A 132538-nucleotide genomic window follows, 5' to 3' on the forward strand; every position below is an offset into this window, starting at 1 on the left:
GCTAGATCGGGTGCGAGAGAGGTAAAGGAGGAGTGCTATGTCTCAAGTTAGGTAAGCAATAATTGTGGGAGGTGACCAGCATAAATGAGGAGAAAGGTATGTGGGGTATTTATAGAGTCTTCTCAAAAAGAGTTATTGGGCTGAACTTTTCTGCGTGGGACCGGTTGAACCGCCACCAACCCCCAGTTGATCCGGTTTCGGACCATAGAAAAACCTAGTTCAAAATGAAGCAGTTTGACTAGGGTCAAAGTGCCAGGACCGGTTGAACCGCCCCTAGGGCTGGTTCAACCGTCTTGCGGTCAAACTAGCAATCAGTCTGGCAGTCAGACTGGTAGTCAGAAAGACAGACTAGTCAACTGACCCCGACATCGGTTGAACGACCCCTAGGTCCAGTTCAACTAGTTTTGACCAGAGAGGTTCGAAGAGAAAACCCAAGTTGAACTAGCCCTGTGGCAGGTTCAATTGGTTTTGACCAGAGAGCTTTAGAGTCGAAGTCAAGTTGAGCTGTTCTGGAGAAAGACTCAACTCAGCTCAAGTTAAGTTGAAATGTCGTGAAGACAAGTTCAACTCAGCTTAAGTCAACTGCTTTTGAGCAGGAAGGATCTTCGTCTCACAAACCTCACTTCAGTCGAACCCACAGAGTGTTCAAAGAATTTGGTTTTCAAAATAGCTTTTGAATTTAGAGACTTGAGCAATAACAAACACCATTACCTGTGCGAAAACTATTAAGGAAGAAATAAACCCTGCGAATCAAGAAATATAGAAAGTTTTGTATGATTGTCGCATGAAATATTTTCAAGGCACCACATGATGTATTTCCTTTGTCCTCGATACTTCCTTTTCCCTTTCTCAAATAAAGTTGTTACACCCTTTATATTTACAGAAGCTGAATATACATTAGGAGCAATATTTGTTAGAAACCTTATTTGTTTTGTCGTTTAATCACCAAAACCCTCAATTAGGGTTGATTGCATTTACAGAGTCGGAAAAACACACTTTTCCCTTAAAATAACCTTTTTTGAAATTTTTAGCAGCGTTATTGGAGTTGCTCTTAGGACCATTGCGACACCGAAGTTTATTTCCCTTGGCCCCTGATTAGAGGTAGTTGTAGAGGAAAGAGACTGACAACAACATAGACGAAATTGTAAACATCGCAAGAGTTCTGAGGTGTCACGCCTCATGCCTCCACCACCGCCATCTTCTTCGATGGCAGCTAGGCTATGCGACTCTCCTACGCGAAAGTGATAGGGTCAGAGGCGACGACCACAAGAAACTTTCCTTGTTATACGCACGTGCGGGATATCGTGCCCGGACACACTGCACTCTACAAAAACATCAGATCTATTGTGTGCCCGTCGTGGTGGGGCGCATGGGGACGCGTGGCCACACTAGATGGTTTGGAAGCGAGAGGGCCGAGTGGGCGGTTTGGTCGTGTTGGGTCTGGGCGTTTGACGAGGTTCACAAAAAGTTTTCTTTTGAAGATCGCAGGATGAACACTAGAGGCCCTATAATGAAGTTTTATTCATTTCTTTGTTTTTCAATCTTTAGAATCCGAAATTATAAAATAATAAGAGCATACTGTTTGTCGGCGGCGAGACAACATCACTATGGACGAATGAAAACGCTTGTGGACGTGGAGGTAGCTAGCAGAACAAATTATCATTGAGAATTTAGATTAGACCAAGGCGCTTGACGCCAGTCAGCCGTCCCATTGTCCGTAGCTTATCACGGCGGTGCACCACTTTGCTTTAAAGCCGCGCAGAAGCGAAATTTGGCCAAAGAGGCCACTTTGCTTTGCCGAATCCGTATAAATGATCCGCGCGACATGCACAGGCAACACAGAATCGAACATCGAAACCACAGAACCGGAACCGAAAAACCGGAACAAAAAAACCGGAACCGATTAAACCTGACTAATTTTCGGTTATCAATCTGCAGAAGCCGAACTAATTTTAGTTTTCGGTTTTTTATTCGGTTTAAACCGGAAAACGGAAACATGTGGGCCATCATTTGAAGTAGGACTTTTTAGCCCATCACGCTCTCTCAGTCCATCATGAGCTGCTCGTGGCCTCAGGCCCTCAGCTAGTCAGCCTCACGGCCCTCCAGCCTCGGCTTCACCTTGTGCAGCACTTGCAGCGATTTGCAGAGATCCGGTTGCTGTCGTCTCGTGCAGCTAATTGCCACTGCAGTAAAGAGTAGACACGCCAAGTAATATGCTTCTTGCTCTGTTGCGGCTGCACGCTATTACGAGTGATGACGCACTCCACATTGCCGTCGAGCAAGTACTGCTGCCGCCTGTATACCCTTACCTAGCAAGTTCCTCTGTTTAGACAATGTGGGAATCGGTTTTTTTCGGTAAACCGAAAACCGAACTATATGGTTAACCAAAGGATCGGTTTTCACTTTTCTAAATAAAATTTAGGTTACCGTTTTCCAGAAACCGAACCGAAAAACGTCGGTTATCTGATTACTCAGTCCTAGGCACGGGGCAATCCCCTCATAATACTATAGGAGCTATTAATTTTTTAACTAATTCTCATATATATAATGTAAAAATTCGGAGAAAGGAGAGGATTGAGAAAAATGCGAAGAAAAAAAAAAGAAGGGGCGGAGCCCTACTTCTCCTGCGTGGCGTTCCTGTTCATCGTCGGCCCGTAGCGGCTCGCGCGCGGATCTTGGGCCGCCCCCTTCGCATCCGTCTCCCGCGGTGTCGTCTTCGCGCGGCCCAGAGCGGCAGGAAGTCGAGGCGGCGCGGGATGGACGATTTCCTTCAGGTACGCGTCTAGGGTTTCCGTCTGATTACGTGGGTTCGCATTCTTTCCCTCATCTCGCGTCGCGTCTCTCTCGTCTCTGGTCGCTCCCGTGTTCGTCGTGTGCTAGTTTCTGCGGTGGTTGGTTTTCCTCTCCGTTTCGTCCGTCGACGATTGCCGAGGAGTGGCCTCTCCTGGGTCTCTTGGTGGCTCCGCTCCAGATGGATCCGAAGAATCGCAACCCTAACTGGGACCGTTGGGGACCGAAGGAAGCTCCGCAGGGTTCCCAATCTTGGGGAAAAAACCGAAGCCTCAGCTGGCGTTTGAAGCCGGGGTCTGGAAAGCCTGAGGGCAAGGATGACATCCCTATCTCTTCTTCCAGCGATGGCGGCCAGCCAGGTATTCTTAAAACCCCTCCCCCTACCATTCTGAAAGTAGAGAATGAAATGGTGCGTAGGGTTTTCTGCCAAAAAAGCGGTATGGATGGCCATCATGCTAGGGAGTGCTTCAAATCTTTGTGGTGTGAGATCTGTCGCAAGGAAACGCACAACACCGCTCGGTGCGTTCTCCCCAAACAGAACAAACCCAGCATGCCTATTGTTGGGATGGCGGGGGATGGACTAGGGTTTTACTCTTCTCATTTCTCCAAGCCGTTATCAAACAAACCGAACCATAGTTTTATTGGTCTGGTTAAATTGTTAAGGGTTTGATCTCGGCTGAGGATCTTGAGAAGGATTTCAGTTTTCATTTCCCCTGGGGCCGTACTTGGAAAGCTACCAAGTGTCACTCTAGTTTTCTAATGCAATTTCCTTCTCAAGAGAGGTTGGATGAGATGATTAATTTCCCGGAACTGAAAATGAAATTGTCGGGTGCAAAAATCTTTGTATCTTCTTAGAGCTCTCAGGCTAAGCCTGTGGGGGATAGATATCCCCTGGGTCCACTAAAGAAGTAAAAGGCCTCACGAAAGGCCCAAGGGCCCAATAATTCGTAAGGTCATTCTTTCGTGGGCCTAGGGAAAGACAACCAACAAAGAAAAGAAGACGTGAGACTGATTAGTGCAAACCCAGACGGCCCACAACGTCGAACGAATGAATCGCAACAGAGACCCGACTTTCCCGCGCTGAAGCCCACATGCAACAGAGCCATGCGAGGATAAGTCGGCAAGGGTTACGTAGGGATAAACTCAAGAGGTTCACTATCTTTTAGCTACTTGTTGTTATCATACTCACGTGTACTGCCCCACGGTCGAGTATATAAGACCTAGGGGGCACCCCTTCAGAACGATCGCCCCTGTTCTACTTAGCCACCCACATAAACTCTCTGCGTCCTCTATCCGGAGAACCCTCTTGTAACCACGCTCATATACTCACCAGGACGTAGGGTGTTACGCACTTCTAAGCGACCCGAACCTGCAAATCTTGTCCACTGTCCCTCGTGCGACCAGCACGAACCATTTTGCTACAGTCGTTGACACCGTCCTACTCCTAAAAACACCTTGAGGGGCAACCCCGGGTGTGCGGTCGGACCCAAAACACCGACAGCTGGCGCGCCAGGTAGGGGTGTGTCGACGATCCAAGCTAGCTCAATGGCCGTCACCTTCCACAGCAAGATCGTCGTGCGTCCCGGATCTGTATTCTGCTTCGGGACAATCTCGTCCGTAGCAGATGAAGAAGGAATTCTACACCGCCTCGCAGATCTGCCGGAACAGAAGTCTCCTCCAACAAACTCCGAAAATGCTGGAAAGACACTACCTCCGGCTCTTCGGAAAAAGATCGTCTCCGGGGAGGCTGGAGCTAGAAGTTCGCCGACCCGGAAGACTCCGCTGTCTACTTCCCCGACGAAAGAATGGACACGGGTCGTGAGAAAGAAGGAGACCAGGGAGAGGCAAGTCGTTCTTCCCGTTCCTCCGACCTCAAAGGAGAACGGAAAGAAAGTCGCCGCGGCAGCAATACCGTTCTACCCCGACGTCCTCTTCATCGGGAGAGCAGAGTCGCCCGCCATCTCCGACGATGAACCGACCGCGCCTGGAGAAGAACCGCCTCAGCGAGAATCCCGCCGACGAAGGAACCGACGCAGGAACGTTCGACGACATCACGCAGCTGGAGAAAGGGATCCGGAGCAGCCTGTCTCGCGAGACGAGGTCTCAGAGATAGGAGAAACTCCGGAAGAACGCGTCTTCAGGGAACGAAGGAACTCTCGACGACGTGATCGCCGTCGGACTCAGGAGCAAGCCGAGCAAGATGCAAGGCAACGACGCGAGAATCCGCTCTTCGGGCGCAATTTGAACCCCGACTTCGCCCGAGCTATGAACACGCCGAGCGAAGTCGGAGGCGTTCTAGCTCGGATAGCTGACGGACTTCCTCGGACTCCCGACGCCGAGGGATACCGACGCCTGTTCACTCAGGCAGCCAACCATCTTCTACCGCTCGCTCACCCGCCGAACGATTTGCGACACGCCATCAACAGTCGCCGAGACGCGCGAAGCTCTATCAATGCTTCGCGCGAACGGCGGCACGAGAACGAAATTCGCCGTCGGGAGGAGTATGACCGAGATCATGGCTTCCCGACTCAAAGCCAGGCCACCCAGACTGAGTCGGCAACAGCTTCAACTAGTGGTACCACCTGGGGACGGTCGAGGAACCACCACCGCCACTCCCCTCCCCGGGACAGACGTCATCCCCGACGACAGGAGGACACGTGCGGAGTATCCGCCCTTACTCCGCGCCTTAGGGCCATCCAATGGCCTCCCAACTTCAAGGTATCCAATGTCGACAAATATGAACCTAAGCAGGATCCAGGGGGTTGGTTAGCCGTTTACACCACCGCTGCTCGGGCTGCCGGAGCATCGGAAGACGTTATGACCGCGTACCTGCCCATCGTCCTTGGGCAAGATGCGCTGCAGTGGCTACGACATCTACCCCGACACTGCATCGACGACTGGGGAGACTTCAGTCGGCGCTTCACTGCCAACTTCCAGTCTCTCTCCGACAAGCCAGCGCAACCATGGGACCTCAAATCCATCAAGCGCCGGGGAGACGAGACTCTCCGGTCATACCTTAAGAGGTTCCAGACCATGAGAAACCGCATCCCCGAGGTCACGGAGGCGGCCGTGATCGAGGACTTCTACAGAGGATCTGACGACTCGGCTTTCGTCCGAGCCATACTGCAAAAGGCGCCGACTACCTCCGAGGAGCTGTTCCGGGAAGCCGACCTCTACATCACCGCCGACGAGCGGGCCCGGGACCTCATCGGAGGAGCAAAACCCGCACCGACAGCACCACGACATGACGCGAACCAGCCACCCGACAAACGCTGGGAGAAGAGGCCTCGCGAAGAAGTACACGCCGCCGGACCGCCTGCCTCTCGCGCCCGAGGAGGACCTCGCGGAGGCGAGCGCACGCTGGACGACATCCTCGACGCCCAGTGCCCGTACCACAAGGACATGCGCCATACTCTACGTAACTGCCGGGACTTCAAGCACTCCGTCGGACATGGTCGACCCTTCCAACCCCTACCGCCTCCTCCGCCGAGGGGAGGACCAGGTGAACCACGACAGCCCCATCAGCCGGAGGAGGGGGGAGGAGGAGCTTTCCCGCGCGTTGACAGGGAGGTCAACGTCATCTTCGGCGGACATGGGTCGCAGGAGAACAAAAGACAACAAAAGCTCAACGACCGCCAGATACTGGTGGCGACCACCGGCCCTCCCGCCCCGTACCGGTGGTCGGAGCACCCAATCACTTTCACTCGGGAGGATCAATGGCTCAACTTTGACCATCCAGGCAAATACCCGCTCCTCGTCGATCCGGTGATCCGAGAGAGCCGGGTAAAGAAGGTGCTAGTGGACGGGGGGAGCAGCATCAACGTCACCTTCCCCCGTACGCTCCAAGGCTTGGGAGTTCACCTCAAAGAGCTCCACGAGTCAGACACTCCCTTCTTCGGCATCGTGCCGACGGAAGGGGAATACCCGCTGGGCCACATCTACCTGCCGGTCACCTTCGGGACTCCGGATAACTACAGAACCGAGTTCCTGAGGTTCGAGGTGGCGAACTTCGACTGCGGTTACAACGCCATCATCGGAAGGCCGGGGCTAGCCAAATTCATGGCCATCCCGCACTATACCTACATGATACTGAAGATGCCAGGACCGCAAGGAATCATAACTGTGCGCGCCGATTTCCAAGGCGCCGCAGAATGTTTCCGAGTGGCCATCCAAGCAGCCCTCACCACCAAGCCGTCAACGGTTCCTTCTACACCGGCGAACTCTAAGCCTGAGGAAGACCTCGCCGTGCCCGCAAACGAAGCTCAGGCCGCGACCTCTATGCGGCCGACTGAAGAAACCAAGCGGATCAACCTGGGGTTTGCCGATGAGCGCAAGGCGGCCATCATCAGCTCCAGTTTGAATGACAAATAGGAAAGCGCGCTCGTCCAGTTCCTGCAAGATAACCGAGACGTATTCGCATGGCAACCTGCGGATATGCCGGGAGTCCCGAGGGAGTTGGCCGAGCACAAATTGAAAGTCTATCCTCAGGCGAGGCCGATCCGGCAAAAGCTGCGTCGTTTCACGCCCGACAAGAGAGAGGCCATTCGTGCCGAGTTAGCTCGCTTGGTCGCGGCCGGGTTTATTAGAGAAGTATTACACCCCGAGTGGTTAGCCAACCCTGTTCTTGTACTCAAAAAGAATAAAGTGGATTGGCGCATGTGCGTCGACTATACTGATCTCAACAAACACTGTCCGAAGGATCCCTTCGGGCTCCCGAGGATAGATCAGGTGGTGGATTCCACCGCTGGATGTTCTGTGCTGTCTTTCTTAGATTGCTATTCCGGGTATCATTAGATTAGTTTGGCAAAAGAAGACGAGGAAAAAACGGCGTTCATCACCCCGTTTGGTGCTTTCTGTTATACCTCCATGCCGTTCGGCCTCAAAAACGCTGGAGCGACTTATCAGAGAGCCATTCAAACATGCTTAGCCGATCACTGGGGCAAGCGTGTGGAGGCTTACGTAGACGACGTGGTGATTAAAACGGAGAATCCGGAAAACTTCATCGAAGACTTACAGCTGGTTTTCAACAGCCTGAGAAGATATAGATGGAAGCTCAATCCTGAGAAATGCGTCTTCGGGGTACCAGCAGGAAAGTTACTCGGATTTATTGTCAGCCACCGGGGAATTGAAGCTAATCCAGATAAGATTGAAGCTATCATGAAGATGGAAGCCCCTCGGTCGCAAAAGAAGGTTCAGCGACTCACTGGATGTATGGCAGCCCTGAGCAGATTCATATCCAGGCTAGGAGAAAAAGGTCTGCCATTTTACAAACTGCTCAAGAAGGTGGATAAGTTTCAATGGACGTCAGAAGCACAAGAAGCTCTAGACGCACTGAAGAAATTCCTGACAACACCACCAGTACTAAAGCCACCCCGGCGAGCTACGCCAACTCAACCAGCTGAAGATTTGCTGCTATATATCTCTTGCACGACTCACGTGGTAAGCACTGCGTTGGTAGTCGAGCGAGTGGAAGAAGGGCATGCTTATCCGGTACAACATCCTGTCTACTTCATCAGTGAGGTTCTGGGTCCATCGAAGAAAAAGTATCCTCAAGTTCAGAAGCTATTATATGCAGTACTTCTAACTGCCCGCAAGCTGCGCCACTACTTTGACGACCACAAAGTCATAGTAGTTACTGGTTTTCCAATAGGGGACATTCTTCACAACAAGGAAGCCATTGGCCGAATAGCCAAGTGGGCTTGCGAGTTGGGATCCCATGATATCGAGTTCCGACCTCGCACAGCCATCAAAACTCAAGCACTGGTTGATTTCGTATCAGAGTGGACAGAACAGCAAGTACCGGATAATCCAGAAACCGCAGAAGTATGGCGAATGTATTTTGATGGCTTGCTGAAACTGCAAGGAGCAGGAGCAGGAATTCTCTTCACTGCACCTGGAGGCGAGCACCTCAAGTATGCTCTCCAGCTGCTATTCCCGGCCTCTAACAACGCAGCCGAGTATGAAGCTTTGATACACGGATTAAACATCGCCATATCACTGGGTGTCAAGAGACTGATGGTGTATGGAGATTCTCTGGTAGTCATCAGTCAGATAAACAAGGAGTGGGATTGTTCAAGTGATTCAATGGGAAAATACTGCGCCGTCGTCCGGAAGCTAGAAGATAAATTCGAGGGTCTGGAGTTTCATCATATAGAAAGAGATCGGAACACGGCGGCCGATGTACTGTCCAAGCTCGGATCCGGTCGGACTCAGGTCCCGCCCGGGGTCTTCGTGCAAGAAATTCTCCAGCCGAGCATCTCGACGGATCAAATAGAAGAGTGCAACATCATAGATCAACTCGAGTCAGACTCTGATGACTGGAGGCAACCGATTATTAAGTATATAAAGAATGAAGAAGAACTAGATGACAAGAACTCGGCAGAGCGCATTGCTAGACAATCAGCTCACTATACACTCATTGGGGAGGTATTATACAGGAGGGGCGCGTCAGGCGTCCTCATGAAGTGCGTTCTCCCGTCCACCGGAAAGCAACTTCTGGAGGAAGTCCATGCAGGGCAGTGTGGAGTACATGCAGCATCCAGAACATTAGTCGGGAAGGTTTTCAGGTCAGAATTCTATTGGCCGACGGCGAAGAACGACGCAGCCGAGTTAGTTCAGAGATGCGAAGCTTGCCAATACCTGTCAAAGCAACAGCACATGCCAGCACAGCAGCTACAGACCATACCAGTAACTTGGCCTTTCGCATGCTGGGGATTGGATATGATTGGACCTTTCAAGAAAGCTCAAGGAGGATACACCCACGTATTGGTGGCAATTGACAAATTCACTAAATGGATAGAGTTCCAGCCCATTGCCTCTTTAACCTCTGCTAAAGCCGTGGAATTCATACAAAGCATAATATTCAGATTTGGGATACCCAACAGTATCATCACTGACTTGGGATCCAACTTCACCAGTTCAGAATTCTTTGACTTCTGCGAGCAAAAAAGCATTCAGATCAAGTATGCATCTGTAGCCCATCCGAGAGCCAACGGGCAGGTTGAGCGAGCCAACGGAATGATATTGGAGGCACTTAGAAAAAGGGTCTTTGATAAAAACGAAAAATTCGCAGGAAAATGGATAAGAGAATTGCCTTATGTTGTTTGGAGCTTGAGAACCCAACCTAGCCGGGCCCTGCATGGAAACACTCCTTTCTTCATGGTCTATGGGTCGGAGGCAGTGCTACCTGCTGATCTCAAGTTTGGGGCGCCAAGATTGATCTTCGAAAGCATAGCAGAAGCCAAAGCCACTAGGCTGGAGGATATTGACGTACTTGAGGAAGAACGACTGAATGCAGTGATTCAATCAGCACGATACTAGCAGACTCTAAGGCGCTACCACGACAAAGCTGTGCGGCGACGTTTCTTTTCGATGGGAGACCTCGTCCTCCGCCGAATTCTAACGGGGGAAGGACGGCACAAGTTATCACCCTTATGGGAAGGACCTTTCATAGTAGCAGAGGTCACTCGTCCCGGATCATATCGCCTCACCCAGATGGATGGCACAGAAGTTGGGAACTCCTGGAACATAGAGCACCTCCGAAAGTTTTACCCCTAGCTGTATCTCAAAACAGCCGGGGCGACCATGTATTCTGTATAATGGAAATACGTCATCAATAAAGAGAGATTTCAAAGATACTTGGCTCATTTATGATTGACTTGCACGCTTACTTAACTCGGGGTGACCACTATGCCCTACAAACGGAGCAATCGACTTAAGTCGGCAACGACTTAAGGCGGTGCAACATGCTCACGCTTACTTAACTCGGGGTGACCACTATGCCCTACAAACGGAGCAATCGACTTAAGTCGGCAACGACTTAAGGCGGTGCAACATGCTCACGCTTACTTAACTCGGGGTGACCACTATGCCCTACAAACGGAGCAATCGACTTAAGTCGGCAACGACTTAAGGCGGTGCAACATGCTCACGCTTACTTAACTCGGGGTGACCACTATGCCCTACAAACGGAGCAATCGACTTAAGTCGGCAACGACTTAAGGCGGTGCAACATGCTCACGCTTACTTAACTCGGGGTGACCACTATGCCCTACAAACGGAGCAATTGACTTAAGTCGGCAACGACTTAAGGCGGTGCAACATGCTCACGCTTACTTTACCTAGGGGGACCACTATACCCTACTAACGGAGTTATCGGCTAAAAGTCATTTACGGCTTAAACCGGTATAGCATACTCGCGCTTATGCAGTTCAGGGGATGATTTCCATATCCCACAAACAAACTTCATAATCATCATGTAGCGTTACCACAAATTCGAAATTCGGATACAATAAGAAAATGATGATGTCATTCGAATGATAAGCCGATAACCTCTAACGAGTACTTGATCATGCTAACTGCGCGCTCAGAGCACGCAAACTGTTTCTTTATTTTCCAATGTCTTTCTCAGGAACGACTGACGAAGAAGGGCGATTCGAGGAGTCAGGGGCAGCATTCACATCGGCTCTTATATCTTCAGGGACAACCACGCCAGGTCTTCTCATCAAGATTTGTCCCACCCGAATGGCCTTGTCCAGGGCCTTATCGCGCTGAGCTTTGAAAGTGACAGCAGCTTCTTCGGCAACTTTAACAGCCTGCTGGGCAGTTTCTAACTCTTGAGCAATGGATTTCTTAGAAGCTCGGAGTCCCTTGATGGTGGTATCCTTTGCTGATAGCAACTGTGTAAGGCGGGTCACTTCGTCCGAGGATTCCTGCAGCTTGCAACGCTGATTGTCCAGCTCCTCCATCGTGAAACGGTGGCTCCTCTCCAAGATGGTCAGCGAGTTGTTGGAATCTCGGTACAATCTGTCCAGGTTGTCGCGAGAAGCAGCAAGGATGCGTTTCTCCTCCTACAAGCAAAAATCAACTCATTCAGAATCCAAGAGCATGATAAGGCAAAGCACGGGTTCGTAAGCTACCTTCTCAGAGTCAAGCTGAGCATGAAGAGAAGAACTCAGAGCGTTGGCATCATCCAAAGCCGCAGAGACCTGACTCAACTCGATCTGACTCTGAGAATACTTCTCCTCGAAGTCAGCGCACCGTTGAGCCATTTCAGCTTGATCTTGGGAATGTTTTTCTTCAAGAACTGCAATCTGCCGAGTCATTCCTATCAAGGGGTAATCAAATGAAATAAGGTCAGAAGGTAAAACAATCCACGAGCAAAGGCAAAGAAGAAGAAGGAAAAGAGCACCGACCAGCATTTGTTGCCTCCAACTCAGACACACGACGTTGAAGCGACACTGGATTCCAGCATGCAAGAGACGAAGCCACTTCCGGGACAGAAGCACCCTGCAATCTCAGCTGGCTGGCCATCCCATTCACTAAAGCCTGATGAGAAGAACAGATGAGTAGAATGGCAACAGTTCATACAATGTAGGGATCAAGCTACAATACAGCACAATTACCTGGAGGTTGGAGAAGAACGAAGATATTCCCAAATCAGGAGAGATCAGTGGATAATTAGGTGCAAGACCACCACCCGAAGCAGCTTGCAGCAGACCAGCAGGAACGAGCTCAGTACATTCAGCAGAGCCTAACGCCAGACCAGTGGGGATGCTGCCCTCTAAAGCGACCCCCTGATCCGGAGTTTGAGCCACCACCATGCCGCCAGAGTGTGGAGGTGAACCCGCGTGAACGTCCATGGAAGTGCAGGAAGGAGACCCTGCTCGGGCACCCTCGGGGGCTGGGTCACAGTCGGCACTGCCCACTTGAGCCGGATCATCCCCGGCAACACCCTCGGGGGCTGGGCAGTGGCCTACACTCTTCGCCTGAGCTAAGTCACTCCCGACGACATCCTCGGGGGCTGGGCATATATCAGCGCCATTCTTGGGACCCAGGCTCTCTGCCGTGACCACCTCTAAGGTTGACGGGCCTTCAGCTACTTCCATGGAATCAGAACGATCCAGGTCAGCATCCCGACCCTCGAGATCATGCTCTAAGGTCGACGAGGCACGGGATGACCTCAACCCAGCATCTGGCACGGCTGCACAAGTTTCTGTCGCATCAGCATCTGCAGGTTCCAACAACAAGTTCTCAGGGACCATATCCTCTAGAGCTTGATCAAAATTGGCCATGGACAGTTCTTGCAGACCAATAAGGGCAGACAAGGCAGGAGAAGGAACTCCACTACTTCCACCGCTAGCGACGAACTGCCGACTGTTTTTCCGAGTTAATGGAGTTTCATTTTCTTCCTCCTCATCCTCCACAGTAACAGCACAAACAGCATCCTCATTGGGGTCAGCAGCAGGCGGAGCACACCCATTGGGATCAATGTCAGCAAGGCCAGTTGCAGTCATTTCTTCGGCAGCAGGAGCTAAGGTACTGGCATCCTCGTCAAAGCTGGATACTCGCCGGAGGCGTCTTCTCTTCTTCTTCTGCTCATCAGCAGAAGGCTCGGGCTGACTGGTTCGGCTAGGGCGCCTCGGGCGAGTACTGACAGGTTTCGGGACATCCAAAGTCGCATCAACCTCTGGAAGGGGCACCACTGCCAATGTACCATCAGGAGCAACATCAGATGAATCCTCAGCTAGCAGATCGAGCATATCATTTATGTCAGCATCACTGGGGTTCAGAGGCACTTCGAAATAAACCTGCCGTTCATCATCAGGAATTGCCCCGAGCGAAGCAACCAAAGCACTGACTTCCTCGGCAGAAGGTCGCACTCTAAGACCCAAATTGCTATCAGTCACGGGTGGATTGGACACAAAAAGGGTGAAAGCTTTGGGAGAAGGAAGGTTCCAAGCCGAGTAAGCCACTGGAGCACCAACGTTTGAAACTTTACCCCTGAGGATCAGTTCGAGTCGGCTTACCAAATCAACAGAAGGAATTCTCCTATTGGTAACTCGGGTTGAGTCGGCCAGCCCTCGGTAAAGATATGCCGGATAGGCCCTGTCTTTCAGCGGCTGAATGTTTTTGAAAACGAAATCTGTGACCACAGCTTCGGCAGTCAGACCTCTCTCTTTCAGTAATCCGACTTCAGTAAGCAACACGCCTGCCTCGGCCACTTCTTGATCCGTGGGAGACTCAGTCCAACTCAGAGTACGAACGTCTAGCTGTCTTCCTGAGCGGGGAGGGAGAGAATTTCCATAATTATCAATTATAAACCACTCCAGACGCCAACCTTTAATGCTGTCCTTGAGGGGTATCTCGAGATACTCGGTCTTCCGCCCACGGCGCATCTCCAAACTGGCACCTCCGACCAACTGATGTTGCCCCCCGGCCATCCCAGGACGGCAGTGATACAGATATTTCCATAAGCCAAAATGCGACAGCACGCCGAGATAAGCTTCGCAAAGGTGAACGAAAATAGAGATTTGGAGAATGGAATTAGGGTTCGAATGAGTCAGGTTGATGTGATAAAAATCAAGGATGCCACGGAAAAAAGGAGATATGGGAAGGCCGAGGCCGCGAAGAAGGAAAGGAGTGTAAACTACTGACTCGTGGGTATCTTCGGTTGGGACAGTAGTCCCGTGGCAAGCCCGCCAAGAACAGAGTTCCCGCGGAGGAAGAACCCCGATGGAGACAAGGCGGAGAAGCTCAGCTTCAGAAATTACAGACATGTGGTTACCTGCGAAGGGTAACTGGCTGTTGGGGTCGATTGCGGGGATCACTGCAGCAGACGAGTTCGCAGTTTTTCTCTTGGGCGCCATCTTGCTTCTCACTGGCGAAACAGAGTAGGAGGCGAGTGGCAGAGAAGATTCAGATGCGGAAATGCAAGAACTAGGGCACGGAAAGCAAAGGCGGCTAAAAGCGCGACTCTTAGGGAATATTCTTGAGCCAGATACCCTTTCAAAAAGGCGCCCAGTCATCACCCGGCGGTCATCTCCGAAATCCCAGCATGCCACGTGGATATCCGACAGTTATTTCCAAGAAAGCCGACGTGCCACCTCATCATTCGGTTATTTTACTCAAAGTAACTTGAAAAGCTGGCTATCACTCGGCGTTGCCTCTAAAACGCCGACCACGTGTTCAATCGCTCGGCATTATTTCTAAAATGCCGACGCCGGCCTTCAATCACTCAGCGTTGCCTCTAAAACGCCGACCATGTGTTCAATCGCTCGGCATTACTTCTAAAATGCCGACGCCGACCTTCAATCACTCGGCGTTGCCTCTAAAACGCCGACCATGTGTTCAATCGCTCGGCATTACTTCTAAAATGCCGACGCCGACCTTCAATCACTCGGCGTGTCCTCTAACACGCCGACCACGTGTTCAATCGCTCGGCATTACTTCTAAAAGTGCCGACGCCGACCTTCAATCACTCGGCATCGTTTCTAAAACGCCGACCCCGTATTCTGTCGCTCGGCATTACTTCTAAAATGCCGATGCCGACCTTCTATCATTCGGCATTGCCTCTAAAACGCGGGTCTTGTGTTCGATTGCTTGGTGTTACTTCTAAAACGCTGATGTCAACCTCCACATCGCTCGGCGTTGTTTCTACTATGTCAAAAGAATCGGTTCAACACTCAGGAAAAGCAACGACAAGTCATCGAAAAGGGGGGATCAACGACAGTCCTTCGTTAAAGGGAAGTTAACGAGTTTACAAACCAACTCTTCACGAGTTGGTACTTCCCTACTTCTACTCTACATTACTACTACTACTAAACTACACTAATTACTACTACATTATTCTAGCTATACTAAACTATACTAACATCTAAGAAGACCAGTGGCATCTAGCCACTGGCCCTGCCGCTGCCGCTGCCGCCGCCCTTGGTGCTGCCTTCGCTGCTGTCGCCCTTGGTGCTGCACCTGCTGCCGTCGCCGCCGCCCCTGCCACTGCCGCTGCCGTCACCGTCGCCGTCGTCGTCGTCATCGTCGTCGTCGCCGTCGTCCTCATCCTCGTCGCCGCCGTCCGAGTCCTCCTCATCCGAGGAGTACTCCGACTCATCCGAGCCCTCGAGCCCGGAGCGCTCGACGGCCCGGATGTACGTCCAGACCTCCGCGGCTATCCCCTGGGAGTCGTCCGAGTCATCGGACGACGCCGGGGGAGAGACGGGAGCCGGAGACCCCTCGGACTCGGAGGAGAACTCCTCCTCCGAGTATTCCGAGTCACCGAAATCCTCCGATGGAGGAGTCGGCTCGCGCTTGCGCTTGTTGTTCTTGCCCATGGTGGAAACAGACAAAGGGGAGGAAAAGAAGGCAGTAAGGAGCAGCGAAGAGATGTGAAGAAACCAGAGGAGCAAAGGGGTTATTTATAGAAGGGAAAGGCAACCGCTCACTTCTAACCGCGGTCACTGAACAGTCGCAAGGCATTCAATAAGCACTTCCACCCATCTGAAGACACGTCAGACGGCGGACGCCGTTTCATGCAACACTACACCCATTGGGACTCTAGTCAACAGCGCAAAGGATATAATTACACTAGCCGTCCCATCGCATAACTACTCAGAGGCAACCGGCTAAAACACTCAGCGTACCAAGCCGTCCCTTGCCCACACCCATTGGGGGGGGACGCCCAGGAATTATCAGTATATTTTTCAAAACGGTCACATCCGTGCAGGGCACGCAGTGAATACCTCAAGACAAAAATGAGATATCAGTAAGGATCAGAGGAAAGCCAAATATAGCCAGCAAAGTACAAGATATGGCCGACAGAAGCGACGTGAAGACTAGACAGAGAACGTCTGTCAAACGTCCAATCAATCGCAGAAGCAAATAAATTGCACTACCTAGCAAGATATGGATGGATTGCAAACTCGGCTGCTAAAGACAAAATATACGCTGACCTCTACAGCAAAATATTGATGACATAATGCTGACCTCCAAAGCATAATGCAAAATAGCTTCATGCCAGTTTCCACAAGCGAAAGGAAGACCTTCGAATGGATTATCCTTAAAAAATCCATTTGAAGGTCGGGGGCTACACCCATTGGGTGCACCTCCGGTGCACCCCATGGAGTATTATTCTAAGCCGATATAGCGCCGACTTCTAAGGCGTAGAGCAAGACTGAAAAGACCGATCCTCAACCGAGATGCAGGAGCGCGAATGGAGATAACCTTGGGAAGAAGACCTTCGAGTATATTATCTTCTAAAATCTACTCAAAGGTCGGGGGCTACACCCATTGGGTGCACCTCCGGTGCACCCAATGAAGTCCAGAGTCTTACAATCCAAAATGCCAACCTCTAAGGCACAAGCACAAAACCAAACTTTGGTCAAACAAGTGATCAGAGCTAGAGAAGACAGCAGGAAGTCATTTTTTGGACCTTGGATCTTTGAGTTGATTACCTCTAAATCAACCCAAAGATCGGGGGCTTGTGGGGGATAGATATCCCCTGGGTCCACTAAAAAAGTAAAAGGCCTCACGAAAGGCCCAAGGGCCCAATAATTCGTAAGGTCATTCTTTCGTGGGCCTAGGGAAAGACAACCAACAAAGAAAAGAAGACGTGAGACTGATTAGTGCAAACCCAGACGGCCCACAACGTCGAACGAATGAATCGCAACAGAGACCCGACTTTCCCGCGCTGAAGCCCACATGCAACAGAGCCATGCGAGGATAAGTCGGCAAGGGTTACGTAGGGATAAACTCAAGAGGTTCACTATCTTTTAGCTACTTGTTGTTATCATACTCACGTGTACTGCCCCACGGTCGAGTATATAAGACCTAGGGGCACCCCTTCAGAACGATCGCCCCTGTTCTACTTAGCCACCCACATAAACTCTCTGCGTCCTCTATCCGGAGAACCCTCTTGTAACCACGCTCATATACTCACCAGGACGTAGGGTGTTACGCACTTCTAAGCGGCCCGAACCTACAAATATTGTCCACTGTCCCTCGTGCGACCAGCACGAACCATTTTGCTACAGTCGTTGACACCGTCCTACTCCTAAAAACACCTTGAGGGGCAACCCCGGGTGTGCGGTCGGACCCAAAACACCGACAAAGCCCAAATCCAAACTGCACTCGGTTTGGATTGTTGCTGAGAATGTGCCTGAAGAACTTCAGAATTACCAGGCTATCTGTGAATTGGGTTATACTATTAGAGCTGTGGAAGAAGTGGATATTACCTCTTTAAACTCTAAAGAAATTGTTAGATTCAAAGTTCATGTTAAGAGTGTGGCTATGATTCCCCCTATCATTGAAGTTGGTGTCAAACCTTTTTTGTATGACATCTTCTTTAAAATCGATAATATTACTGATGAAGGGTGGAATGACGAGTCTATTAACCTGGGTAAGAGGGCTTCTGTAGATAGACAAGGATTTGGTGACCTCTCTTTTGAAAAATCTGTTAAAAAGCCAAAAGTGGTGATGATGACTCTGGTAGGGATGTTAAGGGAAAATCTCCCTTGAAGGTGTCTTCCAGTCATGTCAATGTTGCTGGGTCCTTGTCTGAACAATCTGAAAGTATGAAGTTTGGGAAAGGTTCTGAAGGAACCAAAGGATGTCTTGATAGTCAGAGTAATGATGCTGATGATTACAATGAAAGTGATGATGATTTGTTGGATTCTCAAGAGTTGGAGGAATTCATCAAGGATGATGAACCTATTCCTTCTCCTACTCAAGAGAAAAAGAAAATGAATATAAATGTTTCTGATGTGGTTGGTAAGAATGCTGGAGTTAAGAAAGGAGGATCCATAGAAGGTGATCTGGCAGAAGGAGTGAGGAGGAGCAGCAGGTTGGAATCTACGGAGGAAATGAAGATTGCAGATAAAGCAGCTGCAAGAGTAATGGCTAAAGATGCATTCATCAACAAAGGTACGTCATACAATCCTGTCTCTGTTCTTAATACTGATAATGCTGTTCTTATGGATGTTGCTCATAAAATTGGTGTTGAATTAGGTTCTTCCTTTACTGATGCTGTGGAAAACTTAAACCTGATTAAATCTTTAGAGCTTTCTAGAAAAAATTTAGTTGTTCAATCTGTTAAGCTTAATGTTGATAATTCCAAAATAGATTGTATTGCTTCTGATGTGGATAATAATAGTCATAATGAAAGTGTGGATGATGCTTTGTCTGATCTTGATGATGTTATGGTTCTCAGAAAAGGCCGCAAAATTCGTCACAGGGAAAAAACTGTGAGAAAGAAAAAAAAAGGTTAGTAAATCTCCCAACAATAGGAACATCCCTATTAAGTGGAGAGGTCAGACTGAAGGGCATACCCAGAATTGTTCAGAATGATTGGTGTGATTTGGAATTGTCAGGGTCTGGGTAAAGAAGTGAAAAGTGAGTTCCTTTGGGATATTATCAGGAAAGAGAAAATTGATTTTATTGGTCTACAAGAAACCAACAAGAAAAACTTTGATGACTCTTGGTTGGACTTCATTAGTGGTAACAGGAATTTTGTTTGGGTCTGGTCTCCCCCTAATGGTAGGTCGGGAGGTTTGCTGGTAGGGTTTGATTCTGATATGTTTGATGTTAGAGAGAAAGAATAGGGTGAATTTATGATTCGGACTCTCGTGATTCAGAAAGAATCAGGATTTAATTGGAATTTTATCAATGTTTATGGGGCTGCTCAAAATGATCAAAAACAGAAATTCCTGAGTGAATTGTCCTCCTTCTGTTCCAATTGCTCTCATCTAATGTTGATTGGAGGCGACTTTAACATTCTTAGAAAAGATTCAGAAAAGAACAAGTCTGGTGGTACCAATAAGTGGAGTTCTGTTTTTAACTCTATTATTGATGTTCATGATCTGATTGAGTTGGATCTAAGTGGTAGGCTTTTACCTGGTCTAATAATAGAAATCCCCCCACTTATGAGGAGTTGGACAGATTTCTTGTTAGCCCGGAGTGGGATCTGCATTATAATAATGTGAATGTTTCTGGTCTTAGTAGATCCTTTTCTGATCATGTGCCTTTATGTCTTAAAACTGATTTTTCTCCACCTGCTAAGAGAGATTTTAGATATGAATTATGTTGGAGGCTGAGACCTGAGTTTAGGACTTTGGTTGAAAATAATTGGGCTCTGCCTGTTAGAGGTAAAAAGAGTATTGATATTTGGAAAGAAAAAACAAAGCGGTTAAAAAAATGTTGAAAGGCTGGAATATTAATGTTGAAGGTAGATATTTGAAATTAAAAAAAGAATTGATGGAAAAATTGACATTTTAGATAAAAAATGTGAAATTGTGGGTATTTCGGATGCTGAAAGAATCGAAAAGCTCGATATGGAGTGGAATTTGAAAAATCATGGAAGAAGAAATTTGCAAAAAAGCAAACTGCAAGAGAAAAATTCATCAATGAGGGTGACGAGAATACTAAATTCTTTCACCTTTTAGCGAAAGGTCGGAAGCGGAGGGTAAAAATCCCCTTCTTGATTCATTAAGGTGTTTCTGTGAATGATTCTGAAGGTATCAATAAAATTGCTTCTTCTTATTATAAAGATCTCTTTGGCCCTTCTGTGCTATCTAGTATTAATATTTCTAATCTCAATATGAATCAGTTGTCGGACAATGACAGGTCATTCCTGAAAGGGAAATGTGCCCTTGGGCCATTTCTAAGTATTTTGGTGATTAAGTGTCAACACATGTGCTTAAATGTGAATATATGCCCATGGATGAACAAAGTGCAAATCACAAGTAAAGGTATGTTTCTAAGCCTTAGTACATTGGTTTTGTGTACTAATATATTTATCTAAGTGTTAGAAACAGAGAGAAGAAGAAAAGGAGATTGTTGGCTGTGTACAGCCAACAGGCTGTTTCGGTCTGGGGCACCGGACTGTCCGGTGGTGCACCGGACAGTGTCCGGTGCACCAGGCTGCCTCGACCTGAAGTAGCCGCTCTCGGGAATTCGCCGACGGTGTACGGCTAAAATTCACCGGACTGTCCGGTGTGCACCGGACTGTCCGGTGAGCCAACGGTCGGCTAGGGCCAACGGTCGGCCGCGGAATCTGTGCGCGACACGTGGTCTGGCCAACGGTCGCAAGGAGGCACCGGACTGTCCGGTGTGCACCGGACTGTCCGGTGCGCCAGATCTGCAGCAGTCGGCAACGGTCGACTGCACTGTTTAAGGAAAGAAATCGGGCACCGGACAGTGTCCGGTGTGCACCGGACTGTCCGGTGCACCCGACGGCAGAAGGCAAGGATGGCCTTCCAGATTTGCTCTCAACGGCTCCTAGCTGCCTTGGGGCTATAAAAGGGACCCCTAGGCACATGGAGAAGAACACCAAGCAACCTTAGAGCATTCTTGATCATCCACACTCAGTCTTTGCGCATTCGTCTGTCATTCTTAGTGATTCGAGCTCGTTCTAGTGTGAACTTTGAGATAGTCTCTTGAGCTCGTTTCTTGGCCGTGTGTGTGCGCATTTTGCTGTGGATTTGTGTGTGTTGCTTCCCTCCCTTACTCCGTGCTTCTTTGTGAAAATCAATTGTAAGGGCGAGAGACTCCAAGTTGTGGAGATTCCTCGCAATCGGGATTGAGAAAAGAAAAGCAAGAACACCGTGGTATTCAAGTTGATCATTGGATCACTTGAGAGGAGTTGAGTGCAACTCTCGTCCATTGGGACGCCACAACGTGGAGTAGGCAAGTTTTTGTACTTGGCCGAACCACGGGATAACCACCGTGTCATCTCTGTGATTGATCTCTTGTGGTTATTGTGTTTTGACTCCTCTCTAGCCACTTGGCCATACTTGTGCTAACACTTAACAAGTTTTTGTGGCTTAAGTTTTGAAAGTTGACAGGATCACCTATTCACCCCCCCCCTCTAGGTGCTCTCAATTGGTATCGGAGCCGTTCTCTTCAAGAAAGGGACTAACCGTCCGAAGAGATGGATCCTAAGGGGAAGGGAATCGTGATCAACGACAAGGAAAAGGAGTCCTTCGTCAACGAGCCAAAAGATGATAAATCCAACGACTCTGGCTCGGGCCACAGACGTAAAGATGGGAAGAAGAAGAAGACAAGGCGCATCAAGGAGATCGTCTACTACGACAGCGACGAATCCTCTTCTTCCCAAAAGGACGACGACAACGACTACAGGAAGACGGTCAATTCGAACTTTTCATTTGATTATTCTCGTATTCCACATAGTTCGAATTCGCATTTGCTTTCCATTCCTCTCGGCAAACCTCCACACTTTGATGGGGAGGACTACGGATTTTGGAGTCACAAAATGCGTAGTCACTTATTCTCTCTTCATCCAAGCATATGGGAGATGGTAGAAAATGGAATGAAATTTGATAGCTCGGATAGTCCTATGCTTATAAATGAACAAATCCATAGAAATGCACAAGCTACTACTGTTCTTTTAGCATCTTTGTGCAGGGAAGAATACAATAAGGTGAGCGGCTTGGACAATGCCAAGCAGATATGGGACACCCTCAAGATCTCTCACGAGGGCAACGACGTCACCATGCTCACCAAGATGGAGTTGGTGGAGGGCGAACTTGGAAGATTTGCTATGATAAGGGGAGAGGAGCCAACTCAAACATACAACCGGCTCAAAACCCTTGTCAACAGGATAAGGAGCTATGGAAGCACGCGATGGACGGACCACGACGTCGTCCGCCTAATGCTAAGGTCCTTTACCGTTCTTGATCCTCATTTGGTGAATAATATTCGTGAGAATCCCAGGTACACCAAAATGTCGCCCGAAGAAATTCTTGGAAAATTTGTAAGCGGGCGGATGATGATCAAGGAGGCGAGATACGTCGATGACGCGTTGAACGGTCCAATCCACGAGCCTCAACCCATTGCTCTCAAGGCATCGAGAAGCAAGGAGGCACTACCAAGCAAGGTGGCGCAAATTGAGGCGGCCGGGCTTAATGATGAAGAAATGGCTCTCATCATTAAGCGCTTCAAGACGGCGTTAAGGGGTCGCAAGGAGCATCCCAACAAGACCAAGACGAAGGGGAAGCGCTCGTGCTTCAAGTGTGGTAAGATTGGTCACTTTATCGCTAATTGTCCCGATAATGATAGTGACCAGGAAAAAAAGAGTGGAAAATGGGAAAAGAAGAAGAATTACAAGAAGGCAAAGGGCGAGGCTCATATTGGAAAGGAGTGGGATTCAGATTGCTCCTCGTCCGACTCCGACAACGAAGGACTCGCCGCCACCGCCTTCAACAAGTCATCCCTCTTCCCCAACGAGCATCACACGTGCCTCATGGCTAAGGAGAAGAAAGTAAGTACTCGAAACTCTACTTATGCTTCTTCTAGTGAGGATGAGTCTAGTGATGATGAAATAGACTATTCATGCTTATTTAAAGGCTTAGATAGATCTAAGATTGACAAAATTAATGAATTGATTGATGCTTTAAATGATAAGAATAGGCTACTAGAAAAGCAAGAGGATCTCTTATACGAAGAACATGATAAGTTTGTAGAGGCTCAAAAATCCCTTGCATTAGAAATTAAGAGAAATGAAATGCTTGCTTGTGAATTGTCTACATGCCATGATTCAATTTCTAAATTAAAGAGCATTAATGATGACTTAAATGCTAAACTAGTAGAAGCACAAAAATCCAACTCTTGTGTTGAACATGTTGAAATTTGCACTAGGTGTAAGGATGTTGATATTAATGCTTGTAGTGAACACTTAGTTTCCATTTCAAAATTGAATGATGAATTAGCTAGTCTTAATGCCCAACTTAAGACTAGCAAGAGTGAATTTGAAAAACTAAAATTTGCAAGGGATGCCTACACTATTGGTAGACACCCCTCAATTAAGGATGGGCTTGGCTTCAAGAGGGAAGCCAAGAACTTAACAAGCCATAAGACTCCTATCTCCACCAAGGAGAAAGGGAAGGCTCCTATGGCTAATAGTGTTAACAAGAATCATGCTTTCATGTACTATGATAGAAGATACTCTAGAAATGCTTTTAGGAGTAATGATGTTTTTTCACATGCTTATGACTCTTATGCTATGACTGCTTCTAGTTCTCATGTTATGCATGGTAGAAATGTGTTTAGAAGAAATGTTGTTCACCAAATGCCTAGGAGAAATGTAGTTCATAATGCTCCTAGGAAAGTAGTGAATGAACCTTCCGAAATTTATTGTACTCTAAATGCTTCCTTTGCTATTTGTAGAAAGGATAAGAAAATTGTTGCTAGGAAGTTAGGGGCAAGATGCAAGGGAGATAAAACTTGCATTTGGGTCCCTAAGAATATTTGTGCTAACCTTGTAGGACCCAACATGAGTTGGGTACCTAAGTCCCAAGCCTAAATTTGCCTTGCAGGTTTATGCATCCGGGGGTTCAAGCTGGATTATTGATAGCGGATGCACAAACCATATGACGGGGGAGAAGAAGATGTTCACCTCCTACGTCAAGAATAAGGATTCCCAAGATTCAATCATATTCGGTGATGGGAATCAAGGCAAGGTAAAAGGGTTAGGTAAAATTGCAATTTCTAATGAGCACTCTATCTCTAATGTGTTTTTAGTAGAGTCTCTAGGTTATAATTTGCTATCTGTTAGTCAGTTATGCAACATGGGGTACAACTGTCTATTTACAAATGTAGATGTGTCTGTCTTTAGAAGAAGTGATGGTTCACTAGCTTTTAAGGGTGTATTAGACGGCAAACTTTATTTAGTAGATTTTGCAAAAGAAGAGGCCGGTCTAGATGCATGCTTAATAGCTAAGACTAGCATGGGCTGGCTGTGGCATCGCCGCTTAGCACATGTGGGGATGAAGAACCTTCACAAGCTTCTAAAGGGAGAACACGTGATAGGTTTGACTAACGTGCAATTCGAAAAAGATAGACCTTGTGCAGCTTGTCAAGCAGGTAAACAAGTGGGAGGAGCACATCACAGCAAGAATGTGATGACCACTTCAAGACCCCTGGAGCTGCTGCATATGGACCTCTTCGGACCCGTCGCCTATTTGAGTATAGAAGGAAGTAAGTATGGTCTAGTTATTGTTGATGACTTTTCCCGCTTCACTTGGGTGTTCTTTTTGCAGGATAAGTCTGAAACCCAAGGGACCCTCAAGCGCTTCCTCAGGAGATCTCAAAATGAGTTTGAGCTCAAGGTGAAGAAGATGAGGAGCGACAACGGGTCTGAGTTCAAGAACCTTCAAGTGGAGGAGTTCCTCGAGGAGGAAGGGATCAAGCATGAGTTCTCCGCTCCCTACACACCACAGCAAAATGGTGTAGTAGAGAGGAAGAACAGGACGCTAATCGACATGGCGAGGACTATGCTTGGAGAGTTCAAGACCCCCGAGCGTTTTTGGTCGGAAGCCGTGAACACGGCTTGCCACGCCATCAACAGGGTCTACCTTCACCGCCTCCTCAAGAAGACGTCGTATGAGCTTCTAACCGGTAACAAACCCAATGTATCGTACTTTCGTGTATTTGGGAGCAAGTGCTACATTCTAGTGAAGAAGGGTAGAAATTCAAAATTTGCTCCCAAAGCTGTAGAAGGGTTTTTGTTAGGTTATGACTCAAATACAAAGGCGTATAGAGTCTTCAACAAATCATCAGGTTTGGTTGAAGTCTCTAGCGACGTTGTATTTGATGAGACTAATGGCTCTCCAAGAGAGAAAGTTGTTGATCTTGATGATGTAGATGAAGAAGATGTTCCAACGGCCGCTATGCGCACCATGGCGATTGGTGATGTGCGACCACAGGAATACTTGGAGCAAGATCAACCTTCTTCCTCAACTATGGTGCATCCCCCAACTCAAGACGATGAACAGGTTCATCATCAGGAGGCGTGTGATCAAGGGGGAGCACAAGATGATCATGTGATGGAGGAAGATGCGCAACCGGCACCTCCAACCCAAGTTCGAGCGATGATTCAAAGGGATCATCCCGTCGACCAAATTCTGGGTGACATTAGCAAGGGAGTAACTACTCGTTCTCGATTATTTAATTTTTGTGAGCATTACTCCTTTGTCTCTTCTATTGAGCCTTTTAGGGTAGAGGAGGCCTTGCTAGATCCGGACTGGGTGCTGGCCATGCAGGAGGAGCTCAACAACTTCAAGAGAAATGAAGTTTGGACGCTGGTGCCTCGTCCGAAGCAAAATGTTGTGGAAACCAAGTGGGTGTTCCGCAACAAACAGGACGAGCACGGGGTGGTGACGAGAAACAAGGCTCGACTTGTGGCAAAAGGTTATGCCCAAGTCGCAGGTTTGGATTTCGAGGAGACTTTTGCTCCTGTGGCTAGGCTAGAGTCTATTCGTATCTTGCTAGCATATGCTGCTCACCATTCTTTCAGGTTGTTCCAAATGGATGTGAAGAGCGCTTTCCTCAACGGGCCGATCAAGGAGGAGGTGTACGTGGAGCAACCCCCTGGCTTCGAGGATGAACGGTACCCCGACCACGTGTGTAAGCTCTCTAAGGCGCTCTATGGACTTAAGCAAGCCCCAAGAGCATGGTATGAATGCCTTAGAGATTTCTTAATTGCTAATGCTTTCAAGGTTGGGAAAGCCGATCCAACTCTTTTTACTAAGACTTGTAATGGTGATTTGTTTGTGTGCCAAATTTATGTCGATGACATAATATTTGGTTCTACTAACCAAAAGTCTTGTGAAGAGTTTAGCAGGGTGATGACGCAGAAATTCGAGATGTCGATGATGGGCGAGTTGAACTACTTCCTTGGGTTCCAAGTGAAGCAACTCAGGGATGGCACTTTCATCTCCCAAACGAAGTACACGCAAGACTTGCTAAAGAGGTTTGGGATGAAGGACGCCAAGCCCGCAAAGACGCCGATGGGAACCGACGGACACACAGACCTCAACAAAGGAGGTAAGTCCGTTGATCAAAAAGCATACCGGTCAATGATAGGTTCTTTGCTTTATTTATGTGCTAGTAGACCGGACATTATGCTTAGCGTATGCATGTGTGCTAGATTTCAATCCGATCCTAAGGAATGTCACTTAGTGGCGGTGAAGCGAATCCTTAGATATTTAGTTGCTACGCCTTGCTTCGGGCTCTGGTATCCAAAGGGGTATACCTTTGACTTGGTTGGATATTCAGACTCCGACTATGCTGGATGTAAGGTCGATAGGAAGAGTACATCGGGGACGTGCCAATTCTTAGGAAGGTCCCTGGTGTCATGGAATTCTAAGAAACAAACCTCCGTTGCCCTATCCACCGCTGAGGCCGAGTATGTTGCCGCAGGACAGTGTTGCGCGCAACTACTTTGGATGAGGCAAACCCTCTGGGACTTTGGCTACAATCTGAGCAAAGTCCCACTCCTATGTGATAATGAGAGTGCTATCCGCATGGCGGAAAATCCTGTTGAACACAGCCGCACAAAGCACATAGACATCCGACATCACTTTTTGAGAGACCACCAGCAAAAGGGAGATATCGACGTGTTTCATGTTAGCACCGAGAACCAGCTAGCCGATATCTTCACTAAGCCTCTAGATGAGAAGACCTTTTGCAGGTTGCGAAGTGAGCTAAATGTCTTAGATTCGCGGAACTTTGATTGAATTGTAGCATACATGTAGTTATGCTTTTGATCATGTTCCTTTCTGCATTTTGTTGCTTATTATGGTGCTCAAGTTGTACAAACACTCCCTGGACCTCACAAGTCCGTTGCAAGTGATGCACATGTTTAAGGGGAGATGTGTTACAACTTGACCCTTTGAGACTAACCATTTGCTTGAGTTTGCTTGATTTAGTCTCGAAGGTGGATTGAAAGGGAAAGGTGAACTTGGACCATGCAAGACTTCCACTGCACTCCGATGAGAGGGTAACTTATTCCAAGTTCATCTCTATGATTTTATTGCCTTTGTACTCTTAATTGAAGATTTTGGTGAGGCAATGGGGTTAGAGGGCCAAGATTGATCCCGTTTTGGTGCTTGATGCCAAAGGGGGAGAAAATAAAGGCCAAAGCAATAAATGGATCAGCTACCACTTGAGATATTTTGAAAATAGTAGAGAGTAGAGTAGAGCTTTTTGGTTTGTCAAAACTCTTTTATTGTGTCTCCTGTCAAAAGTTGGTTTCTTGTGGGGAGAAGTGGTGATTATGGGAAATAGGGGGAGTTTTTGAAATCTTTGATCAATCTCTTTTGGAATGACTCTCTTTATGCTTCAACATGTGTGTTTGACTTAAAGATAGAGATTTGAGTTTGATTTGCAAAAACAAACCAAGTGGTGGCAAAGGATGATCCATATATGCCAAAAATGAATCAAAATAGATTTGTGTTTTATTTGAAGTGATTTTGCACTTGTTCTAGTTGCTTTATGTTGTGTTGGCATAAATCACCAAAAAGGGGGAGATTGAAAGGGAAATGTGCCCTTGGGCCATTTCTAAGTATTTTGGTGATTAAGTGTCAACACATGTGCTTAAATGTGAATATATGCCCATGGATGAACAAAGTGCAAATCACAAGTAAAGGTATGTTTCTAAGCCTTAGTACATTGGTTTTGTGTACTAATATATTTATCTAAGTGTTAGAAACAGAGAGAAGAAGAAAAGGGGATTGTTGGCTGTGTACAGCCAACAGGCTGTTTCGGTCTGGGGCACCGGACTGTCCGGTGGTGCACCGGACAGTGTCCGGTGCACCAGGCTGCCTCGACCTGAAGTAGCCGCTCTCGGGAATTCGCCGACGGCGTACGGCTAAAATTCACCGGACTGTCCGGTGTGCACCGGACTGTCCGGTGAGCCAACGGTCGGCTAGGGCCAACGGTCGGCCGCGGAATCTGCGCGCGACACGTGGTCTGGCCAACGGTCGGAAGGAGGCACCGGACTGTCCGGTGTGCACCGGACTGTCCGGTGTGCACCGGACTGTCCGGTGCGCCAGATCTGCAGCAGTCGGCAACGGTCGACTGCGCTGTTTAAGGAAAGAAATCGGGCACCGGACAGTGTCCGGTGTGCACCGGACTGTCCGGTGCACCCGACGGCAGAAGGCAAGGATGGCCTTCCAGATTTGCTCTCAACGGCTCCTAGCTGCCTTGGGGCTATAAAAGGGACCCCTAGGCGCATGGAGGAGAACACCAAGCAACCTTAGAGCATTCTTGATCATCCACACTCAGTCTTTGCTTCGTCTGTCATTCTCAGTGATTCGAGCTCGTTCTAGTGTGAACTTTGAGATAGTCTCTTGAGCTCGTTTCTTGGCCGTGTGTGTGCGCATTTTGCTGTGGATTTGTGTGTGTTGCTTCCCTCCCTTACTCTGTGCTTCTTTGTGAAAATCAATTGTAAGGGCGAGAGACTCCAAGTTGTGGAGATTCCTCGCAATCGGGATTGAGAAAAGAAAAGCAAGAACACCGTGGTATTCAAGTTGATCATTGGATCACTTGAGAGGAGTTGAGTGCAACTCTCGTCCATTGGGACGCCACAACGTGGAGTAGGCAAGTTTTTGTACTTGGCCGAACCACGGGATAACCACCGTGTCATCTCTGTGATTGATCTCTTGTGGTTATTGTGTTTTGACTCCTCTCTAGCCACTTGGCCATACTTGTGCTAACACTTAACAAGTTTTTGTGGCTTAAGTTTTGAAAGTTGACAGGATCACCTATTCACCCCCCCCTCTAGGTGCTCTCAATTCCTGACGGCTCCATTTTCTATTAATGAGATTAAAAAAGTGATTTTCGAGATGAAGCATAATAGTGCTCCTAGTCCGGATGGTTTTCCTGCGGAATTCTTTCAAATTTTTTGGGATTTGATACGAATGGATATTTTGCATTTATTCAAAGATTTTTATGATAGAAATCTTAAGATTGAAAGACTGAATTATGGGATGGTTACTTTATTACCAAAGGTTGATAATGCGGCTGACATGAAGAATTTTAGACCTATCTGTCTTTTGAATGTGTGTTACAAAATTATATCCAAAGTTCTGAATAACAGACTTGCGAGTTGTATCACAAAAGTGATAAGTGATTCTCAATACGGGTTCATTAAAAACAGATATATTATGGATGGGGTCATCTTCCTCAATGAAATTCTTCATGAGGTTAAGAGAAAAAAAATCAAAGTGGAGTTGTTTTAAAAATTGATTTTGAAAAAGCCTATGACAAACTAAATTGGCATTTCCTTTATACTATGATGGAAAAAAGATTTTGGAAGCACTTGGTGTCATTGGGTAATGAGAATTGTGCGCGGTGGCAAAGTAGCCATTAAAACTAATGATACTCTGGGGCCTTACTTCACTACGCATAAAGGGGTTAGGCAAGGGGATCCTTTTTCTCCTCTTCTGTTCAATTTGGTTGCTTATGGTTTAGCATGCATGATTCTTAAAGCTCAAGTTGAGGGTCTGATTGTGGGTCTGATTCCTCATATCATTCATAATGGGTGTTGCTGCTTACAATATGTTGATGATACCATTTTTCTTATTCAAGATTGCTTAGAAGGTGCCAGAAATCTTAAATTCATATCGTGTTTGTTTGAAAGCAGTCAGGTTTGAAAATTAACTTTCACAAAAGTGAAATTTTGTGTTTTGGAAAAGCCAAGGAGATTGACTATTTGTATGCTGATATCTTCACTTGTCCTATTGGTAGTCTTCCTATGAAGTATCTTGGGGTGTCAATTGATAATAAGAAGATAAATAAAAGTCTTTGGGTGCCCATGATTGAGAAATTGGAAAAAAAGACTCGCTGGGTGGCAGGGAAGATTTCTGAGTCTAGGGGGAAGACTTACTCTTTTAAACAGCTGCTTATCCAATGTTCCTTTATATATGCTCTTGATTTATCCTGCCCCTAAGTCGGTTATTAAAAAATTGATACTCTTAGAAGGCGTCTTCTATGGCAAGGGGGTCGTCAGTCCAAAAAATTTCATTTAGTGGATTGGTTGTCAGTGTGCTCTCCCAAAAGTCAGGGAGGTCTGGGTGTTCTGAATCTTGATTTTATGAATGATTCCTTATTGTCTAAATGGCTTTGGAATATAGAAACTTCGAATGGCTTATGGCAAAAAATTATTGCCAGTAAATATATTAAGGGAAACCCCCTTATTTTGATCAAGCAAAAACAAGGTGATTCTCATTTCTGGAAAAAAATCTTGAGTCTGCGTGATAATTTTTACAAATTTTGTAAAACTGTTGTGGGTAATGGTCTGAAGACTAGTTTTTGGAAAAGTACTTGGATTAGTAATCTGTCTTTGTCTGTTCAGTTTCCTGTTCTTTTTGACTTGGCCTATGACAAAGATATAACGGCTAATGAGGCATTAACATCTAATTTTGAGGCTCTTACTTTTAGAAGAAGGATTGTTGGTAATTTGAGGGTCTTATTGGATGAGCTGGTAAGTTGTTGTAATCAGGTGACTTTGTCTGATCAGGAGGACAAAATTATGTGGAATCTGGGAAGAAAAGGCTTTTCTGTTAATTCTATTTACAAAAAAGAAAATGGAAGATCAAGTTTTGATTCCATATAAGTTTTTGTGGAAATCTAAATTGCCTCAGAAAATCAAGATTTTCTTTTGGTTGGTTGTGAGAAATAAAATTCTTACTAAGGACAATTTGAAGAAAAGGAACTGGAATGGTTCTTTGGAATGCTGTTTCTGTGGAGTTGATGAGTCTATCGATCATTTGTTCTTTCATTGCCCCATTGCGAAATATATGTGGAGAGTGATTCAAGTGGCCTTGAATTTGAGATTGATTCTGAGTAGTATCAGCAACCTTTATGAAAACTGGTTATGTAAACCAAAAGATAAAAACTGCTAATTTGGTTTTGTTTGGTTGTGGAGCTTTATTCTGGGCTATTTGGCGCACTAGAAATGATTGGTGCTTTGGAAATAAACATTTGCTTGATCCTTCTAACATCATTTTTCTTTGCTGCTTCTGGCTGGACTCCTAGGCTACTCGTCAGAAAAAGGAGCAAAAAATGGTGGTCCTAGAAAGCAAGCTAATCCGAAGGACGACAAGTGAAGCATTCGGTCGGGCCTTTGGGTGGTGCCCTTTAGACAGGCGTATTTCTGGTTGATCTTGAAGCTGAAACTTGGAAGATGGTGCTGGAGCTTGTATTTCTTTTGGTGCTTGGCTTAGTTCAGTTCCTTTTGATGCTTCTGCCTGTCTGGTATTGGGCTGTAATAAGAAAGTCTTATGTGGTTAATCGTAGGTCAAACTTCACCTGCTATCTTAAGCTCTCCACTGATCTAGTTTGATAGTGTTTAGAGTCTAGATAGGGATCTGACCGTGTGCGATCCTTTTGGTTGGTGTGCCGCGTGGTTGCGGTTGTTTCAAATTTTCCTATCTGTACTACTATTAAGAAGCTAATGTAGGCGTTCACATATTATTTTGGCGCACGGTTCAAACCACCCTCGATCTGCCATCTACGCTCCCCGCCAGCAACGCGGTCGCCCCGCTCACCTTCCATCGACGAGGTCGCCCCGCTCACCTTCCATCGACATGGCCGCCCCACCCACCGCCATCTCTGCTCCCCGCCATCAACGCCCCGCTCTATCGATGGAAGTGCTGATGGTCCGCGGCCGCCCACGCAATCAACGCCATGGTGGATGGCAGGATCGGCTTGAGGTCGACGCGGGATTTGGACGAGGCGCTGTTGTGTTGGGAGCACAAACTCCCCATCTCCGCCACTACTGAAGCCCTTGTACCCCTAACCGACGCCGCTGCTGCTAGGGAGCTTCCACCCGCGCGCCTACAACGAGAGCTAGCAGCAGTAGCGGTCGTTATCTTGTCGCTCCTGCTCCGTTTGTTTACCCAAGTCCCAGCCTAGATGCCGCAGATGGATGTGCCCACTAATCAGATCCCCGCAGGCTGGTTCACTGAGCCGGCTTCCGAGCGGCCCATGGGCTTGCCCAGGACCGGCTCTTCCAGTCGCCTCAACGCGCAGGCGCCGGAGTTCGTGCCGCGGGGCCCGCCACCACCGACGCCGGCGGTTGTGCTGCCGCCTCCGCCGCAGGTGATCCGCATGTTCGCCACGCCTCCCCCGCCGCCGCGTGGGGGCTTCTTCTCCGTGCCGCCGCCCCGGCCGTTTGAGTACTATGCGCCTATGGTGAACGCAGCGGATTTGCTGCCAAGGAGCAACAGGCGCGGGAGCCGGAAGCGGAGATGCTCCCGCCCGCCGCGGTGAAGACGGAGCTGGTGTATCTGGGCAATTTGGTCGGTTGGCACGGGGTATGCATCAATAGGCACCGTCATCGCAGTAGGACGCGTGCGTGATCAAGCCTGGATGGGACGGTTTTGACACAGCACGTCCTGTGTGCGAGGATCTCGAACTGGGTCAGTTCGTGGTGATGTTCTTCTAGGATTCTTTCGTCATTTCTTTTACTGCATCGTTGAAACTGATCCAGGGTAGTGCGGCGGTGTTGGGGGTTGCGGCGGGCCTCGCCCTCATCGTCGGCTTCGTCCGCTGCGATACCTGTGAAGTTAACAATCTGTAAGTTAGACCATTATGCTTACTACTTTTGTGAAATTCCTGAATGTGTCTAGGCACTGGATCCTTTTGGTTTTCTGTTTTTTATTAAAAAAAGTTTACTGCAAGTTTGCAAAGAAGAATTTGACTGTATGGATGAAGAATGGCCACCACCAGCTCAGTCCTATTGTTATCTATTTTGGCTATCCTCTGGGTTTTTGTTGGTATAAAATTGGTCTGCTCAATCACATACATGGTTCAGTTTTTCAGTAATATCATGATTCAGTGTCAAGATTTAACATGGTTACCTAATAGTTGCCAATCAATCATCATGGTCACTAATTTAGCAACTGGGGCATGTCAATTACCTGAACTTGTGCTGAAGAAGAATATGCCAATTCGAATAAGTCTAATTTTTTCAATGTAGCTTTGTCATTCCACAAGTATCATAACCAACAATGCCCACCTCCATTTCTGTAGAGTTTGGGGCAGCAAACCCCAGTCCGAATGCATCACCATAAACATCATCAGATGTAGTTCATATATTCCGGTCAACAAGCAGTGCTCCCAACAGGTTTTGGCACGCAGGCCCCAAGTTAACAAAGGGTTTAGGCACACAGACGGCAGACCCCAAGTATGGCCATATCAGACTGCTACACCATCTTATACTAAAAAAAGGAAACCCATATAAAGCACCTCTGAGAACTGTAATACTGCCGGCACAGACGCTAAGGTCGTCCACTGTTTCGTCAGATTAGCATGATTATAACCACATGATCTTACTAACTTAAAAACATGAACACACTAAGGGCTCCTTTTTTGGTAGGAATCGTTCTTGGTAAGAATTTGCTACATAGATTACCCAAGCATTCATGGTAGTAATGGAATGAAAGTGTTAATATGAACTTTTATGACAAATTTAGCATTTTAAAATAGATATCTTTGTGAAAATAGATATCATTACAATTACCCCAGTTTCATCCTCCTCTTGTTGAGTTGAATTTGCAAACTGTTTTGTCAAGGTACGTACATTTTCAGTTTTCAAACGTACAAGGTTTCATCCATCTGTTTTTAGTATAATTTTCAATTTTCAGTTTAGTTGAATTTACAAACTGAGAAGTGTTTTGTTTCATTAGGTAACCATAGATTAATAGTCACTGTGTATAATCTGAAAAGAATTTACAAAGCACCGATGTAATGTTGTTACTGTGCATGTTAATACTGAAATTGTGGTAAGACGCCAACTAGGAGAATGAGCTGGAGCTGCCATGTTTCAGTTAATGTAATAAAGCTACTTAGTTTTGTATGTACCAATTTTGTCCTTAAAGTTGGAATTAATAACCCTAGCGTTCACCTCATTCAGTCGTCTCTCAGTCTTTAGTAGTTTCAGAGTTCAGTTCTGAACAGGATTTATGGTTGCTGAGTTTAGGTGGCTCTAAAGCTGTTTGCTTTAACTATTTATGGATTATACGTTACTCCCTCCATTTCAAATCGCAAGCCGTTCCGGCTTTTCTAGGTGTGTAGCAAAAACTATCTGTCCTAAAAAAGCTAGAATGACTTACAATTTGCAATCCGAAGGAGTATTTAACGACACTATGACATTTATCTTGGTCTAGAGCAAATAAAGGTTTCAATTATCGGTTTTTGTGGTAGACAGCAATATTAGAATAATAGATGCGTGCTTAAGTTTTATTTATTTGTGAGGAACAACATCTCTCTCTCTCTACTGTAGCTGGAAGGTAATGGTTCTTTTCTTTCCTGATACTTGTTTTATTTATTTGTGAGGAACAGCATCTCTCTCTCTTTCTATTGTAGCTGGGAAGGTAATGGTTCTTTTCTTTCCTGATACTTGGGGCCTGTCTGGGAGAGCAGAGAGAAAGCCTACATCAATATGGTTCACTGGAACACACACCCTCAGTCTGCGTCTATGGCACAGTGCCACAAATTATTGGAGCTGGAGCTCTCCCAAATATTCTTTTAGCCACATCCCTAATCTAGAAACTCGGTGGATTCAAACGGTGTTTGGTTCAGCTTTCCAAACCAAAAGATTCAATGTCGAAAATCTAGAATTTTAACCAAACAATTACAACAGCAGATTTTAAAAAAATCTGTATATTAAGTAGGTGTAGGTGACTCACACTGTTTGATTATTTGCTGGACTCTGTACCATGGTTTGTAGTTTGTACTGCATCCGATGCAAGAAAGAATTGGAGCTGCAGCAGATTTTACATGTGCCTCCTTTTTTGTGCTGGAATTAGAGTTTAGTACTGGTACCTGGTACTCCTTTTTTGTGCTACTGCTCTGCTTCACCCATCAAAAATATAGTAGCTTGTATGACTGCACACCTGATGTTCGTGTTTTGTATGCCTTTTTACAGACGCTATTATCGATAGCAATCCAGCGCTGAAGTCAAGAAGTTACCTGGGCAAAAACAGTATACCCGATTCTAGGGTTAGCACCGTTACCCCTGCAACCATTTCCTTCTTCAAGGTTATGATTCTGAATCAACTATGTGCATCGTCATACTTAATTTTAGCTGTATTTCAACTTTCAACGGTATTTGGATTTAAGTTTGAGCTTGTATGTTTAGGTGTCATATCGTCTTCAAGGGTATGTTGTTTACACATATATTTACACATTTTGTTTGATCAACTATACCATGTGACCACATCGGATGTACATGAAAAGCAACTCAATCATCTTTAGTTAGTGTTTGGTTCAAAGTTCGAGCTTGCCATGGTGTACTAGCCCTGGAGTCCTGAACCCAGCTGCCACTCATGGTTTCAAAGGTTACTAGGCGTCCAGGCGAGAGCTTGGTGTACATAAGGAACTGATATTACATTTGGATAAGAGGAAGGAGATATCCTAATTCTAATGTGTTAACTGCTAGCAGTTCCTTATGTACTGTTATGCTTCAGGCCCCTCTATTAATTGCCTCATGTGGAAAGAGGGTGTGATGATCTTTTGTTGTTTTTGTAGTGAGAAGCTCAAAGAAGGGGAAGACATCTACATCTATCAGTAAGTGATCCAGTTTAGTAGATGAATCACCGCTATGGGTGTTTTTCTATTCTTGAATAGGCATGTGGTTCTATTGATGGTTGTTTGATGTTTGGTATATTGTGTTCTGATTGTAGGGGGTGACAAATCCTTTTGCTATGAAGATGACCACAGGGTTCTTGTTTGCGAGTTCATCCTCTAGAATGTATTGGGTTGTCGCCACGAAAAAACACACGAATACATAAATTCAAATAATTTCTGGTGCTGTGGAGTATTCATAATTGTGTGCTTTTGTTGAATCCTTCATGTACCATAATTCTTACTGCTTTCAAGCCCTTTTAGAATATGACTTTAGGATGTAGAAATTGGTGAAAGGAGACAAGAAATTATTCTCTAAACTACTATTTTTTATAGGCAAGGGAGGCTGGAAGCACCTTTTTTGCATGGGAGCTGCATGGAGAGAAATTATTGGCAGAAAACAAACTTAGACCAGATTCTTGAATGTGCCAAGGGAATAAGGTATTAATTGGGACTTTCTGTTTATACAATAAAAATATGATGTGTGACGCATGTTCTGCTCATCATGTTAGTTAAATGCTCATCATGTTTCTTAGGCTTTCATATTTATATCTACATCTGTGTGAAATTTTTGTACTACAAAAAGGTGCTAACTTGCCCCCAATTTTTTTTGGTGCCATGAACAAGCTTCGCTTGCTGCAATTCATGTGCTGCTTGGCGCCACAAAAGGAGTAGAGGTGTGGTGAGCATGCCTTCAATTACCAGCAATCTATTTAAACTAAATGTTCATTACTCGGTTTCAGGGGCGGATCTGCGGCTCGCGACCCAGTAAATACAGCTACAGGGAATGAGGGAAAAGGCCCAAGCGTCCAGCCCAGTCGCTCTCGCTCGCCCTACTCGTCCAGCCGGCAGCCGCTCGCCCAGCCGCTGCCTGCCCACCGGCCACCGCTCGCCCAGCCGGCAGCCGCTGCCTGCCCAGTGCCCACCGTCGCTCGCCCAGGCCCAGCCGCAGAGCCGCTGCCTGCCCGCCGTCGCTCGCCTAGCCGCTGCCGCTGCCGCCGCCGCTCGCCCAGTCTAGGTCCAGCCGCCGCCCCGCCCAGCCGCTCGCGGCTCGTCCAAGTGTCCTGCGCGCGGATCTGAGCAAGCGGTCGCTGTTGGGCAACTGCTAACACATATTTGCTAGATGTAAACTGTAAACTCTGACTCTGAGTTGAACTTTTGGTGCAAACATGTGCCATGTTGATTAGTGATTATATGGTGAACTGGAAGCTTTGTGCTGTCACATGCTCTTGTAATTGACTGCATTGAGTGTTAATTAGTGGTGTTTCTAATTTTTTTCTGTCTGTTGGTTTCATAACTGATAGCTCCATTTGAAGAGTTTTCTTTCGGTTTCCTTGAAAAATATATTAATACAAGTTTTTTTTTCCAGATTTGCTTGCTTTGCAGGGAGCGGGGTCATAGTCTGAAGAACTGTCCTGACAAAAGCGAGGGAAATTTGAAGAAATTTTGCTAGAACTGTGGTGAATCTGGACACTGTCTTTCCAAGTGCCCCAAGCTCATTGAGAATGGTAATCCTCACACACTCATTGTAGACATTCCGGGTGCTCTATGCCTGCTAGCCGTGTTATCATTGCTTATGTGGTTTCTACGTGCAGGGTTACAAATTTTGCAAGCTGCTTTATCTGCAATCAGCAAGGACATTTGAGCAAGAACTGCCCTGAAAACAAACATGACATCCCATCCAAAGGTATCATGATACTCATGCCTTCTCAATTCTCATGATACTGCGAATGGGCATGGCTTCGATTATGGGAAACAAATATGACATGTGCTCATGCCTAACATGAAGTGTTTTTGGTTAATTATCATTCTTTTTAGTTGCCTAAAATGGAGAAAAAAGAAGATTGTATTGTCTCTGCCACTCGTCACTGGGAAGTCAGCCCCCCCTTTAACTCATTTCTGGATCCGCCACTGCCCGGTTCCCTTGTTAGCTGTGTTGTACAAGTGTTTCAAACTGTACACAATGCTTATAAATTTTTTTGCTCCTTTCATTACTCGACTACTTTGTTACCACACTACACCAAAATCATACACTTCCTACGGTTTTTTAACTTCCTACAGCTTTTATAACAAACCGTAGGAAATAAATAACTTCCGAGAGGCAACTGGTAGCTCTAGGAAATAAACATAACTTCCTACGGTATTTTATAAAAGCTGTAGGAAGTTAGCTTTCACATGTTGACCCATATCTGCGGTCAAGCGAGCCGCTAACTTCCTAGAGGTGGTCGTAGGAAGTTAGCATGAGCAGCTAACTTCCTACGGACTCCTCTAGGAAGTTAGCTTTCAGTTGCTGATCTCGGGGTGCGATCAAACGAGCCGCTAACTTCCTACGGCCGCCTCTAGGAAGTTAGATTTCAGGTTTTGACCAGTCAAAGGAAAAACTAACTTCCTACGGCCTGCTCTAGGAAGTTAGATTTCAGCTTTTGACCAGTCAAACGAAAAGTTAACTTCCTACAACCTGCTCTAGGAAGTTAATTAACTTCCTAAAGTACAAGTACAACCTCTAGAAAGTTAAGTAACTTCCTACAGCTTTACTCTAGGAAATTATATTTTTTATCTTAAACCCCTACTCAATCTTATCCTCTTCTCATTCTTCTTTCTCCCTCCCGTGTCTTCCACCACGACCGAAGCCACGCGCCGCCGCACGCCTCCGCCGGCACGTCCCCCCCCCCCCCCCCCCCCCCCCCCCCCGCCCGCCCCCGCCGCTCCCGCCGTCTGTCCGCTTCTTCCGTCCGTCCGCTTCTCTCTCCCTCCCTCTCCCACCCCGCGAGACCGCCGGCGAATTTGTTGCAGTGCACTGAAGCCAACCGCTGCGGGACAGGAGGAGGAGGAGGAGCTGTTTCAACAATTATCCCTCGCGCGCCCAGGCCAGCCCCGCCCCCGCCCACTCTCCTGATGTGAGCAACGCCTTTCCTCCAGCGGCTGTCTGTTTAATTTGGGTCTACAGCTCTCCCCTCGTGGTCTTGTCTAGGGAATTCGCGGTTCAATTTGGACGGGCTCCTCCCTTTGTACTGTAACCGTGTGCTTGCTACTGTATCGTAGAAATCCCAGCGTCAATCATACTGCTGCGTGAGGTCTCTCGATGATGCCAGATAATGATGGTTGTTGTATGATGATGGTGGCGCATGGTTTGGATTGGGTAAAATTCATCTAGTTTGGATTGGACAAACAGTTTTATCCATTCAACACTGGCATGCTTTTGTTGGATCCTTTTTTATTTATCCATTAATTTAGTTTAAATAAATTGTTTTTTTGTTTATACAAGCTCCATCTTGGCGCCAACAGTGGTTCACATAGGTTTGCTCTTGAGAATTAAGTTGTTAATGAAGCTACTTTCCGTTGCCCTGATGAGCTAGGATGGAAACCACAGGTCGCTATGACTTCACCTTGGCTATACACAAGCATGTTCATTCATTATAATTATCTTCGTGATTTCTTTACATTCAATCATTCATTTTCTTTTTACATTCCAGAGGACACCTATCATATCATCAGATGGAAGCATCTTACACGCAAGACAGGTACATTTTAACAATTACTACTAATTCCAAAAAAATCATTATGAGAATATCTAAGCATCTCACTTGGAAAAATAATAGTTCATCTAACTTACTATCCTACATATTCTCTGTTCATCTAACTTACTATCGTACATTGTGTTGTTCTGCTCCTGTAAGTTAGTATTAAATGTTGTTCAACATAATTTTGTAACTGAAATTTTCATAGCTTTTCAACCAAAATTGTCCTTAATAGTATTAAATGTGGACTTTATCGTTTTCATTTTTCTGTTTACAATCACGGCTATATGAATTTACCTGTTAACTGAAGTATTCTGTCTCTTTCCACGCTTTGCAGCAAGCTTTCTGGTATGGAGCTGAATGGTACTCTGGATTATCAATTGTTAAGTCTACAGGCTCTGAAAACAATGTACGAGCTAACACTTTTTTTTCGTGAACATGCAACTTGCATGTGTTTCATTAATAGGGTAGCGAAGTTTACAAGGATTTGATATAAAATCAACAAGGTGTCCGCGATTAGACAACGAACAATATGAGCTAACAATTGGTACTATAGTTCTTCAATTATGTGTGTCCTTTTCATAATTAATATCTTTTGTTTCTAAACATGCAGGGACTTAAGCAACAACCACTTGCATGATTCAATCCCTTACCAGTTGCCATCAAACCTTACCTATCTGTAATGTCTCCCAACCTGTACATATTATTGATGCTATTCGATTTTTGAAATTTGATTCAAAGCGAATACAGGAATCTGGCAAAAAATAACTTCTCTGGTAATCTTCCATACTCTATATCCAACTTGGTTTCACTTGAGTACCTGTAAGTTTCTGTCCACTGCAAAGATGTAATTCTTTCTGTGATGATCTTTTTAGTTAAAACAATCTAACTGCAAGGAACCATTGGGTGCAGCAATCTCAGCCACAACTCGTTATTTCAGAAAATTGGTGAATTTTCTTTCAGAATTGTATATTGTGTAAGGCCTACTGTATATTTCAGAAAATTGGAAGCCTCAATTCACTTTCAGAACTGTAAGGCCTACTTAATCGTTGTTTTCGTATGCAAACTTGACTTGAATATTGTGTTGTTGAAATTATTAATCATGCACAAACCATTTCAGTATTGAATGCCCTTTTCATTAGAAATTAAGTATAATTTTGAGCACAAATACAATTCAAAATATAACATTACCACCAATAAAATTATAACATATTTATTTTGGTCACAAATGTAAGGCCATCTACGTCTGTCCTAAGTCAAAAAAAGTTAACTCTGATTAACAATATATTATATGAAACTCAAGCTTATTATATTATAAAATCAATTTTCTTTGCAGATACACCAGAACACTTTTTTAACATAGGAACGCTTATTTTACTAAGAGGACAAGCATATTATAAACCTAGTTTTTATAATTAATCTGGTAAGAAAATATTTTGCTGTAACTCTATATAATTTTTTGGATAAATAATAGTGCAAAGTTAAACTAATTTGACTTAGGACAAAGCTAGTTGGACTTCAATTTTCGATCATAGCAGGTATCTGTAGAATCTAATAAAGAGATTTTTCAAGAAAATCTACTGATACCATTTTCATGTGGCCAATCTAACAATCATATATAGACATTATTGGTTCAAATTAAAATAATTTGACTCATGGATCCTAGTTTTTTTTATTTTGACTCGAAAGAGAATCCATTTATAATACATAGAGCTTTCAGATACTATCTGACTTTTTAACCTTTTAAAGAAAGGCATTCAAAATTGCTTTGAGCTATCCAAGCGAGGATGACACTAATTTTATTAGTGTTAGTATAGTATATGAGTAGCTGCTCCTAAACCCTATGAATTCATATTGTGATAATTAAAATCCTTACAGAGACGTATCTTTCAACAACCTCACGGGAATCTTCCTTTCTCAATGGGCGCTCTGTCGAAGCTTTCTACCCTGTAAGTATTCATGGTTCTGATAGCTCTCTTCTTGACTGGTATGCAGTTATATGCAAAACAATCAACTATCAGGCACATTTGATGTCCTTAGCAACATTAGCCTTGCGACACTGTAAGTAGCTTCCCATGTATCGATAAGATTGCTAATTTTCCTTTTATGTTGTGCTATATAGTTGTTGATATATTTGTTATGTTGTGGAATATGGTGTAAAATAAAAATAAATAGCATTTGTAATGCTACTCAAATTAACTTCCTAGAGGCTTATTAAGCCGTAGGAAGTTAGCCAGCAAACTTTCTAGGGGCTACAGTAAGCCGTAGGAAGTTATCCAGCTAACTTCCTAAAGGCTACAGTAAGCCGTAGGAAGTTAGCTAGCTGACGGCGCTGACGGCGTGAAGCTACTAACTTCCGAGAATCTACTAACTTCCGAGAGGCTTAGCAAGCCGTAGAAAGTTAGCTAACTTCCTAGAGCCCTCTAGGAAGTTAAGCTAACTTCCGACAAAAAATTTTCGAGAGCCAAACTTCCGACGGGATGGCTTAACTTCCGAGAGTTTCGCTAACTTCCTAGAGTTTAGGCCTAACTTCCTAGGGTTTAGGCTCTAGGAAGTTTACTATTTTGGTGTAGTGCCAGCAATCTAGATGTTTCAACTATATACCTAATCATTGACCATTTCTAAATGAATGCACTTGCTAGAAAATTATTTGTTCCTCGTGTTTTTCTTCTCATCCTGCCTATTGGAATCTCGCAGCTGATCACTCTTAAAAAACTAACGGGTCCTGGTGTGAGTGGCAGAACTATTGGATAGGATCGCCCTGAGGGCACTCAACATCACCACTGTTGTACAAAAGTAGGCCAATTGACATATACACTTTGTTCATTTATGTTGGTCGATTCTACCCAGTTTAAAGAGAGACTAAAATGTGGGCGTTGTTGCTTGTGTCCATCCATGCCACAAGCTGTAATATTTTCTTCTAATAAGCTTTTATACATTACCTCTCTTGTTGACTGGTTGACCATTTGTGCAGAGGCAACCCTTTCCAGTAGGGTCGCGCCCCTCTGGTAAGAGGGTCGCTGTTAAGTTGCCTGATTAATCCATTCTTTCACTGTGTCTGCATGTTGCAGTAGATGCCAGCAGATCATGAAGCGCCCAAATGGTGCTGGTACAGATACAAAATATGCTCCTGCACAAGATATATATATATATACATATTCACGTGAGTTTGTTCTTTCTTACATCCAGAGCTACAGTACTATCAGAAGCTGAATAGATTGCTGCTGGAATTAGAGCAAAGGAGTGGAGGAGTTTCTGAAGAGAGCAGACCTGCAAAATAACCGTCGTCATGTCAGTGACATGGCCGCTCAACTTCTTCCTCTTACTGCATTGTATCTGAACTGCGTCGACCTACCAACTACATCACTGCACCGACTGCTATACTGCATCAACCAACCGAACGGCTATATGAAACGACACAATGTCAGCCGTCAGATATGAATATTAACTTCATAAAAGTAATTGTAACTTGTGTAGGCTGGTTATAGCTTGTGATTTCACATTTCATTTGTTAGCGGCCAAGATTTATTTCTGTTAGTTTATGACCACCACTCAGGAAAGTTGATTGATTCTCCATTCCAATCTTTGTTAGACCTGCAAGTTGTTTGCTAACAGTGATCCTTCAGAGAAATGGGGACATGGGAACAAACAGAACCAGAATGACTAAAGAAACAATGGTTGCTTGAGGAGGAATCGATCGAAAGTACTACCACATTCTGATATGAGTACCCAACTTTAAATTAATCAATCTACCGTAAGTCACAACTTTTGGAAAAAAATTTCTTCCTAGCTGATAACCATTTTTATGTCACATTCCAGATGAACCACCTCCCGAGTTCCAGTTACTTACTCTTATCGGGATGGGACTGGACACCAATGAAGAATTCCTAATGGCTATGCAACAACAGCTTGTCCATGAAATTCGTGAAGTATGGACAACTTCAGTTGAGCATCTACTTTATATCAAGGAAGACCTTATCATCCCTCATGGATGTGTTCATTCTCTTGTAATCTACGAAGTTCTGTTAAAGTTAGTTGAACCATTTTCTGATTCTATGTTCTCTCTACTATTTGACAACAACACATCTTTTATGAATTAATTATTAAACAAAACGGGGCGCAAGACTGATTGGTAATTCATATATTCTTTTGTGATGCGAATATATTCTGGTAAAGACATGTTATCGTGGAGGTGGTTCACATATAATTCTATTTAAATTTTCTTCGTACCACCTTCTTAGCAATTTTATCTTTTTTATGATTTTTATTACATATAACATAATTGGCAAAACAGTATTATGTATGATTACCATTAGCTATCTCTTTCTACAAGTTATGGCCATGTGGGGGAATTTGTAGTAGTGAAATAGCTAAATTAAAATAGCCCACAAATAGATTATGAAACATTTTCTCATAACAATATAACACATATTTTGTATATAAGTTATCGTGATATTATATGTTCCCGTTGCAACAATGCACTGTCAATATTGTATGAGTCTTTGAGTGTAGTAGCAAAAGTCTTGGCACATCATTGTTTTAATTATTATGATCTGAACAACCCATTTTATATATGGAGCTCGTGGCAATGGCAGCCCCACAACACGACGATGGAGGCTCGCGTTTCTCTGCAACAATGCATTGTTCCCCATGAGGGCTCCTGTCACTATTACATTCACACCGTCCGTCGTTAAAACCTTGAGCAATTGGAGTCTCGTTAATTTGTGTTCCGTCGCAACGCACGGGCACATGCCTAGTTTCTTAATGAAATAGGGGGCTTAACCCTCCGTCAAAAAAATATAATGTAAAAATTCCTTCTAACAGCCTTGTAATCTAATTTAGTCTCGTTTAATCTCAGATTCTGGCTTCTCCCTTGACCGTGGCTACAGTACAGTGAACGACTTAACGCGGTGACCACTGACCAGCAGTATCGCGTGCTCGAGTGCGCCATTACAGCGTTGTCATGCAGCCATCGCCGCCGGTCGCTGTCAGCCCTCGCTTACGGCGGTGCGCCACTTTGCTTTGCCGCGGCGCAAAGGCAAGTTCGAGAGAGAGGCGTCGCGGCAGTACGGTGAGACGACGGACGCGCGCTCATGAGTCATCATCGATCGGCAGGCCAGGGACACGTACGTCGTCCGTCGTTCGTGCCGGATGGACATGCGTCGGTCTCATTCCCATCCGCTGCACTTGACGTGCGCTAGCAAAAAACCAACCGCACCGCACTGGAGCTGGGCCTTGCCGGTTACCGCACGGAGGAGCACTCTACAGCGCGATGGCAACGCAGAACGCTGACCAGTGACCAGTGCAGCGTGCGGTACGTCCTCAAGATTCTCATTCAAGGAGGCGCCGATGGACGCAGGTCGTACTGCGCGATCGAGGGACCGGGCCGGGCGTGATACAGTCTGTGTATGACTACTGAGACGCTGCACACTGCACTGCACGGGGCGGCTGGGCCGGCCAATCCGCATCTGCGATTGTCCAACGTCACGGCCCGCGCCCGCGCCAGTCCGCATTCGCCGCAAACGGACGCACGCATCCCCGCTCCCCCCGCCCCTTCTCGTCGCCACGAGTGTGTGCTAGGGTTCCGGCGTCCGGCGCGGGCGGTGGCGGCCATTCCGATGGAGGCGGATACGGGGTGTCGGTTGGAGGTGGACGACGTCCTCTCCTTCGCCGACGACCTCGTCGTAGTGCTCCGCCGCAGCGACGACGCCGACGCCAACGCGCAGGTGATCGCGGGCGCGGGGTTGCTGCGGACCGCCTGCCGCTCCGAGTCCGACCACCTCCACCTGCAGCTGAAAGGTCTGCTCCACTCCACTCCTCTCCTGCTCTGCTCTCACTTGCTTCCCGTTGTCCCGTGCCCTTCTTCTTCGCCTCTCGTGAAGTCGAGACGCGTATCTGGTGGTCCAGCCGTCCAGTAGCTTTAAAAAAAGTTCTCATGCTAAGAAAATCGTTGCACCATTTCCGTTTCCTATTCACATCCCAAAATCCATAAATTTTGGAGTGTGTCATCCAACAACCTGGATGTTTGCTGCCTCTGAAATCACGCATTCTTCTCTGAATTCATGTAATCGTGATGTATGTTCCTTGTTTGCAGTGATAGCGGGCACATGTATCTTAGAATGAGTGCAGCGTCAACGCTTAAGATCGCATAACTAATAAGGACAACGTTAACAATAAGCAGTTCGATAGAACCGGAAAACTTACTGTCCAACAATAAACTTCAGAAATAGAACATTGTGGCCATCTTAATTTCATGATCTTGCCTTTGACATCAGATTATCAGCAAAAAATATGCTCCTGCAAGGACAAGACAGACAAAGCAAAAGCTGAAACGATTGCTGCTGATGAACTGAGTGTACTGCAAAATAAAATGGAAGAAAATCTTCAGGAAGATAAACAACTTCGTGAAGAATTGAGATAAGTTGTTGCTCTAGCATTGGTATTGCCTGAAAAGTTGCATGTTAGAACTAATATTTTGAGTTATATGCTATGATGTCAACACAGCTACACATAATGACCTTGAAAACCTAGACCATCAAAGGGCTTCTATACAAGACAGGAAGAACGCTATCAAGAAGAAGGATGAAAACATGCGGAAAGCCACGTAAGTTGAGAATCATTCTTTATGTTCCTGACGTTCCCAGTACATTCAGCTTGCATAACTGTACTCATTTTGAAAACCGGCTAGATGTTCGAATTGTATGGATACTGTATCCCATGAAAGCTAGCTATATTAGTGCTATAATATAGCTATATTGTATGGATATTGTATTATCTTTTCCCCCCACTTTTAAATATTACAGCAACATTGTGGAAAACACTACTCAAAATCAATTGAATAGTACTTATTCGGATTTTGAATTGTGCCTCTTAGTTCAACATGACTCACTGACTGCATTTTATGCAGATATAAACTTTCCATGTGCGTGTCAGTTACAAATATCATACCAAATTTGGAAGATCGGGATAAGATCTCAAGCTGTATCCTTTCAGTTTATTACGGTTTTCCCTGTTCAGAGAAAAGGTTATGATCATGTTAAATCGAAAAGGCTATACTGCTTAGTTTTTGCACTTCATATCAGCTTTCAATAACATCTAACATCAACAAAAAGTCATGGCACTGCAGAAGTCCTTAGCTTTTAATCAGATACTGTCGACAAGAATGGGAAGAAGATACAGAAGTTCGAGTTTGAGAAGACGACGCCACCAGTTGAGATCTGTAACACGCTTTGGAAAACAATTTAGGGCGTGCAGATCGTTGTTACTGTCTGTTAACGAAGATTGTCAATTGTACTTGTATATATAGCTGACTAGCTGAGGATGGTGGACCTCTCATCTTCAATTGTGCTTGTTTATATAGCTGAGGATTGTCAATTGTGCTTGAATTTAGGGCGTGCAAACCGTCATTACTGTCTGTTGATTTTACAGTGTTTTGATTTCAGTCAGTATAAGATCGAAGATTTGCGCTTTGCAGCCCCTATGCATTTTCTTTGTTGGAGTAACCCTAGTATTGTTAGGATCTATTTAACCGTTGTTGTTCCCGATCGAGCTGAATTGGCTGTGCTTCGCTGGATCGCTATTGTAGGCCTAGACTGCTTGAATTGCCCCCACGGGCTGCTCGGCGATGGGGAAGGCTCCAGCACTGCTTCACAAGCTGCACGTCCTTGGCGACGGCCCCACTGCCCTAGCACACGCCGTGACAGTTGTGCTGGAGCAGCGACTGTGTTAGTATGTTAATTTCTCAGTTATCACGGAGTCAAGGGTGATCTCACAATTCATGAAGTGTGCAACCTTATTCATGACCATATTTTGTTCATGGTGACAATTATTCATTGTGCCAGGTTTACAAACATGTCTCGTTAGCTTTTCAAATCTCATAGAAAGAAAGCAACCAATCAGCACCGGACTAACAGAATTGAAAATAATTATACTAGCCGCGGCGGAAAAGCTCTATTAGCCAAAACTCTTGATAGGAAGAAATGATGTCTTGCCTCGTGTATAGAAACCAGAATACGCAAAAGCGTCAGCCTAAGTGATGCCGGAACAGAGAGGCCATCTCAATCTGCAGGGGAACTTGGGCTTGTCACATGCTAATGCATCTATGTTTGTTGAAAATTGAAATCAGGATTTCCGACTGGAAGGGTAACTTACGGCAGTAAGAGCAGCTTCAGCACCCTTGTTTCCAGCCTTGCCACCAGCGCGGTTTAGCGCCTGCAGTATTCGACGTAGCATTCTCAGCAGGATTTTGATAAGGAGCAAAACAGTGCACATGTTTTAAAAAGTAGCAAGATAATCAACAAAAGAAGTCACATTATTGACATGGGACTTTCTCATCACAAGGGAATACTCGTGTGAAACCTCTGGTTCGCTAATGTGGCCATTCTGTATTTAAAGATGTCACCACTTTACAGGTCGTGGAAATGTAATGATAGAGCCTGTAGCATGCACAAATAGTGGGCACTCCTCAAAGTAAGCTAGCATATGGCCTGGGAGTTGGGAACTAGAAGAAGAGCATTTTGGTCAGCAACAGAAAACACCCTTGGCTGTTTATGGGTTCCTACTAGTCAGAAACTAGAAATTATTCAACAAAAGGCATAAAATGAACATAACAGAGCTCAAACAGCAATTATTTTTTCAAAACAAAATTTTGAGCTACCCCATAAACAGATCAGTACCTGATCCATGTCTTCACAGGTTAGAACACCAAATACACAAGGAACACCTGTATCACCATTAAAAGCCAAATGTCTGATTATTAACTGAATTAACCATCATAAAGGAAAAAAAGGCCGAGCACACTGCAAAGTTTCACTTAATGTGGCAAAGTACTTTTATAGCAACAACTATACAGCTATCTCATATATACTTAGGATTACCCCAGATGAGACAGGAAGTTCTCTACAGCATGACACATATGAAGGGGAAGAACAGAAAACAACATACCAGCAGATAATCCAGCATTGAGTACACCTGATGCAGCTGAGTTTGCAACAGCATCATAGTGGGTTGTGTCACCTCTAATCTGCAAACCATTTTTTAGGAACACCTAAATTAAAAAGAACCAGATATAGAATATAGATAGACTCCACATTGGTAAACATGTGAAGAACGAGATATCCCCAGAAGCCATGCACTTTCAAAGATAGTTTCACAAGCACAAAACATATTGAAACAGTAAATGGCTTTCAAAGATAGTTTCACAAGATAGTTTTCAAAGATAGTTTCACAATATAGTTTCACAAGACGTTTTCAAAGATAGTTTCACAAGCACGTCTATTGATCTTCTTTATAATTCCTCTTGTGCACAGCTCATGGGGATGTAAAATGTAAAATGTGAGAGGATATATCCAAACCGTTATAGTATTAGGAAAATAACACTTAGGGTCAATACTCAATATTACTTCCTCAACATGCTAAACGAACATCAAATGAAAAGTAGAAAGTGATAAAAATTCAAATGTTTAATATGGAAATGATATGAATAATTAATCAAGTAATCAACTCACCACAGCTCCAATGCACAGAATTGCATCAAATTTCCCAGATTTCCCAAGCTTTTGTGCTGTTATAGGAACCTCAAAGCTTCCGGGAACACTAACAACCTAAAGAAGAATTTGAATCTGAGTAAAATTGTGTTTTCCAAAAGTTTCCGAAACATTTCAGAAGTGTATACAACTGTGTAGCTCATCACTAACGTTGTTTGAAGTCATGTTTGCAGATGAATAGTAAATTCTATATGGTGCAATTTTCAGTCTGCTTTTTGTAACATAGAATTTATATTGTAGCAGGCTAGCAGCTTTCCTATTCCAGTGCATATTATGCCATGGATTCTAAGACAACTTTGTTTAATAATTCAAGACATTTAATACTAGTGATCATCTAAAATTAAATATACAATGATACACGGAATCCATCAAACTAACATAAGAATAACTCAGAGACTATCTATAGTGGCAATAATCATTGAGGCTGGTAGCAAGGAAATAACTAAATATATTTATTGGTCCTGACAAACTACAATTCCAAATATTCTAGAATATTTATTACACACAATTAAATAAACAAAGGACAAGGCTTTAGAAGTTTTAAAAGTTAACCCAATCAAGTACATTATCCATCCAAAGATAGTTCTTTGTATGGCTCATGGGTCCTTAATAAAAAAAACATCAGGATGGAGCATAAGTATACAAGTATACTCAATAGGACTGCCAGTTTTTCAAAGTTGTGATAAAGCAATAAGGATCAACATTACTTGCGAACATCAGCCAATCAGAAGAGAGAAGATGCATACTGTTATATTTTCTTCTTTAACAGAGTATCGCTCGAAAGTTTCCAGGGCACCCTGTAGTAACAAATTTGTCACGACCTCGTTGAACCGTGCCACAACCTACAATTAAGGAACCATACAGTTATTGATTGTGCATTTTGAGGTAAAAAGGTGTGGAAATGCAGGAAAATGACTGTTGTTTTTTGGTCAAAGAAAAGCATATCGGTAAGCTGTATTTTTTGTTCACTAAGGTTCCATCGCCATTCCACCAATTCTGTAGCAAAATAAGGGCCCGTTTGGGAGTGAAGTAATTTTACAATTTCTAGGCAATACCATGGTTTTTTAGCAATACCGTAGTATCTCATGCCATAAGGTGCTTGGTTGCATTTCTGAAAACTATGTTTTCAAAACCATGGTATTCTAGATACTATGGTTTCTTTTTTGGAGTATTGAAAAGTCCATTCCAACCCAAAATTTTGATGGCATGGCTAGCTTTTGCCTAATACCATGGTTTACAATATTGTATCCAAACAATATTTCTCAAAACAATGGTATTTTTGGAGCTACCAAAACTACGGTATTGTCATGACAATTACAAAGTATAGTATTGTAAAACCGTGATTTTAAGAAACATTGTTGCCAAACAGATCCTAATAGGTGCTTCTCAATTAACTAGTGATCAACTCACCACCCCAAACCTGAGTCCCTCGTTAGTGGTCAAAGATCCCATCAACTTCTGGTGCCCCGCGGCTGCAACCACGTCAGAGCGCCTCAACAATCCAGTACATGAGTTCATTGCGGCTGACCATGCTGCACAAAGCAAAAACAAGCTGAATAAATTAAGACAAGTAGGGCAGTGATGGTTAAAGAATTGACAATTGAGGCAAGAATGGACGCATACGACGACAAGGGAAGGAGATGGCGGCAGGTGTACGCCTCAGGGGCAAGCTAGGCTGGACACATGGGGAGTTCGTAGCCACAGAGAATTTCACAGGAGCAGTTGCCATCGCCGGCATGTGTGTTCCGAGTCCGACAGCTACTCGACTGAACTACTGTGGTACAGGTGAACGTCAGCAATGTTTCCGAACCTGAGGAAAAACAAGATAGCCAGCAGGAGTCACATCTCACGGTGTGTGGCAGCTTGTCAGGTTGCACACGAGGTACTAAACTACTAATTGACCAAAATACCAAAAAAAAACTTCAAAACTTAAGAATTCATTTGGAAAACTGATTTAGTTTGTTATATTGTATGAAATTATTTCCTATAAAAGCTCCTGCATTCCTAATAGGAATTTATTTTGTGGTCGAGAGTTTCGGATACATTGTGCATTCGGTGTTGTTTTTGGATTTATGGCACTGAAATTTCAACCCATATTCTTATACAATTTTCACCTTCTTGCAATTTAATTGCTCCGGTGATCAATCATAGGTGTAGCTTTATGAAGCCATTTCATATAGACTCAGTTTAAGAAAATATAATTCTACACATTAGTCATTTCGAGGAAGATGATAAATTGCAAAACAAAATGCTTGCTTTGGTTTAAGTTTTCAAGGAACTTATGCAATAAGCCAAGACCCAAGCAGTAGACGCATGGTCCAAAACTCCAAATCAAAATGAACACAGCACAAACGCGAGAATCACCAACCAAAGGTAAGAGCACCATTTGCCCTGGATGCACGCAGAGAGAAAGAGAGAAGAGCTCGCTTCAGATTAAGTGTCTACATTAGGTATGTTGTGTTGTGATATACATAAGCCATCGACCATTCTTAGCGCTTTGATTGGAATCAGATCCGAATACAAATAGCCAAATAGATTTAAGTTAGGGTTTGGGTGCTCGGTTTCGTACAGCACCTAGGGACGAGAATGGATGGGCGTACCTGGTGGGTGCTCGTCGCCGGCGACGGGCCCAGCGAAGACCTGGGGGCGGCGGCGGCGGTCGCCCAATCGACGCCGAGAGAGAGAGAGAGAGAGAGAGAGCAGGAGCAGGAGCAGGAGCAGGAGCGGAGCGGCCCTGGCTCCCTGCCCTGTGGCTGTCGGTTTTTTTACTCTTTTCAGCAATAGCGGCCCATAGCTGGCTGAGCAAGCGGAGTGCGGACCCGCAGGTCAGAGTCTTAGCCCCCTGACACACCAGTCCCAAACCCCCACGGTATCGTGAGACTATCTCCAGCGCTCCCCCCTTCGCACCCCCTCCCCTATCACTGTGCACGCTATAGGGGGTACTGTTCACCCCTTACCGCCGCAGCGGTCGCCGCTATCCGCCTCCCCTCGCCGCCGCCCTCTTCTCTCTCACGCCAGATGCAGGGCGTCACTGTGCACTCCCCCTCCACTTCTTCGCGCGGAAGAATCCGCCCGCGGCACGGACCGGAAGCTTCGCGGTCGTCTTCTCTCCTGTTCGAGGCGACTGCGTTTCGGCGATTCGCGACGAGGCGACGGCGATTCGGGCGCGCTAGGGAGCCGGTCCGCGTCGGAGCTGTGGACGACGAAGCCGAGGTGGTCAGCAAGGTGCTCCGTTCAAGACCGAAGACGAAGAGGGCGCAAATCCGGCTCCCTCCAGTTTCGTCGCCACTGCTTGGTTGCTTTCACCGTCCGACCATCGACTCCAGCATCGGATCCCCAATCCAGCAGTTCGAATCGTCTTATTACCGCCCAAATCTTCGGATCTTGAGGTACGCCCTTGGACCCGTAATGATTATGTTACTCTTCCGCACATCTTTCAACATCTTTTTAATACGGCAATCCAGTTATCCTTTGAACCGTAAGATATTTCATCCGCAAACAACCGATGAATCCCCAGTTCACTCATTTCCGCGGATCTGGTCTGCCTATTAGGGTTTCACACTTCTAAGGTACTGACCCGGTTAATGTATTTCAAACTTGGTCCAACTAATTTTGGTTGTGCTTACAATTCGGGCGTCAGGTTTTTCACCTGCCATAAATTTGTAATCCCTAAACTACGAAGTTGCTTGCATACTGGCTTCAACTCTAGTCGTCTCCAATTAATTTAGGATGACCACTGTCCACAACAACAGGTCATTTTATAAAATGTAGTAGAGTGATAATAGTTGGGTGCCCAACAATGTGTTAATTCAACCAACTCAGTGTAATGTTCATTGTTTATTATGCGTTCCAAAACTCTCATTGACATAATCAGAGGGGGCATTACTTCTGAACTTAGTATGCCTCAAGTTCATTCATAGTGTGAGGTCTATGGGAACCCTCATTGTGTTGCTGTACTACCCCCCAATTTGTTTGTCACCCTTGTATACGAGTGGACGAAACTAAACAATTGTCCACCTTCATATAGTAGGTTTCTATATTCATACAACAACTTCTTTATTTCTGTTGTAGTATTGTGTATAACCCTAAATTAATTGTGTTGTAGTATTGTGCATATCTTCCCATTAACATTAAGTTTTCTTTTGCAAGATATGGTTTGAGCAGACAGTTATTTATTATGTTCATTATGTTTGTGCTTCCATGGAGTACATACCTTGTTTTTTGTATCCTACAATGTTTTGTTCAACCCTCGCATTAAAGCATTGTTTGTTTCTTACATGGAGTGCATTGTTTGTTATTTATTTCCTTAATTGTTTTATACAAGACTGACATCAAACATCTGTTAGTGCTGGACAATGAGTGCATTGCTTCTATTTCTAGTCCATGAGCACATGATACAACAATATATCGAACTTGTCAGATTTATGGTATTCCTAATTCCCATAAGTTGGCCTTACCTGTCATAACAATTCCAGTCTTATACTAATATAATTATGTTATGTTCCATGGTTGAATATGACTAGTACAATTGAAATCTTTACTTGTTGCATGCAACATCATTGATAAATATGTTGGCCTGGTCTGAATTCGTTCCGCCTGTTTGGTTCATAAGGAAATCGTAGTGTTTGTTCATTTATTATTCTTTGCAGCACAGTTACGAATGGCATCCTCGAAAGAAGACACCATGAAGTCTTTGGTTAAAGTACTTGTCGACTGTGCCGAGGATGCCACAAAATCCCTTCGTGGATTAGTAGATCATGCATTAGACCACATGCATGACGAAGAGATATTAGCTAGAACCCTCTTTGCCATGAAAGAAAAACTTGATTTGCTTCACCAAGATGCCTTAGAGGCAAAAGTCCAAGCTTTTCCTGAAATTGCTAAGTACGAGGGGGATGACATAAGTGTTCAACCGACATCTCCTTCGACCCCTCCAACAGATACTGAACCATCTGTCGACGAAGAGGAGTTCTACTGCCCGGATGTGAGTGACGAGTGGTACTTCAGCGACTCAGATAGGTCAACTCGTAATAGCTATTGGAATATTTATTAGTTGACTGTACTCGAGATGTACAAGCAGGATTTGCTTTTGAACAACCCACTAGTGGGGTTCTCGTAGTTGTCATGTTGTCGAACTAGTCGTGTCATGTATGTCTAATTCTCCATGCTACCTCGTCCGCTTAAGTTAGTATGATGTCCAGAACGTTGTCGTCTGCGAACTGTGATGACTCTTAAATGTTCTGATGCTAGTCCTTAATAAGTTGATGAAATTATGGTTCTATTATTTGAGTGTCTTTATATGCTTTGTCTTAAGTTTAACGTACCTCGATTTGTCGATTGGCTACAATGTGTTTCAAAAGACTAAATGTGTGCCATCTCCACATATCCTAGCATGGACCCTGCCAGCAATGCGACATCGTCGCAGGCGATGTCGAATCCGTCAAATGCCCAGCAATTTCCTCCACCACCACCCTTATGGCCAACAGGTTACATGCAGCAGAATCCAGTCGATTGCAACATGATGGGAAACATTAATTTTCCTAGTCCTGGTCAAGGTCCAACTACAATGTGGGCGCCAATTCAGGCAGGGAACACTAGTTCCCAATCAACCATGATCCCTGCTTCCCAATCTGCACTATATTGGAATCACTACATGAATTTTGTGAGGAACCCTCTTGGCTCGGTGGGAATGAGTCCATACACGGATTCATATCCACCTTCACTATCAAGTACACCGTTGCAGGGTTCTAATACTATACCACAAATGCCTGTAAACTTGGAGTCAGATGCTGAACACAGTGTTCAGGACATCAATAGTCCTGAGAAAAATGCACCTCCAGTTCAAAAACAAAAGAAATCTAAGGAACAAAACTTTACAGCCCCAGAAGACAGACTCCTTTGTACTACTTGGTTGCAAATAAGTAGTGACCCCATTGTGAATACTGGGCAAAGGAGGGAGGGTCTCTGGGCCAGAATTGAAAAAAGGTACAATGAACAAAGGGGGGAATTTCCTTGTCGACTTAACAGAGCACTCAGTAGCCGATGGGACAAGATAAGGGCTGATGTCAGTAAATTCTTTGGATACTACGCGAGAGTTCTACGAGAAAAACAAAGTGGTCTAAGTGATGACGATAAGGTACGACTAATGAAACGATGATTATATCAACTACATATGTCTCTGCTGCAACTAATTGTACAATGAATTCGAACTTTGCAGACATCGAAGGCAGCCACATTGTTCGCTCATGAGGAGGGCAAACCATTTCATTATATGCACTGCTGGCATCAACTGAAGGGGGAACCCAAATGGGAGAGCATATGTCAAGGACACTCTTTTAGAGGATTACATGCAAGATCAATACCTTCGTCGGGGTGTCCATCAGTGCAAACACCGGACACTGACAGTGGATCCGCTGGACTCTCAGGAAAAAGGCCCCGTGGCCGTGATTTCAGTAAAGCTGAGAGAAAGAAAGCTGGTTCATCTTCGTCCCCGGAGTACTTAAGCCGATTACAAGAAATTACTGAGAAACAAATACAGAGGTCCATTGAAAAGGGGGAAAAAAAAGAAAAGACCACTGAAGAAGATAGGGAGATACAAAAGAAGAGATTGGACTTGGAAGCCCAAAAGTTAAGCATAAGACAAAGGGAACTCAAACTAGAAGAACTCAAATCGGCAGAACAACGTTTGCAGATGCTGTTGTCGACAAACGAAGAAGATGTAGATCCTGAAGTTTGGGTTGTCATGAAGGAACAGAAAAAAAATTGCAGCAGTTCATATTTACTTTTGAGCAATGATGAAAGGTTATGTACGCTGTGCGCCTGTGCTATTCACACTTGTTGAGACAATTTTAGGTTACTTCGTTTACGAATTTGTAATATGCGGAACCGTATTTGTTTGGTCGAACCACTGTATCTTAAGTTGTTTGCTGTTGTATTAGACAATAATGAGCTTGGATGTCATAAATGTTTGAACAATATTATTGACAATCGAATGGTATGTTATAAATTGTTCAAGAAAACATGATTTCTTATGTTCCGTTGTGTGTGGTACAATAAAACTTAGTATGTGAACTAAAATGTACAAGGCTGTTTGGCAAATTTGCGAAACGTAGCTTATTTATTCGAATACAAACTTAGACGAGAACACATAACAAGTAGTGATAGTAAGTACGAACTCAACTGCTACGACACTCAAGTATTACATACTTCCACGGCGACTCCATAAGTGCTCGACAAGATCATTTTGAAGGGAGCACGATCTATCTTGGCGACGTAGATCGAAGTGGTTAATAACCCATTCGGCACGTCCTTCCGCTATTATTTGAGATGAATCAATCCTTGAAGAGTTGTCTCCGAAATCAATGTTTGCAGCAAATGGGCCTTCGTCTTCAACGATCATGTTATGCATGATGATGCAAGCCGTCATTATCTCTGTCAAACGATTACGATCCCAACCATAAGCTGGTCCACGGAGCACCGCCCACCGGGCTTGAAGTACTCCAAAAGCACGCTCAATATCCTTTCGGCAACTTTCCTGCATCTGAGTGAAGTAGACTTTCTTTTCCTCGTATGGGTGTCGGATTGCTTTCACAAAAGTAGGCCAGTTTGGGTAAATACCATCAGCGAGGTAATAACCGAAGTTGTACGCATTACCATTAACTGTGTAATTGACAGGGGGCATTCGACCAGTAGTGATTGGGTCAAAGACGGGGGAACGGTGGAGCACGTTCACGTCATTGTTTGTCCCAGGCATGCCAAAAAATGCATGCCAAATCCATAGATCATACGTTGCAACAGCTTCAAGTATCATGGATGCCCTACCATTTCTACCACAAAATTGACCTCGCCATGCCGTTGGACAGTTCCTCCACTCCCAGTGCATGCAATCGATGGATCCCAACATGCCAGGAAAACCCCGCGACTCACTATTATGCATGATGCGATTAATGTCATCTTGAGTTGGAGTGCGTAAATACCAAGCACTAAAACAATCAATGATTGCGCGACAAAAATGATGAAGGCATTCCCTAGCCGTTGATTCCCCAATTTGAATATACTCGTCTACCGCATCTGAAGGTAAGCCATAAGCAAGTATCCGCATGGCCGCACATACTTTTTGTAATGGTCCTAGTCCGGGCATACCAGTTGCGTCAACTCTTTGTGTAAAGTAAATATCGTGTTGTTGAAGACCTTGCAGAATGCGGAGAAACAAAGGCCTACTCATGCGGAACCTATATAAATGGTATTGCGTATTTGTCAAAACTTGAACAAATGATGACATAAGACTAATGTATGAAGTGCGCACCTTCTACGAAACACATGCGGTGGATACACTGGGTTAGCGGCGAAGTAGTGATGTTGGATGAGGTTTTCTCCAGCGAAATGATCTCTGTGAATGACACGGCGGGGTAGACCGGACCGTCGGCGGTGAAGGTGCTGCGCCGCAATGTTTAGGGTTAGTAGGTTGACAAGCAAAAGAGTTTCATCCTCACTATCACTCGAATCACTCGAAGCAAACTCATCTTCCGTATGGCTAGGAGACATAACGAACTTTCGATAACTTGATTCACTGAGTACTATGGGTGAAGAATATGGTAGAGGTTCATTGAATATATATAGGGGAGAGGAAAGGTTGGGGGGGAGGGAAGATGGCTTCCGTTGAAAGCCATCCGTGGCTTCGTATGAAAGGCAATGATGTCTTGCATCGTAAGATAGTCGTGCCTTGCAGCGTACGACTGAAAGGTTTGTCTTCGAAAGTAAGTGTGGTTCAGAGAAGTTCATGCACAAATGAATGGAACAATTCCGAATACCGGTGAGGTTCATTTATTGTACCTCTCTATTTTGTAAGATGGATTACAATTAAATATTGTAATATTTTATTATGTACTAAGTATGTCTTAATTAAGAGTAATAATTTAAAAAAATTTGTGAACCAAGTTTCATGTAGTAATGACAACGTGTTGAAAAAAGAAATAAAAATGAAAAAACAAGTTAGTTATGTTAGTTGTAGGGAAATGTATATTTAATGAGTAGAGGGATATGTAGGGGAATATTTAGGGGGAACGGTTGCGGAACGAGTAAATTTAGGGGAGGGAATCTTGCTGACGTGGCTGCATAGTAAGATTTAGGGGGAAAAATATAGGGGGAACGGCTGCGGATAGTCTGAGACCCTAGCTACCGCCGGCGACGGCGTTCTCGAGGGCAGACATGATCTTCGTTTTTTAGAATAAGGAAAAATCTAACAATTTCGTACCATATATAAACATTAGTACTTTTTAAATAGATTTGTTCAGACTTATCATTGTTTTACTTGGGATAAATCCCACCGCAACACACACTGTGCCATTGCGTGAAAAGTATTGATGCATGTACTGTGCCATTGCGTGAATAGTATTGATGCATGTGCTCAGACGGTCGATGCATGTGCCCACTTGCAGATGAATGTGAATCCTTCAAATATCCTTCTAAGACATTTCTCATCACGTCGATCTGAAAGATACGCGAACATATATGAATACGAATGTGTGACCGCGTCATCTATTCTATTGCACAGTACGTACAAGTGCTTCGATTCTGAAATAATAAAATTCGTGAGCTAGTGGCTACTGAAGACTGAAGTTACAATATTGCCAGACGGCAACAAGATACCTCTTATTATTCTAATTCAGATGGCAGATCATGTCTGCCCCTCCCCACCCACTCCTCCACATGTCCAATCGTTTGATATCTACTACTGGTATGGATCGATCAATCAACTGCTCTGAAGCCTGATCTGCTGTTCCCACCAAATATCCTGTTGAGGATCGCGGCCAGCCTGACGCCTCCTTGCGCGATCCTCTTCTGAACCACCGGCAGCGCGGCGAAGAAGTAGTCATCTGCAGATCAGATCAGTTCCAAGAGGATAAAAGCAATTAGCAAATGGCATCACACTCACGTCACGTACGTCTCTAGCTAGCCTCTACGGAGATCACAGTGGAATAGCTAGTCTCTATGCTGAGAACGAAGTGAAGAGTACCTTCCAAGGTGGAGTCCTGGTCGACACCCTCGTACGCCGTGCAGGCCAGCTTCGCGCTCTCTGCAGCGTACCTGCATCAATTTGTTTCAATGAACTTTTAGCCTCCTCCTAGGCTCCGACCGACGAAGAGCTTTTGTGTGGCTGGCTTCATATGCAGCAGCTAGCTAGCTGTTCATCACGAGCTTACTTGTCAGCACAGGTCTTTGTCCGGCTACGGCAGGCCTCCCACTTCTTCTCCTCATCAGCCCACTCCTCCTGAACGACAACATGGCTGGCCCCCATCAGTACATACACGGACAAAAAAGCTCAAGTGGGGTGTTGGATCCACGTACGTACGCATCACGTACACATGCCCACTACTCCACCCTGCTGTCGTTAATTCCCTACCGTGATGTTCTGCTGGATGGCCTGTATCATGGTGCTCTGGTCGTTGCCGTAGAAGTCCTTCATGGCCGTCTCGATGACGTTCACGTCCCAGACCTGAAGAATTGGATCAGTTACCGCCGATCGAGATGCATGGTTTGCCAACAAGTGATTAGAGGCCCGGCCGGCCGGCCGGCGTACGTACGTGGTGCAGGTTGGTCTTCCTTCGGTACCAGTGGACGACGATGGTGTTGCCGCCGAGGTCGTCGGTGTGGCCGCAGTGGAGAGGCTGGTGGACGTCGCCGACGAAGTGCGCCAGGAACATCAAGCTCTCCGTCGGATCAACTGATGGATGGATGGATATGGATTGCGGTTACGCGCGTTCAGGCAATAATAATAATCAATGCTAGCTGCGCGCTTACATGGACTTGATGAGTCTTTCAGCGCCGCCGTGTAGTTGTTGATGGCTCCGACCACGCACATGTTCTTCTCCCCTTTGGTGTTGTGGCAGTCCCCTACTCACAAGCATGCAGCAGTTTCCATCAGGCGGGCCTCGATCGCGTGTAGCTAATAACTGTTCTTGTGTTCTAGCTACACAGCTGATCGACCAGAGAAAAGGTTTTTTTTTTCCAACTGACCTCTTTTGTGATAGAACAGAAATAGCATCTGTAAAAAGGGTACACGAAACCTACATGCGCCACATCGCTTCTGCTACCAACCAAACAGCCTAACTAACCTCGTTGCTTATATGCTTTGCATTACCATGCATGTGTGACGCAAGCAGCCTAACTTGCTTGCCCAACCATACAAGCAAGCAAGGAAGGAGGCGTGTGCTAGGATATATTCCCTCGAGATCGATCCTACAAAGGATGGGAAACTTGTTGCGCCCAACACCGTACCTCTGTCGCGCGAACACTGTCGTCTGGACCTCGAACTCCAACGACAACGACCCAACCGTTTGCGTTGGCTGGCACTGGCACTGCATGGCAGACGCCGGCCAGCCGGTTGCTTCTCTGGCGAGTAAACGCACGGCATGACAGCGGCGTGCCATCTAAAGCCACGGTCCATGCATCTCAAGCTAGCTAGCTAGCTACTCTCGCCCGCCCAATGCCTTAATTATTAGCTTTCGATCTTTAAGCGAAGTGTGTTCGCATCAATAATGGCCGACCACGACATGGATAGCCAGGCAGGCAGGTAGCAAAGCTTGTTGTGCGTTAACGGAGAGACAGACACGACGACGGACCACCTGATCTCAATTCTCTATGAAACGGCAACATTGCATAATGGATACCAGCAGGGTTCAAGCTTACGGGCGTAGTCGAACTCGCAGTCCCCTGGCGTGTCGGCGAAGTGCAGCGGGCTGGACCAGCGGTACCGGAACCTCTGCGTGTCCGCCCAAGAGCACGTCTCCGCGAGCTCGCCGCCGGCCCACCCCGGCAGCAGCTCCTTCACCGCCGTCGATGCCTCTTTCGTCAGAAAGCTCTGCAGAGAACACAGTAATAGTTAGTATCGTAACCTGCAAACCAAGCTTCCCCCGACGGCGCCCTCTTGCACGTACGCCTTGTGCCAGTTAGAGCTAGATGATGAATCCAAGTCAGCAAGGTCGTCCCTCGGCTATTACCTCAGCGATCTTGCACACCATGTAGTGCCCCTCCTTGCCCCATGCGTCGGCTGCAGGAGCTGTCGCCGCCGCCGCGACGAGGAGGACGTGGAGCAGCAGGAGCAAGCCCATCGTCCTCGCCTTCCTCTTCCTCTTCCCTTTGTGTGTTGCGATGGGACTCTCTCGCTCTAGCTCCTCTAGCTTCTCACCTCAACCACCAGCCTGGTCTCTTGATGCTACTGCTCTGTTCCTCTATTTATACACCGGCTAGCTTGGTCACCTCAGCCACCTTGCATTGTAATTAGACGTATATAGTATATTCCTTCTTTCCCGCCCATGATGCTTTAGTTACGGCTTGAAAGTTTCTCCACATGGACTGGATCGGATGCATGCCAGATCACTTCCAATTAATGAAAACTAGTTACTATATGGCTTGCACCAAATGAGCATCCGATCAGTATGTTAATCAGAGATATACGCATCTTTCATTTGCTTAAACTAGACTTCCTCCAACAGATGCGTGCCAGTTTTTCCCATGCATGTGCGGTGTCTAACTGACGACGACGTGCTGTTCCTGCAGCTTCGCCTTCATGTCCATCCGTAGTTGTCCACATATACGCCCTCGATCGGAGGCCCCAACCACCGGCGTGGTTTCTGATCGCTAGCTGCACGAGTAGCTGATCCCGTTGCTGCAGGCCCCAACCAATTTCGCTGTCGTTTCCATCACGTAGATAGAACAGGCATTGACTTCAATTTGAGATGGAGTTTAGGAAGCATCGCTGATGGTGCAAGCAGCAGGTTCGTTCGCATGATCGCTCGCGCTCATCGTTTTTTAAGGAGTCTGATGAGTGATGGCGGCAACAAACACGCACAATTTTGCACGTTGACTTCAGTCACAAGCCAATCAAATGTACTCAAATTCAGATTTGGATAGGAAGAACACGTACTGATACACTCAACAGTACGTACGTGTGCTTGGTTGATGTCTGATGACCCGGCCGGCGTACCCTACCTGTCTGCCTTGTAACAGTAAACAAGGTGTCAATTTGCACCATATATTTTAGTTTCAGATGTTAATTTCGACAAGTGCTGAGCTGGTTCTTTGCTACTCCAGTATAATGAAGTAATGAACCGCTCACAACCGTGTACAAATTAGAACATTAGTATTGGTTGGTGTCTTCAACCGGTGCTAATATTAAGTCTTTATTTAGTACATGTTCAAGACACCACACTCCGATCACCACCAAACCATCTATATGTCGATCGTCGAGAGTAAACACCACACTCCGATCACCACCAAACCATCTATATGTCGATCGTCGAGAGTAACAAGCACAAACTTCCCACTCGACTTTAGCAAGACCAATGGAAACAAACAGGTGCACACTAACCACTCTCATATTTGGACTAATGAGGTCGCTAGTCTTGCGAAATTCGACTCCCAAGTCCCTCACGATGCAATGACTTCTTATCACACTGTATATATATGGATTGCTTTGGCTATTAAATGGGGACAAGGGCAAGTGTGTTGGTCGATTGGTGTTGTATTTATAGCCCTCAGTCGATCAATTAGCTGTTACTGCCAACTTATAATGATTTTGTGACTATTCGACTGTCTGGCGTTTGAAAGGGAAATGTGCCTTCGGGCCATTTCTAAGTATTTTGGTGATTAAGTGCAAACACAAGTGCTTAAATGTGAAAATATGCCCATGGATGAACAAAGTGCAAATCACAAGTAAAGGTATGTTTCTAAGCCTTAGTACATTGGTTTTGTGTACTAATATCTTGTCCAAGTGTTAGAAACAGGAAGAAGAAGAAAAGAAAGGAAGTGGAGAGTGGCTGTGTAAAGCCAAAGGCTGCTTCGGGCTGGGGCACCGGACTGTCCGGTGTGCACCGGACAGTGTCCGGTGCGCCAGACCAGCGCGGAGCAAACCAGCCGCTCTCGGGTTTTTCTCCGGCGACTTCGGCTAAAATTCACCGGACTGTCCGGTGTGCACCGGACTGTCCGGTGAGCCAACGGTCGGCCGGGCCAACGGTCGGCCGCGTGATCGGCGCGCGACACGTGGCCGAGCCAACGGTCGGAAGGAGGCACCGGACTGTCCGGTGTGCACTGGACATGTCCGGTGCGCCAACGGTGCGCAGATCTGACTCAAACAGCAACGGTCGGATGCGCTGTTTAAGGAAACAAATCGGGCACCGGACAGTGTCCGGTGTGCACCGGACTGTCCGGTGCGCCCGACGACAGAAGGCAAGGATAGCCTTCCTGATGTGCTCTCAACGGCTCCTAGCTGCCTTGGGGCTATAAAAGGGACCCCTAGGCGCATGGAGAAGAACACCAAGCATTCCTACAACTCTTCTAAGCACCAAGACATCAATCTCACGCATTCGTTTCATTGTGATAGCATATAGAGCTCTTGTGGAGTTGTGAACTCTTTGTGTTGCGTTGCGAGCTCTTGTTGCGACTTGTGTGCGTGTTGTTGCTCTGATTTTCGAGTCTTGTGTGCGTTGCTCATTCCCACCTTACTCCGTATTTCTTTGTGAACTCAATTGTAAGGGCGAGAGACTCCAAGTTGTGGAGATTCCTCGCAAACGGGAAAAGATCAAAGGAAAGAAAAACACCGTGGTATTCAAGTTGATCATTGGATCACTTGAGAGGAGTTGAGTGCAACTCTCGTCCGTTGGGACGCCACAACGTGGAGTAGGCAAGTTTTGTACTTGGCCGAACCACGGGATAACCACCGTGTCAACTCTGTGATTGCTTTCTTGTGGTTATTGTGTTTTGACTCCTCTCTAGCCACTTGGCCATACTTGTGCTAACCCTTAACAAGTTTTTGTGGTTTAAGTTTTGAAGTTTTACAGGATCACCTATTCACCCCCCCTCTAGGTGCTCTCAATTGGTATCAGAGTCGTTCTCTTCAAGTAAGGGACTAACCGCCCGAAGAGATGGATCCTAAGGGGAAGGGAATTGTGATCAACGACAAGGAGAAGGAGTCCTTCGTCAACGAGCCAAGGGATGACAAGTCCAATGACTCGGGCTCGGGCCACAAGCGAAAAGATGGGAAGAAGAAGAAGACAAGACGCATCAAGGAGATCGTCTACTACGACAGCGATGAGTCCTCTTCTTCCCAAAAGGACGACGACCACGACAAACAAAAGACGGTTAACTCAAACTTTTCTTTTGATTATTCGCGCATTCCATATAGCTCAAATGCTCATTTGCTCCCCATTCCACTTGGCAAGCCTCCTCACTTTGATGGAGAGGACTACGGATTTTGGAGTCACAAAATGCGTACTCACCTATTTTCTCTCCATCCAAGCATTTGGGAGATTGTGGAAAGTGGAATGAAATTTGATAGCTCGGGTAGCCCTTCATTCATTAATGAGCAAATCCATAAGAATGCACAAGCTACCACTGTTCTTCTAGCTTCATTGTGCAGGGATGAATATAACAAAGTGAGCGGCTTGGATAACGCCAAGCAGATCTGGGACACCCTCAAGATTTCTCATGAGGGGAATGACGTTACCTTGCTCACCAAAATGGAGTTGGTGGAAGGCGAGCTTGGACGATTCGCGATGATAAGGGGCGAGGAGCCAACTCAGACATACAACCGGCTCAAGACCCTTATCAACAAAATAAGGAGCTACGGAAGCACGCGATGGACGGACCACGACGTCGTCCGACTAATGCTCAGGTCCTTTACCGTTCTTGATCCTCATTTGGTGAATAATATTCGTGAGAATCCCAGGTACACCAAAATGTCGCCCGAAGAAGTCCTAGGAAAATTCGTCAGCGGGCGAATGATGATCAAGGAGGCAAGGTATGTGGACGACGCCTTGAATGGACCGATCAACGAGCCGCAACCTTTTGCTCTCAAAGCCACAAGGAGCAAGGAGGCACTACCCAGCAAGGTGGCGCAAATTGAGGCAGCCGGTCTTAATGATGAAGAAATGGCCCTCATCATCAAGAGATTCAAGACGGTGCTAAAGGGTCGCAATGGACAGCCGAGCAAGACTAAGACCAAGGGGAAGCGATCATGCTTCAAATGCGGTAAGCTTGGTCATTTTATTGCTAACTGTCCTGATAATGAGAGTGACCAGGAAAAGGGGAACAAAAGGGAAAAGAAGAAGCATTACAAGAAGGCAAAGGGCGAGGCGCATCTAGGCAAGGAGTGGGACTCGGATTGCTCCTCTTCCGACTCCGACAATGAAGGACTCGCCGCCACCGCCTTCAACAAATCGGCCCTCTTCCCCAACGAGCGTCACACGTGTCTCATGGCTAAGGAGAAGAAAGTAAGTACTCGAAACTCTACTTATGCTTCTTCTAGTGGTGATGATTCTAATGACAATGATGAAATAGACTATTCTAGTTTATTTAAAGGTCTAGATAGAATTACAATTGGCAAAATTAATGAATTAATTGATGCATTGAATGAGAAGGATAGACTCTTAGAGAAACAAGAGGATTTATTGTATGAAGAGCATGATAAATTTTTAGAAGCTCAAAAATCTCATGCTCTAGAAGTTAAAAGAAATGAGATGCTTACTTGTGAATTATCTTCATGCCATGAAACAATTTCTAAATTAAGGAGCATTAACGATGAGTTGAATGTTAAGATAGAAATAGCTAGTAAATCAACAACTTGTGTAGAAAATGTTGCTATTTGCAATAGATGTAAAGAATTTGATATTGATGCTTGTAGTGAACACATAGCCTCTATTGCAAAGTTAAATAATGAAGTGGCTAGTCTTAATGCCCAACTTAAGACTAGCAAAAATGAATTTGATAAGTTAAAATTTGCAAGGGATGCCTACACAATAGGAAGACATCCCTCAATTAAGGATGGGCTTGGCTTCAAGAGGGAAGCCAAGAACTTAACAAGCCATAAGGATCCCATTCCCGCCAAGGAGAAAGGGAAGGCCCCTATGGCTACTAGTGCTAAAAGGAACCATGCATTTTTGTATCATGATAGAAGACAAACTAGAAATGTAAGTCATGATGCTTTTGATTCATATGTTTATGATTCTCATGCCATGTTTGCTCCTAGTTCCTCTTATGTGTATGATAGAAATGTTACTAGGAGAAATGTTGTTCCTAAAAGAAATGCTATTCATCATGTGTGATAGTCGCCTAGAGGGGGGGTGAATAGGGCGAAACTGAAATTTACAAATATAAACACAACTACAAGCCGGGTTAGCGTTAGTAATAAAGAAATGAGTCCGCGAGAGAGGGTGGAAAACAAATCGCAACCAAATGGAGAGTGTGACACACGGATTTGTTTTACCGAGGTTCGGTTCTTGCAAACCTACTCCCCGTTGAGGAGGCCACAAAGGCCGGGTCTCTTTCAACCCTTCCCTCTCTCAAACGATCCACGGATCGAGTGAGCTTTCTTTTCTCAATCACTTGGAACACAAAGTTCCTACAAGGATCACCACAAGATTGGTGTCTCTTGTCTCAATTACAAGTGAGCTTGATCACAATGAAAGAATCAAGAAAGCACGATTAAAAAGCCAAGCAACAAGAGCGACAAATGACACACGGATCACTTTCTCTCTCAAGTCACTAATCACTAATGATCTCTTTTCTCAATTGTGAAACTTGGAGAGATGGAGGCTTTGAATGTGTCTTGGAATGGATTGCTAGCTCTTGTATTGAATGTTGAAGGTTGGAATGCTTGGATGAAGTGAATGGAGGTGGTTGGGGTTGTATTTATAGCCACCAACCACTTCCTAGCCGTTGGGCCATTCTGCTGAGCGCGGACGGTCCGCCCTCCTGGTGCGGACGGTCCGCCCCTATAGATCAACGGCTGAAAATGCAACGGTCAGCAGTAACGGCTATATCAACGGCTATATTGCATTTAATGCGTCGTCAGATGTCAGACAGAGCCAGTCGCGGACGGTCCGGTCGTGCACCCCGGACGGTCCGCGAGGCCCCCTATAATTCATTTCTCCGAACCCGTCACCTTCGGGTTTTTCGGTTTCTTACCGACCGGACGGTCCGCGCCTGAGGCCGGACGGTCCGCGCGAGGGCTCGGACGGTCTTCGCTTTTCCTCCGGACAGTCTGTAGTGGAAACTTGTGTTTTTGCATTGGTTCTGTCCGAGGGGTATCCCGATGTCGCGGACGGTCCGCCGCAAGAGCCCGGACGGTCCGCGCTTGGCCTGTTTTTCCAAAAAGCTTCTCCTGTCCGGAATAATCTACGGTATTCCGGACAGTCGAATTAGTATAGTTGTAGATGAACCTTTGGCACCTGTAGAACGTATAATCTAGAGCAAACTAGTTAGTTTATCAATTTGTGTTGGTCAATTCAACCACCAAAATAATTTAGGAACTAGGTGTAAGCCTAATTCCCTTTCAATCTCCCCCTTTTTGGTGATTGATGCCAACACAAACCAAAGCAAATATAGAAGTGCACAATTGAACTAGTTTGCATAATGTAAGTGCAAAGGTTGCTTGGAATTGAGCCAATATAAATACTTACAAGATATGCATGAATTGTTTCTTTCTAATTTAACATTTTGGACCACGCTTGCACCACATGTTTTGTTTTTGCAAATTCTTTTGTAAATCCATTTCAAAGTTCTTTTGCAAATAGTCAAAGGCAAATGAATAAGATTTTGAGAAGCATTTTCAAGATTTGAAATTTTCTCCCCCTGTTTCAAATGCTTTTCCTTTGACTAAACAGAACTCCCCCTAAAAGAGATCCACCTCTTAGTGTTCAAGAGGGTTTTGATATACCATTTTTGAAATACTACTTTCTCCCCCTTTTGAACACAATAGGATACCAAATGATAAAGACTTTTGGAAAGCACTAAGTTGAATTTGGTGGTGGTGGTGCGGTCCTTTTGCTTTGGGCTCATTTCTCCCCCTTTTTGGCATGAATCGCCAAAAACGGAATCATTAGAGCCCTAGAAGTGCAATCTTCCCCTTTGGTCATAAATAAGTGAGTTAAGATTATACCAAAGACGAAGTCCTTTTGCGTTTGAGCTTTTACTCTCTCCCCCAAGGATGAAATCCTTTTCCTTGATGCTCATTTCTCCCCCAAAGACGAGAGAGTTGCTCGGAGTGATGGCGAAGCATGAGTTACGGAGTGGAAGCCTTTGTCTTCGCCGAAGACTCCAATTCCCTTTCAATATACCTATGACTTGGTTTGAAATCGACTTGAAAACACATTAGTCATAGCATATAAAAGAGATATGATCAAAGGTATTTAAATGAGCTATGTGTGCAAGCTTAGCAAAAGAAATTTCTAGAATCAAGAATATTAAGCTCATGCCTAAGTCTGGTAAAAGATTGTTCATCAAGTGGCTTGGTAAAGATATCGGCTAATTGATCTTTAGTATTAATGTAAGAAATCTCGATATCCCCCTTTTGTTGGTGATCCCTAAGAAAATGATACCGAATGGCTATGTGCTTAGTGCGACTATGCTCGACGGGATTGTCGGCCATTTTAATTGCACTCTCATTATCACATAGCAAAGGGACTTTGGTTAATTTGTAACCGTAGTCCCGCAGGGTTTGCCTCATCCAAAGCAATTGCGCGCAACAATGTCCTGCGGCAATGTACTCGGCTTCGGCGGTGGAAAGAGCGACCGAATTTTGCTTCTTTGAAGCCCAAGACACCAAGGATCTTCCCAAGAACTGGCAAGTCCCCGATGTGCTCTTCCTATTGATTTTGCACCCCGCCCAATCGGCATCCGAATAACCAAGTAAATCAAATGTGGATCCCCGAGGGTACCAAAGCCCAAACTTAGGGGTATAAGCCAAATATCTCAAGATTCGTTTTACGGCCGTAAGGTGGGATTCCTTAGGGTCGGATTGGAATCTTGCACACATGCAAACGGAAAGCATGATGTCCGGTCGAGATGCACATAAATAAAGCAATGAACCAATCATCGACCGGTATACCTTTTGATCCACGGACTTACCTCCCGTGTCGAGGTCGAGATGCCCATTAGTTCCCATGGGTGTCTTGATGGGTTTGGCATCCTTCATCCCAAACTTAGCAAGAATGTCTTGAGTGTACTTCGTTTGGCTAATGAAGGTGCCCTCTTGGAGTTGCTTGACTTGGAATCCTAGAAAATACTTCAACTCCCCCATCATCGACATCTCGAATTTCTGTGTCATGATCCTACTAAACTCTTCACATGTAGACTCGTTAGTAGACCCAAATATAATATCATCAACATAAATTTGGCATACAAACAAGTCTTTTTCAAGAGTTTTAGTAAAGAGTGTAGGATCGGCCTTGCCGACTTTGAAGCCATTTGCAATAAGGAAGTCTCTAAGGCATTCATACCATGCTCTTGGGGCTTGCTTGAGCCCATAAAGCGCCTTAGAGAGCCTATAAACATGGTTAGGATACTCACTGTCTTCAAAGCCGGGAGGTTGCTCAACATAGACCTCTTCCTTGATTGGTCCGTTGAGGAAAGCACTTTTCACGTCCATTTGATAGAGCTTAAAGCCATGGTAAGTAGCATAGGCCAATAATATGCGAATTGACTCAAGCCTAGCTACGGGTGCATAGGTTTCACCAAAATCCAAACCTTCGACTTGTGAATACCCTTTGGCCACGAGTCGAGCTTTGTTCCTTGTCACCACACCATGCTCATCTTGCTTGTTGCGGAAGACCCATTTGGTTCCTACAACATTTTGGTTAGGACGTGGAACTAAATGCCAGACCTCATTCCTCGTGAAATTGTTGAGCTCCTCTTGCATCGCCACCACCCAATCCGAATCTTGGAGAGCTTCCTCTACCCTGTGTGGCTCAATAGAGGAAACAAAAGAGTAGTGTTCACAAAAATGAGCAACCCGAGATCGAGTAGTTACCCCCTTATGAATGTCGCCGAGGATGGTGTCGACGGGGTGATCTCGTTGGATTGCTTGGTGGACTCTTGGGTGTGGCGGTCTTGGTTCTTCCTCATCCTCCTTTTCTTGATCATTTGGTTCTCCCCCTTGATCATTGCTATCATCTTGAGGTGGCTCGTCTTCTTGATTTTGCTCTTCATCATTTTGAGCCTCATCCTCATTCTGAGTTGGTGGAGATGCTTGCATGGAGGAGGATGGTTGATCTTGTGTACTTGGAGGCTCTTCGGATTCCTTAGGACACACATCCCCGATGGACATGTTCCTTAGCGCGATGCATGGAGCCTGTTCTTCACCTATCTCATCAAGATCAACTTGCTCTACTTGAGAGCCGTTAGTTTCATCAAACACAACGTCACAAGAGACTTCAACTAGTCCAGTGGACTTGTTAAAGACCCTATATGCCCTTGTGTTTGAGTCATAACCAAGTAAAAAACCTTCTACAGTTTTAGGAGCAAATTTAGATTTTCTACCTCTTTTAATAAGAATGAAGCATTTGCTACCAAAAACTCTAAAATATGAAATGTTGGGCTTTTTACCGGTTAGGAGTTCATATGATGTCTTCTTGAGGATTCGGTGAAGATATAACCGGTTGATGGCGTAGCAGGCTGTGTTGACCGCCTCGGCCCAAAACCGGTCCGGTGTCTTGTACTCATCAAGCATGGTTCTTGCCATGTCCAATAGAGTTCGATTCTTCCTCTCCACTACACCGTTTTGTTGTGGCGTGTAGGGAGAAGAGAACTCATGCTTGATGCCCTCCTCCTCAAGGAAGCTTTCAATTTGAGAGTTCTTGAACTCCGTCCCATTGTCGCTTCTTATTTTCTTGATCCTTAAGCCGAACTCATTTTGAGCCCGTCTCAAGAATCCTTTTAAAGTTTCTTGGGTTTGAGATTTTTCCTGTAAAAAGAATACCCAAGTGAAGCGAGAATAGTCATCCACAATAACTAGACAGTACTTACTCCCGCCGATGCTTATGTAAGCGATCGGGCCGAATAGATCCATGTGTAGGAGCTCCAGTGGCCTGTCAGTCGTCATTATGTTCTTGTGTGGATGATGAGTGCCAACTTGCTTCCCTGCTTGGCATGCGCTACAAATCCTGTCTTTCTCAAAATGAACATTGGTTAGTCCTAAAATGTGCTCTCCCTTTAGAAGCTTATGAAGATTCTTCATCCCAACATGGGCTAGTCGGCGGTGCCAGAGCCAACCCATGTTAGTCTTAGCAATTAAACATGTGTCGAGCTCAGCTCTATCAAAATCTACTAAGTATAGCTGACCCTCTAACACACCCTTAAATGCTATTGAATCATCACTTCTTCTAAAGACAGTGACACCTATATCAGTAAAAAGACAGTTGTAGCCCATTTGACATAATTGGGAAACAGAAAGCAAGTTGTAGTCTAATGAATCAACAAGAAAAACATTGGAAATGGAATGGTCAGGTGAAATAGCAATTTTACCCAAACCTTTGACCAACCCTTGATTTCCATCCCCAAATGTGATAGCTCGTTGGGGATCTTTGTTTTTCTCATATGAGGAGAACATCCTTTTCTCCCCGGTCATGTGGTTTGTGCACCCGCTGTCGAGTATCCAACTTGAGCCCCCGGATGCATAAACCTACAAAACAAATTTAGTTCTTGACTTTAGGTACCCAAACTGTTTTGGGTCCTTTGGCATTAGATACAAGAACTTTGGGAACCCAAACACAAGTCTCGGAGCCCTTGTGTTTGCCCCCAACAAATTTGGCAACTACTTTGCCGGATTTGCTAGTAAGCACATAAGATGCATCAAAAGTTTTAAATGAAATGGCATGATCATTTGATGCATTAGGAGTTTTCTTTCTAGGCAATTTGGCACGGGTTGGTTGCCTAGAGCTAGATGTCTCACCCTTATACATAAAAGCATGGTTAGGGCCAGAGTGAGACTTCCTAGAGTGAATTCTCCTGATTTTGCTCTCGGGATAACCGGCAGGGTACAAAATGTAACCCTCGTTATCCTGAGGCATGGGAGCCTTGCCCTTAACAAAGTTAGACAAATTTTTAGGTGGGGCATTAAGTTTGACATTGTCTCCCCTTTGGAAGCCAATGCCATCCTTGATGCCAGGGCGTCTCCCATTATAGAGCATGCTTCTAGCCAATTTAAATTTTTCATTTTCTAAGTCATGCTCTCTAATCTTAGCATTTAGTTGAGCTATGTGATCATTTTGTTTTTTAATTAAGGCTAGGTGATCATGGATAGCATCAACATTAATATCTCTACATCTAGTACAAATGGAAATATGCTCAACATTAGATGTAGAGGGTTTGCAAGATTTTAGTTCAACAACCTTAGCATGCAACATATCATTTTTAGTTCTAAGGTCGGAAATAGTAGCATTGCAAATATCAAAATCCTTAGCCTTAGCAATTAGTTTCTCATTCTCATTTCTAAGGCTAGCAATGGAAACATTTAACTCATCAATCCTAGCAAGCAAATCAACATTATCATTTCTAGGATCAATGCAAACATGAGAATCTACCTTAGCAATTAATTTAGCATTTTCATTTCTAAGGTTGGCAATAGTGTCATGGCACATGCTTAGCTCACTAGATAATTTGTTACATTTTTCTACTTCTAGAGCATAGGCATTTTTAACCTTAACATGTTTCTTATTTTCCTTGATTAGGAAGTCCTCTTGGGAGTCCAAGAGATCATCCTTTTCATGGATGGCACTAATTAGTTCATTTAATTTTTCCTTTTGTTCCATGTTAAGGTTAGCAAAAAGAATGCGCAAGTTATCCTCCTCATTTTTATCATCATCCTCATCACTAGATGTTTCATATTTAGTGGAGGACCTTGATTTTACCTTCTTTTTGCCGTCCTTGGCCATGAGACACTTGTGGCCGACGTTGGGGAAGAGAAGGCCTTTGGCGACGGCGATGTTGGCGGCGTCCTCGTCGTCGGAGGAGTCGCTTGAGCTTTCGTCGGAGTCCCACTCCCGACAAACATGGGCATCGCCGCCCTTCTTCTTGTAATACTTCTTCTTCTCCTTTCTTCTTCCCTTCTTGTCGTCGCCCCTGTCACTATCACTAGACATAGGACATTTTGCAATAAAGTGACCGGGCTTACCACACTTGTAGCAAACCTTCTTGGAACGAGGTTTGTAGTCCTTCCCCTTCCGTTGCTTGAGGATTTGCCTAAAGCTTTTGATGATTAGGGCCATCTCCTCATTGTCGAGCTTGGAGGCGTCAATTGGTTGTCTACTTGGTGTAGACTCCTCCTTCTTCTCCTCTGTTGCCTTAAAGGCCACCGGTTGCGCCTCGGATGTGGAAGGCTCGTCAAGCTCGTTGATCTTCTTGGAGCCCTTAATCATGCATTCAAAACTCACAAAATTCCCGATAACTTCCTCGGGGGTCATTAGTGGATATCTAGGATTCCCACGAATTAATTGTACTTGAGTGGGGTTAAGGAAAATAAGAGCTCTTAGAATAACCTTAACCACTTCGTGGTCATCCCATTTTGTGCTCCCGAGGTTGCGCACTTGGTTTACCAAGGTCTTGAGCCGGTTGTACATGTCTTGTGGCTCCTCCCCTTGGCGAAGACGGAAGCGACCGAGCTCCCCCTCGATCGTTTCCCGCTTGGTGATCTTGGTGAGTTCATCACCCTCGTGCGCCGTCTTGAGTAGGTCCCAAATCTCCTTGGCGTTCTTCAATCCTTGTACTTTGTTGTATTCCTCCTTGCTTAGGGAGGCAAGGAGGATGGTTGCGGCTTGGGAGTTGAAGTGCTCGATTTGGGCCACTTCGTCCGTGTCATAGTCCTCATCCCCTATTGATGGTACCTGTACACCATACTCAACAACATCCCATATTCTTTTGTGGAGAGAGGTTAGATGAAATCGCATCAAATTACTCCACATAGCATAATCTTCACCATTAAAAGTTGGTGGTTTGCCTAATGGGACGGAAAGTAAGGGTGTATGTTTAGGAATGCGAGGGTAGCGTAGGGGGATCTTACTATACTTCTTGCGCTCTTGGCGCTTAGAAGTGACGGAGGGCGCATCGGAGTCGGAGGTAGAAGTTGATGAAGTGTCGGTCTCGTAGTAGACCACCTTCCTCATCCTCTTGTGCTTATCGCCTTTCCGATGCGGCTTGTGGGAAGAAGATTTTTCCTTCTTCTCTTTGTGGTGAGAAGAAGATTTCTTCTCCTTCCCTTTGTTGGAGGAGCTCTTCTTCTTCTCCCTCCTTTTGGTGCGAGACTCTTCCGATGAAGTGCTCCCGTAGCTTGTAGTGGGCTTTTCGCCGGTCTCCATCTCCTTCTTGGCGTGATCTCCCGACATCACTTCGAGCGGTTAGGCCCTAATGAAGCACCGGGCTCTGATACCAATTGATAGTCGCCTAGAGGGGGGGTGAATAGGGCGAAACTGAAATTTACAAATATAAACACAACTACAAGCCGGGTTAGCGTTAGTAATAAAGAAATGAGTCCGCGAGAGAGGGTGGAAAACAAATCGCAACCAAATGGAGAGTGTGACACACGGATTTGTTTTACCGAGGTTCGGTTCTTGCAAACCTACTCCCCGTTGAGGAGGCCACAAAGGCCGGGTCTCTTTCAACCCTTCCCTCTCTCAAACGATCCACGGATCGAGTGAGCTTTCTTTTCTCAATCACTTGGAACACAAAGTTCCTACAAGGATCACCACAAGATTGGTGTCTCTTGTCTCAATTACAAGTGAGCTTGATCACAATGAAAGAATCAAGAAAGCACGATTAAAAAGCCAAGCAACAAGAGCGACAAATGACACACGGATCACTTTCTCTCTCAAGTCACTAATCACTAATGATCTCTTTTCTCAATTGTGAAACTTGGAGAGATGGAGGCTTTGAATGTGTCTTGGAATGGATTGCTAGCTCTTGTATTGAATGTTGAAGGTTGGAATGCTTGGATGAAGTGAATGGAGGTGGTTGGGGTTGTATTTATAGCCACCAACCACTTCCTAGCCGTTGGGCCATTCTGCTGAGCGCGGACGGTCCGCCCTCCTGGTGCGGACGGTCCGCCCCTATAGATCAACGGCTGAAAATGCAACGGTCAGCAGTAACGGCTATATCAACGGCTATATTGCATTTAATGCGTCGTCAGATGTCAGACAGAGCCAGTCGCGGACGGTCCGGTCGTGCACCCCGGACGGTCCGCGAGGCCCCCTATAATTCATTTCTCCGAACCCGTCACCTTCGGGTTTTTCGGTTTCTTACCGACCGGACGGTCCGCGCCTGAGGCCGGACGGTCCGCGCGAGGGCTCGGACGGTCTTCGCTTTTCCTCCGGACAGTCTGTAGTGGAAACTTGTGTTTTTGCATTGGTTCTGTCCGAGGGGTATCCCGATGTCGCGGACGGTCCGCCGCAAGAGCCCGGACGGTCCGCGCTTGGCCTGTTTTTCCAAAAAGCTTCTCCTGTCCGGAATAATCTACGGTATTCCGGACAGTCGAATTAGTATAGTTGTAGATGAACCTTTGGCACCTGTAGAACGTATAATCTAGAGCAAACTAGTTAGTTTATCAATTTGTGTTGGTCAATTCAACCACCAAAATAATTTAGGAACTAGGTGTAAGCCTAATTCCCTTTCAATGTGCCTAGAAGGAATGTTATTCATACTCCTAGGAAAATAGCAAATGAACCTTCTACAATTTATTGTGCTTTGAATGCTGCATTTGCAATTTGTAGAAAGGATAGAAAAGTAATTGCTAGGAAGTTAGGGGCAAAATGCAAAGGTGATAAAACTTGCATTTGGGTCCCTAAGGAAATTGTGACTAACCTTGTAGGACCCAACAAGAGTTGGGTACCTAAGTCCCAAGCCTAAATTTGCCTTGCAGGTTTATGCATCCGGGGGTTCAAGCTGGATTATCGACAGCGGATGCACAAACCATATGACGGGGGAGAAGAAGATGTTCACCTCCTACGTCAAGAATAAAGATTCCCAAGATTCAATTATATTCGGTGATGGGAATCAAGGCAAGGTAAAAGGTTTAGGTAAAATTGCAATTTCTAATGAGCACTCCATATCTAATGTGTTTTTAGTTGAGTCTCTTGGATATAATCTGCTATCTGTGAGTCAATTATGCAATATGGGATATAACTGTCTATTTACAAATGTAGATGTGTCTGTCTTTAGAAGAAGTGATGGTTCACTAGCTTTTAAGGGTGTATTAGACGACAAACTTTATTTAGTAGATTTTGCAAAAGAAGAGGCCGGTCTAGATGCATGCTTAATAGCTAAGACTAGCATGGGCTGGCTGTGGCATCGCCGCTTAGCACATGTGGGGATGAAGAACCTTCACAAGCTTCTAAAGGGAGAACACGTGATAGGTCTAACTAATGTTCAATTCGAAAAAGATAGACCTTGTGCAGCTTGTCAAGCAGGGAAACAGGTGGGAGGCTCTCATCACACCAAAAATGTGATGACGACATCAAGACCCTTGGAGATGCTGCATATGGACCTCTTCGGACCCGTCGCCTATCTAAGCATAGGGGGAAGTAAGTATGGTCTAGTTATTGTTGATGACTTTTCCCGCTTCACTTGGGTGTTCTTTTTGCAGGATAAGTCTGAAACCCAAGGGACCCTCAAGCGCTTTCTCAGGAGGGCTCAAAATGAGTTTGAGCTCAAAGTGAAAAAGATAAGGAGCGACAACGGGTCCGAGTTCAAGAACCTTCAAGTGGAGGAGTTCCTTGAAGAGGAAGGGATCAAGCACGAGTTCTCCGCTCCCTACACACCACAGCAAAATGGTGTGGTAGAGAGGAAGAACAGGACGCTCATCGATATGGCGAGGACGATGCTAGGAGAGTTCAAGACCCCCGAGTGCTTTTGGACGGAAGCCGTTAACACTGCTTGCCACGCCATCAACAGGGTCTACCTTCATCGCCTCCTCAAGAAGACGTCGTATGAGCTACTAACCGGTAACAAACCCAATGTATCTTATTTTCGTGTATTTGGGAGCAAGTGCTACATTCTAGTGAAGAAAGGTAGAAATTCTAAGTTTGCTCCCAAAGCTGTAGAAGGGTTTTTATTAGGTTATGACTCAAATACTAAGGCGTATAGAGTCTTCAACAAATCATCGGGTTTGGTTGAAGTCTCTAGCGACGTTGTATTTGATGAGACTAATGGCTCTCCAAGAGAGCAAGTTGTTGATTATGATGATGTAGATGAAGAAGATGTTCCGACGGCCGCTATAAGAACCATGGCGATTGGAGAAGTACGGCCACAGGAACAAGATGAACGAGATCAACCTTCTTCCTCGACCATGGTGCTACCCCCATCTCAAGACGATGAACAGGTTCATCAACAGGAGGCGTGTGATCAAGGGGGAGCACAAGATGATCATGTGATGGAGGAAGAAGTGCAACCGGCACCTCCAACCCAAGTTCGAGCGATGATTCAAAGGGATCATCCCGTCGATCAAATTCTGGGTGACATTAGCAAGGGAGTAACTACTCGATCTCGATTAGTTAATTTTTGTGAGCATTACTCTTTTGTCTCTTCTATTGAGCCTTTCAGGGTAGAGGAGGCCTTGCTAGATCCGGACTGGGTGTTGGCCATGCAGGAGGAGCTCAACAACTTCAAGAGAAATGAAGTTTGGACGCTGGTGCCTCGTCCGAAGCAAAATGTTGTGGGAACCAAGTGGGTGTTCCGCAACAAACAGGACGAGCACGGGGTGGTGACGAGAAACAAGGCTCGACTTGTGGCAAAAGGTTATGCCCAAGTCGCAGGTTTGGATTTCGAGGAGACTTTTGCTCCTGTGGCTAGGCTAGAGTCAATTCGAATCTTGCTAGCATATGCCGCTCACCATTCTTTCAGGCTGTACCAAATGGATGTGAAGAGCGCTTTCCTCAACGGGCCGATCAAGGAGGAGGTGTATGTGGAGCAACCCCCTGGCTTCGAGGATGAACGGTACCCCGACCATGTGTGTAAGCTCTCTAAGGCGCTCTATGGACTTAAGCAAGCCCCAAGAGCATGGTATGAATGCCTTAGAGACTTTTTAATTGCTAATGCTTTCAAGGTTGGGAAAGCCGATCCAACTCTTTTTACTAAGACATGTGATGGTGATTTGTTTGTGTGCCAAATTTATGTCGATGACATAATATTTGGTTCTACTAATCAAAAGTCTTGTGAAGAGTTTAGCAGGGTGATGACGCAGAAATTCGAGATGTCGATGATGGGCGAGTTGAACTACTTCCTTGGGTTCCAAGTGAAGCAACTCAGGGACGACACTTTCATCTCCCAAACGAAGTACACGCAAGACTTGCTAAAGAGGTTTGGGATGAAGGATGCCAAGCCCGCAAAGACTCCGATGGGAACCGACGGACACACCGACCTCAACAAAGGAGGTAAGTCCGTTGATCAAAAAGCATACCGGTCTATGATAGGATCTTTGCTTTACTTATGTGCTAGTAGACCGGATATTATGCTTAGCGTATGCATGTGTGCTAGATTTCAATCCGATCCTAAGGAGTGTCACTTAGTGGCGGTGAAGCGAATTCTTAGATATTTGGTTGCTACGCCTTGCTTCGGGCTCTGGTATCCAAAGGGGTCTACCTTTGACTTAGTTGGATACTCAGACTCCGACTATGCTGGATGTAAGGTCGATAGGAAGAGTACATCAGGGACGTGCCAATTCTTAGGAAGGTCCCTGGTGTCATGGAACTCTAAGAAACAAACCTCCGTTGCCCTATCCACCGCTGAGGCCGAGTACATTGCCGCAGGTCAGTGTTGCGCGCAACTACTTTGGATGAGGCAAACCCTCCGGGACTTTGGCTACAATCTGAGCAAAGTCCCACTCCTATGTGATAATGAGAGTGCTATCCGCATGGCGGAAAATCCTGTTGAACACAGCCGCACAAAGCACATAGACATCCGGCATCACTTTTTGAGAGACCACCAGCAAAAGGGAGATATCGAAGTGTTTCATGTTAGCACCGAGAACCAGCTAGCCGATATCTTTACCAAGCCTCTAGATGAGAAGACCTTTTGCAGGCTGCGTAGTGAGCTAAATGTCTTAGATTCGCGGAACTTGGATTGAAATGTAGCATACATGTGTTTATGCCTTTGATCATGTTCATTCTGTATTTTGTTGCTTATAGTGGTGCTCAAGTTGTACAAACACTCCCTGGACCTCACAAGCCCGTTGCAAAGTGATGCACATGTTTAGGGGGAGATGTGTTACAACTTGACCCTTTGAGACTAACCTTGTGCTTGAGTTTGATAATTTAGTCTCGAAGGAGGATTGAAAGGGAAAAGGTGGACTTGGACCATGAAAGACTTCCACTGCACTCCGATGAGAGGGTAACTAATTCCAAGTTCATCTCATGAAATCTTATTGCCATTTGCTCTTAATTGAAGACTTTGGTGAGGCAATGGGGTTAAAAGGGCCAAGATTGATTCCGTTTTGGTGCTTGATGCCAAAGGGGGAGAAAATAAAGGCCAAAGCGATAAATGGATCAGCTACCACTTGAGAGATTTTGAAAACAGTAGAATAGAGCTTTTTGTTTTAGCAAAACTCTTTTATTGTGTCTCTTGTCAAAAGTTGGCTTCTTGTGGGGAGAAGTGTTGATTATGGGAAATAGGGGGAGTTTTTGAAATCTTTGATCAATCTCTTTTGGAATGACTCTCTTTATACTTCAACATGTGTGTTTGACTTAGAGATAGAGATTTGAATTTGATTTGCAAAAACAAACCAAGTGGTGGCAAAGGATGATCCATATATGCCAAAATTGAATCAAAACCAATTTGAGTTTTTATTTGAAGTGATTTTGCACTTGTTCTAGTTGCTTTATGTTGTGTTGGCATAAATCACCAAAAAGGGGGAGATTGAAAGGGAAATGTGCCTTCGGGCCATTTCTAAGTATTTTGGTGATTAAGTGCAAACACAAGTGCTTAAATGTGAAAATATGCCCATGGATGAACAAAGTGCAAATCACAAGTAAAGGTATGTTTCTAAGCCTTAGTACATTGGTTTTGTGTACTAATATCTTGTCCAAGTGTTAGAAACAGGAAGAAGAAGAAAAGAAAGGAAGTGGAGAGTGGCTGTGTAAAGCCAAAGGCTGCTTCGGGCTGGGGCACCGGACTGTCCGGTGTGCACCGGACAGTGTCCGGTGCGCCAGACCAGCGCGGAGCAAACCAGCCGCTCTCGGGTTTTTCTCCGGCGACTTCGGCTAAAATTCACCGGACTGTCTGGTGTGCACCGGATTGTCCGGTGAGCCAACGGTCGGCCGGGCCAACGGTCGGCCGCGTGATCGGCGCGCGACACGTGGCCGAGCCAACGGTCGGAAGGAGGCACCGGACTGTCCGGTGTGCACTGGACATGTCCGGTGCGCCAACGGTGCGCAGATCTGACTCAAACAGCAACGGTCGGATGCGCTGTTTAAGGAAACAAATCGGGCACCGGACTGTCCGGTGTGCACCGGACTGTCCGGTGCGCCCGACGACAGAAGGCAAGGATAGCCTTCCTGATGTGCTCTCAACGGCTCCTAGCTGCCTTGGGGCTATAAAAGGGACCCCTAGGCGCATGGAGAAGAACACCAAGCATTCCTACAACTCTTCTAAGCACCAAGACATCAATCTCACGCATTCGTTTCATTGTGATAGCATATAGAGCTCTTGTGGAGTTGTGAACTCTTTGTGTTGCGTTGCGAGCTCTTGTTGCGACTTGTGTGCGTGTTGTTGCTCTGATTTTCGAGTCTTGTGTGCGTTGCTCATTCCCACCTTACTCCGTATTTCTTTGTGAACTCAATTGTAAGGGCGAGAGACTCCAAGTTGTGGAGATTCCTCGCAAACGGGAAAAGATCAAAGGAAAGAAAAACACCGTGGTATTCAAGTTGATCATTGGATCACTTGAGAGGAGTTGAGTGCAACTCTCGTCCGTTGGGACGCCACAACGTGGAGTAGGCAAGTTTTGTACTTGGCCGAACCACGGGATAACCACCGTGTCAACTCTGTGATTGCTTTCTTGTGGTTATTGTGTTTTGACTCCTCTCTAGCCACTTGGCCATACTTGTGCTAACCCTTAACAAGTTTTTGTGGTTTAAGTTTTGAAGTTTTACAGGATCACCTATTCACCCCCCCTCTAGGTGCTCTCAGCGTTCACCTTCAAACCATCTCACAGAGTCGATAGGACACAACTGTAACTATTGCACTATTCTGTCAAAATTAGTGGTTTGAACACTGCCTTAGGCGTATGGTCCGATGCCTGGCATCTGGCTAGTATGCCATCCACCAAAACCTCTATAATCACTACTCAACACTCGTCGGATCCATCTACTTTGGTTCGCTGAGACAATTGATCTTAGTCTGATGACCATGTAGCTAAAACAGTGCTGCCATATGTCTGATGCGTGTAATCGAACCAGTCCAACGTACCACTAGAACTCTTGAGTCTGATCATAAAGACAATTGAACCTAATGCATTAGTCCGATGAGGAATTCATATAGTTCGACAATTCGACATTCTCAGTCTGTCTATGTGGCGTCGTTGGATTGATCCAGTATGGTTTAACAACCCTAAAACATAGGGTTTGGTACCTCGAAAGCCCTTCTAATTTATACGATTTAAAAACTTTGGAATTGGTTTCCTAATCCATGCTATTTTGGACCTCACTTAAGCCTTATAGAGCTAAAGACAATTATTGTGCGCCACACTAAACTTGCTAGACTTGTTTAGGTCAAGCTACTAGTTCATACCACCTTTACAATATTACCAAAGAAAGAACAAAGTCCTAAACTACTATAAGTATACCTCAATGCTCGATTCTAATTGACGCTTCGAAATAGTCCATCATTAACCTTTTCTTTCATTTTTCAAAGCCTATAATGAAATCCATGAGTAGAGGCATGGGAACAATAAATCATCCAAACCATTCACCATCATCGTGTTCTAAGTCAAATTTGCCTCTACAAAGTACATGTTAGTAATAATAACCTTATGTTGCTAACCATCGAAACACTTGAGGGCATATATATGATTTCATAGAGAGACTATCTCAACTCACTCTAACTCGCAAACTAAACTATCCTACTATTACTAGCAAGAATGTAATGGAGCTCTTCTCTTATTCTTTGTTGGGTGTTGAGAGTGAGAGGTGCCCTCTATTTATACAAGTTGGAGGTGGGCCATGGATCTGAGCGGTGTAAGCAATAACCTTCATATCAAACTTCATCCCACAACTTGTGGTGACGATGAATGTGTTTCCTTGCATGTGTTCAGAGACGGGTCACTTTTTGTAGAACAATGGTTTGTCGAGCCCTCTTTCATCGACGCCTAGGCCCTTCTCCTTTCTTGTCGCTAAGTCCATGCATTAATCATGCTTCTAGGTGGTGTTGGGTGAAGGTAGCGTAAATTAGAGTTGGTCTCTCTGTCTCTGGGTCCCTTGATCCATGGGAAACTAATGTGGGTCCACCCAAATCTTTGGGTGTCCAATGAGCTTGAATCAATATTTAGATAGTACCTTTTGTTCTTATTACATTCCACTAACATTGAGGTCTAAGAGGTGTCTCTACCAAGGTTGGTTGACCACGAGAGTTTGATGACCCTCCTATGTGGCTTCCCTTGTCCTTTTCCATCAAGTGCACTCCTATACTTAAATATACTCCATACACATGTGGAACTTTATTATTTGAATAAAAATATATTAAAAAAATCCAATATAGTTTTATTTTTGATGTATATTAACAGGTTGATGTATTCAAAATCATGTCATAATAATCATCTACTCTTAGTATACACAATAAAATACACAACACACAAGTAGCATGAATGCATTAAATACTAATGCACATCACATTATGCTAGTTTCATCACATATCATTATCGTACAAAGTTTTTAAAACATGCTTATGTATTGATTAGATTGTTCTATTTTCAAGTTTTTTATGTTTTCCATTCACCTAGAGTTGAACACGTTTTTTGAAAGTTTTTTAATGATGTTTTCATGAACTCTATATGTTTTATCTGTATTTTTCGTATCCCAATTTATCTCTAGATTTTGTTTACAATATTGAAAAGCTTATTATACTTTTTATATGGGTTTAAAAAAACACCAAGTATTTATCATTTTTAGAATAAAAAAGTATAAACCTTTGTAAAAAAACCCACTCTGAATCAAGCGATGTAATTTGAATGTTTTGACAATTTATAGGAATAATTGGATCGATGTCTCGTTTTATAGTTTGACCAAGAAATTTGGACAATGACGTGAGGCAGAATGGACTTTTTTCAACTTTCGGTTTGAGGCCTTAGATAGGGCTCTAAATTTTGTTTTAAAGGTTAATTTGCTATGTTTAGAACCTAAACATATTGTTGCTTTCCAACAAACGGACCTTAAATCTAGTGTTTAACAACCGATTCTGTTTTTTTGGTTGCCCGCTAGCGCGTGAACTGTCTCCCCGCGCGCACTAACTCTATCTCACTCTCATTTATCGTGCGCCTGGTTTCATCTTATTCCAGACATCATGCTACACATAGCAACCCCACAGACCTCCCCATTGGCGCTTCTTCTCATCTCTCACTTCGACCTAGATCGATACCGACAACACTCTCCAGACGCTCCTCCTTTCTCTCACGCATGGAAGATGCCACACCACAACAGTAGTGTGCTGCTGGCAAGGCTTTATTTACAATGATCATTCATAGCTTGATCTATTGACGAGTTGTATTTATTAACTATTTGAAGTACATTGCTGTGTTTGTTGCTGATTGATTGAGCAAAAAAGATGGCTGCTATAGCGTTGAGCAGCGTGGGCAACATCATCTGTATCGTGCACGAGATCAACGAGGCAGTGAGGAATGTGAAACAGAACAAGGAGTGTCGCGACATCGAGAGGTGTGTGGCCTGAGTCACTAATATCCTGGATTGGTTGGGTCGAACACTAAAGCACTACGATGAGGCCAGTACGACGACAATAGAGGCACGTGGCCATCGGCGAATAGGCAGTGGCGAATCTAGAATTTAAACTTAAGGTGTTCCAGTTTTATGAAAATCAAAATAAATAAATAAGTTTACATTTTAAGTCCTATAATATACGAGAATCAAAAGAAAAAAAATAAAAACATCTATATATTGTAGCAGATTAAAATCAAAGGGTGGGCTAGGGCTCACCCTGTTCATTCTCTAGATACACCACCGAGTAGGGCGTGGGTGTGCTGCTATGTGATGATCGAGGGGGCGATCACTGACGACTATGGAGTAGGGCGCGGATGGATGGAAACTATGAAACTGTCCGCTAGAGTAACACCAACGTATATGGAGGTGGAACACTAGTAGATGAGGACTAGGGCACATCGACAAAACGACGACTGAGGTGCGAGAGCCCCGACAGGTGGGCAACATGAACGAAGCCACATCGACAGAGCGAATCAAGTTCCACTACACTTGCGGTGGATGACAAAGGAGATAGAATCGCAACTACGAGTTTGTATATTTGGGACCTTAGAGTTGAAGTCATATATGATTTTGCTCTAAATTTATAAAATATGATCTCTCTTGGAAACTATTTTATAATCTAGAGTCTTATATTTTAGGAACAATTGGATCTATACCATTAAAAGATCCAAACTTTAGATATATACCATGGACCCCACATGTCATTGACTCATGTGGACCTACATGTAAGTGAGATAGTAATGGTATGGATCCAAAGTGGTGATCTTTTAATGGTATGGATCCAAATTTCCCTATATTTTAAGACAGGACTTAGTTTCAGATCTTTATTAGAGTTGTTCTTAAGCTGTCCGTAGTATCGCGTAATATAGGATATTTGCAGTGTAAGAACGAAGTTTAAAATACAGGATCCAAGATGCGATAGAATAGTGGTTAGTTTGGGCGTTTGGCCTGGCCCATTTTCGTTCGCCAGTTGCCACCAGCGGCGGTTGAGCGGGCCCATCACGTCAGTCATCGACCAAGTAGCCGGCAGCCGCGCGGCGTCCGCGTCACTCCAATCCCCTCGCCCCGCGGCGCCTCCGTTCACAGCGCCATGGCGGGGTGGATCTCCTCCAAGCTCAAAGCAGCCGAGACCCTCCTCCACCAGGCGAGGCAGCGCTCTCTTCGTCACTCGCCGCGACGTGCCCCATCCCCTCCCGAGTCCTCCAGCTCTTCTGACTCTTCACTTTCTCGTGTTTCAGATCGATCAGCAGGCGGCGGAATCCCTCGGCAAGTCCCCATCCGCTTCCGACCTCGCCACGCTGCACTCCACAACATCTCGCTCCGCCGATGACCTCCTTGACGTGCCGCTCCCGCGCAGGCCGCCGCCGTCCGGCCCGCCCCCCTCACTCGGCCTCCGTCTCGCAGCGAAGCGCCGCTCCCCGCCTTCCCAAGGGCCCCGTCGCTCCGCATCGGCGGCTGCGATGCTCGCGGTGCAGGATCAAGCCGGTGGTGAACCAACGGTGGGGGTGGTGGCCGAGGTGAAACCGGAAACGGATGGAGGGGATCGCGAGGACGGCAAGAGTGTCGCGTCCGAGAGCGGGAGCGATGAGGACTCCGATGGGTCAGGGAGCGAAGATTCGGAGGATTCCGAGGAGGAGAGGCGGAGGGAGGAGGAGAGGACGCGGCGGCGGGCTGAGCGGCTTGCGGCCATGGCCGCACGCGCTATTGCTGAGCGCGAAGATGCTGTTGCGAGGCTCGAGGGGGAGAAGGCGGGGCTTGAGAAGCTGCTCGCCGAGCGTGAGAAGGAGCAGGCTCAGGAGGTGAGGCTGCTTCATGACTATTTTCTTTTGTTCGAGACTTGAGAGGTTGCTTAATGTGATGACATCAATATATATCGCTCTGAACAGAACGACAGAAACTGCTCTTATAGCATGCATGATGTAAACTTTTTTTTGTGTTTTATACCATCATTTAGTTAGTACCACAATGTGCCCCCTACATTCCAAACTATAGATCATACAAACTTTTTAGCTTATATATGTCTATCTAGGTGCATAGCAGCATAGGTACCTAGAAAAGCCAAACCAACCAATAATTTGTGATGGAGGGAGTATGTTTTTTGTTGTTATTATTCAAAATGTATTTTTTTTTTGCAATGCTGCATTTGAGCTCAAAATCCCGCACATATTTCATTGGTTATGGAACTGTAAGTTCATCTGAAGTACTTATAAGGCAGATTCAAGTATTCATTTGCAAAACCATTTCTACACACAAGTTATCCTGGTGAGATGGTTTCTAGAAAGTAGTGATTCCTTATCAGCTTCTTGTTCAACATGTTTCAGGCTTCAGAGTTGCAGACTAGTATGATTGAAACCTTGGAAGCAGTGGAGATAGAGAAACAGAGACATCACAGCACTAGAATGGAAGCCCTTGCACGTTTGGCTAGACTTGAGGTATATGCCTGTCTACAAACGACCCCTACCCAATCTTCACAGGTCTTAGCAATGCTCTTAAAGAAGGTTTTCACAGGTTACAAACGGTGAGCTTGCAAAGTCACTTGCCAGGGAACAATGGAATCTGGAAGTTCAAGTATGTTTTCTCTCCCCCCCCTTGTATATTATGTTTTTGGGCTTAAGATAAGAAGCAATGGATAATCTACAGACTGCCCTGCTCTGAGTCGACAGCAGATGTAGAGGCAAACTATAGATATGACTATGCATAGATAGTTGAAAGCATGGGTTTTTATTCTTCCCTTCAAGTTTAGAGAATGCTGACATTTTCAAGAGCCTGCACCTTAACATGTGGTTCACAATGCTATGACTAGACAAACTTGATACATTCTGGCAATGGAATAATGGGTTAGTCTAGAGTGACCTTGCACTGGAGTTCTGTGCACAAATGTAATTAACTATTTTTTGTTGCTTTCGTATTGCTGGAGTCCGATATTTTACCATAACAACTGCTAGCTATGCGTTGAATGTGATTCATAATCCATAGGTGTTTCACAAATTATACAATGCTCTATTGTTAAACTGAAAACTGTTTATTCTTGATATTTGAATAGGTAGATCAAGTGGCGCAGCTTCGAGAGGAAGTTGAATTGAAGAAACTTGCTCAAGATAGTAAGTTGACCATGACCTTCTTTTTGGGGCTCTCTGGCTTAGAGTTTACTGTGTTTTTAAGCACTTTTAGTTCGTTCTTAGGCCAACGCTATATTATGCTGACTTATTTTGTTTTCTTCTTGAACCTATTTAAGTATGACATGCCATTCTTTTTGGTTTCGACTAATAGCACTTTTTTTTGGTATGTGACCTTTGTTACCATTCCATGAACAAGAATACAGAAGAAAGCTAACAAAGATACAAAAGACAAGTGCCCCTCCGGTTGATGAAGTAAGCAATCAACTTACATTTGCCAGTGGCTTTTCATTCCACTCAACTGATATAATATTTAATTGAGCCTTTTTTAGTAGAACTATTGACTCCTCGAAAACATGTCTCTTTACCTTATCTATTTGTAATATGTGTTAACTTTTGTCTAGATAGAATCTTTGAGAAGGTTCAAGCTGGAGGAAGAAATTATTGATGCAGAATACACTCTGACATGTGACAGAATTGTGAGCTTGAAGGACAAGGTAGGTTTTCCCGTGTATGACTGATCTCATGTAGTGATTAATTCTTATTTACAAATGGTAGTCTTGATTCAGGGATTTTTTATAACTATAAGCTCAATTGGATATTATTAGTCTGCCTTATTGATCTCCCATATATCATAGTGTCTTGGTCATTGTACTGTGGTATAACATTAAAGTGAGGCTCAATTGTCTCACTGCTTTAAACTTTTTGTCCCATTTGACTTGGTTTGGAATACCCTGTGCCCTTGTTTTATTTGGCTTAATACAATACAACTTGGAAGCAAAGAACTAAAGGCATCCAACTAAAGTTCAGTTTCTTAAATGTATCATCCCTAGGTTCTGGTGTTGAATATTTCATACCTAGCCCTGTTCTGGTCATTGTACTCCAAAGAAAACTAATTATGCATGTGTTATAATTTCTTGAATATTTCATACCTAGGTTCGGGTGCTGTTAGCTGAGTGTCGTTTGTGCTAGAAATTTTAGTATTTTACATTCTGTAATGCAGCTAATAGTTCTGTTAACGAATTATGTCGATTTGGTCCATGTTTATTTTTGTCAAATAGGCAAGGAAGATTGAAGAAAGCATTGAGCTGACTAGAAGAGACATGGTTCATCCTACAGAGGTGGAAATTGAGCTCAAGAAGAGGCTTGATCAACTAACTGATCGGTTGATTCAGAAACAAATGCAGGTTCATTCCTTATGTGGACTCTTTCATCATGTTTGTTTTCTGTTTTGCAGCATCTCTTGCGATTTTGTTGCCAGTTTTTTTTTTTGATCAGTATGGGTTTTACAGTAAAAAACATTGTATTGAGAACCCTTCCCTATTTTCATTGGTACTATAAACGGAGTTAGGGAAGTTGAAACCATCAAGATCTGGAAAGAAAAGCACCTCGATATGAATAATAATAAAAAGCCCTAACACAGTAACGATGGTTACATGTCTCCCATATATTATTATTCGCACGGTGATACTGGCCCTTGGTATCTATTGGGTACACCGGTACAGTGCTATCATTTAAAGGTTCAAAATCAAATGTCTCTCTTTTCAGGTGGAGTCCCTATCTTCAGAGAAGGCAGCTCTGTTAATGAGAATCGAGGTATGTCTATATAGACCCACCCACTGTATTTAAGTCTTCTTTATAAAATATTCTGACAGCCCTAGTAAATTTACCCAACTAAATGTTATGCAAGGAGAATAACATTATCCAACATCCACAGGCAGTCACGAGGTTGCTTGACAATAGCACCTCATCATCAGCTTCCTCAAGCTCATCAAGATTGGACATTGAAGCTGGTGCATGGCAACAATCACATTCACCAACAATCACATTCACCAACAATCACATTCGCGACAGAATACGGGCTGGACAGCAGCAACTGGGATCTGCGATCCGACAGCTCGATTCGATCTTTTCAGCCGGGCATATCTTCTTGAGGCGGAATCCGAAGGCGCAGGTTTGGGCCTTGGTGTACCTGGTATGCCTCCACTTATGGGTACTGTACATACTAACATCACACCCAACAGTGTCGGAAACTCGCTCTGGGGCAACCTTTTCTTTGGAGACATTAAACAAGACTAGCACTTGATTGCTTTTTCCTGGCATGTTCTGATGTTATATTCTGGCTGTATACATGAGGCATCATACCTTTTTCTGGTTGAGAAAAATCTTAGCATATAATGCCTCGTGCATTTTGTTTTGGTACCTGTCCCTATCCGCAATTAAAGTGTAACGGTGGCTGGTTGCATACATGAAAGTTGGAATTACTTTTGGACAATGGTGGCTGGTTTTAAACATGAGCCTCAAATTGCTTCTGAATGTTTACTTTACGCACATTTTATTTAATCGCAGAAAAGGTTAAATAATATAAAGATTATGGAGGCAAAGTTATATCAATTATACATAGCAAATGATTAACATTTTACACAACTATAGATTTAAAATTTCTTGCATTGCTAATGCCATTTATTTAACTTCAAATATAGTGTTTGACGCTCTTCTATACTACGGGCACTTTTGCTCTCGGGTAATGTCGTAGTAGGCTAAAACCACATTGGTATATGCAATGGGTTACTTGGCCGGCCGGATAATAGAGGCGAGGTGAGCATTGCCAGATCGGTGCAATCTGCCTGGAGAATAGGAGGCACGCCGGTGTAGAAAGGGACCAAAAGCTTCGCTGGACATCGAATACCATCCTCCACCAGCGCGCGTCCTCGTCGTTGTCGTCGAACATGCAGACCACCATAAGGTCGTCGTCGCTCGACGTGGCCATGGCCAGGTAAAATACGCATCATGACGCAGGTAAAATAGACTTGGGGTTCAAGTTACTGGAAATAGACTGAACTCTAAAAACTCTCACCGACTAACTACAATGTAACATCTTACTTATTAGAAACTAAAATCCTAGACAAGACAAATTGAACAGACTCCGTAACCACCTAGTGTGGGTACTCCGTTGGCAGGAACCACATGGGCATCTGGAACGGCTCATTCACGAGTGAGTAATGCAGCTGCTGCTTGATGTGGCCGTCACTTCCGTGGCCCTCCTTCTTCAGGTCAAAGATGGCCACATCGTAGCCGGAGGGTGTGTCGGCGAGGTAGACGCAGTCCGCCTCAAGACCGGTCTCATGTCGCACGGTGACGAAGAAGGGATAGTTCGCCCCGAGAAAGAGCGCGCGATCTCCCCCGAAGTCCGTGACACGCCGCCACGTGCCGCTGCTAGCGTCGAGCTCGTGGACCGACATGCCGCGGTCACCGAAGCTCCTCCTCTTGTCGAACACCATTCTGTGCAACACGCGCTCGTCCCAGGGGTACGTCCGATGGTACTTGTACACATCTTCGATTTCGTAGCCGTATATGTAGATGAGCAGAAGCTGTTGATGGCCATCATCGCCGGAAGCAGCCAGGTAGAACGCGCACCGGTCGTAGTCATGTTGGCGGCTCATGTCATCAATATTCGGTCCCTGAACCACCGTAGGCTCCGTCGTGGCGGCTCCACCATCCAGGTGCCACGAGTAGATGCGGCCCACCTTATCCACGGCGAACAGCTTCCCGTCGAGGACGATGGCGTCCATGTACGAGACATCATCGGCCGCGGTGTTCTTCACCGCCGTCCACTCGCCTTCGCCTTCGCCTTCGTCTTCGCCTTCGCCTTCGCCTCCGCCGCCGGCCGCCGTGAACGCCAGCAGATCTTCGGAGAAGATAGCAACGGCGAGGTGGCCGTCAGCGTGCGCCGGCGTCCGGCACAACGCGACCTTGAGGATCTCGTTGTACTTGTGGTCACCGACACTGAAGTGGGCGAGCCTTTTGACTTCGCTGATGGTGTAGAGCGATGGCAGGTAAACCCGCGCGCCGGTTACGGGGTTCAGCAGCTGGACGTCTTCGCACCGTATGTCCGTGGTCACCAGCCACCCGTGGTTGCCGCCGACCCAAGCCCGGTCCTTGAATCCCTCGGCCTCGCCGAGAAAGGACTTGCGGCCGCCGCCGCCGCAGGCAGACACGTCGTGCAGGCAGAATGCGCCCGCCTCGACGCTGTGCTCGGTATCGTAGCCGTCGGAGTCAACGCTGGGCGTGAGCAGCGCGGGCAAGCCCGGTCGCAGGAGTGGATACACCTCGCACGCGGTGGACCAATCCCTGCAGACGGCAGGAAATCGAATGATACTGATGGGGTCGAGACGTTCCCTGACAAGGTTGCACATCTCCGGCAGGAGGTCAGCCCATGGCGCCGCGGTGGCTCTGCTATTCCATTCCGAAGCAGACATTGATTGTCGACGATGAGATGCCATTGATTGTCGACGATGAGATGCTGGGCAGTCGAACACCTGCGTGAGTGAGGAATCCTTGGATCTCGTTAGTATTGTTTGGTGTGATAGCAAAATATGGGTCGTCAAACACAAACCCGCTCTTTTTATATTTTACATATACAGATCGCTTGTTGTTTGGTCCTTCTATCTTCATATGCTACATGGCTCTAGACTGTGTTGTTTAGACGTTTATTATGTAACCAACAACTTTCAGTGACTTTGATGTATATTTTGTATCCTTGGCTACCACCACAAATGCATACTTGTACAGCGATAACATCTGCCACCCGCATGAATTTGTTTATTCGTTTATGTGAAACTGTATCAAGGGAGTCGTATAGCTTCCTGTTCTAGTCTTTTAACACAAGGAAAAGGGAGCCCACATAAAAAATCGAAAGCGAGTTGGTGCTTGGGAAAGATACTGGTACCTTTAGACTAGGGTCAATAATTCATTAACTTTTTTATATTTTCCTGGCTTAAGGCTTTCACCGCAGTATTGTCTTATGCTTTAGCCAAGTATAGCTCTGAAATCTGTCTGATTTGCCAATGAATCATGATTTCCCGTAAAAGCTCGTTGGACCGAACCATAGCTGGGCTCTGAGTCTGGACTGGATCAAATATTTTAGGTCTGGGAGGCCGTAACGCTAATGGGCTAAAACTCGGAGATTAGTCCGATGTAGCTGAGGATTTTTTTAAGGAAGCCTATTTACTAGTGACCAGTGAAATAGAGGGCATCTATGAGGAGGAATCCTCTTGCTATTCAATTTTAAATAGTAAAGAGACTTCTATCCTATAGATTCCCTTTATTTTTTTGGTTACCAAATCAGCCTTAAGGATGAAAAACTCACACACTAGTCTCATACTAATATAATGTTCGTACGTTACGACATCACACAACAAACATCACACTTTATTTTAGTTAAAAGGTTTATAAAGGTATGAGTTGAAAAAAATAGCTCAACCCTTTTTTTTATAGCTCTCTCGATCGCTCTCGTCCACCTTTACCTAAAATTGTGGTATTATGCGTGAGCACTGCGCTGCATGCGACAACTTGTCATGTTGGGCTTAAATGGTTTTCATGGTCCATCTATGGAGTAGCGGACCACTAATAAGGTCTGGGATAGTTTTCACACTCTAGCTATATATGGGATAACAACCCACTGGTTATGGAAGAGGAACAGACCTACACGATTCGTGTGTGACGCGGGCATAAAAAATGGTGTTATGTAGCAGCAAAGATAGGTTCAAATAGATAGGTTATATATCTGTTCATACAACTTCACTATTTTTTTCTGTAACACATTTATACTTAGCCTGGATCCCCGATCTAAATCACTAATATAAAATCGACAACCACTGCCGGATGCAACCTCACCAAATACTCTCTTTTCTAAAACACGATTATATATGACCCTTTTAGAACCTCTAGAGCTAATACTAGCCTACTAGGAACTATTTGGAACTCTAGATAATAAGTTGGTTGGATCTGCTATTTTTTCATATTGTGTTCCTCTTTTGCTGTTATTTTTTTCTTTCAGAAGTCCAGGGACTGGAACAGAAAGATACACAGACTCAATGAATCCAGGACTGAACCGCGGGTTAATACAACAAAAGGACAGGGGCTATTTTATAAAGCTGGCCAGCTGAAGGGGTATGGTGAGTTCTGAGCAGTTGGATTCAAATCGCGCGGCCAGGATTAGATCTTTTCACTTAATGAATCGGTACACACAGGAACCCATGGATCCAAATCCTACGGTTACGGTTTTTAAGAGGCGAGATCGCCCGGGAACCATCCGATCTTGATCTATCGGACCAAAACTCTCCCAACGAAGGGTTACCTACAGGTTCTAATCGTGACCGTCGCGCAGCGCATCAACGGACCGATGCGCCCTATACCAAGATCAAACCCGCGCCCTTGGATTCTTAATCAATGACTTACTTGAGCAGAACCTTGGTTTCTAATCTGGGTCGCCGATTCCCCATCTAACGGCCACAGCAGTCGTCTTCTACCCCCAGCCCCAGCGCTCGACCACCACGTCGTTCAGGAATCACGGCGGAGCAGCTCCAGCCGAGCGCGGTCGTCGCGACTCAGTGCCCTAAAACTTTCCCCAACAGTTGCCTCGTGCAGAGGAGGGTAGGGCGGAGGATGTGGAGATGGTCTTACCTCGGATCGGTGCGGTGGCGCCTCGCCCCAATGCAACCCAAGACGCCCGGGACTTCCTTCACGGTGGCGAGCAATTGCGCCACCCTCCCCAACGCTGAGCTAGGCTTGCCGAGGAGCGGAGTATGTATGTCCACCAGGGCTTCACGAACGTACTGGACGAAACACGAGCGGCGGCTGAGCAGGGAGCAATGGCAGCGGCTCGCGGCTATGCCCTAGCGAAACGCACGCGACAAACACCCTGGTCGAGGCACGAACTAGAGGGATGCGAGGAGGAGCGGTGGTTTGGGTTATAGGCAAGGGTTTGGGGCGAGTTTGTTGGCATCCTAACAACCCTCCAGAGGTTCTCGGCGACGGCTGCATGCCCACGGCGGGGAGGGCGCCGCGGATTTCGGGAAGACGATGACCCAGTATGCGGGCCCGGTCAGTCAGTGGGAGCAGTGCGAGGGGCAGCGCCGCGTCAGGTGGGAAGTTGGTTCCGCCATTCCCCCGCGGTCGCCGCAACCACCAGGAGCACGGCGGCTGACGACGTTCCATTATTCTCTCTCTCCTCCCTCTCTGAACGCGCGGACGGCACGGAGGAATCCGAGCGGAGTCGGCCGAAATCCCAGCCGAACTCTGCGCTCCGCTGCAACGATTCGGCAAGAATCACGGGAGGGAGACGACTGGGATATGATCCCACCGGTCAGGGCCACCACGGCGAGTCCGCCCATGCGGTGATGAGCGAGAACCCGGCGCCCAGCCTCCCGCAACCGCAGCCCAGCGAGCGCCAGCGTCCAAAGACGAGGACTGCGTTACGTAGAGCGGCTGACCCATGGGCCCAAAGTGTCCCACCTGCCGGTGTCCTAAACGGATCATGCACGCGAGTGCCCCCGGATGTGCATCCCTGGACAGCCGGTCCCAGGCGACAGTGAGGTGAGAGAGTTAGGTTAGCTGGGCCACGTGCGCGCTTGAGAAAAAGGAGGATGGGCCGCGCGGAGGGGGGTTTGGGCCCAGTCAGCTACCAATTTCTTTTTCTTTTGTTTTTTTCCTTTTAAACCTCAATTTGAATTTAAATGTTGTGGTGAACTTGTACTCAAATTAAAATTACAAAATAAACATACTAGTATGGGTAGATTAACTTTATTTACTTATTTATTTTGTATAGCATCTTTCCCTTTTTCTCTTTATTCTCTTTCTTTTACTTATTTTCAAATTCAAGTTTAAATTCATAACTTCAAATTCAACTCTAAGTCTCAAATTTGGTTATAAGTGCAACAACACATGAAACCCAGCATGAAGCAAGTATGGTTTTTATTTGAGTTATTTATTATCTCAGTTAAGCAAATGCTTCAAAACATAATATGGATTAAGGGGTATGTACTCAAATCAATAGGAAATCCTCCAATTTATTTATTTTTTCTGAATTAAAAAAAATAAAAGTCCCGTCAAGACTTGAGTCATCTAATTTTAATACTATCTTTACCTATCAATACTCATTTAAATGAAGGATTTTAGTGTATCATTTAATAAAATTAATAATCATTTTGTTGAATAGAAAACCTTTCTATTACTTCTTTTTTTTTTCTAAAATAATTCTTTGTTTTCAAAATCCAGTCCTCAAATTTCAACAGTCAAATATAATTTAAGATATCTAAATTTACTATTTCATTTCTTTATATATTTATTTTATTATTAATAATAGTTTTTTTATACAGATTTTGGGCTTTAAAGAACCAATGCAAACCACGGAGGAGGTGGAATATAAAGGCGGCCGGCGTTGATAGGCGGCGACTCGGGGGCAAATCATATCTGCTGCCCTATCTTCCACCCTTGGCGTGCCATGACTCAACTCCAAAAGGCGACGGCGAGCGAAGCTGACCCGGCGGCAAATGGCAGCGGCATCTATGTTCTATGGCGCCTCCCGCTCCGGCCGTCACCGCCGGCCTTTCACATCTCTCTCTCTCTCTCTCTCTCTCTCTCTCTCTCTCTCTCTCTCTCTCTCTCTCTCTCTCTCTCTCTCCGGGGATAGATCGGAGCGATCGAGAGGCCAATCCGCGCTGCTGTTCCCGGCGCACTCAGCACAGTCGCCGCGCACCCTCTCCCCTCGTGTGCGTGGCTGCCGTTGTCTGTGCGTGCTCCGGCCTCCGACTCCGAGTCCGAGATCCATTCCCGGCCGCGGACTGGCTGGACCACTGATGATCTCGACCCCCCGCCGCTTTACATGCACTGAGCGAGTGAGCCTGCCACTTAATTAAGCTTGAGGCCTTGAGCTCCGGGGTGGTGGTAGTGGCATCACCACCTCCTCCACCTGTAGCTCCATCCTCCATGGCCCTGGCCCATGCATGCATTGCATTGCAACAGCGACGCGCAGAGTCACACTGCGCCAACACGTTTCTGCCCCTGCAGGTGCTACCATAACGCACGATCGAGAAGACCACAAAAACACTGATAAGCTTAGAAGAGCTTTAAACCAACAAGCTAGCGTCGTTCAGGCGGTTCATCTACTGAAGCTGTTCTGGTCCACAATTTGAGCCTTCTGAATTGAAACAGCAGGTTAATTATATGAGGCTTCATCTGTCAACATATCTAGCCACCAATCTCCTCCTCTTCTTCTTTTAATTTGTTTTTTTAGAAAAAAGGTGAAAGAAAGAAGAAGTGGTCTAGACGTCTAGTACATGCGCTTGGAAAACGAGTAGCAGGGAATTATTAAAGCCGCATTGGAGAATCTTGTGAGCCGCTGCAGACGAGATTGACTAGACACTGATTGCTCCCGGTGGACAAGACGACCTTGCTTGCTTGCTGCTCCAAAGCGGAAGCCCCAAAGCGGAAGCTGATCCTGATCGGCATCTGTCGTTTCCGTCTCTCTTCCGCGGGTCGAATACTCTAAATATTTCTATCCATTCGCTGTTCTCATCTCATGCAGCGAGTCAGTGTTATCTTCCTCTCCGATCCCCGTGTGTTCATCAGTTTTTATCGTATCTCATATGCTCCCTCCGTTTCGTTTAGTTGTCGCTGGACAGTACAAAATTGAACTATCTAGCGACAACTAAAAAGTAACTGGGGAGTAGTTGACATCTTCTTCAGATCCAAATCCAAGATGCGATGGAATTGAACACTCACTGGCCGCCCCACCACCACCGCCCACGTACGGAGGGAACACAGAGTGCCCTCCACTTATAAACGAAGCTATGAACATCGCTATACGTGTATATTCCGAATTAATCCTCTCGGTCTGCAACCTTTTCCCTTATGCTCGAATTGAATCTTGGCAAGAATGACAACTCTGTGTCTCCACCAATGGCATGCGAACGTTCTATACGTGTATATACTCCGTTACCCCGACTGGCTGGCACTACTCTATTCTGTCTCTTTAACCCTGCTAGATGAGATGTGCCTTTTCAATTAGTTTACCGCTATACTCAACCTTCGGTGTTCTTAGCTATACAAGTGAGGTATAACTGGAAAGTACATTTAGAAAAGATTGACTGCACGTTTGGATATCTGTGATGCGTATATATGTTTTTAATGAAGTCTAATGTCGTACTCCCTCCGTCCACATGGTTTGTCTCTTTTTTTAGTTTTGTACCCTAATTACATTCCTATACTATCATGACAATTCTAGAAATATAAATACTCAAAATAAATTGCTCAAAAAATAATAGTGAGAAATAAAGCAAGGGTTTAGAAGTCTCCTCACGTTTTTTAAGGACTTAAAGAGTTGACGCTCTCCACTAATCCTCGTATGGGTATAGCTTCCCCTTGATCCACACAAGGACCAAACACTCTCTATGTGCTAGTTTTTTTATCGCTTTAGTATGGTAAACCGCTCACTACCGTGTACATGTCCTGAGTCACAACCTCTTCAGATGATCATTACACTCTGATTGCCACCAAATTGCCTGGATAACGCCGATCACCAAGAGTAATAAACACAAACTTTCACTTGGCTCTCTCAAGACTCATGAGAATAATGAATGCATGTTAGTTACCCTTATTTATACTAATGAGGATGTTAATCTTATGCAATGCCCCCTTATCGCACATTATATGAGCTGCTTTGGCTATTAAAAGGGGCAAGGACACTTATGCTGGGCGGTTGATGGGGCAAGGACACTAAGAGTGTAAGAAAGTTGAATATATAGCAGTCACCTTTAGTCTTGGTTGATGATCCCAAACCACTAACCAAGACTAAACTCTTCCTAAACCTACGTGCGGAGCTAGCCATTGCGCTAATGCTTAGGCTATTATTCCCAATGGGTAGTATCATACTAATTAATGAGATGCCACATGACTTTTTCTAATGTGGCAAGGTATTTAATAGGAGGGAGAACAAAAGTTGTATCTTAAGTAAGATACTGTTTTGGCACGATATTTTAGCCTTTTTAGGTTATAGCATAAAAATTGATGTTTAAGCTCATGCTCATAGACACAACATCACACCAATTAAATAGTTAAAATATATACTCCCTCCGTTTATTTTTATTTGTCACATTTTAGTTCAAAAATAAACTAGCGGACGACAAATATTCGATGACAGAGATAATACTAAGTATGACACTGTATATTGTAGAGGGTCATTTTTATAGCAGTACCATACTTTTCATCCTATATGATATTTTTTAATATTGGAGTATTGATACTTTGGACTGTGAATAGCCTTATATTAATTTTGAGATCAACGTTAATTAGGCTGTCTCCAACAACTTATCCCTCCTTGTCTCTATATTTAAACTCCACTTTATAAAAATACAGTTTATAGTATAAAACAATGGTTTAAGTAATTACATGAGTAAACTGTTCGACATGGACTAAAGCCCAAAACCAAAGGTCAGCTGCGCTGGTGCTAGGATGTCATGTTCGGTGGGATATATATTTTGAACTTTGGCACGCACCCCTATGCAGCATGTCAGAAACTTAATATACGTGTACGAGTGCGGCATCTCAGATTGCCAAGCGTGAAATTCTTCTCATTCTCCGTGCCACAGGTAGAGAGTGTGTGTGCAGCTAGCAATGCTGATGATTAGCTGATCACATGCTCTATAGGTCAAAGGATCAATTATGTGTGTGAATCTTTAATTATTCTATGCATATGCTTTTGCACATGTAAACACCAAGGAATATATTAGTGCTGCATGGGTCCGGTCCCTCCTTGTTGGCGTATTTAATTTGTGGTCATGTGCAATGGCGATGTCAAATTAAAGCGAGAGTAAAAAAGTGGTGGTGTGGATGGTTTGTTTCTCTGCCATCACAAGCTACGATGGGGGTTGTGGTATCAAATCCATGGGATGGATGAAAACTGCTGCCAATTTTTTAGATGTGTGCCTCGCTATGGCTGTACGTGTAGCTAAAATTATTGGACACCAACCCTACCCTTTGTGTCGCGCGCGCTTCTCCCTTTCTCAAAGTTGCGTACCGCTTTTCCTCTTCATCTGAAGCTGCTGCCATATACCGCCCTCTTCCTCTCCTTTATATCTACCCCTTGGACCTGGAGGAGAGGAGCTAGTGAGCTACCGAGAAGAAGAAGGAAGGGCCATCTTCCGACCCACTTGTAGGCGCTGTAAGCCTGTAAGCAGTCACCTCTCAGCCACAGACATGGTGGGCATGAGAGGCGCCTACGGTGGTGCTTGCAATGACGACAGCAAGAGCCGGCTGCACGGAGGCAAGGCGGCGGAGCCGGAGATCGCGTCGATGGCAGTGCACAAGGTGGCGCCGCCACCGGCGCGGAGCACGGCGAGCAAGATGAAGGTGAGGGTGAAGGAGACCTTCTTCCCCGACGACCCGTTCCGGGCGTTCAAGGGGCAGCCGCCGGGGACGCAGTGGCTCATGGCGGTCAGGTACCTCTTCCCCATCCTGGACTGGGTGCCGAGCTACTCCTTGTCGCTCTTCAAGTCCGACCTCGTCGCGGGCCTCACCATTGCCAGCCTCGCCATTCCTCAGGCAAGCATCATCATTATTATTATTAACGACCATTAATTTGGTTGGTTATATACTAGCTTCATTAACGACGGCTCAGTGTTCTTGGCTGCATGCATGCAGGGCATTAGCTACGCGAAGCTGGCAAGCTTGCCTCCCATAATCGGGCTGTGTACGTATCTGTAACCCCTGCTAGCTTAGCTGGCGTCGATCTACTAGTCTACCTATATTAAAGGCATGCACGCAACGCATGCAGATTCGAGCTTCGTGCCGCCGATGGTGTACGCGGTGCTGGGGAGCTCCCGTGACCTGGCGGTGGGCCCGGTGTCGATCTCGTCGCTGATCATGGGGTCCATGCTGCGGCAGGCCGTGAGCCCCACCGCGGAGCCGACGCTGTTCCTGCAGCTGGCCTTCACCTCCACCCTGTTCGCGGGGCTGGTGCAGGCCTCCCTGGGCATCCTCAGGCTCGGCTTCGTCATCGACTTCCTGTCCAAGGCGACGCTGGTGGGGTTCATGGCCGGCGCCGCCATCATCGTGGCGCTGCAGCAGCTCAAGGCGCTGCTGGGCATCGTCCACTTCACCACCGAGATGGGCATCGTCCCAGTCATGGCCTCCGTCTTCCACCACACCAGCGAGGTATAAATCTATTATTATGCATGACGATGGCTGGCTGGACGAGGTCTTAATTAATTATAGCTTCTAGCAGCCAATGCATGCATGCGATTAACTGGCTAACGTGTGTTAATTTGATCTGTATGCTTGCGTACGCGTGCAGTGGTCGTGGCAGACGATCCTCATGGGCGTCTGCTTCCTCGTCTTCCTGCTGTCGGCGAGGCATGTGGTACGTATACATATACTGCCATGCATACTGAATAAAAAACTACTACTAGAATCTAGACATCTAAATTTTAACAAGTCCTTTATAAACAATTCTCTCTTGTCGTACGTGTACGTATGTATATATACCTCCCGTTGGTCAATGTCGTTTTCTGGTATATGCGGCGTGTACGTACGTACGTGGCCGCTCTAGAAAGTATTCGACGGTAGCATGCCTTTCTGCTGCTCTGCTCCTTCATTTCGCTGTCGCTGTCGCGCTCGCACACGGCACACATGACACATACGTAGTGTGTGCCTGCCTACAGGCTCTACTCCGTACTATATATATATACAGGACTGGAGTACGTACGTGTGTAGGTCGTGTGCTACTTTACTACGCACACACTACGTACTACTAGACACACGGCACACACTAGAACCGTACCCCCACCGGCCTCACGGTCACGGCAGAAGAAGATTCTGGGGACAAGGAGGAGTGCTCCTGGGGCCGGGGAGATGGCCATGCATGCAGATGCAGTAGTCATGGATGAAATGATGATCGACTGCATGCATCGATCTGGCCGTGCATTGGAAGGATCTGCGTGACATCTTTCACTCCTGGTCCACACGGAATCTTGTTGCTGGGTCCTGGCACTACTAGTCTACTACCGGCATCTGTCATGTATCATTGAGAGAGAGAGAGAGAGAGAGAGAGAGAGAGAGAGAGAGTTGATTTCAGAATCTCAGTTAATTCTTGATAGATGCAGTCCACCAGCTGCTGTGACATTTTCCACCTCATCATGCATGGCATGCATCGTCCCTGCATGTACGCAGAGCATCAGATGGCCAAAGCTTTTCTGGGTTTCGGCGTGCGCGCCCCTGGCATCGGTCACCATCTCGACGCTGCTTGTTTTCCTCTTCAAAGCTCAGAACCATGGCATCAGCATCGTAAGATCTGAAACCCGCTGAGAGGAATTTTTGTTTTTTCTTTCCTAGTTGCCTTTTGCAACAGGCCGGTTGTGGTGACTGACAGCCAGGGATTTTGTCTGCATCTTAATTTTCACCACAGATTGGGCAGCTCAAGTGCGGCCTGAATCGCCCCTCGTGGGACAAGCTCCTGTTTGACACGGCGTATTTAGGCCTCACCATGAAGACTGGCCTTGTCACCGGAATCATCTCACTGACGGTATGACTTAATTAGCATCGGGGGGGTTTTTTTTGGTTTCATCTTAATCTAGTAGCTAGCATTGTGATTGACAAGTCTCTAAGACAAGTATATCACATCAGTTACTGTACTACTGCAGGAAGGAATAGCGGTTGGTAGAACATTTGCCTCACTCAAGGACTACCAGATAGATGGAAACAAGGAGATGATGGCCATAGGGTTGATGAATGTTGTTGGGTCCTGCACATCATGCTACGTAACAACAGGTACTGTCCGATCCACTAATCTTTTCGCTGAGTAAATTTCTAGGATCAATACCAAGCTATAGCTGGACAGGGAATAATGATCATCGGCTCTGTACGTAGGTGCGTTCTCCCGCTCTGCTGTAAACCACAACGCCGGCTGCAAGACTGCCATGTCCAACGTGATCATGGCGCTGACTGTGATGGTCACGCTGCTGTTCCTCATGCCACTGTTCGTGTACACACCCAACGTTGTCCTCGGAGCGATCATCATCGCCGCGGTGATCGGCCTGATCGATTTCCCCGCGGTGTACCACATCTGGAAGATGGACAAGATGGATTTTCTGGTGTGCGTTTGCGCGTTTGCCGGCGTCATCTTCATCTCAGTCCAAGAAGGCCTTGCGATAGCGGTGGGTGGGATAATACTGACTGTGCTTCAACGTGCATGCCTGTTCTGTTTGCTTGATGTATACTCACGTTTATTTTATTTTTATTTTTTCATAAAAAAAACTGCAGGTTGGTATATCTATATTTAGGGTGTTGATGCAGATCACAAGGCCGAAGATGATGGTTCAAGGGAACATCAAGGGGACTGATATTTACAGAGACCTGCATCACTACAAGGAGGCCCAAAGAGTTTCTGGGTTCTTGATCTTGGCCATTGAAGCACCGATAAACTTCGCCAACTCCAACTACCTGAATGAAAGGTCGGTAATTTCTTTATATATTCTCGCATTTCACTTGCATCATAAGCATGAAGAACAAGTTGACAGGTATATATATATCTGTCATTTCCATTTGCAGGATTAAAAGATGGATAGAGGAAGAATCTTTTGAACAGGATAAACATACTGAACTCCATTTCATAATCTTGGATCTGTCAGGTCAGTAACTTATTACAGGCTATATGCCATTTTTTCTTGAACACGCAGAAGAACTGTGCGTCAATGTATTAAGATAAAGAAAACGGAATGTCTGACATTGTTCATTGGAACTATTTTGTGAAATAGAATTTGAGTTTAAATAATAGAGGAAAAATAACGGTTACAGAATAGTTCTGAATTATCTTGTCATTATGCAAAGTTTGATTCCCTAGTTGTCAAGTGCTAGCTAACATTAAGTTTGGAAAGTTTGGTTTTGGACCAGAAACAAAGGAAATGCAATGACTGCAGTGTATTAAAAATGCCCGTGTACAAGATAGTTGCATCTGTTTGTACTACTTGATAATATATTCTGTTTTTTTTACTAACAGATAATATAAATTGTATTTTCAGCTGTTCCTGCAATTGACACAAGTGGCATAGCGTTCCTCATTGACATAAAGAAATCAATAGAGAAACGTGGTCTGGAGGTATGCTCTTCAGACTTCAGATATGAAACTTCAATTGTTCTTATAAAAAGTAGAGAGTATTTTTGAATAGCAAATTAACTTTTTAGTGTGTTGCAGCTTGTGCTTGTCAATCCAACTGGAGAAGTCATGGAGAAAATACAACGTGCAAACGAGGCTGAAAACTATTTTAGGCCAGATTGCTTGTATCTGACCACTGGCGAAGCAATCGCTTCACTTTCTGCACTTGCCAAGATGACAAAACCCTAAATGGATTGCTGAATTGTCATTGTGTTCATCCCTAGCACTGTTAAAAGTTTTCGGTGCAGGATTTTCTGTAATGGGGAGTGCATCCAATAGGAGTACATCACAGCTATGTTTGTATCTAGTAGAATTCTTCAGATCCATGTGATGCAAATTCAATGGAAAACAAATATGACAGTACAATAGTAGATCTTACAGAAATTTTCTGCTGCAGCGATAAATATTAGGTGTCATAAGAGTATAGAGTATATTTGAATTCATCTATTTACTACAAAGTTCTTCTTCGTTCTACATTGACAGTTGGTACAATTTTTGGAGCGAGGTGCGCTAGTAGATATATATCAGAATACCTGATTGGCATCCCACTTTGCAATATGGCACCTGAGAGTAGTAGATAACTTACATTACATGGTGCATGAAATCGAAGTCATCTTGGAATTTTAGATGATTGTATGAACTCTTTCTCCAAGCTGAAGAGTCTAGTACCTTCACTTCCTCTATTACCGTTGCATGACTCAACTTTTGGGGCATTTTTGAAGACTAGATTGATAAATCCTCGAGACGAGATTAACAAGTCACCATAAACGTCTCGTTGTTAATGGGCCGTCGCCTAAAAAATACAAAACATTAAATTTTAAAATACTCACTTCAACATGGAGTCGGACCCAATATCTTTGATGATATTGAGGCTGTGGATGAGAAGAAAAAAAGAAAGACCCCTTCTTCCTCTATTTTTTTTCAGGTTCGTTTCAACATACGCCGTATTTTTATCATTTAAAACTAAAAAAATATCATTTTGATTTTGGGTGATGCATTTTTTTTCTTTTTTTAACCGTATAAGACTACGCTGGTGTGATTTATCTCTGAATGACCATCTCCTGGGCAAGAGGCCAAGATTTTACTTCGATTCAATTACAGCATTAAGTCCTGCATCAATTTACAGGAATCAATAACTCAACACAGTCAAGTAGGATAGCATAACAGTGCAAATCAAGGTGGATAAAATATGACGCGGGTCCTTCTGTCTCCCTTTGCGTGTGACATTTGCACATCCACAAGACAAGATACTGGATACATAACAAAATGAACACCATACACCACCTAAGCAGACTATAACCAAAAGTTCAATTATTTACTGGTATAGCTTATTAGTTCTACATCAACCATAATATTGTGGAGGTGCACAAGGCTATATCTCTAGGTTTATAATTGACGCCAAGCGTGCAAAATGGCACTCAAAATTACTAAACAAGATATGAACCCACAAAAGCAAAATATCATCTTGGAATTTCAGATGACTGTATGAACTCTTTCTCCAAACTGTATAGTCTAGTTCCTTCATTGCCTTTGTTTTGGTTCTGTGTCTGGTCTTTAAGAGCACCTTGACTTGTCCTTGAAACTCGACAGCTCGAATGGACATTTGGACCTAGCACATCTTCAAGTGTTATCTCAACTTGCCTCATTGTAGGCCTTTCTTCACCTTTCAAGCTTAAGCATACTTCCGCAAGCCTTGCAACAGCCTCGGCATCTTTAGCCCTTCCCTCTTCAACAATTTGTGGATCTAGAATATCCAACAAACTACAGTCTTTTATCACAGACACGAAGTGTGATGCTAGGCTTTTGCCCTCTGATGAATGAGTAGAGAATACCGGTTTAATCCTTGTTAGTAGCTCTGCTAAGATTACACCAAAGCTATAAACATCACTCTTCTCGGTGAGTCGACTAGTGTAATAATATTCAGGATCAAGGTAACCATGGGTTCCTTGGATGGCGGTATGTATTCCAGTTTCATCTATTGAAATTGACCTTGAAGCTCCAAAATCTGACACTTTTGCTGTTAACGTATCGGTGAGCAGTATATTTGCAGATTTGATATCTCTATGGAACACTGATATGGAAGCTGCAGAGTGTAGATATGCGATTGCCCTTGCAGTTTCCAGTGCAATCCTTAGTCTATCATTCCATGACAGAGGATTTTCATATTGTCCATGAAGATGGTAGGATAGGGTCCTATTCGATATGAACTCGTAAACTAGTAAAGGAACCTCAGTCTCAAGACAACAACCAAAGAGTGTTACCACATTTCTATGGTTAGTCTGTGAAAGTATAACAACCTCATTTATGAACTGGTCAATTTCCCTTTGGACCACTACTCTGGACTTCTTGATGGCAACAACACGTTGATCAGATAAGATACCTTTGTAGACTGTTCCATGACCTCCATCACCAATGATGCGATTCTGGTCAAACATGTTGGTTGCTTGCTCTAGTTCTTCAAAGCTAAAAATCTTCATCCTTTCAGCTATATCTTTATTTGAAGATATTAACTGTTGTAGAAGCAAACCATGGTTTCTCTTGAAAAACTTTTGTCTTAGAAGTTTTGCCCTTCTTTGCTTGAGTTTATTGATGATGTTGGAAACACCAAGAATTGAAAATAGTAGGCCAAAACCAGCACTTAGTGCTATTATAGCAATTAAGCCTACCAAAATAAACTCAAGGAGTCAAGGAATACAGTAAGCTAGATGTAGCATGTGACATCCATTTCAAAATTTTCTAGACACTTAAATGTGTAGAAAAAATATTTCTTAGTCATTGTCTTAGGTTTGTTTTGTTCGTGGTCACATGACTTACTTCTAAAGCATATTACACTCTTGTAGAAAAATAGACTTCTCCTTTTGCACTTAACTTGAGTTGTAACACATGTTTAAACTTCACAGTGACATCAGAAAAAGTTGTCTACTATAGGGTAACTCATGATTGCAGGGAACTAAAAGATGGTGACAGGCTCCTAATGGAGGGCCTCAAGATATGGAAAGCATTGTGATGAACTAAACGATACTACACAGAAAAGGAAACCATAGAATCATAACAGAAGAAGCAAGATCATCTCGAATTTAAATATATAAGAGAGCTAAGAAAGTGGTTTTTATCGCTAATAGAGATCACCAAGATGAGAAGAAAACTTGCTAAGCAAACTATACCCATGCTATTTGTGTGGATCAACTTGCTAGTTTATTTAAAATTGAGAAGAATACGTGTATGTCTAAATAAGCTCCGAATTTTTATTTTATTTGAAGCGGTTGTATTTTGTACCTGGAAGGCTCTTGATGCCTTTCTTTGATGAGCATCTGTATGTCCCAGGCACATTGATGCAGGTTCCATGACATGGGTAAATATCTGGCAGCTGGCACTCGTCAATATCTGGAGAATGGGGGAAAAAGAGGACCAGAACCATAAAGATGAAGCACATAATTTGCTTTGGGTGGTAGAGGTGCAGCCTGAAACCGTAGAAAAAAAATAACTAAACTAATTCTAGCTTTAATAAGCACCTCGGTACCTTGACATCCATCAGCAATATAGGGATTGCCCTCGTATCCGTGAGAACAGTTGCACCGTCTTCGATCGTAGTTTCCAATAATAGTATAGGAGAAACTGTTTGAGCTTAGGCATCTGAAGTCTGACGATTGGGGTCCTATAGGGGACAACACAAACAAGCCTGCGTCGCGTATTAGATCCAACGACCACTCTAGCACCACTGGAACGCTATCCACCATCACTACCTTCTCATGAAATCTATTTCCAAAAAATAGAGCGCTGAAGTTGCTCGCCATCGCGGCCTCAACTCTGCTGAACCAGTCCTGGTCAACTATGAAAACTGCTCTATGGTAGTAGTTACCCGTTTCCCCTTCTAGATGTTTAACCTGGATACCGTACCAAGGCAGGTCTGAGCCGAGAGATGCGATGGACGTCTGGCAGCAGCCAACGCCGGAGCAGGAGGAGACATCGGGCGTATTCACGCAGGCGGCGGCGCAGGCGCTGGCGTAGCTAAGCACGGTGCCGTAGGGGATGAGCTTCGCCAGCACGTTGCACCCGAAGGCCACAAAGGAGTTGCGCGCGGTCGACACCATCAAGGGCCCGTCCGGCGCCGGAACGGACCATGAGCCGTTGAACTCGGCGGCATACTCTACCCACGAGATTTTTGTCTGGATGCGTACCGTGCAGTCCGGCAAGGAGATGTCGAGCACCTCGACGCCGTCCCCCAGCAGCAGCTTCGCCGGGTGCTGCGCCTCGTCGCAGGTGAGGTTGAAGCCTTCGTGGAAGCAGCCACGGCCGATCCCGAACGGGTACGGCACTTGTACGCCGCCGCAGTTCTCCGGGCAGCCAGGCAGGGCTATCGGCCCCGCCGTCGCTGACGCGACGAACTGAAGCGTGAGGGCTCCGATCACGCCGATAGTCGCCAGTCGGCGGGACGAGACGGCGGTCGACATCTCTCAGCTTTTGATTTATTACCGATTTAGCGATGTCTGTTTCTCAAATTGACACGGTGCTCGCGCAGCTATGGTTTTTATATATATTATACATGTAGATCTTTAGACCGAGTGTTTTAACGTATTAGAGCTAATAGTTAATTTAGAGTAGAGAAGAATTTAGTAGTTTTGTTTTAAATGTACTAGAGATAATAGTTAATGACTAAGGGTACGTTTGGTTGCAATGACAGGACGAGATGAGATGGGACGATCCCTCAAATTAGGTTGTTTGGTTCTGAGCCAAGTGTTGGGACAGGACTATCCCAGTATTGTCCCCTGTTGTCCCTAAAAATTGGAGGGACGAAAGAGGACGCCAGGGAATGTCCCTGCCCTATCTGTCCCGCAACCAAACGCACCCTAAAATTAGTTAGAGGTATCAAATATTCTATCTAATATCAGCTATTTTTAGTAAATTAGTTAATAATTAGTTAGTTATTTATTAGAATTCTACCAGTAACTTTTTAGTCAACTAACTTTAAACGCCGACTGAGCTAGCTACTCGAGAGTTCTTACTTCACGCACTAAAGTTTGAAATATGACGCGGAATGAGGAAGCGGCTGAGATAGCCGCCTTCTAATTCTAGATAGGCATGTGGCTTTGTCGATGAGACCCAACAACGACTTATCTTCGGCCAGTTTCCCTCCCGGTTCTTAATTTCTTCGTACACGTTTCTTCTGGCTGTCTGCTATCTCTCTCTGCACATCATGACAGCAACAACCTTGCCACCTTGGAGGTGGAGAATGTTGAGTAATTAGACAAATTCCAGATTAAATTTCGAATATAAATCATGAACAAATCAGAAGAACTGAAATAAAAAGTCAAATCAGATGATGCGTACTGATTAGACATACTGATAGATAGCGCGCGCCGGAATCAGCAGGGTCGACGATGTTGAAGCAGCGAAATCAGCAGAGTCGACGAGGCAGAAGATCACGAGCAGTCGCGTGAAGACGCTTCCCAAAAATCTTATTCGGCCTCTCCCGGTGCAGGATCTAGAAGACGAAGGGTTCCGGAGACCTGCTCTCCTGATCACAGATACACGTCTGCAGTCGGGACGAAGGGAACTAGAAGGGGGCTCAGCTATGAAGAGAGGCGAAAGCGAAACTGAGATGATTTGGAGGCTGGCTGCCGGGCTCCTTTTATAGGGTCGAGTCCGCGACCCCGATCTTATCCGTCCACGAAAATCTCGCGTTCAATTGAGATTTTATAGTGATCGGTTAGGATAAGCGTAACACCAAGGCGAGGGGCTGGATTTCGGCGGACCATTCACGTGCATGTCGTGCGCCCGCGCCCTTCGCCCCGGCCAGGCCAGGCGAGCGAGCGAGCGCGCGCGTGTGGCTCTCCACACTCTCTCCTCTCATCCATGACTTGGTGAGTGAGTGTGGCTTTCATATTTAAGCTAGCTCTACTCCACTAGAACTAGCAATATGGTGCTATTGGTTCCACCTATTCCCCTAGCCATACACTTATATGGGCTTTTGAGATTTTTCTGTGATTTATTTGAATTTCTTAACTGGGCCTAGCCCATAAATCCTAACAATCCCTCACCAGATCTCAAATGTCCATCTGCAGTTTTCGTCACTGTTCACTACTGTTTAATATACTAGTTTTTCAGCAGAGACTGTTAAGTTGAACTTCCGCCTAGAACTCCAAGCTACACCAACCCACAACTTGAACAATGGAGTATGCATTGAATTGCAAGTTTTGCGTGAATGGGTTTCACATGAAGTCATGACCAGTACTTGGCTACCAGTAGTCCCCTTCTCGGGTGGAGCATATACGTCGTACTCCAAGGTCTCTTCATGAGTTTACTAGAGATCACCCAAATCTCATAGACTACGACGTTAGACAGTCTAACTCATATAGGTGTGTTCTTTCAAGAATGTTCTGCTGGACAACATCTTCGCTAATACAAGCCAACAGAACACATTAAGGCACAAAGCCAACCTGCCTTACAGCATTAGAGAGTATTGCATCTTTACTTAGAGAGGGTCAAAGGTTACTCTCCTCAGTTCACCAATGGCTTGTTCTTCCCAGGACCTAATTCACGGGATCTCCGATCACATAGTGAAAGTCGCCTAGAGGGGGGTGAATAGGGCGAAACTGAAATTTACAAAGTCAATCACAACTACAAGCCAGGTTAGCGTTAGAAATATAATCGAGTCCGCGAGAGAGGGTGCAAAACAAATCGCAAGCGAATAAAGAGTGTGACACGCGGATTTATTTTACCGAGGTTCGGTTCTCGCAAACCTACTCCCCGTTGAGGAGGCCACAAAGGCCGGGTCTTTTTCAACCCCTTCCCTCTCTCAAACGGTCCCTCGGACCGAGTGAGCTTCTTCTTCTCAATCAAACGGGAACAAAACTTCCCCGCAAGGGCCACCACACAATTGGTGCCCCTTGCCTTGGTTACAATTGAGTTGATCGCAAGAAAGAATCAAAGAAGAAAGCAATCCAAGTGCAAGAGCTCGAAAGAACACAAGCAAATCTCTCTCACTAATCACTAAGGCGTTGTGTGGAATTTGGAGAGGATTTGATCACTTGGGTGTGTCTAGAATTGAATGCTAGAGCTCTTGTAAGTAGTTGAAGTAGGAAAACTTGGATGACTTGAATGTGGGGTGGTTGGGGGTATTTATAACCCCAACCACCAAACTAGCCGTTTGGTGGAGGCTGTCTGTCGCATGGTGCACCGGACAGTCCGGTGCACACCGGACAGTGTCCGGTGCGTCAACCACGTCACCAGGCCGTTGGGTTCCGACCGTTGGAGCTCTGACTGCTGGGGCCGCCTGGATGTCCGGTGGCACACCGGACATGTACTGTAGAGTGTCTGGTGCGCCACTTCGCGCGTGCCTGACTTCTGCGCGCTCTGGCGCGCATTAATTGCTTCTGCAGGTGACCGTTGGCGCGAAGTAGTCGTTGCTCCGCTGGCTCACCGGACAGTCCGGTGTGCACCGTACATGTCCGGTGAATTATAGCGGAGCGAATTCCCGAAGCTGGCGAGTTCCAGAGTCGCTCTCCTTTGGGGCACCGGACAGTCCGGTGAATTATAGCGGAGCGCCTCTGGATTTTCCCGAAGGTGAGAAGTTCAGTGTGAAGTCCCCTGGTGCACCGGACAGTCCGGTGCGCCAGACCAGGGCACACTTCGGTTATCCCTTTGCTCTCTTTGTTGAACCCAATTCTTGGTCTTTTTATTGGCTAAGTGTGAACCTTAGGCACCTGTATAACTTATACACTAGAGCAAACTAGTTAGTCCAATTATTTGTGTTGGGAAATTCAACCACCAAAATCATTTAGGAAATAGGTGTAAGCCTAATTCCCTTTCAATCTCCCCCTTTTTGGTGATTGATGCCAACACAAACCAAAGCAAATGTGGAAGTGCATAATTGAACTAGTTTGCATAATGTAAGTGCAAAGGTTGCTTGGAATTGAGCCAATATAAATACTTATAAGATATGCATGGATTGTTTCTTTAATTTTTGACATTTTGGACCACGCTTGCACCACATGTTTTGTTTTTGCAACTTCTTTTGTAAATCCTTTTCAAAGATCTTTTGCAAATAGTCAAAGGTAAATGAATTAGATTTTGCGAAGCATTTTCAAGATTTGAAATTTTCTCCCCCTGTTTCAAATGCTTTTTTCCTTTGAATAAACAAAACTCCCTCTAAATGAAATCCTCCTCTTAGTGTTCAAGAGGGTTTTAAGATATCGGTTTTGAAAATACTACTACTTCCCTTTTTGAACATAATAAGGTACCAATTTAAAATTTACCAATTGAAAATCCTTAGTTTTAAAATTAGGTGGTGGTGCGGTCCTTTTGCTTTGGGCTCATGCTCTCTCCCCCTTTGGCATGAATCGCCAAAAACGGAACCATTAGAGCTCTTTTAACTACTTTCTCCCCTTTGGTAAATAAAATATGAGTGAAGATTATACCAAAGACAGAGTCCTTTTGTTTTGGACTCAGGCTCTCTCCCCCAAAGATGGAGAGTTGCCCGGAGCGACGGCGAAGGATGAGTTACGGAGTGGAAGCCTTTGTTTTTGCCGAAGACTCCAATTCCCTTTCAATATACCTATGACTTGGTTTTGAAATAGACTTGAAAAGACATTAGTCATAGCATATGAAAGAGACATGATCAAAGGTATATGAATGAGCTATGTGTGCAAATCAACAAAAGAAGTTCCTAGAATCAAGAATATTTAGCTCATGCCTAAGTTTGTTAAAAGTTTGTTCATCAAGTGGCTTGGTAAAGATATCGGCTAATTGATCTTTAGTGTTAATATATGAAATCTCGATATCTCCCTTTTGTTGGTGATCCCTTAGAAAATGATACCGAATGGCTATGTGTTTAGTGCGGCTATGCTCAACGGGATTATCCGCCATGCGGATTGCACTCTCATTATCACATAGAAGAGGAACTTTGGTTAATTTTTAACCATAGTCCCTAAGGGTTTGCCTCATCCAAAGCAATTGCGCGCAACAATGGCCTGCGGCAATATACTCGGCCTCGACGGTAGAAAGAGCTACGGAATTTTGCTTTTTTGAAGCCCAAGACACCAAGGATCTTCCCAAGAACTGGCAAGTTCCCGATGTGCTCTTTCTATTGATTTTACACCCCGCCCAATCGGCATCCGAATAACCAATTAAATCAAAAGTGGATCCTCTAGGATACCAAAGCCCAAACTTAGGAGTATAAGCCAAATATCTCAAGATTTGTTTTACGACCGTAAGGTGAGCTTCCTTAGGGTCGGCTTGGAATCTTGCACACATGCATACGGAAAGCATAATATCCGGTCGAGATGCACATAAATATAGTAAAAAACCTATCATCGACCGGTATACCTTTTGATCGACGGATTTACCTCCTTCGTCGAGGTCGAGATGCCCATTGGTTCCCATGGGTGTCTTGATGGGTTTGGCATCCTTCATCCCAAACTTGCTTAGAATATCTTGAGTATACTTCGTTTGGCTTAGGAAGGTACCCTCTTGGAGTTGCTTTACTTGAAATCCTAAGAAATACTTCAACTCCCCTATCATAGACATCTCGAATTTTTGTGTCATGATCCTACTAAATTCTTCACATGTAGACTCGTTAGTAGACCCAAATATAATATCATCAACATAAATTTGGCATACGAACAAGTCATTTTCAAGAGTTTTAGTGAATAAAGTAGGATCGGCCTTTCCAACTTTGAAGCCATTAGTGATAAGGAAATCTCTAAGGCATTCATACCATGCTCTTGGGGCTTGCTTGAGCCCATAAAGCGCCTTAGAGAGTTTATAGACATGGTTAGGGTACTCACTATCTTCAAACCCAGGAGGTTGCTCAACATAGACCTCTTCCTTGATTGGTCCATTGAGGAAGGCACTCTTCACGTCCATTTGATAAAGCTTGAAGCCATGGTAAGTAGCATAGGCTAATAATATACGAATTGCCTCAAGCCTAGCTACGGGTGCATAGGTTTCACCGAAATCCAAACCTTCGACTTGGGAGTATCCCTTGGCCACAAGTCGAGCTTTGTTCCTTGTCACCACACCATGCTCGTCTTGCTTGTTGCGGAAGACCCATTTGGTTCCTATAACATTTTGATTAGGACGTGGAACTAAATGCCATACCTCGTTCCTAGTGAAGTTGTTGAGCTCCTCTTGCATCGCCACTACTCAATCCGAATCTTGTAGTGCTTCATCTACCCTCTGTGGCTCAATAGAGGAAACAAAAGAGTAATATTCACAAAAATGTGCAACCCGAGATCTAGTAGTTACCCCCTTATGAATGTCGCCGAGGATGGTGTCGATGGGGTGATCTCGTTGGATTGCTTGGTGGACTCTTGGGTGTGGCGGCCTTGGTTCTTCATCCTCCTTGTCTTGATCATTTGCATCTCCCCCTTGATCAATGTCGTCATCTTGAGGTGGCTCATTTTCTTGATCTTGCCCTTCGTCAACTTGAGCCTCATCCTCATTTTGAGTTGGTGGAGATGCTTGTGTGGAGGAGGATGGTTGATCTTGTGCACTTGGAGGCTCTTTGGATTCCTTAGGACACACATACCTAATGGACATGTTCCTTAGCGCGATGCACAGAGCCTCTTCGTCACCTATCTCATCAAGATCAACTTGTTCTACTTGAGAGCCGTTAGTCTCATCAAACACAACGTCACAAGAAACTTCAACTTGTCCAGAGGACTCGTTAAAGACTCTATATGCCCTTGTGTTCGAATCATATCCTAGTAAAAAGCCTTCTACAGTCTTAGGAGCAAATTTAGATTTTCTACCTCTTTTAACAAGTATAAAGCATTTGCTACCAAAGACTCTAAAATATGAAATATTGGGCTTTTTACCTGTTAGGAGTTCGTATGATGTCTTCTTGAGGATTCGGTGTAGATACAATCGGTTGATGGCGTAGCAGGCGGTGTTGACCGCCTCGGCCCAAAACCGATCCGATGTCTTGTACTCATCAAGCATGGTTCTAGCCATGTCTAATAGAGTTCGATTCTTCCTTTCCACGACACCATTTTGTTATGGCGTGTAGGGAGAGGAGAACTCATGCTTGATGCCCTCCTCCTCAAGAAAGCTTCAATTTGAGAGTTCTTGAACTCCGTCCCGTTGTCGCTTCTAATTTTCTTGATCCTCAAGCCGAACTCATTTTGAGCTCATCTCAAGAATCCCTTTAAGGTTTCTTGGGTATGAGATTTTTCCTGCAAAAAGAATACCCAAGTGAAGCGAGAATAATCATCCACAATAACTAGACAGTACTTACTCCCGCCGATGCTTATGTAAGCTATCGGGCCGAATAAATCCATGTGAAGGAGCTCCAGTGGCCTGTCGGTCGTCATGATGTTCTTGTGTGGATGGTGAGCACCAACTTGCTTCCCTGCTTGGCATGCGCTACAAATCTTGTCTTTCTCAAAATGAACATTTGTTAATCCTAAAATGTGTTCTCCCTTTAGAAGCTTATGAAGATTCTTCATCCCAACATGTGCTAGTCGACGGTGCCAGAGCCAGCCCATGTTAGTCTTAGCAATTAAGCAAGTGTCGAGTTCAGCTATATCAAAATCTACCAAGTATAGCTGACCCTCTAACACTCACTTAAATGCTATTGAATCATCACTTCTTCTAAAGACAGTGACACCTACATCAGTGAATAGACAGTTGTAGCCCATTTGACATAATTGAGATACTGAAAGCAAATTGTAATCTAATGAATCAACAAGAAAAACATTTGAAATGGAATGGTTAGGTGAAATAGCAATTTTACCCAATCCTTTGACCAAACCTTGATTTCCATCCCGAATGTGGTAGCTCTTTAGGGATCTTGGTTTTTCTCGTAGGAGGAGAACATCTTCTTCTCCCCTGTCATGTGGTTTGTGCACTCGCTGTCGATGATCCAACTTGAGCCCCCGGATGCATAAACCTACAAAACATGTTTAGTTCTTGACTTTAGGTACCCAAATGGTTTTGGGTCCTTTGGCATTAGACACAAGAACTTTGGGTACCCAAACACAAGTCTTTGATCCCTTGTGTTTGCCCCCAACATATTTGGCAACTACTTTGCCAGATTTGTTAGTTAGCACATAAGATGCATCAAAAGTTTTAAATGAAATGTCATGATCCTTTGATGCACTAGGAGTTTTCTTCTTAGGCAACTTAGCACGGGTTGGTTGCCTAGAACTAGATGTCTCACTGAAAGGGAATTAGGCTTACACCTATTTCCTAATTGATTTTGGTGGTTGAATTGCCCAACACAAATAATTGGACTAACTAGTTTGCTCTAGTGTATAAGTTATACAGGTGCTAAAGGTTCACACTTAGCCAATAAAAAGACCAAGAAATGGGTTCAACAAAGAGAGCAAGGGATAACCAAAGGCAGCCCTGGTCTGGCGCCGGACTGTCCGGTGTGCCACCGGACAGTGTCCGGTGCACCAGGGGACTTCACGCTGAACTCTTCACCATCGGGAAAATCCAGAGGCGCTCCGCTATAATTCACCGGACTGTCCGGTGTACATTGGACAGTGTCCAGTGCCCCAGGGAAGAGCGACTCTGGAACTCACTAGCTTCGGGAATTTGCTCCGCTATAATTCACCGGACATGTCCGGTGTGCACCGGACTGTCCGGTGAGCCAGCGGAGCAACGGCTACTTCGCGCCAACGGTCACCTGCAGAAGCATTAAATGTGCGCCAGAGCGAGAAGAAGTCAGGCACGCGCGAAGTGGCGCACCGGACACTCTACAATGCATGTCCGGTGCACCACCGGACATCCAGGCGGGCCCAGCAGTCAGAGCTCCAACGGTCGAAACCCAACGGCCTGGTGACGTGGCTGGCGCACCGGACACTGTCCGCTGTGCACCGAATTGTCCGGTGCACCATGCGACAGACAGCCCCACCAAACGGCTAGTTTGGTGGTTGGGGCTATAAATACCCCCAACCACCCCACATTCAAGTCATCCAAGTTTTCACACTTCCAACCACTTACAAGAGCTAGGCATTCAATTATAGACACACTCAAGAGATCAAATCCTCTCCCAAATTCCACACAAAGCTTTAGTGACTAGTGAGAGATTTGTTGTGTTCTTTTGAGCTCTTGCGCTTGGATTGCTTTCTTCTTTCTCATTCTTTCTTGAGATCAATAACTCACTTGTAACCGAGGCAAGAGACACCAATTGTGTGGTGGTCTTTGCGGGGAAGTTTTGTTCCCGGTTGATTTGAGAAGAGAAAGCTCACTCGGTCTGAGGGACCGTTTGAGAGAGGGAAAGGGTTGAAAAAGACCCGGCCTTTGTGGCCTCCTCAACGGGGAGTAGGTTTACGAGAACCGAACCTCGGTAAAACAAATCCGCATGTCTCACTCTTTATTTGCTTGCGATTTGTTTTGCATCCTCTCTCGCGGACTCGATTATATTTCTAACGCTAACTTGGCTTGTAGTTGTGATTAACATTGTAAATTTTAGTTTCGCCCTATTCACCCCTCCCCCCTCTAGGCGACTTTCAATTGGTATCAGAGCCCGGTGCTTCATTAGAGCCTAACCGCTCGAAGTGATGTCGGGAGATCACGCCAAGAAGGAGATGGAGACCGGCGACAAGCCCATCGGCGACAAGCCCACTACAAGTCACGGGAAGGCTTCATCGGAAGAGTCCCGCAACAAAAAGAAAGGGAAGGAAGAGAAATCCTCTTCCCACAAGTCGCATCGGAGTGGCGACAAGAAAAAGAAGATGAGGAAGGTGGTCTACTACGAGACCGATACCTCATCGCCATCTACCTCCGGCTCCGACGCGCCCTCCATAACTTCTAGGCGCCACGAGCGCAAGAAGTTTAGTAAGATCCCCTTACACTATCCTCGTACTTCTAGACATACTCCATTACTTTCCGTTCCATTAGGCAAACCGCCAACCTTTGACGGTGAAGATTATGCTAGGTGGAGTGATTTAATGAAATTTCATCTAACCTCACTCCACAAAAGTATATGGAATGTTGTTGAGTTTGGAGCACAGGTACCATCTATAGGGGATGAGGATTATGAAATAGGTGTAAGCCTAATTCCCTTTCAGTGAGACATCTAGTTCTAGGCAACCAACCCGTGCTAAGTTTCCTAAAAGGAAAACTCCTAGTGCATCAAATGATCATGACATTTCATTTAAAACTTTTGATGCATCTTATGTGTTAACTAACAAATCTGGCAAGGTAGTTGCCAAATATGTTGGGGGCAAACACAAGGGATCAAAAACTTGTGTTTGAGTACCCAAAGTTCTTGTATCTAATGCCAAAGGACCCAAAATCATTTGGGTACCTAAAGTCAAGAACTAAACATGTTTTGTAGGTTTATGCATCCGGGGGCTCAAGTTGGATCATCGACAACGGGTGCACAAACCACATGACAGGGGAGAAGAAAATGTTCTCCTCCTACGAGAAAAACCAAGATCCCCAACGAGCTATCACATTCGGGGATGGGAACCAAGGTTTGGTCAAAGGATTGGGTAAAATTGCTATATCACCTGACCACTCCATTTCCAATGTTTTTCTTGTAGATTCTTTAGATTACAATTTGCTTTCCGTTTCTCAATTATGTCAAATAGGCTACAACTGTCTGTTTACTGATGTAGGTGTCACTGTCTTTAGAAGAAGTGATGATTCAATAGCATTTAAGGGAGTGTAAGAGGGTCAGCTATACTTGGTAGATTTTGATAGAGCTGAACTCGACACTTGCTTAATTGCTAAGACTAACATGGGTTGGCTATGGCACCGCCGACTAGCCCATGTTGGGATGAAGAATCTTCATAAGCTTCTAAAGAGAGAGCACATTTTAGGATTAACAAATGTTCATTTTGAGAAAGACAAGATTTGTAGCGCATGCCAAGCAGGGAAGCAAGTTGGGACTCATCATCCACACAAGAACATCATGACGACTGACAGGCCACTAGAGCTCCTACACATGGACCTATTTGGCCTGATAGCTTACATAAGCATCGGCGGGAGTAAGTACTATCTAGTTATTGTGGATGATTATTCTCGCTTCACTTGGGTATTCTTTTTGCAGGAAAAATCTCATACCCAAGAAACCTTAAAGGGATTCTTGAGATGAGCTCAAAACGAGTTCGGCTTAAGGATCAAGAAGATTAGAAGCGATGATGGGACGGAGTTCAAGAACTCTCAAATTGAAGGCTTCCTTGAGGAGGAGGGCATCAAGCATGAGTTCTCTTCTCCCTACACGCCACAACAAAATGGTGTAGTGGAGAGGAAGAATAGAACTCTATTGGACATGGCAAGAACCATGCTTGATGAGTACAAGACTTCGGATCGGTTTTGGGCCGAGGCGGTCAACACCGCCTGCTACGCCATCAACCGGTTATATCTACACCAAATCCTCAAGAAGACATCATACGAACTCCTAACCGGTAAAAAGCCCAACATTTCATATTTTAGAGTCTTTGGTAGCAAATGCTTTATTCTTGTTAAAAGAGGTAGAAAATCTAAATTTGCTCATAAGACTGTAGAAGGCTTTTTACTAGGATATGATTCAAACACAAGGGCATATAGAGTCTTTAACAAGTCCTCTGGACAAGTTGAAGTTTCTTGTGACGTTGTGTTTGATGAGTCTAACGGCTCTCAAGTAGAGCAAGTTGATCTTGATGAGATAGGTGATGAAGAGGCTCCGTGCATCGCGCTAAGGAACATGTCCATTATGGATGTGTGTCCTAAGGAATCCGAAGAGCCTCCAAGTGCACAAGATCAACCATCCTCCTCCACACAAGCATCTCCACCAACTCAAAATGAGGATGAGGCTCAAGTTGATAAAGGAGAAGATCAAGCAAATGAGCCACCTCAAGATGACGACAATGATCAAGGGGGAGATGCAAATGATCAAGACAAGGAGGATGAAGAACAAAGGCCGCCACACCCAAGAGTCCACCAAGCAATCCAACGAGATCACCCCGTCGACACCATCCTTGGCGACATTCATAAGGGGGTAACCACTCGATCTCGTGTTGCACATTTTTGTGAGCATTACTCTTTTGTTTCCTCTATTGAGCCACACAGGGTAGAGGAAGCACTACAAGATTCGAATTGGGTGGTGGCGATGCAAGAGAAGCTCAACAACTTCACTAGGAATGAGGTATGGCATTTGGTTCCACGCCCTAATCAAAATGTTGTAGGAACCAAATGGGTATTCCGCAACAAGCAAGATGAGCATGGTGTGGTGACAAGGAACAAAGCTCGACTTGTGGCCAAAGGATACTCCCAAGTCGAAGGTTTGGATTTCGGTGAAACCTATGCACCCGTAGCTAGGCTTGAGTCAATTCGAATATTATTAGCCTATGCTACTTACCATGGCTTTAAGCTTTATCAAATGGACGTGAAAAGTGCCTTCCTCAATGGACCAATCAAGGAAGAGGTCTATGTTGAGCAACCTCCCGGCTTTGAAGATAGTGAGTACCCTAACCATGTTTATAAACTCTCTAAGGCGCTTTATGGGCTCAAGCAAGCCCCAAGAGCATGGTATGAATGCCTTAGAGATTTCCTTATCACTAATGGATTCAAAGTCGGAAAGGCCTATCCTACACTCTTCACTAAAACTCTTGAAAATGACTTGTTTGTATGCCAAATTTATGTTGATGATATTATATTTGGGTCTACTAACGAGTCTACATGTGAAGAATTTAGTAGGATCATGACACAAAAATTCAAGATGTATATGATGGGGGAGTTGAAGTACTTCTTAGGATTTCAAGTGAAGCAACTCCAAGAGGGCACCTTCCTTAGCCAAACGAAGTATACTCAAGACATTCTAAGCAAGTTTGGGATGAAGGATGCCAAACCCATCAAGACACCCATGGGAACCAATGGGCATCTCGACCTCGACGAAGGAGGTAAATCCGTCGATCAAAAGGTATACCAGTCGATGATTGGGTCTTTGCTATATTTATGTGCATCTCGACCGGATATTATGCTTTCCGTATGCATGTGTGCAAGATTCCAAGCCGACCCTAAGGAAGCTCACCTTACGACCGTAAAATGAATCTTGAGATATTTAGTTTATACTCCTAAGTTTGGGCTTTGGTATCCTAGGGGATCCACATTTGATTTGATTGGTTATTTGGATGCCGATTGGGCAGGGTGTAAAATTAATAGAAAGAGCACATCGGGGACTTGCCAGTTCTTGGGAAGATCCTTGGTGTCTTGGGCTTCAAAGAAGCAAAATTCGGTCGCTCTTTCTACCGCCGAAGCCGAGTACATTGCCGCAGGACATTGTTGCGCGCAACTACTTTGGATGAGGCAAACCCTTAGGGACTACGGTTACAAACTAACCAAAGTTCCTCTTCTATGTGATAATGAGAGTGCAATCCGCATGGCGGATAATCCCGTTGAGCATAGCCGCACTAAACACATAGCCATTCGGTATCATTTTCTAAGGGATCACCAACAAAAGGGAGATATCGAGATTGCATACATTAATACTAAAGATCAATTAGCCGATATCTTTACCAAGCCTCTTGATGAACAAACTTTTAACAAACTTAGGCATGAGCTAAATATTCTTGATTCTAGAAACTTCTTTTGTTGATTTGCACACATAGCTCTCTTATATACCTTTGATCATGTCTCTTTCATATGCTATGACTAATGTGTTTTCAATTCTATTTCAAACCAAGTCATAGGTGTATTGAAAGGAAATTGGAGTCTTCGGCGAAGACAAAGGCTTCCACTCCGTAACTCATCCTTCGCCGTCACTCCGAGCAACTCTCCATCTTTGGGGGAGAAAATGACTCCGTCTTTGGTATAATCTTCACTCATTTATTTATGGGGGAGAGAGTGATTCTTAGGGCTCTAATGACTCCGTTTTTGGCGATTCATGCCAAAGGGGGAGAGAGCATGAGCCCAAAGCAAAAGGACCGCACCACCACCTAATTTTAAAACTAAGGATTTTCAATTGGTAAATTTCAAATTGATATCTCTTTATGTTCACCAAGGGGAGAGAGTAGTTTTTCAAAATTAATATATCAAAACCCTCTTGAACACTAAGAGGAGATTTCATTTAGAGGGAGTTTTGTTTAGTCAAAGGAAAAGCATTTGAAACAGGGGGAGAAAATTTCAAATCTTGAAAATGCTTCGCAAAATCTTATTCATTTACCTTTGACTATTTGCAAAAGAACCTTGAAAAGGATTTACAAAAGAATTTGCAAAAACAAAACAAGTGGTACAAGCGTGGTCCAAAATGTTAGAAATGAAGAAACAATCCATGCGTATCTTATAAATATTTATATTGGCTCAATTCAAAGCAACCTTTGCACTTACATTGTGCAAGCTAGTTCAATTATGCACTTCTATATTTCTTTGGTTTGTGTTGGCATCAATCACCAAAAAGGGGGAGATTGAAAGGGAATTAGGCTTACACTTATTTCCTAATTGATTTTGGTGGTTGAATTGCCCAACACAAATAATTGGACTAACTAGTTTGCTCTAGTGTATAAGTTATACAGGTGCTAAAGGTTCACACTTAGCCAATAAAAAGACCAAGAAATGGGTTCAACAAAGAGAGTAAGGGATAACCGAAGGCAGCCCTGGTCTGGCGCACCGGACTGTCCGGTGTGCCACCGGACAGTGTCCGGTGCACCAGGGGACTTCACGCTAAACTCTTCACCTTCGGGAAAATCCAGAGGCGCTCCGCTATAATTCACCGGACTGTCCGGTGTACACCGGACAGTGTCTGGTGCCCCAGGGAAGAGCGACTCTGGAACTCACTGGCTTCGGGAATTTGCTCCGCTATAATTCACCGGACATGTCCGGTGTGCACCGGACTGTCCGGTGAGCCAGCGGAGCAACGACTACTTCGCGCCAACGGTCACCTGCAGAAGCATTAAATGCGCGCCAGAGCGAGCAGAAGTCAGGCACGCGCGAAGTGGCGCACCGGACACTCTACAGTGCATGTCCAGTGCACCACCGGACATCCAGGCGGGCCCAGCACTCAGAGCTCCAACGGTCGAAACCCAACGGCCTGGTGACGTGGCTGGCGCACCGGACACTGTCCGGTGTGCACCGGACTGTCCGGTGTACCATGCGACAGACAGCCCCACCAAACGGCTAGTTTGGTGGTTGGGGCTATAAATACCCCCAACCACCCCACATTCAAGTCATCCAAGTTTTCACACTCCCAACCACTTACAAGAGCTAGGCATTCAATTCTAGACACATTCAAGAGATCAAATCCTCTCCCAAATTCCACACAAAGCTTTAGTGACTAGTGAGAGATTTGTTGTGTTCTTTTGAGCTCTTGCGCTTGGATTGCTTTCTTCTTTCTCATTCTTTCTTGAGATCAATAACTCACTTGTAATCGAGGCAAGAGACACCAATTGTGTGGTGGTCTTTGCGGGGAAGTTTTGTTCCCGGTTGATTTGAGAAGAGAAAGCTCACTCGGTCCGAGGGACCGTTTGAGATAGGGAAAGGGTTGAAAAAGACCCGGCCTTTGTGGCCTCCTCAACGGGGAGTAGGTTTACGAGAACCGAACCTCGGTAAAACAAATCCGCATGTCTCACTCTTTATTTGCTTGCGATTTGTTTTGCATCCTCTCTCGTGGACTCGATTATATTTCTAACGCTAACTCGGCTTGTAGTTGTGATTAACATTGTAAATTTCAGTTTCGCCCTATTCACCCCCCCCCCTCTAGGCGACTTTCACTCACCCTTATACATAAAAGCATGGTTAGGGCCAGAGTGAGACTTCCTAGAATGAATTCTCCTAATTTTGCTCTCAGAATAACAGACAGGGTACAAAATGTAACCCTCGTTATCTTGAGGCATGGGAGCCTTGCCCTTAACAAAATTAGACAATTTCTTAGAAGGGGCATTAAGTTTGACATTGCCTCCCTGTTGGAAGCCAATGTCATCCTTAATGCCAGGGCGTCTCCCACTATAAAGCATACTACGAGCAAATTTAAATTTTTCATTTTCAAGTTCATGCTCGGCAATTTTAGCATCTAATTTTGCTATATGATCATTTTGTTGTTTAATTAGAGCCATGTGATCATGTATAGCATTAATATCAACATCTCTACATCTAGTGCAAATAGAAGTATGTTCAACGGTAGATGTAGAGGGTTTGCAAGATTTTAATTCTACAATCTTAGCATGTAATATATCATTTCTACTTCTAAGGTCGAAAATGGTAGCATTGCAAACATCAAAATCTTTAGCCTTAGCAATTAACTTCTCATTTTCAATCCTAAGGCTAGCAAGAGAGATGTTCAATTCTTCAATCTTAGCAAGCAAATCATCATTATCATTCCTAGGATTGGGAATTGAAACATTACACACATTTGAATCAACCTTAGCTAACAAATTAGCATTTTCATTTCTAAGGTTGTCAATAGTCTCATGGCAAGTGCTTAGCTCACTAGATAATTTTTCGCACTTTTCAACTTCTAGAGCATAAGCATTTTTAACCTTAACATGCTTCTTGTTTTCTTTAATAAGGAAGTCCTCTTGAGAATCTAAGAGATCATCCTTTTCATGGATAACACTAATTAATTCATTTAACTTTTCCTTTTGCTGCATGTTTAGGTTGGCAAAAAGCGAACGCAAATTATCTTCCTCATCACTAGCATTATCATCGCTAGAAGACTCATATCTAGTGGAGGATTTGGATTTAACCTTCTTCTTTTTGCCGTCCTTTGCCATGAGGCACTTGTGGCCGACATTGGGGAAGAGAAGTCCCTTGGTGACGGCGATGTTGGCGGCGTCCTCGTCGTCGGAGGAGTCGCTAGAGCTTTCGTCGGAGTCCCACTCGCGACAAACATGGGCATCGCCGCCCTTCTTCTTGTAGTACCTCTTCTTCTCCTTTCTTCTCCCCTTTTTGTCGTCGCTCCTGTCACTGTCACTAGAAATAGGACATTTTGCTATAAAGTGACCGGGCTTACCACACTTGTAGCAAACCTTCTTGGAGCGGGGCTTGTAATCTTTCCCCCTCCTTTGCTTGAGGATTTGGCGGAAGCTCTTGATGACGAGCGTCATTTCCTCGTTGTCGAGCTTGGAGGCGTCGATGGGTGTTCTACTCGGTGTAGACTCCTTCTTCTCCTCTGTCGCCTTAAATGCGACCGGTTGTGCTTCGGACGTGGAGGGGCTGTCAAGCTCGTTGATCTTCCTTGAGCCTTTGATCATAAACTCAAAGCTCACAAAATTCCTGATTACTTCCTCGGAAGTCATTAGTGTATATCTAGTATTGCCACGAATTAATTGTACTTGAGTAGGGTTAAGGAAAATAAGTGATCTTAGAATAACCTTAACCACCTCGTGGTCATCCCATTTCTTGCTCCCGAGGTTGCGCACTTGATTCACCAAGGTTTTGAGCCGGTTGTACATGTCTTGTGGCTCCTCCCCTTGGCGAAGACGGAAGCGACCGAGCTCCCCCTCGATCGTTTCCCGCTTGGTGATCTTGGTTAGTTCATCACCCTCGTGTGCGGTCTTGAGCACGTCCCAAACTTCCTTGGCGCTCTTTAATCCTTGCACCTTGTTGTACTCCTCCCTACTTAGAGAGGTGAGGAGTATGGTAGTGGCTTGGGAGTTGAAGTGCTCGATTTGGGCTACTTCGTCCTCATCATAATCCTCATCCCCTATGAAAGGTACCTGTGCTCCAAACTCAACAACATTCCATATACTTTTGTGGAGTGAGGTTAGGTGATATTTCATTAAATCACTCCACCTAGCATAATCTTCATCGTCAAAGGTTGGCGGTTTGCCTAATGGAACGGAAAGTAATGGAGTATGTCTAGAAGTACGAGGATAGTGTAAGGGGATCTTACTAAACTTCTTGTGCTCATGGCGCTTAGAAGTTACGAAGGGCGCGTCGGAGCCGGAGGTAGATGGCGATGAGGTGTCGGTCTCGTAGTAGACCACCTTCCTCATCTTCTTTTTCTTGTCTCCACTCCGATGCGACTTGTGGGAAGAGGGTTTCTTCTCCTTCCCCTTCCCTTTGTTGCGGGACTCTCCCGATGAAGCTTTCCCGTGGCTTGTAGTGGGCTTGTCGCCGGTCTCCATCTCCTTCTTGGCGTGATCTCCCGACATCACTTCGAGCGGTTAGGCTCTAATGAAGCACCGGACTTTGATACCAATTGAAAGTCGCTTAGAGGGGGGTGAATAGGGCGAAACTGAAATTTACAAAGTCAATCACAACTACAAGTCGGGTTAGCGTTAGAAATATAATCGAGTCCGCGAGAGAGGGTGCAAAACAAATCGCAAGCGAATAAAGAGTGTGACACGCGGATTTATTTTACCGAGGTTCGGTTCTCGCAAACCTACTCCCCGTTGAGGAGGCCACAAAGGCCGGGTCTTTTTCAACCCCTTCCCTCAAACGGTCCCTCGGACCGAGTGAGCTTCTTCTTCTCAATCAAACGGGAACAAAACTTCCCCGCAAGGGCCACCACACAATTGGTGCCTCTTGCCTTGGTTACAATTGAGTTGATCCCAAGAAAGAACCAAAGAAGAAAGCAATCTAAGCGCAAGAGCTCGAAAGAACACAAGCAAATATCTCTCACTAATCACTAAGGCGTTGTGTTGAATTTGGAGAGGATTTGATCACTTGGGTGTGTCTAGAATTGAATGCTAGAGCTCTTGTAAGTAGTTGAAGTAGGAAAACTTGGATGACTTGAATGTGGGGTGGTTGGCGGTATTTATAACCCCAACCACCAAACTAGCTGTTTGGTGGAGGCTGTCTGTCGCATGGTGCACCGGACAGTCCGGTGCGCCATCCACGTCACCAGGCCGTTGGGTTCCGACCGTTGGAGCTCTGACTGCTGGGCCCGCCTGGATGTCCGGTGGCACACCGGACATGTACTGTAGAGTGTCCGGTGCGCCACTTCGCGCGTGCCTGACTTCTGCGCGCTCTGGCGCGCATTAATTGCTTCTGCAGGTGACCGTTGGCGCGAAGTAGCCGTTGCTCCGCTGGCTCGCCGGACAGTCCGGTGTGCACCAGACATGCCCGGTGAATTATAGCGGAGCGAATTCCCGAAGCTGACGAGTTCCAGAGTCGCTCTCCTTTGGGGCACCGGACAGTCCGGTGAATTATAGCGGAGCGCCTCTGGATTTTCCCGAAGGTGAGAAGTTCAGCGTGAAGTCCCCTGGTGCACCGGACAGTCCGTTGCGCCAGACCAGGGCACACTTCGGTTATCCCTTTGCTCTCTTTGTTGAACCCAATTCTTGGTCTTTTTATTGGCTAAGTGTGAACCTTAGGCACCTGTATATAACTTATACACTAGAGCAAACTAGTTAGTCCAATTATTTGTGTTGGGCTATTCAACCACCAAAATCATTTAGGAAATAGGTGTAAGCCTAATTCCCTTTCACATAGACTGGGTTTCCACCATGGCAACTTATATGGGTCTCATATCCATCTCTCTTGATGCGATTTCTATCACATTATGTGTTAGTCCCTTGGTAAAAGGATCTGCCAGATTTTTATCTGTTGCAATATAAGTCACACTTATAACTCCGGAGTTTCTCAACTTTCTGACAGACTTCAATCGTCTTTTGACATGTCTTGATGACTTTCCATTATCCTTAGAACTCGTCACTTTAGCAATCACTGTCTGATTGTCACAGTTCATAAGGATAGCTGGTATTGGTTTCTCAACCACCGGCAAGTCCATCAAGAGTTCACGCAACCATTCTGCCTCAATGGTTGCTGTGTCAAGTGCAGCTAGCTCGGCTTCCATGGTTGACCTCGTCAAAATGGTCTGCTTGCATGACCTCCATGATACCGCACCTCCACCAATAGTAAAGACATAACCACTGGTGGCATAAAGCTCGTCTGCATCAGATATCCAGTTCGAATCACTATATCCCTCAAGTACTGCATGCTGACCAGAATAGTGAATTTCATAACTCATTGTACCTTGCAGGTAACGCATAACCCGCTCAAGTGCATGCCAATGATCAGTCCCGGGGTTTGACATGAACCTACTCAATTTGCTCACAGCAAACGAGATATCGGGCCTTGTTGCACCAGCAAGATACATGAGTGAACCGACAATCTGAGAGTATCTCAATTGGTCTAAACCAATTCTCTTGTTCTTTCACAGTGTCACACTAGGATCATAAGGTGTTGGAGAATGTTTGCACTCAGAGAAGCCAAATCGCTTCAAAACCTTTTCAACATAGTGAGATTGCGAGAGGGTAATCCCACCATCTGCCTTAATCAACTTGATGTTTAGAATCACATCAGCTTCTCCCAGATCTTTCATATCAAAACTCTTTGATATAAAAGACTTGACTTCATTGATCACATCAATGTTTGTGCCAAATATCAATATATCATCAACATATAAGCACAATATAACTCCTTCGCCCCCACCACAGCGATAATATAGGTGAGAAGTTCAGCGTGAAGTCCCCTGGTGCACCGGACAGTCCGTTGCGCCAGACCAGGGCACACTTCGGTTATCCCTTTGCTCTCTTTGTTGAACCCAATTCTTGGTCTTTTTATTGGCTAAGTGTGAACCTTAGGCACCTATATATAACTTATACACTAGAGCAAACTAGTTAGTCCAATTATTTGTGTTGGGCTATTCAACCACCAAAATCATTTAGGAAATAGGTGTAAGCCTAATTCCCTTTCACATAGACTGGGTTTCCACCATGGCAACTTATATGGGTCTCATATCCATCTCTCTTGATGCGATTTCTATCACATTATGTGGTAGTCCCTTGGTAAAAGGATCTGCCAGATTTTTATCTGTTGCAATATAAGTCACACTTATAACTCCGGAGTTTCTCAACTTTCTGACAGACTTCAATCGTCTTTTGACATGTCTTGATGACTTTCCATTATCCTTAGAACTCGTCACTTTAGCAATCACTGTCTGATTGTCACAGTTCATAAGGATAGCTGGTATTGGTTTCTCAACCACCGGCAAGTCCATCAAGAGTTCACGCAACCATTCTGCCTCAATGGTTGCTGTGTCAAGTGCAGCTAGCTCGGCTTCCATGGTTGACCTCGTCAAAATGGTCTGCTTGCATGACCTCCATGATACCGCACCTCCACCAATAGTAAAGACATAACCACTGGTGGCATAAAGCTCGTCTGCATCAGATATCCAGTTCGAATCACTATATCCCTCAAGTACTGCATGCTGACCAGAATAGTGAATTTCATAACTCATTGTACCTTGCAGGTAACGCATAACCCGCTCAAGTGCATGCCAATGATCAGTCCCGGGGTTTGACATGAACCTACTCAATTTGCTCACAGCAAACGAGATATCGGGCCTTGTTGCACCAGCAAGATACATGAGTGAACCGACAATCTGAGAGTATCTCAATTGGTCTAAACCAATTCTCTTGTTCTTTCACAGTGTCACACTAGGATCATAAGGTGTTGGAGAATGTTTGCACTCAGAGAAGCCAAATCGCTTCAAAACCTTTTCAACATAGTGAGATTGCGAGAGGGTAATCCCACCATCTGCCTTAATCAACTTGATGTTTAGAATCACATCAGCTTCTCCCAGATCTTTCATATCAAAACTCTTTGATATAAAAGACTTGACTTCATTGATCACATCAATGTTTGTGCCAAATATCAATATATCATCAACATATAAGCACAATATAACTCCTTCGCCCCCACCACAGCGATAATATACACACTTGTCTGCCTCATTAATGGCAAAGCCTGCAGACGTTAGAGTCATGTCAAACTTCTCATGCCACTGCTTTGGTGCTTGCTTCAGACCATACAAAGATTTCAATAACTTGCACACCTTGCTTTCTTGACCCTTTACTACAAATCCATCAGGTTGTTCCATATAGATTTCCTCGTTCAACTCTCCATTAAGAAAAGTTGTCTTTACATCCATCTGATGAACAAGGAGACCATACGAGGCAACCAAGGAAAGTAGTACTCGAATAGTAGTCATTCTAGCAACAGGTGAGTAAGTATCAAAGAAGTCTTCTCCTTCTTTCTGTGTATAGCCTTTAGCCACAAGCCTAGCCTTGTACTTCTCAATTGTACCATCAGGCTTGAGCTTCTTTTTAAACACCCACTTACAACCCACAGGTTTGCATCCATAGGGTCGATCAGTGACTTCCCACGTACCATTTGAAAGAATGGAGTCCATCTCATTATGAACTGCTTCTTTCCAATCATCTGCATCTGAAGATGCAAATGCTTCTGCAATAGTAGTAGGAGTATCGTCCACAAGGTACACAATGAAATCATCACCAAAGGATTTTTCAACCCTTTGTATCTTGCTCCTTTTAGGAGCATCATTGTCATCCTCCTCTAGGACAATTTCATGTGGCTGTTCAAAACTCTCAATAGGTGTACTATGTTCAGGAGTTATCTCAGAAGAGTATCTAGAATTGCTATGAATGTCTTTCATTGGAAATATATGTTCAAAGAAAATAGCATCACGTGATTCTATAATAGTATCAACATACACATCAGGAACTTCAGATTTAACTACTAAAAATATATATGCTATGCTACACGAAGCATATCCAAGAAAGACACAATCCACTGTCCTTGGACCAAGCTTGCGCTTTTTATTAATTGGTACATTGACTTTCGCCATGCACCCCCAAGTGCGCAAGTATGAAAGTGATGATTTTCTCCCAACCCACTTCTCATAAGGGGTTTTCTCTTCTTTGCCCATAGGAATTCTATTCAGAACATGACATGAAGTCAGGACTGCCTCCCCCCACCATGCCTTAGATAAACCACAAGTGTCTAACATGGCATTCACCAGGTCAGTCAACGTACGATTTTTCCTTTCAGCAATCCCGTTTGACTCGGGTGAATAGGGAGGAGTCCTCTCATGAATAATGCCATGTTCTGAACAGAAATCATCAAAGACTTTGGGAAAGAACGCGCCACCACGATCTGATCTAAGACGTTTGATCTTTCTCTCTAGTTAGTTTTCAACTTCAGCCTTATAGATTTTAAAGTAGTCTAAAGCCTCATCTTTAGTTTTTAGCAAGTATACATAGCAAAATCTAGACGCATCATCAATCAATGTCATGAAGTATCTCTTACCACCCTTTGTCAACACACCATTCATCTCACAAAGATCAGAATGTATGAGTTCTAGAGGTGCCAGGTGTCTCTCCTCAGCAGCCTTGTGAGGCTTTCGAGGTTGCTTCGACTGCACACAACTATGGCACTTAGAACCTTTGACTATGGTGATATTCGGAATTAAACTCATGGTTGCAAGCCGAGACATAGAGCCAAAATTAATATGACACAAACGAGAATGCCAAATACTCGCAAGATCATCAACATTAGCACAAATATGGTTCACAGACTTATTATTGAAATCTAACAGAGAAAAGCGGAACAAGCCTCCGCAATCATAGCCTTTACCAATAAATTGTCCAGACTTGGACACAACTAATTTATTGGACTCCAAAACTACCTTGAACCCATCTCTACATAGAAGGGTTCCACTAACGAGATTCTTGTGTATAGAAGGGACATGATGCACGTTCTTCAGCTGCACGATCTTTCCCGAAGTAAACTTCAGATCCAGCGTGCCAGTGCCATGGACAGAAGCATGTGACCCATTCCCCATTAGGACGGAAAAATCCCGGGCGCCCTGATAAGAAGAGAACAAGTTAATGTCAGAACACACATGAACATTAGCACCAGTATCAAGCCACCAGCTAGGTGATTGAAATACTGAGAAGATGAAAGGTAAATTACCATACCCTTTGTCTTCCTCATTGCTAGTGACCACTGTGTTGACATTGCCCTTTTTGCCACGGCGATCCGCTCGATCAGGACAATCCTTGGCAAAATGACCGCCTCGCCACATGCGAAACATGTCAATTCAGTCTTGTTCTTCTTCTTCTTGAAGTTGGTAGTTTTGTTGGGCTTGTTAGATTTTGGCTTTCCTTTGCCCTTGTTGTGGTTCCTCTGAACCATGTTGGCGCTGGAGTGGCCCTCGCCTCCTTTAGATCCCGTGTCCTTAGCCCGAGCTTTTTCCTCAACATCCAGAGACGCTATCAAATTTTCAACTGATATCTCCATAGGTATAGAACCAAACAACATTTAGGTGTGTGGGTTTAATTATCTCTGGTTTTAATGGGTAGTTTAGGTACCACAAGTATTATCCGATTAGGTCTAAATTAAAATCGAGTATTTAATTTCGTTATCCGCTAGGTACCGGGCTTTGGGCTAAACGGATATAGGCTCCGGTATTTCGAGTTTCAAGCTTTGGTTCGGGTTTTATGTCTAGATCTACCACGAATGATCCAGAGGCACCACTGAATGGTCCAGAGGCACATGGAGATCATGTGCCATTGAATTCTCAATGAAAAATAGAGATGTTTAATTTTTTATATTTTTATAGGACAAGATCACATATTTTTATAGAAATGTAACGAAGGGAAAGAAAGAAAGAAAAGAAATGTAATAAGAAATAAAAAAGGAGAAAACATACGTACCTGACCTGGACGTCGCCATCGGAGGCGAAATCCCGCGCTCGCTGTGGTCACTCCATCTCTGGGCCGCGTTTGTTCAGGCATGGGCCGCTTGCTCTGACTTCAAGCCTTGCCGATGGGATTTGGGGCTTATTTTTTTTCCCCAACTCTGGTTTTGAGCTAGCTCTAGCGAACTCGTTGCTCCAAAAAAATAAATAGCGTGACAGTCGCTGATGTGGTGGGCGTAAATGAATGACGCGTCACGCGTGCACGCAACACACGACATTTGGGACGCACGGTGATAAGTGGAAAGCAGTCTTTCTTCAACCTGCAATTGGTGTGCCGCACCGACGACCAATCCATTTACGTCTACGACGACACGATACATTCGGCCGGCCGCCGGCCTTGGCGGATTAGAGGAACTAAAATCCTCTTATTATTTAACTTTAAATAGCAATAAGATTTTAGTTTTTCTTATTTTTTTTCGGTATCCTTACTCTCAAATAAACCTTTAGGTCTAATTTAGGTACTCTCGGATTGAAGTGATATAAAGGGATTACAGAGTGTTTAAATCCTATAGATCAAAATCCTCCTAAATATATCTTAACCCACTCCAATCCTCTTTGTACCCATACTAAGCTTTAGGGGTGAATTAGAGGGGGATAGAGAGAATTAAATCTCAGATTAAATTTGTTAATATTTAAAATTAAATAAAAAAGTGATTTAATATCTCGGATTAAATTTCTTTATATTTAAAATTAAATAAAAGGTGATTTAATTTCCTTCGATCCTTCTCAATCCACCCTTTAACTGAACTAGATCAGGCGGCGCCCCTTCGGGCGCCCTATCCGGCACTGGGAAAATATGAATACACAGTTATACACGCTATAATCAAAGTAAATGGAGGATGACTAAATCTCAAACAAAATTGTTTAGTTCAGAGAAAAAGAAAACAGATACTCAACAGAACATAGAACATAGGTAGCTCGAAAATAATTCACATTAAAGTTGTAGCACCGCAGTTAAACGTGCACCATAGCATGACGTTGAGGCTTGTTTCAGCTGGAAACTGGTGCAGAATAAGATTACATGGTCCAAGTTTACGGCTAGTTGATACAGTGAGGGACAGGCAACCAAACCAGAGCTATTTACAAGGTACCTAGAGCTAACTCTTGGCCGGCACAATCCAGACAGCTAAGCACAAACATTACGCAACTACAAGTGCAGAGTCATTCCATCTACTAAAGCCAGCTGAACAATCCATCCACAAAAGC

General features: G+C 45.0%; 10 protein-coding genes and 1 pseudogene across 14 annotated transcripts; 5 read left to right on the forward strand and 6 right to left on the reverse strand.

Annotated features, from left to right (window-relative positions):
• Positions 1 to 32247: 32247 nt before the first annotated feature.
• Positions 32248 to 43089, forward strand: LOC100382719 (STRUBBELIG-RECEPTOR protein pseudogene; annotated as a pseudogene). The gene is made up of 17 exons (NR_159455.1): positions 32248 to 32463; positions 32567 to 32940; positions 35294 to 35367; positions 35896 to 35934; positions 36051 to 36432; positions 36619 to 36673; positions 37361 to 37499; positions 37587 to 37678; positions 39257 to 39361; positions 39465 to 39512; positions 39847 to 39918; positions 40123 to 40188; positions 40260 to 40331; positions 40422 to 40540; positions 41388 to 41458; positions 42484 to 42618; positions 42699 to 43089. The product of NR_159455.1 is annotated as an STRUBBELIG-RECEPTOR protein pseudogene (transcript).
• Positions 36736 to 37354, reverse strand: LOC118476275 (uncharacterized). The gene has a single exon (XM_035965148.1). The coding sequence runs from the start codon at positions 37167 to 37169 to the stop codon at positions 36825 to 36827; it is 345 nt and encodes a 114-aa protein (XP_035821041.1). The 5' UTR covers positions 37170 to 37354; the 3' UTR covers positions 36736 to 36824.
• Positions 43090 to 45024: 1935 nt separating the features above from the next.
• On the forward strand, positions 45025 to 46981 carry LOC100277987 (uncharacterized). The gene is made up of 5 exons (NM_001151414.2): positions 45025 to 45308; positions 45785 to 45926; positions 46012 to 46113; positions 46417 to 46490; positions 46657 to 46981. Exons 1-5 carry the CDS (start codon positions 45128 to 45130, stop codon positions 46752 to 46754), a joined length of 597 nt encoding a protein of 198 aa, NP_001144886.2. The 5' UTR covers positions 45025 to 45127; the 3' UTR covers positions 46755 to 46981.
• On the reverse strand, positions 45542 to 51930 carry LOC100192579 (6,7-dimethyl-8-ribityllumazine synthase). Of its 3 annotated transcripts, none has more exons than NM_001349961.1 (10): positions 51655 to 51860; positions 50678 to 50864; positions 50465 to 50586; positions 49801 to 49896; positions 49016 to 49111; positions 48453 to 48531; positions 48185 to 48231; positions 47661 to 47720; positions 47501 to 47571; positions 45542 to 45806 (listed from the first exon to the last, which is right to left on the reverse strand). In NM_001349961.1, the coding sequence occupies exons 2-9, from the start codon at positions 50790 to 50792 to the stop codon at positions 47533 to 47535; spliced, it is 654 nt and encodes a 217-aa protein (NP_001336890.1). In that variant the 5' UTR covers positions 50793 to 50864; positions 51655 to 51860; the 3' UTR covers positions 45542 to 45806; positions 47501 to 47532. The 3 variants fall into 3 exon arrangements, with proteins under 3 accessions (NP_001336890.1, XP_008667097.1, NP_001131266.1); XM_008668875.2 differs by lacking the exon at positions 45542 to 45806 and adding an exon at positions 46458 to 46518 and having other exon boundaries at positions 51655 to 51930; NM_001137794.1 differs by lacking the exon at positions 45542 to 45806 and having other exon boundaries at positions 47286 to 47571; positions 51655 to 51793.
• Positions 51931 to 51996: 66 nt separating this feature from the next.
• LOC109943937 (uncharacterized) lies at positions 51997 to 55988 on the forward strand. The gene is made up of 3 exons (XM_020548021.2): positions 51997 to 52443; positions 54446 to 55190; positions 55272 to 55988. Exons 1-3 carry the CDS (start codon positions 52073 to 52075, stop codon positions 55893 to 55895), a joined length of 1740 nt encoding a protein of 579 aa, XP_020403610.1. The 5' UTR covers positions 51997 to 52072; the 3' UTR covers positions 55896 to 55988.
• Positions 55989 to 56140: 152 nt separating this feature from the next.
• On the reverse strand, positions 56141 to 58216 carry LOC103645833 (protein ALP1-like). Its single transcript, XM_008670550.4, has 2 exons — positions 57360 to 58216; positions 56141 to 57285 (listed from the first exon to the last, which is right to left on the reverse strand). The coding sequence occupies exons 1-2, from the start codon at positions 57875 to 57877 to the stop codon at positions 56253 to 56255; spliced, it is 1551 nt and encodes a 516-aa protein (XP_008668772.1). The 5' UTR covers positions 57878 to 58216; the 3' UTR covers positions 56141 to 56252.
• A 459-nt stretch (positions 58217 to 58675) lies between these two features.
• Positions 58676 to 61264, reverse strand: LOC100282067 (uncharacterized). Its single transcript, NM_001154980.1, is given in 8 exon segments — positions 58676 to 58929; positions 59070 to 59140; positions 59257 to 59324; positions 59457 to 59549; positions 59638 to 59777; positions 59855 to 59947; positions 60743 to 60914; positions 61054 to 61264. Coding segments are annotated over 8 exon segments (876 nt in total). The 5' UTR covers positions 61165 to 61264; the 3' UTR covers positions 58676 to 58801.
• A 23555-nt stretch (positions 61265 to 84819) lies between these two features.
• Positions 84820 to 89181, forward strand: LOC100278586 (Golgin candidate 2). The gene is made up of 10 exons (NM_001151817.1): positions 84820 to 84934; positions 85029 to 85589; positions 86112 to 86222; positions 86299 to 86358; positions 86834 to 86891; positions 87106 to 87161; positions 87311 to 87403; positions 87968 to 88093; positions 88455 to 88502; positions 88624 to 89181. Exons 1-10 carry the CDS (start codon positions 84881 to 84883, stop codon positions 88990 to 88992), a joined length of 1536 nt encoding a protein of 511 aa, NP_001145289.1. The 5' UTR covers positions 84820 to 84880; the 3' UTR covers positions 88993 to 89181.
• A 541-nt stretch (positions 89182 to 89722) lies between these two features.
• On the reverse strand, positions 89723 to 93635 carry LOC100276239 (uncharacterized). Its single transcript, NM_001150076.2, has 2 exons — positions 93372 to 93635; positions 89723 to 91225 (listed from the first exon to the last, which is right to left on the reverse strand). The coding sequence occupies exon 2, from the start codon at positions 91187 to 91189 to the stop codon at positions 89843 to 89845; it is 1347 nt and encodes a 448-aa protein (NP_001143548.2). The 5' UTR covers positions 91190 to 91225; positions 93372 to 93635; the 3' UTR covers positions 89723 to 89842.
• Positions 93636 to 98823: 5188 nt separating this feature from the next.
• LOC100383552 (uncharacterized) lies at positions 98824 to 103369 on the forward strand. The gene is made up of 12 exons (NM_001176200.1): positions 98824 to 99287; positions 99387 to 99435; positions 99520 to 99899; positions 100039 to 100104; positions 100914 to 101027; positions 101149 to 101265; positions 101384 to 101510; positions 101610 to 101896; positions 102003 to 102193; positions 102291 to 102370; positions 102761 to 102837; positions 102934 to 103369. Exons 1-12 carry the CDS (start codon positions 98943 to 98945, stop codon positions 103081 to 103083), a joined length of 1983 nt encoding a protein of 660 aa, NP_001169671.1. The 5' UTR covers positions 98824 to 98942; the 3' UTR covers positions 103084 to 103369.
• Positions 103286 to 107395, reverse strand: LOC100191439 (uncharacterized). Of its 2 annotated transcripts, NR_160026.1 has the most exons (4): positions 106415 to 107368; positions 106171 to 106278; positions 103564 to 103687; positions 103286 to 103458 (listed from the first exon to the last, which is right to left on the reverse strand). NR_160026.1 is itself a non-coding variant. In NM_001367457.1 (3 exons), exons 1-3 carry the CDS (start codon positions 107343 to 107345, stop codon positions 104355 to 104357), a joined length of 2241 nt encoding a protein of 746 aa, NP_001354386.1. In that variant the 5' UTR covers positions 107346 to 107395; the 3' UTR covers positions 104052 to 104354. The 2 variants fall into 2 exon arrangements, 1 of the variants encoding a protein (NP_001354386.1); NM_001367457.1 differs by lacking the exons at positions 103286 to 103458; positions 103564 to 103687 and adding an exon at positions 104052 to 105556 and having other exon boundaries at positions 106415 to 107395.
• Between the last annotated feature and the right edge of the window lie 25143 nt (positions 107396 to 132538).

This window comes from Zea mays, chromosome 2 (assembly GCF_902167145.1).
Source record: "Zea mays cultivar B73 chromosome 2, Zm-B73-REFERENCE-NAM-5.0, whole genome shotgun sequence".
Taxonomy (NCBI): domain Eukaryota; kingdom Viridiplantae; phylum Streptophyta; class Magnoliopsida; order Poales; family Poaceae; genus Zea; species Zea mays.

Coding starts and splice junctions, on each gene's coding strand:
- LOC118476275 (XM_035965148.1), bottom strand. CDS start 37,169: ATGGCACATGTTTGCACCAAAAGTTCAACTCAGAGTCAGAGTTTACAG.
- LOC100277987 (NM_001151414.2), top strand. CDS start 45,128: ATGGAGGCGGATACGGGGTGTCGGTTGGAGGTGGACGACGTCCTCTCC. Junction 45,309..45,784: donor CCTCCACCTGCAGCTGAAAG/GTCTGCTCCACT, acceptor CTTTGACATCAG/ATTATCAGCAAAAAATATGC. Junction 45,927..46,011: donor CAACTTCGTGAAGAATTGAG/ATAAGTTGTTGC, acceptor TGATGTCAACAC/AGCTACACATAATGACCTTG.
- LOC100192579 (NM_001349961.1), bottom strand. CDS start 50,792: ATGCCGGCGATGGCAACTGCTCCTGTGAAATTCTCTGTGGCTACGAAC. Junction 49,897..50,464: donor AGGGACTCAGGTTTGGGGTG/GTGAGTTGATCA, acceptor CCTTAATTGTAG/GTTGTGGCACGGTTCAACGA. Junction 47,572..47,660: donor CTGAAGCTGCTCTTACTGCC/GTAAGTTACCCT, acceptor GTTCCCCTGCAG/ATTGAGATGGCCTCTCTGTT.
- LOC109943937 (XM_020548021.2), top strand. CDS start 52,073: ATGCAGGGCGTCACTGTGCACTCCCCCTCCACTTCTTCGCGCGGAAGA. Junction 52,444..54,445: donor CCAAATCTTCGGATCTTGAG/GTACGCCCTTGG, acceptor CACATATCCTAG/CATGGACCCTGCCAGCAATG. Junction 55,191..55,271: donor GTCTAAGTGATGACGATAAG/GTACGACTAATG, acceptor CGAACTTTGCAG/ACATCGAAGGCAGCCACATT.
- LOC103645833 (XM_008670550.4), bottom strand. CDS start 57,877: ATGAACCTCACCGGTATTCGGAATTGTTCCATTCATTTGTGCATGAAC. Junction 57,286..57,359: donor CCGCATGTGTTTCGTAGAAG/GTGCGCACTTCA, acceptor CCATTTATATAG/GTTCCGCATGAGTAGGCCTT.
- LOC100278586 (NM_001151817.1), top strand. CDS start 84,881: ATGGCGGGGTGGATCTCCTCCAAGCTCAAAGCAGCCGAGACCCTCCTC. Junction 84,935..85,028: donor CCGAGACCCTCCTCCACCAG/GCGAGGCAGCGC, acceptor CTCGTGTTTCAG/ATCGATCAGCAGGCGGCGGA. Junction 87,162..87,310: donor GTGCCCCTCCGGTTGATGAA/GTAAGCAATCAA, acceptor ACTTTTGTCTAG/ATAGAATCTTTGAGAAGGTT.
- LOC100276239 (NM_001150076.2), bottom strand. CDS start 91,189: ATGGCATCTCATCGTCGACAATCAATGTCTGCTTCGGAATGGAATAGC.
- LOC100383552 (NM_001176200.1), top strand. CDS start 98,943: ATGGTGGGCATGAGAGGCGCCTACGGTGGTGCTTGCAATGACGACAGC. Junction 99,288..99,386: donor CCAGCCTCGCCATTCCTCAG/GCAAGCATCATC, acceptor GCATGCATGCAG/GGCATTAGCTACGCGAAGCT. Junction 99,900..100,038: donor TCTTCCACCACACCAGCGAG/GTATAAATCTAT, acceptor GTACGCGTGCAG/TGGTCGTGGCAGACGATCCT.
- LOC100191439 (NM_001367457.1), bottom strand. CDS start 107,345: ATGTCGACCGCCGTCTCGTCCCGCCGACTGGCGACTATCGGCGTGATC. Junction 106,279..106,414: donor TATTGCTGATGGATGTCAAG/GTACCGAGGTGC, acceptor CCCATTCTCCAG/ATATTGACGAGTGCCAGCTG. Junction 105,557..106,170: donor AGGCATCAAGAGCCTTCCAG/GTACAAAATACA, acceptor TTATTTTGGTAG/GCTTAATTGCTATAATAGCA.